Source organism: Miniopterus schreibersii, assembly GCF_964146895.1.
Source record: "Miniopterus schreibersii genome assembly, chromosome: 6".
In the NCBI taxonomy this organism is placed as follows: Eukaryota; Metazoa; Chordata; class Mammalia; order Chiroptera; family Miniopteridae; genus Miniopterus; species Miniopterus schreibersii.
The window spans coordinates 48,912,755-49,034,891 of record NC_138107.1 but is presented as its reverse complement, the minus strand read 5'-3'; the positions used below and the strand labels follow the sequence as shown (position 1 = coordinate 49,034,891).

Below are 122,137 nucleotides of genomic sequence, written 5' to 3'. Positions count from 1 at the left end.
TACCATAGTGATGGCCTGGGATATAACTCCAGCAATGACTATATACCATATAGTAACTGTTGCTAGTTCTTCTAACACAACTCAGGTTTAAGTGCCATTGAGAAAGCTTTTGGTATTTGTAGGGAAAAAATAGTGTGAGCTAGTTTTGCTTATCTGAGTCACACTGGTGGGTATTCAAGAAGCTTTTGTTTCCTGTCAGTATTAAGACAAATTAATTGCCTTTGACAAATTGAAAATGTGGGAAGGCTCTGAAACTCAGTGAGATGGTACATTCAAAGAAAAGTACATTTAAATAAAGCTCTTAGAACTTTATTCAATCATATTTGCACTTTCCTTTTTTTTCTTGGATCTGTTACTCCAACAAATATAACATGCAAAACCATCTTTTAAGCAGAGCTTTCTGCCATCTTGAGAGAGAAGTTCTAAAGAGAAGACTGAAGTCCACATCCACTCTTAAGAGGAGGTCAATATTTTACTAAGAAGCCATAAGTGAAAGAACATTACTGAGCTATGTAAATTTCGCTAATTCAAAGAACCCTTTACCAATCTGACTCTTGAAAATGTACAATGATTTTTTTTTACCTTTAATGTTGGGAATTTATTGTTCTTACCCAAGGGAAGGCTTTTATACATTTAGTGGTTAAATGTGACAACTCACCATTCTTGCTCTAAATGAAGTTTGCCTAGCCTGAGTAATTAACAGTTTTCTGCTATGTAATATATGCCCTGTCCAGAATATATTATCAGATCACTTGCAGAAAATTTAGACTTCTGGCCCTCTGACTTTTGAGTACTTTGAAAGTGGATACAATTCTTCCTTTAGAGAAGTGCTCCCATGCTTTTATGATTCTAAGTGTCTAACGGGTATAAATGCCCTAGGAGACATCTGTTAAATAGAAATAGAGCTACAAAGAAAAGCTAGGTCACATTGCACGAAGCGGTAGCATGATGGCTACGTTGGCCATGAGGTCATAGGGATAGGCATAATAGGATCTTTTAAGTTCATTTATGATAATAGGAGCATTATATAGTTTAATTGCATACACAATTTGACACATGTTGAGGGTGAAGAATAACTATGCCATATATATTTATATAACACCCACTAGTAGTGCAACCGTGATCAGGTTGACTCCTGAACACGCGAGAGTGGATCTCGGAACCTTTCTGTTGGGGATCTTTTAGCGGAGGGACCGGAAAAGAGGTGGAACCTTTCTGTCGCGATGTGGGTGGCCCGCAAGCTGCGCTCCTGCGGGAGCCGTTCTTTGGAAGTGCTTACGCCTAGGAGCCGGGGTACACGAGCTGACTGTGCTCGCTTCGCCACCACCGCGGGTATGTGTGGCGGTCCCCGGGCGCAGCCCACCGTGCGGGCCGGCTGCTGTGCGCAGGCGCGGCAGAGGGCTGCGGCGCCGCCGGGCTCCGCGCGGGACGGGGCGAGACCCTGCCTTCCGGCCGGCGCTCGCCGGCTCCCCCCTCCCGGCCGCTGGAGAAGGCGCTGAGGGCCGGCCCTGGCGATGAGCGCCGCCCGCGGGCCTCCGCCGTCGGTCCGGTGACTTTTGTCTCAATTTGGTGGAGTCCCTTCCTTGGGAGCCGGCGACGGCTCGGCGCCGCGGGAGTCTCAAGGTCGCGCGCGTCCTTCCTGTGCCGCGGCGGGAAGGGGCCGCGGCGCTGCGTCCTCAATAACGCTGTTTGTGCCTTGTTGGCGTTTGTCTTGCCTCTTTTCAGGGAGAATTTAAGGCAGCGGTACCACGTTTTGATTAATAGGTTAACTCAGACTGTATTTGCAGAGGTTATGAAAATAACGCACTGTCCTCTATGTTCGTAGAAGACAGTTTATTTGCAGTTAACCAGAAAGTTAAGTTCATCCTTTAATGAAACCCTTTAATAAATACTGTTGCCAGGCACTGGGGATTTTAAAATGAATGATAGCTCACGGGTCTCTAAAAAATGTTAGGCTACAACTAGGATTAGGATGTAATGAGCAAAAGAAAGGAGCCCTCACGGCCCACCCGCAGGGTCAGGCGGCTCCCGCCGCGTGAAGGGCGGTGTCGCCGCGGAGGGCCGGAGCTGGTCGGTGCAGGCAGAGGCGGTGGGTGCATCCCCGCAGGGCGCGCGCCGAGGTCGGGGTTCCGGGGTGCAGCCCCGAGTGCGGGCGCCTGTGGGAGGAAATGGGTGCATGTTTCTCTCTCACAGCCATGGTTCTCCTCCCTCCCCTTCCTCTCTCTCTAAAATCAATAAAAACATATGCTCGGGTGAGGATTTCAGTCAGTGAGTATCCATCTGGGAAAATGAAAAATGATTAGGGTATAGTGTTAAGAAAGTGTTACAAACCCGTGTGTATTATGAACTTAGAGCTATATAGACGGAGATACGAGGGCGAATCCCCTCATTCCTTTAAAATCTCAAATCTCAAATGCATAAACATTTTAGCAGTGAACTAGCTGTGGTGGAGTTGGTGACCTATCACTCTTTATATACTTTTTGGAATTTTTTTCAGTAAACATGTTTTTTATCATCAGAAATTCAGAAAAAAAATCCAATATAAATATTTCCAAATATTGGGAGTGAACACAGAGGAGCACCTCATACATATTTGGGATCAGGGAGTCCTCTTAAAGGCATTTATGGAGCTGTCCTGAAGGAGCTGGCCAGCTTTAGAAGCCGTTGGAGTGGCCAAAGGCGCCAGCTTGACTATCTGTGAGGAAGTTTCTGGGAAACTGCAAAGTGTTCCTTGAAAAGTAGTGTGGATGGAGGCTGGGAATAAGGGCAGAGAGTGGCAAGGGTGAGACGGGAGACTTTTTAGGCCATGACAAAGTCCGTGCAAGGCCAGATATACCTCCTGTGATTGACTTTGAGTACAGTATGGAATTACAGAAGAAGCAACACAATCAGACTTGTTTTTAAGAAAGAACACTTGGCAGTTGTATAGAGTGGCACAGAGGCAGGCAAGACTAGGCTCAGTGAGGCCTTAGAGTAATCCGGATAATAAATGATGATTGCTGGACTAAGATATTGGCTGGGTGGGGGCTTTGTTCACTGTCAGCGTGGTACCTGATCAGGGCTGTATAAATGACTTTTGAAGTAAATGAAATTTCCCCTCATTTCTTTAAGATCTCAAATACGAGAATGATCACAGATTCAAGGTAGAGAAGGAATTGGTAGCATCCAATTTGTTAATACACACTGAATTAGTTTCTCTCAGTTGTGGTGGGGTGGTTTTTAAAGCCCTTGAGAATTCTGGCAATACTAATTTGCCAGATATAGGGGAAATGAGAGGGAGGTAAGGGGAGGTGAGAGGGAGATAGTGGTCACCACTGAGTAGGGAGCAGGAAGGCTCTAAGGCTCAGTTTCATAATAATACCATGTATATCCTTCTCTGTATATTACAGTTTACATAATCCTCTAATAATATCTCATTTACTTACCTACAGTCATAAAAGAGATGGTATTTGAACTGGGTGTTAAAAGATAGTACAGCCCGGCCAGGCATAGCTCAGCAGTTGAGCATTGACCTAGAATCCAGGAGATGGTGGTTTGATTCCCGGTCAGGGCACATGCCCGGGTTGTGGGCTTGATCCCCAGTTAGGGGCGTGCAGGAGGCAGCCGATCAATGACGACTCTCTTATCATTGATGTTTCTATCTCTCTCTCTATCTCTCCCTTCCTCTCTCTGAAAATCAATAAAAATATACAATATTGAAAAAAAAAGGTAGTACAGATGGGTAGTAGTACAGATAAAAGACAAGACACAAAATATAAATAAAAATAACCATTTTTCTTAGTCCATCGGAACTGCTGTAGCAAAATACCACAGACTGGTTGGCTTATTAATTACAGAAATTTATTTTTTATAGTACTGACAACGAAGCCCGCGATTCTGTCTGGTGAGCGCCCACTTCCTGGTTCACAGATGGAGCCTTCTTGCTCTGCCCTCTGGGATCTCTTTTATAAGGCCACTAAACCAATCATGAGGGTTCCACCCTTGTGATCCAGTCACCTCGAAAAGGCCCCATCTAGTGCCATCACCTTGGGGGTTAGATTATGAATTTGCGGGGGTAGGGACACAAACATTCAGACCATCACACCAATAAAATTAAGAAAAGACAAGTTCATGATAAATTAGCAGTACCGTGAGATACCATTTTCATCTATTAGATTCGCAAAGATAAAAATGTTTGATAATACATTGCATGGGTGACTATTAATTATTATCACTGTGGGGAAACCAGCATTAGAAATTCTCATTTATTAACCATGGGATTAAATACCTGTGAGTGACAATTACTAATGAATAAATGCACTTGCCATTTTTGGAATAGCAAAAAATTAGAAATAACTTAAATGTCCATTAATAGAGGACTGTGTAAATTATGAGGTAAGCATATAATGGGTTATCATGCAGCCTTTAAAAAAAAACGTTCTTTATACTCTATTATGAAAATAATCTCTTAAAATACGTTTATAGGTGAGAAAAAGTAAGGTACAGAAGATTGTGTATACTGTGTTACATTTTGTATAAAATAAGAGAAACTGATACACAAAAAAGACATATATATAAAATATCTCTGGAAGCTTACATCTGGTAGCATTGGTTGCCTCCAGAGAGGGAAACTGGATAACTAGAATCAGGGGTAGGAGAGGTGCTTTGTACTGAGCCCCTTTGTACTTTTTCATTAAAAAATTTTTTATTTTGGCCCTGGCTGGGTAGCTCAGTTGGTTAGAGCACTGTCCCAATATGCCAAGATTACAGATTCCATCCCTGGTCTAATTTGGATTTTACCACCTTTACATGAACTCATTTTGTGTGTGTGGTGTGTGTGTGTGTGACCACACGTAGAGATTTGTGTACAGCTACCCTAATCTGGATACGAAACTGTTCCATAATCAAAAAGAAATTTCCAGGCACTGCTTCTTCATAGTCAGGTCCTAACCCCAGCCTTAAACCCTGGCCATCGCTGATCTGTTCTCCGTTACTAGAACTTGGCCACTTCAACAGTGTTATATAAATGGAACCGTACGGCATGTACCTTTTGAAATTGTTTTTTGTTCTGCACTCAGCATAAATACTCTTGAAATCTCTCCAAATTGTTGTGCATATCAATAGTTCATTCTTTTTGATTTCTGAGTAGTATTTCACAATATGGATATACCACACTTGGTAATATCAGGATGGTTAAAGTTTAGCCAGTTGATAGGGATGTAGTGGCTTTCGTTTGAATTCCTCAAATGACTATTGATATTTAACGTTGATTCATGTGCTTATTTGAATTTGTATATCCTCTGATGAAATGTATGTTCATGTCTTTTTATATCTATTTTATAATGGGATTGCTTGTTTGTTTGTTTTGTGTGTGTATGTTTATGGGAGTTGTGTTTTTTACTGTTGAGTTTAAACAATATCCTTATGTAGTCCAGATATAAGTCCTTTGTGGGGCTATGTGTTTTGGAAATATTTTCTCGCAGTCTGTGACTTGTCTTTTCTTTCTTTTTTTAAAATATCTTTATTGATTTCAGAGCGAGGAAGGGGCACTATTTTTTTTAGTATGTTCTTATTGATTTGAGAGAGAAAAAGGAAAAGAGAGAGAGAGAGACGTCAATGATCAGAGAGTCGTTGATCGGCTGCCTCCTGGATGCCCTCCACTGGGGAGTGAGCCCGCAACCTGGGCATGTGCCCTGACCAGGAATCGAACTGAGATCTGGATGCTAGGTTGATGCTCCACCACTGAGCCACGCTGGCCAGGCTAATTTTTCTTTTCTTAACTGGGTCTTTTTCAGAGCAAAAGTTTTTATTTTTGATTAAGTCCAATTTAATCACTTTTTAAAAAAGGATTGTGGTTTTGGTGTCAGATGTAAGAACTCTAGCCTAACCCTAAGTCATGAAGATCTCCTAATTTTTAAAATTTTTGTTGATTTTTAGAGAGAGAGGAAGGGAGAGGGAGAAAGAGGGAAACATCAATGTGAGAGCGGAACATCCATCTGCTGCCTCCTACATGCCCCCCGCCTGAGATCAAGCCCAAAACCTGGGCATGTGCCCTATCCAGGAATCAAATAGGCATAAAAAACTTTTACATGCACATTACTTATTTTTACTAATTACAATTTCAGAAATGTCTGATTAGAGTTAGATGGTGGAATACAAGACCTTTATTTTATATTTTAGAATAAAATCCAGGATTAAGAAAAGAAGCCTTTTATTTATCAATTATAATATAAGATTGGCATATAAAACAGTTTCTTTAAATACTTGTATATTAGGGATTCATACTGTGCTTTCTCTAGACATTTAATTTTTTCTCCCAGTTTACTTAGAGAATCAGCTCCGTTGGACTCTACAAATTAAACCGTGGGTTTTCAGTAGATATAGAATCATGCGGCTCATATCCTATAGAAGGACTTTTGCCTCCTTGGATACAATGAAAAGTTACAGGTAAGCTTATTCACTACCATGGCAAATGTTTACATAATTATGTGAATAATAGTTTTATATTGGTCGTGTTTAATAAACCCTGTCAGTATTTAATAGCTCACGTGTTTTGATTAAGGTACTTTTATCTAACTGTTGTTATTTTTCCACCAACTTTTAAGTTTGGAATATTTCATACCCACAGAAAAATTATAATACAGTATGCAGTGCATACCCTTTATCTATATTCAAAGATTATTTTTACTTTTAATATGGGACTATATGACTTGGAGAAGTACTTTTTACTTCCTCATAATATCCTCATGGCAGGACACAGATAATGCAGTTCTTAAAATTATAAATGATTTGGGTGTAACACAAATAGTATGATAAAATGAGTAAGTATATATTTTAGGTAGTGAGATTGAATCAAAGTAATGGAAGCAGGCGGGCTACTCAGAAGGCTGGGGTGGTGATTCCAACAAGAGGCAAGGGAGCTTGGATGCGGAGGAGAGCAGGAATGGGGGAAAGAAGGTAGGGGCACCTGGGTTCCAATCCTGACTCCACCACTTAATCTCTCTGCGCTTCCCTTTTCTTATCAGTGTAATAGAGATAGTAGTACGTACCTGCCTTTAAAGTTGCCGGGAAGATTAAATGAGATGACATATGACATATGTCAAGTTCTTAAATAGTCACGGCGTTTAGTAAGTGCTCAATAAACAGTTACTGCTACCACTACTGCTACTGTTAATATTATTAAATGTGACTCAGAAGGCTGTTTCATTTTTATTGTTACTTCATTTTTATTGTTACTTACTTTGAAAGCAAATTCATTGTTTCATCTGTGAATAAAATGTACTTACAAGCAGTGAGATTATTAGGAAAATTGGTTTTGATGCATCAAAAATGAGCAATACATGTACTTAGAATCTAGTAAATTGTAAACTAGAATATCTTTCTACATAATATATTCATGTTACATTTTTAAAACCAGCAGTTTTTGTCTGGCTTTTCATGTCTACCCCTTAGATACCCTTGGACAAGACTGTACAGTACTTCTCAAACCACTGTAGACAGCAATGAGGTAAAAAACTTCCTGGCCCTGGCTCACAAGTGGTGGGATGAGCAAGGAGTATATGCACCTCTTCATTCTATGAATGACCTAAGGGTGCCATTTATTAGGTAATGTTCCAGAAATTCTAAGTCTTTTAAAATGCAAGTTGTTTTAATAATTCATCTTCTTTTCAGTTCATTTTTCTCTTGGATTATATCTAGGTTCAAAATGTTGTATTTTAAGTTCACTTTAGAAATTAGGGAGATTCTCTTCAATGTCTATTGTTTGAAACCATTAATTTTTAAATAACATCCAAGTTCTAGGCTGCTTTTGTAAATTAACTTGAAGCATTTTTGGACATTATCTGGTTAATTAGAATTAAACCCTTAGGAAAAGGAACTAGGGTTCTATGGCATCAAGGTGATTTTACAGCAACTTTGACCTTTAGGCAGTCCTGATAAAGGGAATACTATTGAGATAGTTCCATTCAACAAATATTTATTGAGAACTTACTTTGTACAGAGCTTGGGGCTAGACACCAAAAGCTACTAAGACATTCATCGTTCGAAACACAGTCCATGTACTTCAGGAACGTATAGTTTGCTTCAGAGGTCAAGGCAAGAGTTCATTAGACTCCATTGATCAAATTGTTCATCCGTTCTTGTGTTTGTTCATTTATTTGTTCATTGAACATTTTTGAGACCCTGGCATGGGCATGGCACTGTAATAGACACAGAATATCAAACTCAGACTGCCCTCAAGGCACTTCCTGATTGGTTTTGGCTAGTTCATCCAGAATCAATGCAGCACAAAGGAAAATATTGGCACCTTTTTATTATCACTGAATGTGTGGATCACTGAAACACTAAGGCAGAGAAAAGCGAAATGTCATTCTTTACGTTAGATCAGTGGTTCTCGAGGTGTAGGCCCTGGACTGGCAACATCAGTGTCACCTGGGAATTTGTTAGAAATGCTGGACCTACTGCTTTAGGGGAGAGAGGTCATCGGACTGCGTTTTTAGCAAACCTTCCAGATAATTCTTTTATACTCTCAGCTAGGGAACTACTCTATTCAAACTACCATGACACCTTCATTTAGACTACTCTAAAATAGATCACCCAGGGCAGTGCAGGTTATGGTTAGAAGTTTACATTTTATTCTAAGCATAATTAGAAGCCATTGAAGGGGAACAATATGACCAAAATTATGGTGTAAAGTAGTTATTTTGGCTGATGTGTGAAGAATGGATTGGATTTCATGAGAAAGTCCTTTCTATATGTTATAACATTCTGAAGTTATCTACTTAACCACCATCTAGGCTATTCTTAGAAGTCAATTAATTTTAATAGCAATAAAAGATATCCTAAGATATCCTTGTTATCTATAACACAAAAGTTTGGTGTGTGTGAGAGAGTGTGTGTGTGTGTGTGTGAGTGGGTGTGTGTGCACGTATGTTTGCATATGTGGTAAAGTATTTCTATGATTTTCTTAGAATTAAGTTTACCTGATTCGGATGCCTGTTTACATGGTCATAAAAATACCACTAACTTAGAAAATTAAAAATGACCCAATTTAGAAGGGAATATAAGCAAATTCTGAAAATACAAGTTTCCAATCTGCTGCTTCTAAACCCTGTAAAATAACCTACTTGTTGCAGACATGAAATGGGTATAGCAAGTACTGACAATGTAGCTAATAGGTGACATGATATCTCAAGCAAATAAATTTGGTTAATCTAAACTAGATTATTTTTAAAGTTTTTCTTTAGATTATGACTAACAATTAAGTCTTAATTATTGCTAGGTTATTTTAAGAGCTTTACTTCAAACCTCCTGCTTTTGATTATTAAACATATCTTATAAATTAAACATAGTTATTTAATGCTGAAAATAAAAGTCCTGTTTACCCAAAAATCCAATACTCCATTTTAAAGTGAGAGTTTAATATTTCATTGAAATTGTATACTTTTAAGACTTAATTGATAAAAATCAATAATTTTTAATATGTTTTGAATTTTTTAAAAAGAGACAATCTTTTAAAAACAATTGCTAATCACCAGCCAGGAAAGCCTTTGTCTGGGATGAAGATTCTTGATGTTGGCTGTGGTGGTGGATTGTTAACTGAAGTAAGTGATTTACAACTTTCCTGCCATTTTTTACTGGGGAAAAAAATAAATTTAAGAAGTAGACTTATGCCTCATATGGTTTATTTAAAAAATGCCTGTTTTTAATATTTTTATTATTATGAAAGTAATATATTTTCTTTAAAAATATAAAAAGTTCAGAAAATTATAGTGAGGGATTATTTATTTCTTTATTTTTTTAACACTGAATGAGGCACTGGTTATTGAATAGCTTTGGAAATTTTGTTGTCTCCTGGAAGACAAATCTCTTTCTGAAGATTTGCTTTAGCTTACAGTAAATTTATACTCTGCAGCTTTATTTTGTATTCTTCTGTCAACACAATAACTTTCTCTTTCAATTCTGCCTCATAATCTGGTCTCTGAGAGATATTTTAAGCCACAGGTTAGGATATAAATGTAAGTGAAGGTTCAATGGAATATAATCTGTCAAGGCCCCTTCTAGCAAGTTGAGAGGGAGCCTAACAGAGGCCTTTGATGAATAGCTGGTTCCACATGCACAGAAAACATGTTCTTCATATGGCAGTGGACTGGTCTCTCTAACATCAATTATAAAATTTCAGGAAATGTAAAATATGTGAAAATACATCCCTTAGAATCAAGAATAGGTGGTATATCAAATTATAGATGAGTGAGATTTTACTGTATGTGTTCTACAATCTTCTTGGTGTATTATTGCAGATTTTATGTCTCTAAAGTTAAAATAATTTGCTTTATACTTTTAAGTTACTGACTGAAGAGTTGTAAAATAAATGCTATGCAAGTTGTTGTTGTTTTTTTTTAATATACCCCTATTGATTTCAGAGAGAGGAAGGGAGAATGAGAGAGAGAGAGAGAGATAGAAACATCAATGATGAGAGAGTCATTGATTAGCTGTCTCCTGCACGTCCCCTACTGGGGATCAAGCCTGAAACCCAGGCATGTGCCCTGACCGGGAATCAAACTGGGATTTCCTGGATCACAGGTAGATGCTCAACCACTGAGCCACACCGGTCAGGCTTTATGCAAGGTTTGATAAATAGTAAGGCTGTTTTTAAAAACTTGAGCATGTCATTGGAAGTGATTGAATATAAAAGTTGAAAGAAGACTTAGCTATGAAAAATCATTTCTCGTCATTCGTGGGAAAAGCTATCAAGAAAAAATTGATAATTTGAGTAAGATAATTTTACTGTTTTTACAATATGTTACATTTAGTGCACTTTAAATATGTCAATACTGTACTATGTACATGTTAGATGTACCTAGAAAATACAGACAATTTTTTCACTATTCTCAAGCAGTTCTGATGAGTTTTATTGTGATTATTTTTCTCACTTTTAAGCTTTTTATTACGGAAATTTTCAAATGTGTGCAAACTAGAGAAAATGGTATAATAAACTTCCATGTTCCCATAAATGATCTCCAGTAACTAACCCCTCATGCTTAACCTTGTTGCCTTTTTTATAAGTTTTTTGTTGCTAACGTTGTTCTATTTTGTTCCTGAGAGTAATGTTCTTTCAATCCCGCCAGCCTTTAGGGCGGCTGGGGGCCTCGGTGATTGGAATTGACCCTGTGGATGAGAACATTAAGGCAGCACAGCGCCATAAGTCATTCGACCCAGTCCTGGCTCAGAGGGTGGAGTACAGAGCGTGTTCCCTGGAAGAGATCGTGGGAGAGACTGCAGAGATGTTTGATGCTGTCGTAGCTTCTGAAGTCGTAGAACACGTGGTGGACCTGGAAACGTTCATACAGTGCTGCTGTCAAGTGCTGAAAGTAAGACTTACAGAGTTCACTTGTTTGACTTCTCTTTTCAATGTGTGTATGTCTCCATAGCAATAAATGCTTCATAATACTTGAAACCAGGGAGCCAGGACCGGGGGGCAGCATCTCTGCTGGAGATTACTTCTGCCTCTCAGCTTGCCCTCAGTACTGGGGTTTTCCAGATCCAGTGTCTTGAGGTTCAGGGAGCTTAAAAAATGTTGGTGCCGAACATTATAATACAACCAATAGATTTAGAGTGGTATTTTTCTATTGGTATAGTCTAGATTAAATACCTAATAGACACTGAATGACAATTAGTAAGAAATTGGTTTGAATTAATATTTAAAAATCAATACTCATTATTAGCATAAACTGACTTAAAATTATTTGTTAGTCCTATGTGATATGTATAAAAGTTTTCAGCTTTTAAAAGAATACTTCATGCATATGATCTCACTTGATCTGACCTACAGCCCGGTTTGGAAGGTAAGGAGGGCATTGTTGTGACCTCCTTTGACCAATGAAGATCAGAATTTGGGAGATGTCAAAGGTCACTTGGTCTTTAAGTCAAAGGTCACTAGGTACTAAAGTGGGGTTTGAAGCTACATCCTTTGACTCCAAGTCTGGTGTTTCCCATTACATTATCATCTCTTATCATTGGCCACAGACTTTGTCCTCTGAAAGTGATTCCAAATTTTCTTTTAATAAATCCCCCTAAAGTATAATTATTATTATTACTATTATTATTACTATATTGGCTCTGTTGCTTATGAATTCAAGAGGTAACACCCTAAGGTCAAGAGCTAAAAGAATGCAATGATTAGCACTTACCTAAATGGAGCTTTTTAAAAAAATTTTTTAAAAATAATTTTAGATTTATGGAAGAGTTGCAAAAATAGTAGTGTTTGCATATACACTTCACCCAGTTTCTCCTACTTTTAACAGTTTTTTCCCCTAGCTCTATTAAGATAAAATTGACACATAAGTGATTCTTAAGAAGATATTTTAGAATACTGGAGTTATACAGAGAAAAGTTACAATGTGTGATGAAATAGTGTTTGATATTTCAGTTTTTTCATTTAAGTGTACTGGGCAATATTTCGGGGCCTTCTTTTTTCTGTTTTTGGTTTGGGGTGGTATTTGCTATATATTTTCTCTCTCAGTGGGGCAAAAGTGGGCTTACAATTGTTGGTATGAAAAATAATACAATAATTAATAAAGAATAATACAAGAGTAAGCTCTGTTTTGCATACCAAAGACTGTAAGCCCACTTTTGCCCCACCCTGTAGTAGTGATGTGATTATTTCCTCGAGACTCTTTGGCATTTCGTCCTCACCAGGCTAATGGCAATGTGTAAAAGACGAAGGAGGTGCTAATGTCCTTGCTATTTGTGGGAATAAATATAGGAAACACTATAAATATAGTCACTAAGGAATGGCAGACTGAACAGTTTCATAAATGGCTTGTATTTATCTGAAGTGCTTATCTCAGTCTCTTCATTTTCTTTTTTTTTTTTAAATGTATCTTTATTGATTTCAGAGGGAGGAAAGGAGAGGGAGAGAGAGATAGAAACATCAATGATGAGAGAGTCATTGATCAAGCCCACAACCTGGGCATGTGCCCTGACCGGGAATCGAACCCCGATCGCCTGGATCCTAGGTTGACGCTCAACCGCTGAGCCACGCCCGGCCAGGCTCTTCATTTTCTTTATACCTGTGATTTCAACCTTTTGCGTCTCATGGCACACATAAACTAATTACCAAAATTCTGCACCCCACCAGAAACTATATTTTTTACTGGTCTGACAAAAAAAAAAAATAGATATAATTTTGATTCATTAACATCAGATGGCTACTGTTGTGTTGGCTGTTGTCATTTTTCTATTTTATAGTCTAAGGGGAAAGATGTCAGTGCCCCTGATTAAATAGTCAGGTATTGCGTGTTTTAAAAGTTCTTATGGCACACCAGTTGAAAATTGCTGCTTAATACTAATGAAATAAAATCAAAACAAAAAATTTTCAAACCTCAATCATTAATGCTTTTGTCAAAGACCAGCCACTGGAGTTGCTCACCTGCACAAGATGTGGAGCTGTACACTGTACAAACAAGTTAGACTCCCCACCCGAAGAGAAAGCAGTGTTGACACACGTTAAAAGATAAATGTGGACGTGTAACAGAAAGTGCAGCCTGATCTCATGTATTTATTTTTATTATAAAGTATTTGATATGTACAAAGTGATGTGTATAATATAAACATATGTCACAGTAATGTACAGTTTTAAGCGTTGTAAGCACTGTTGCATAAACTCATTGAGTGCATTGGTAGTGGACTGCCTTTAGTCATGAATTTCCCAAGAGAAAAAAATACTATTTTGGTAAATTATATTTTATTCATACTTATGTATCTTAACTGCATTTAAATTATTTGGAAGGAAGGAGGGTGGGGGAAGCCAAGCCTTTACCTAACTGATGCTCCTTACATTTAAAATTTTACTTTTATTCATATATTTTTTTAGCCCAGTGGTTCTTTATTTATTACTACAATCAACAAAACACAGCTATCCTATGCCTTGGGAATTGTTTTTTCAGAGCAAATCGCAGGTATTGTACCAAAAGGTACTCATACCTGGGAGAAGTTTGTTTCACCTGAAAAGCTAGAGAGCATTCTGGAATCAAGTAAGTATTAAGGAGTTTTTCAATTTTCAAGGCCTAGCTGAACTTTTAATGTACTTATAATTACTAATCACACAGCCTAGTACTTAATTAAGTAGGACACAGTCCTTTGGATGTTGATTTCAACTCCTCAACTAGATCATAAACTGCTTGAAGTTAGGATTAAGTATTAGATGCCACTTCTCTCTAAGGATGAGGTACAAATGTCCTGTGGCGGCCCTCCTTGTATCAGCTTATTGTACACGTTATTTTTCCTGATTCCCCCATATATTTTGAACTTTCTTGTCAAGTTTTATGTATTTTATGCTACTTATAGCATGCCTTATATTATGGTTATTTTGGTGTTTTTAAGCCCCTCTCTGGCCTATAACCTCCTTGAAGTCAAAACTATGTCTCCTTTTTGTACTTACGGCAGTGCCTAGTTCTGCTTTATTACTCATCATGAACATTGAATTTATGTGTTGGACTCCTGTCAAGTAATAACATTTATCAGTTCATTTATTTGATATTTGGTATTCCTGTTAAGTACTTAGGCTCATGTTTGTTCGTGCTTTTTGTTCATAAGACAGTGTATCAATAAACTTGATTTTACTTGGAATATTACCAGTCCAACTCAATGTAGTAAGTTCTAAAGATTTCTGCAGGTAACCTTGTTGAAAATAGAGTAGAGAAAATATTTTATAGATGCTTAATAGGAACAATCACTTGTTGGCAGGTATGTATTTTCTAAAAAAAGCTAATGTTTATTGAGTACTTACCAAATTCCAAGCACTGTACTACTTTATACACATATCTCATCTAATTCTGACAACTCTGATATATGTTCTGTCCATGTGAGAAAACTGACATTCAGAAAAGTGAAGTGACTTGCCTAGGGTCATTTAATAGGTGCCAGAGCTGGGATTTGAACCCAAGCAGATGGCTTTAGAGTTTACGTTCAGTGCTGCAGTAAAGAATGATCAGCACATGGTTATGAAGTATTTTTGCCCGCTGAGTTAGGAATCCTTTTTTAACATGGAGAGTTACATGAGACTCTTGACGCTTGGGAAGGTAAATATTTATTAAATCTACTCTTTGTGATATGTTTTTCAGATGGTCTGTCAGTTCAGACTGTGGCGGGAATGATCTACAACCCCTTCTCAGGTTATTGGCATTGGAGTGGAAATACCAGCCTTAACTACGCAGCCCATGCTGTGAAGCAGGAGCCCCTGGTGCCTGCTGAGTTTGTTTTAAAGGGGGACACAGAAGAGCTCCAAGCTCAAGCCTCTACCGACCCAGCTGTGCACGACCAGCTGAAGAAATGAATGTTTCTAAGGACTGTGGGAATATGGCTTGGAAGCCTGATGTTTTGTAAATACAGAAAATATACAATTTAATTTTTGAGAGAGGATCATGAAGAAAAGAAAGTTTTTAAACAGGGCTAAAAACCTTGAATAAAAGTTGTTGTTTCATCTACTAGCTACTTTCAAGGGATTATTCTATGGATAAAAAGTTTTGTTCAGGTTTTGTGTGATTTAGGTGTTTAGATTGTTCAGCCTTTGTTATATAAATAGGGTATGCATATGTCACTCCATATTACTGATTATATATATATATATATATTTTTTCCTAGCATGTATGCACATACATATGTGCTATAATGTGTTTAATTTAAAGGAATCTGTATTATCTGTGTTCTCTATTTGGTTTTAGTTAAAGACAGTTATGCTTCAGACTGATGAAAACCAAGCTAATTTTATACCACTTATATTTGGGTAGATAAAATATATTTTTTCCTTTAAATTTTAATTTGTTGGGAAGCAAGTGGATTGTTAAGTATGCGCTGGATTTGGATTTAACAGTAAAATCCAGAAGTTCAGATCACGCTGACATACTTCTCTTTCTTGTTCCATAAATGTGTTATGGTGCCCCCCCCTTTTTTTTAAGTAGAAAGGATTTTTTAAACTCAATTTGAAAATCCAGTTATGGAAATATCCTTTTTCAACTAATTTTTATAATGAAAGGGACTGACTAAAATACATTTTTGCCTCTTGACGTATCAGTCTGGCTTTTCTGAAGTCTGTTGCACTGTAAGGACATTCATAGGGGGTGTTGGCCAGATGAGAAAACATGGATTGAATGCACAGGACCCAGGTGGAAGGGTAGCTTTTACTTTAGAGCCTTTTTTCACTTTCAAGTAGATATGTTTTCCGTATTCCTTTGTCAATGTTTGTTGGATTTGGCTTCTCAGGCAAACACTTACCAGCCATCTTAGCTTATCATTTTCTTGTTCTCAGTAGCATTTCAGGAGAGGAAACTGAAATTTAAAGAATTAAGAGAGAAAGTTTAACTTTAGTTGCTAATGTTGAATTAGGACACTAAAAATTAGGAGTTCCTGTTGGCCTGCATTTAAAAGTTTGATTCTGAGTCTGAATTCTGGTAGTTTTATTCCCGAAGAAAAGCCTCCTCATTCTAGCTGTTGGAAAAAAAATGTTGGTATTAAAGATTAATCCAAGAAACAAGCAATGGAACTGATAAAAAAGCAGTTCCCCAAACAAAGTGCATTTATTATAGAAAGAGAGCTCCTACTTGCCGTTATTAAAAGTATTTATTAAGTGCTAAAAATTCAGGGTGATTCAGTAATAGAACAGTTCTTTACAGGTCTTTTTCATTACTTTAAACTTTATAAGATAATTATAAAATAATTTCAGACTTACAAAAACCATTCCAAAAGTAATCCAGAGGGTTCCCATACTTCACTCATCTTCCCCAAATGTTAACATCTTAACTACAATACAGTGATAAAACCAGAAAATTTACTTTGATACAACATACTAATCTAATCTACAAACCTTATTTGAAATTGTTAATTGTCCTCCTGGGGTCTTTTTTTTGGAAACAAGATTCCACATTGCATTAAATTGCCATGTCTTCTTAGTGTCCTTTAATTTGGGACAGTTCCTCAGTCTGTCTTTGTCATTTATAACTTTGACACTTTAACCTATATAAATACAGCTTTTCTTTAAGTTCTGAAAAGTATTTATTCTATCTGTCTTTATCCAACTATTCTCATTTCCCCCTTATTTTTTCCATCAATGCTACCTGGACCTGAACCCCATCAATCTGATTCCTGATCCTGTGCACTTCACCACTTTTATACTTGTACCTGGTGTCTATGGCTTCATATGGGCATAGTGACACCATTGTAAAGATCCGGTTATTATGTAACAGGAAAGGAGTAAAGGGAAGACTAGATAATATAGGCATGCCATTTATACAACTTTGCTAATTTAACACTCTCCAAGTCTGTTCCCTGCTGATCTATGGGAGAAGGGACTGGACAAAAGCAATTTGGACACATACCCAGTAAGATCTGAGTGCCATGGGAAGGTGCCTGTTGTCGGTCACACATGGGATGGGCGTGGCCCTGCAAGGGCAAGAAACCTGAATATTTAAACTCCTAGACAAAGGAGCATGTTCTCTTGGCTCTTGGCCTTTGGCCCTCTGGTCCTCCTGGCTTTCCTGTTGCAGGGGGTGCATTCCCTGGCTTTTGCCCATGTGGCCCACAGCTGTATGGGCTCCACACAATGGACTAATGGACTTTAATTAGCCTGGATGCTGACCTGGACCCAGCTGCAACATGGAATGGAAGCTCTGGACACTGGCCTTGCTTTTGGCTTTGCTGAACCTCCAGCCGTACCTCTTTCAAGACTGGGTTAAGGAGCATGGGACTTGCAACCCAAGAAATATAATTCCACACCAATAAAAACCATTCATCTCCCTTGTCAATCTTAAAAAATTCTTTTTCTGGAGATATCGCAAGAGCCACCCCCTCCCATGAGCAACATAGAAGTTCAGTTCTCTGGTAACAATAGTAGTAGCATAACCACACACCACTAGATTATTATCACATATTTGAATTGTCAGTTTGCAAGGTAGCATCTCCAAAAGCAAACAGAGCTTCAGGAAGTCTGGAGTCTGAGCTCTTTGCTTCAGTTCTCTTAGAGCTTCATTGCCCTTCTATGTTTAAAACAGCTGCGTGCTGCCCGGCCGGGCGTGGCTCAGCGGTTGAGCATCAACCTAGGATCCAGGAGATCGAGGTTCGATTCCCGGTCAGGGCACATGCCCAGGTTGCGGGCTCAATCCTCGGTATGGGGCATGCAGGAGGCAGCCAATCAATGGCTCTCTCATCATTGATGTTTCAACTCTCTCCCTTGCTCTCTGAAATCATGAAAGAAATATTTAAAAACAAACAAAAAAAGGCTGCATGCTACTTATTGCAACTTAGTTTTAAATACCATGAAAAAAATTATACTCTTTCTATGTTATAGTTTATAATATTGTGTTAATGATAAATTAAAAAGTATTGAGTTAAAATACTACACATCAAAAATAGTCAAGCAAAAACGTAAAAAAATGTTGACAGTGTTTGAAATGTCTTTGATGTGTGCTAGGAACACTTACGAGGACTTCTGAGCCACTCCTGACCTGGAACACAAACAGCACTGAGAGAATCAAGTAGATTTAGAGATACTGCTCTAACCAGGGTCAAGCCATGCTTACTGGAAATTTTTTAAACCTGGACTGGTGAGATTTCTGCAATTCCATAAAATATTTGCATCATTATAGGCTTACAAAAGTAGGTCTAAAAATTTAAGAATCCTAAGAAAATGTCAATGTAGAAATAATGATGGAAACAAGACCAAATGTTAGTACAGTCACGCACAATTGCTTATATTAACTTACAATGTGACTTTATTAGAAGAGAGATTCTTATTTGAATATTATTTTTTATTAAACTTATTGGAGTGACATTGGAGTTAATTCTTATTTGACTATTATTAATAGGAATCAAACTACATTCAAACCTCTGTGTCAAAAAACAAAACGAAACAAAAAACATCCTGCCACTGACGGTTTGCATGAAATTCAAGCAAAGGAATTTATTGTGAGATCAATAAACCTCTTGTATTCCAGCAATAAAAGGATGCAACCCTTATAAATGATCCACTGTCTAGAAGCTAAAAGGCACCAGCTGGACCCAAAGAAAAGGGTATGTTCTCAAGATGATGTGGGAAGAGCTGAGAACGGGGGTGGAGAGTTACACGGTCAATATGGACCCCAGGTGTCTCCACTTTGCTGGCTTTGAACCCTTGTTTCCTGTTGGCAGACAGGACCTAACGGACGCAGAGCTAACTGACAACACGCAAGACCTCCACTGGCCTTTCCTGACTCTAAAGCAGGCTCTGTATCTGAGGTGCGCAGAAAGGCTTCCAAGGTTACAGGAACTCCCCAGAAATAGGGAGCAAAATTGTGTGTGTTTTTCTGCTGAGACTGTCCCATAGTTTTCATCAGAGTTTCAAAAGGGTTCATGACCCCCCTCCCCCCACAAAGGTTAAAAATTACTGCACTAAAATACTGCTGTGGGGAAATAAAGTCTTTACTTGACAGAGTATGTCAGGAAAAGAAAAATATGGTCCCTCTATCTTCTGCCTATATTTTGTAAAAGTTACCACGAAGGCTGTCAAAAGCTGTGAAAAGCAAAAACTGGGACATGATTTAACTTGTTTCTTTTTGGTCATTCTTTCGATATTGAATTGGAGAGGCATTCTGGGATTCTGTTTTTAGACTTAGTTTTGTCAAGGTGAGATGCTGGAAGGCCAGTCTGGAGTACTCCTCAGATTCATGCAATGTTTAAAGAATTTGAACTCATAAAAACATATCGCTGACTTTATTTTATGTTTTTCTCTGTCATAAAAGTTTATTATAAGACAATGATTTCAAAATACTGTGTTATATTGCAGTATAATACACTTTAAAGAGTTAGACAAGGGGCTTAATAGTCTAGAAAATATGGATACATTAGTAAAGATCATTGTGCTTTTAATTTCCTATATGTAAAAGTAACTTGTCAGGGTCTGAGTATGGGATTTTACTGTTTTAAATGTTGAGATAATTGATCCTCAGTCTTGAAGTAGCTTCTTTACGTCCTTAGTTACAGGACTTCTGCTCAGCTAGTCTTCAGACGCTTCTCCAGGTGGACTGTTCTATGATTTAGTTGTAATTTTGATGTGGTCATGGGAGGAGGTGAGCGCAGTGTTTACCTCCTCCATCGTCTTGACTGGAACTCCTGCTGATTTTATTTTTAATTTTTAAAAATTTATCTTTAAGTTGAAAGTATTACAGATGTCCCCCTCCCCCCCCCATTGTCCCCCTCCATCCTATCCCTGTGCCCCCCCCAGGCTTTCACCACACTATTGTCTGTGCCTGTGGGTTATGCATCTATGCATATAAGTTCTTTGGTTAAATAGAGATAAATAGATTAATGGGTTGATGGCTGGGTGAAGGGATGAGGGATGCAGGGGTGATGAGAGATACTCAACAACAATGCTGTTAAAGAGCCTGAGGGAGCTAGCTGCCTCAGTGCCCTGAGATTTCCAAGCAGCTCTTCGCCCCGCCCCGCCCCCCCCCCCACACCACCCGGTGGCCCCCAGACCACTGCACAGCCCTTTGCCCCACGCAGGCCTCTGCTGTCCACCTGAGCACCCACAGACCTGGCAGTTTTGCACCCGTACTTTCCCTGAGAACCCATCAATAGAGGCTGAACCTAATTCTCTGGAGGGAAAGCTCTCTATATTCCTGAGAGGACATCTTCCTCTGAGATGAGTCAGTTCGGGCCCAGGTAACAGGCACTGCAGGGACCTGCGGGGCCAAATGCACGTGACATTTGTGTAGCCCGATAAGGGTCCCTGCTACCCCTAGTCACTGCTCATGATTTAGACACCCCAAACCAATTCTCTCCCTGTAATCTCTTCCTGAGGCTGTTTCTTGAATTCACTTTCCGTGACTCTACCTCCCACTGTTCCTTCTCCGACGTTTTTCTGCTGCAACCTCTATAAGTCCCGTTTCACGATTTACTAATTACCCTCCTTCTCGAGTCCTCATTGAGGTTTCCTTTACTTCCTTCCTTAACTGAAACCTGCCTCTCCTCTGAGGATGCAGTGTCCCCTGGAGCCATTTTGAGAGGAAGTTTCACATTTTCTATGAACCTCAGGGTTGGGCAATGGGGTTTGTGTCCCCTGCACTCACTGCCATTTCTCTTGTGTAAAGGCTGTTGCTTCTCAAAACCTCCAGTCCAGCTCCCCAGGCCTCTGCTTGTCCTCTATGGCCAACCCCGACTTCTGGCCACTCCCCTCAGCTGCAGGTCTTTGCTCCCTTCCCCTCCCCAGCTCTCTCATCTTCCCGAGTGACTCCGTGTGGATGCTGCGGGTCCTGCCTCGTCAGCAACAGGAGCTTGTCTCTGGAGACATCTACCTTCACCGTCACACCCACCACGTGAGGTCACCTAAGAACATGTAAAGTCATAGATTGCTGGAACATCCCACTCGGAGGAAAAGGCTCTCTAAAGATATGATAGAAAAACCAAGAAGCCATAGAAGAAAAAACTGAAAAATAACAAGTTGGGGCAAATATTTGCAGATCAATTCACAGACAAAGAGTTGTTTTTCTCAATTAAGAGCTAATATAAATCAATAAAGAATACTAATAACCCAGTAAAAAAATGAACAGTTCACTGAAAAGTCAATGCAAATATGTTTTTCAAAAAAGATGCCCTGACCAATTTTGCTCAGTGGTTAGAGTGTCAGCCCATGGACTGAGGGTCCTGGGTTCGATTCTGCCCAAGGGCACGTACCTTGGTCGCAGGCTGGATCCCCGGCCCCGGTTGGGGCTCATGTGGGAGGCAACCAATAGATGTGTCTCTCTCACATTGATGTTTCTCTTCCCCCCCCCTTCCACTCTCTCTGAAAAACAATGGAAAAAATATTCTTGGGTGAAGATTGAAAAACAAGACCCACAAAAAATGAACTCAATCTCACATATAAGAGAAACACAAATTTAAAACTACAATGAGACACTGCGTTTTTACTTACTAAATTAGAAGAGATTAAAACATTTAAGAATATGTGTGGTCCTGGCCGGGTAGCTCAGTTGGTTAGAGCATTGTCCCAATACACCCAGGTTTCAGGTTCCATCCCCCGGTCAGGGCACATACAAGAATCAACAATGAATGCATAAGTAAGTGGAAAAACAAATCGATGCTTCCTCCTCCCCCTCTCTCTAAAATAAATAAATAAATAAATACTATTTAAAAAAAAAAGAATATGTGTGGTAAGGGTATCGATGAGGAAACAGACACTTTCAAAATTACTGAGAGTGTAAATTGCCTCTGTGGAGCGCAATATGGCAATATCTATTACAATTAAAATTCATGACTCCTTTGACCCAGAAATTCCACTTGTAGAAATGTATATGTATGTCTGTATGCTTATTTATTTCTGCTATATTCTATGCAGCTATAAGAAAAAGAAGGAATCAGGAAGTTTGGAAGTTCTATGTTTAAGATAAAAAAGAAAAAAGTAAGGTGCAGGAGAGGCAGTTAAATGAAACAATTTGTTTAAGAATAATTTAAACTATATATATATACAGAAACGTATATATAAGAAATGATTTTATAATGCAGAAAATATTGAGAATAAACAAAGAATCTGATGTATTTGTCTCTGGGGAGGGGAACCGAGGACCAGATTAAGAGGGAGACTGTCCCAGCAGGAAACTGAAGGCACATTCTAACTGGATATATATATATTTTTTTATTTAAAGATTTTTAAAAATTGATTTTGAGAGAGAGGAAGGGAGAAAAACATGATTCGGCTGCCTCCTACAGGCTCCCTGCCAGGGATTGAGCCCACAACCCTGGCATGTGCCTTGACCTGGAATTGAACTGGTAACCCTTTTGGTGCACAAGATGATGCCCAACCAGCTGATCCACACTGGCCAGGGATCAAACATGCAAATTCTGACTCAATAGTTCTGGGGTGGGGTCTGAGATTCTGCATTTCCAACAAGCTCCCAAGTGAGACCAGACCAATGTTGACTAACAATGGTCTAGACCACTGGATCAAAGATTCTTCTTGGGACCCCACATGTTGGATGGCTCTTAACATAATCAAGTCACAGTTCTTGATGAGTTTTGACACCAGACAGACAGATTAAAAGGCTGGCTGAGCAGTAGAATCAGACATGGAAAGAAAATGGAGACTTAAGAAGAGCATCTAGAACAGATAGTAATGCGTATCTCTTCTGAGAGGTCCTAGCCCAAGTGATAGCAGCTGAGGTCCCCAGTGATGCATATGCACAGTAATGTCTGAGGGGCACTCATCTAATTGTCCATTGTTTGATCATGATTCAGAGCCCTAGTTGATACATATACTTTTTAAAGCACTGATTTAGTTGGTTCTTGTTATATCATCATGGCCAGGCTGCAGAATCACATGGCAAAAGCATAGCAATATTTGTATAAGGAACTGTTTGAATCTAACTTTCTCAAAAGGTGACAGTATTTGAGGCTTGTAGCCATTGGTTTTAGACGCAGTTCAGAATTGAATAGTGTAAAGAATTAATACCATGGACAGCGCTCCAGCACTGGTACTTGGTGTAGATAGTTTTATCTTAGGTAGTGAAAAGCCCAAAGGGCTGGTGACATGAGTTTGAATCCTGGGCCTATCATTATGTAGCTCTGGGAGAAGCAAACTTGTTAATTTACCTCTCTGAGCCTCAGTTTGTAAAATGGAAATGACAACACTACTTATTTAATACATACTGTTTTGAAAAATTACTGAAAAAAGTCACTAGACAGATAGGTGTTCAATAAATATTACTCCCTTCTCTTGTCTTGTAATACCGCAATCAAAGTTAGTAAAACAAAGTCCTTGAAAAATAAAAGCAACAAAATGCCTCTAGATTAGAGCTAATGTTATGGTACCAAGGCCGTCAGAACTGGTGGTGGTGGTGGGAGGGATGGGGTGGGGAGTGAAGATGCCCACTCTGGCACCCGAGGTCTTCATTCCATCTCACTAGCTATGGGCCCTGGGAAGGGGAGCTGGATGGCAGGCATGCTCAGCTCCCTACATGTCACCCTGCAGGGAAGGGTCCTGCACAGCCACTATGCAGGAACCCAGCGGGTTGAGCCTGGGATCTGACCCTACGCTGGATTCTAAGGAGCCATTCTTTGAAGAGTTGGTCTCCTGAGCTCCACTGTTAACCCAGTTCTGTTGAGTTCCTGTCTGTCTGTTAATTACACCACCAGCACTCGTCTGGGGCTGAGTCCCTGCCTGTGAGCTGCAGTCTCCCTTCTCTCTGTGGCTGGACTGTACCCCTTTGTGGAGCAGCTTTTCCATGTAGGGCTCAGTCTGGTCTTGCACCAAGAGTTGGCTACGCTTGCATCACTGCTTTGCCTTCACAGCTATAGCCGCTTTCCTCTTTCCCCCAAATTTTATTCTAACATTCTCATACCAAACTTTCACCCAACTCCTAGGTCTTCTCAGAGAGTACCCTGCCTCCTTTCACCTTTATACAAGGCAGAGTTCTAATAACTTTCTCTATTCTATGCCACGGATCTAAAAGCTACACATTAATCTGTATCAGATTAAGATTATATTTTAGCTTCGTTTACGGGAGTTTATTTTACCTGCACCTGCATCTTATAGGTGTTCACTTTAGGGTGTCTCTAAAAATGTAAACCATATTTGAACCAAAGATGATAATGCTCAAAGATTATCTGATACTCCCAGGATGCAGCAGTGGGCCACGGCCTCCACGAGTGGGTGGGGCAGGCCTGCCTACCAGGGCAGCCGTGAGAGTGAAATGCAGTCAGTGGTTCTCTGGGATCAAAGCATCAACCTTCCTCTGACTTCTAACTTGTTTCCTGGGCATAAGGTTTACCACTACGGATTCTTCCCCTTCCTTCCATGCTCTTCCACTCAAGGTGATTTATGCCCACTCCCATGGCTGGACCTAGACATTCAGGCAAATAATTTGGTACCAGGTATCAAACTGATATTCTTTAAATATTGGCTCAACATTTAAGGAGAGCAAAGACTGAGTGCTATGTGGGAGGGACACGGAAGAAGAATGGAGAAACGCTGGTGCCAGGACTCTTTGTCCCCTCTCAGCACAGAGCATTTCTGCTCTCATGCCAAGCTTGCCCACCCTGTCCCCTAAGGAGAGGGCCTGGCAGCCTCCCAGGCAGGCCCCTGAGTGCCACTCCTTGCTACCTGCTCATGGAAGGTTCGCTTCCAACCACACACTGCTTCTTCCTGAGAGGTCGCATATACATATACAGTAGTGTCAGTGTCCCCTCATGTGCTGGTGCTTGGGTGCCGGCCTGGCCAGCCCCTCCCTTTACCCCGTTGGGGCTGGCAGTAAGCCCACCTTTTAACAATGTGACCCGGCCCACTGCGTGTCCTAAGAGCCGGTGTGGGAGGGGAAGTAGACAGGAAGGGGAGTCCCCTTCACCACAGTCTCTGTGCCCCGGTGCAGAAGCCTGGAGGCTATAGCCATCCCTTCACCTCGAGAGTGATAAACCCCCTACTTGATCCCCACCAGTTCCTCCCATTTTAGATCATCCATGCTTTTCCTAAAATGGGTGTGCACATCATAAGCTTCTATGAAACACGACCCTATTCTTTGCACTTACAAGCCTTAAAAAAATGAAGTTAAAGGGAAAACATTGAACACACACAGTTTGTTCCAAAATTGAACACAGTTTGACAGATTTTCTGCGCCGAAAAGGAAAGGAAAAACACAACACCCCACTTCCGCAGTTCCCCGATGACTTCCAAGAAGGAACATCTCTCGAGTACATTTTTGTTACTTGTTACACCAGACGTCTTTCCATGAGCACACGGGCGAGACCTCAGGAACTGTGCAACGTAAGGAGCGTGTTTTTGCAAGTTATGCAGATGCACAGCGCTCCGCCGCCGGCCAGAACCGTCTAATTCCCCACCCTGGTCCGGGGTTTGGTGCCCGGCCCCGCGGGCGGCGTTTCCTGCGCGCAGCGCCGCGCGCCCCAGGTGAGTGCTGCGCGCTCCCCGCTCCGCCGCTCGCGGGAGGGGCGGGAGCGCAGGCGGAGGGCGGGCCGCGGGCTGGGGCACCGGCGTCCAGGCCCCGACTGCAGCTTCCTCCGGGCGGAGCCGCCTCGGTAGCCGCCCCCGCAGCCCTGCCCCGGCGCGCGGAGCCCTTCCAGGCCGTGCCGCCCGAGGCGCGGAGCCCGCGCCGCGCGCCCCAGCCCTGCGGCTCCGGCCCGGGCGGAGGCCGCCGGACAGCGGAGATGCGGGGCGGGGGCAGGGCGCGGGGTAGGTGACTTTATCCCGCCTCTGTTTCCCTGCCCCGGGGAGCAATGACATCACGCGGCCTTCTCCAGGCGCCGACACAAAGACAGGCTCCGAGAGGCCGCTGCGGGGGGACCCGGCGGCCGCCCCTGGCGCCCTGGGCCCTGGGGTCCCGCCGGTCAGGCCCGCCCTGCGCGGCCCGAGCCCTTTCAACGCCGGCTCCTCCTCTGCCGCCACCCCCCGGGTCGCCGCCGCCCGCGCCCGCAGCGCGCCGCTGAGCCCGCGCCCGGCCGCGCCGGCCCCTTTCCATGCGGGCGGCGCGGGCCCTGGGAGGGGCGCCCGCAGCCAGCCGCGCAGCATGCACTGGGGGGTTGGCTTTGCCTCGTCCAGGCCGTGCGTGGTGGATCTGAGCTGGAACCAGAGCGTCTCCTTCTTCGGCTGGTGGGCCGGGTCCGAGGAGCCCTTCTCCTTTTATGGGGACATCATCGCTTTCCCTTTGCAGGATTACGGTGGGATCATGGCAGGGCTGGGCTCCGATCCCTGGTGGAAGAAAACACTTTACTTGACCGGGGGAGCTTTGCTGGCCGCAGCTGCGTATCTGTTCCACGAACTCCTGGTCATTAGGTGAGCCGGAGAGAGGGGCCCCGCGCAGGGGCGCCCGAGGGGCACTGGCCAAGCCAGCGCTGGCGCCAGGGGGGACCCGTGCCAGCCCCTCGGTCACGCCGCCGAAATGCCCAGAGCCCTGTCCTTACCTTTCCCCATAGGCAGTCCATGGTCACCTGGCCTTGAGGGGCAGTTTAGGGTTGACGGGAGAATTAAACTGGTATTGGGAGGGGAAAACATTTGTCCCTCAGTCTTTCGGTGCTGAAAGCAAAAAGTCTTTGGGAAGATCCTTAAGTGCAATGTTTTTGCAACAATAGAATTAGGCCCTGTGGAAATACCAAGTTACACTTTTATGAAATGCCTTATTTATAGACAGTAATGCTGGAACATTAACTGCTAACCTCATCTTTTACTTAAAGGTTAGTTCTCCATGCTCCCTCCCCAGGTGCCAACATCACCAAAGGGCTGAAATGGCAAAAGGTGCAGAGACCTCTGGGCCCCTGTTAAGGATGCAGGGCCAGGTGTAGTGCTGTGCAGGTTTGATGCAGCCGCAACCCGGTTCCCTGCGAATCTGGTGTTTAAAGCTAAGCACCATCTTCAGGTTAAATGCCATTGTTGTGTGAGCCGTAGGAGATTGGAAGATAGGACTAGCACATGGGCGTGTTTGATGAGAACACGGGAGTCACCCAGTGCCATAAACAGTTGCTTAGCTGCTTGCCGCAGAATGTTGACAGGATTGACTTGGAAATACCAGAAAATGGAGGCCCCTGCTGTTGGTACATCCAGCCGGACAGGAGATCTTTGTTTGAGTAGGGTAATACCATGGACTGCTGACATGGTCATCTGGCTAATTGCTACATTAATTTACCGTTAAAATTTCTGTGCTTTTGAACCCTCTGTCGCTTGGAGAAGACTAGAAGCGAGCAGCAGTTTTCAATAGCTTAGAATGTCCCTGTTGGCCAATATTTTTTAAATAGTGAGAAGTGAGCCCACACTGCCTTTTTCCAGTGGGGGAGTCCTACACAATAGGTTGTAAACAAAGACAGTGGCAGTGACCTTTAAAAGGCCTGCAGGCATTCCAGGAGGACACCGTGGCAGGCTAACTTAGGTACTGTGAATATTTCTAGTCTCTGAGAGGGTGGGAAAACATTTAGGTCTGGGGAAATGTATTTTCATATTATTTAGTCATAATTGAGAAGTTTTATCTTCATCTTATACATTAAATGCTCTCACTTAGCACAGTGCCTTTTGAATCTAGTTGAGCCAAATAAAAAAATTTAAAGTGAAACGATCTCTCTAGATTGTTTTAGGTTTTTGCTACTTTTAGAACTCTTTCAAGTTAGGTTTCAAGCTATATGAAAAACTAAAACATTTGTGCAGTAATTTAAACGGTAACCCCATTGTTTCTCAATTACATTCCAGCCCAAAGCCTTTTCAGGATCCTAAACCATGTGGCTTTTCAGCAGTTGTCCACTTTGTGAAGGGAGTGAAGGCACGGCTTCACAGGATTGAGCCCAACCTTGCTTAAATGACCTTGCAGAAATAGTGAGGAGCTCAGAGCTCACCCTGGGAGCAGGCCACGCCCTGGTAGGTGTGGTCGCTGGACAAAGAAGAGGCCTCTGGACAGAGATGTGTCCTTCCCCTCCTTACCGACTGCTTGGATACTTGTTTAGTTGAGGCATGTTTAGTCCTTGGTTTATTAGCTTTTGACAAATGCTTATTAAATTGATTCAGAAATCCTGTTATGATGGGAGTAATAAAAGTGGCTGCCCCTTAGTAGGGGCTTGTGTGATTGCATTCATCCCTCACAACTGTTTTGGATGCTGGATCCCCGTTTTATAGGTAAGGAAACTGTGGATGGTTAAGCAACTTGCCCAAGATCACACAGTAAGAGGAGTAGGATCCAGATTCAAGTCTGGGAAAGTGTGTCCGCTGAGCCTGAACTTTTTTTTTACCACTGTCTCCTAGAGAGTACCAATTCTGAAATAGGCTTTGATGAGGGGAGAGGAAGAGAAATGCAGAGAATTAGGGCATTGCTCCAGGAAGACAGGCCTGTAGTAAGGACCTGGGTTTTTGACAGCCTCTAGGGGCATGGAGGGACAGTGGAAAAAACTGAGGTTGGGGACTGAGGTTCAGAGGTTACTTAAGGTGAAATTGTCGCTTGTCTGTGTAGTTTAGGGAAAACTCTAAACATCGCGAAATATTCAAAATGGACAATACATCTTGAGAAGGCTACACTGTCTGAGTTCACTGGCAGTCATATAGTCTTTACCACCCTGCTTGGATTTGCTGCTGCATAGACTTAACCTTAATGTATGGCTGTGTCTCCAGAGTGGAAAGTAAGGGTGACGGGTGAGAATTATTTATGAAGTTTCGTTAATGAGTATAACCAAAGTAGGTATTTTGAATTTTATTCATGTTTTCCCCACCACAATATTTTTAAACAAATGTAGTTCCAACCCTGTGTTTTTTTGTTGTTTTTTAAAAAAATATGTCTTTATTGATTTCAGAGAGAGGAAGGAAGAGGGAGAGAGAGAGACAGAACTATCAGTGACGACAGTCATTTATCGGCTGCCTCCTGCACGCCCCCCACAGGGGATGGAGCCTGAAACCCTCGGCATGTGCCCTGACCGGGAATGAACCTTGATCTCCTGGATCCTAGGTTGATGCTCAGCCGCTGAGCGTCGCCGGCTGGGCCCTGTGTTTTTTTGTGTGTGTGTTTTTTTTTGTCTTTGAGTGGAGGTAGCCTAGCAGCTACCTTAAGTCCAGTTCAGCATTTGGAAATGTTTGTAAGTTGAATGACTAAATAATGACTTTGTTACTGGTAGCTCATTTGCACTTAAGGCACATGGGCTCAGCCTGCCCTAGAAAACTTAGGGAATCAGAGCAGCCATGGGTCATCTGATCTCCACAGACAGCTCATCAGCCGTACACAGAGGCATGGTCACCAGAGATACCTTTCACCATGGGAGTAGGGCCAGTCTTGCTGCTCTACAGGTGTTCTCTAATACAACCCTCATTATAAAGACACTTTATAAAATATAGCTGTCCAGGAAACAGGTCACCTGCCTTTCTGATCCTAAGTTAGAGAGAGGTTCCTGATGTGTAGAGGGAGGGTTCTGGGGCCAGATCAGGTTCAAATTCACTCTGCTTTTACTCAATCATGTGATCTTGGATTGGAGAGAAGCTTCTTGGCTACTGGGTTTTCTTATCTGTAAATAGGGTTGATAATAGCAGCCTTCCTCGTAGAGTTGATGAATGAGCTAACACATGTGAAATGCTTAGCACAGGGACATACAGTGAGCATACAATACAAGTTGGACATTAGTTATTACAGGCTTCCACCAGAAAGTTCCAGGCTTGAGTGGTCTGAGTCAAACTAGCTGTTTTAATAAAATTAACTGAGAAATTATCCATTTTGGTGTAGTCGAACTGCTTAAGAGCTTGGGAACTGGAGCTATTAACAACTTGATTTTAAATTGATAGTCCTTGGGCAAGTTATTAACCTCTCTCAGCTTCAGTTTCCCTGTCTACTATAAAATGCAAATATAGTAGGATATACTAAATTTAAACTATAACCATATCCACTCCATAGTGGACTGAAATCATTTAATCATTTAATAATATACAAAGTCATTGGTGTATATGCTTGTTGCATAGTTAGCATTCATTCTTATTATGACGTGGCCCGAGGTAACCATTAGAATTAGATTGTTCTGGCCAGTGGCATAGAGGTTTTTATATTTATCTCCTAACCTTTCAGTTCTTAAATTTTTGCCCAGCTAATTCACCACTCCATGAAAACACCACTCCATGACTTGAATTATTTGACTAGACAAAATCAGTTATCAAATCTACTAGTTTGTACTTTCTAGGAATCTAGTATAAATGGCTTAAGTTTAATATCTGACCTCCCAAACATTTCATCTAATTGAAAACCTTTGTTTCATAGTAAATATTGCCAGAAAGCAGCAAATATTTTTATTCTTTTGACCAATATTTTCTTTTTTTAAAAACTTATTTACTTTATTGCTGAAAGGACCAATATTTTCAAAGGGTGCCATTCTTACTTCTTTAAATGGAGTGGGCACTTCAGTGGTAAACTTCTCCAAAAGAGTTTGTTATATTGAATGGAGATGCTGCAGTAAGTGAGCATCCATGTGATGATGATACGAAGAGCTCGTCCTTGCTCGCTTAGAGAGAAGTACTTGAAGGATTCAGCAAGGAACAATGTGAGGGAACCAGAGCTCAGGGAAGGCCAAGGGGAAGAGTGGGAAGTGGCTGGGTAGAGTGAAAGATGGAAATTGCAGAAGATTCCTGTGGTGTATGAGTGGAGCTGTGGGGAATGATGAGGTTTTGTAGGGTTAGAGGATAAGACCATATCTCTTTGAATAAGACTGAAGCCCACCCCTCTTACATAGTGCTTGGTAGCTCACCAGATGTTTACAGATACTAGTTTATTTAATTCTCAGGATAACAGTCAATACAGAATAGGTACTGTCCTCACGTTCCCCGTAAGGAGAAGAGGTCGAGGGTAACATGGCCAGTAGGAAGCAAGACTTGGACTTGACCCCACGTGTCTAGACTTGGAATCCAGTATCCGTTTTACTTCATGGTGGCTATTGAAAAACCTCCCACCCAAAAAAGTAGCCAAAGGAAAAGATATGTGGCTGAGACAGAAGAAGGGGAAAAGGTAGGGGAACTAAGATACCTGCTGTGCGGTGAAAGTGGGGACCCTGTGAAGGTGGAGAGGATGAGAGAGCCCAGGAACCAGGTTCCTGGGCACCACAGGTGAAAGGCCAGGTGAGGGCACAGGTAGTTTGGAAGAGGGACCAGAGGACTCATCGTCTCAGCTTCTCTCAGATTCCCTGCAGACGAGGATCATGGCAGAGTAAATCTGCATTGTTATTCCAGGGTCCTGTGGAAGGAGAGACTGTTTCATGGTGCCATCTAGTGCTCAAGAGCATAGGCTCTGACTGCCTGGTTAGTCTAGGTTCTGCTTTCTGCCATTTACTAGTAGTGTGACTTTGGGCAAGTTAATCCCCTGTGCCTCAGTTTCCCCTTCTATAAAACCTGGGTCACAATAGCACTTATGTTATAAGATTATTGTGAAGGTTAAATGAGATAATCAATACCTGTGAAGCCCTCAAAACAATGCCACATGATAAGCCCAGAATATCATTTTTATCTCTCCAACTTGTCCCCTGGCAGGTAAACATAGCCTGTAAGGGAAAGGTGGACCTGTACCCAAAAGTACTCTTCCTGTTCACAGGCTACAGGGACCAGAAAGAGGTTGATATGTAGTTAGTTTTCTGAGCCCTTGAGGTCATGGTAATATCAGAGTTTATAAGTTTTTTTTCGTGTTTCACCAAACTTCCACTTTCCAAGTGCCCCTGGGTGAGGTAAGCCCCATGACAAACAGATCTGCTTGTTCATTGAGCAGCTACAGCGAGCAGGGATCTCTGAGGAGCTAGGGGAACTGAATGTATAACACGTGGATTGTTCTTTACTTCTGTTTTGGTTTTAACAGGAAACAGCAAGAAATTGACTCCAAAGATGCTATTATTTTGCATCAGTTTGCAAGACCTAACAATGGTGTCCCCAGTTTATCTCCTTTCTGTTTGAAAATGGAAACTTATTTAAGGATGGCTGACTTACCCTATCAGGTACTTGTGTGCAAACATGATTTATTCTCATGCCAGCAAAGTCGGTTAGAGGGCGGTACCTAATCTCACGTGGTGGGAAGGGCTGGCACTCGGTGCTGGAGGGGGCAGTGCCCAGTCCTTAGTAGGTACTTAGCAGGGGCTGTTGATTTTTACACCCAGTTTAATGTGGGATCAAATGGGTATGAACTTTTGTAGGTTCAGGGCCATGGTATTTTTTTGTGGCATAGAGTATAATTTGGTTCATAGCTTGGGTAGGCTTACCTGGCAGCTGTTATACAGGTGGGGGGGCCGTTGTCTGATGTGGTTTTATACTTTAGGTTTCTCTTTACTGACAGCATCATGTTTTGTCTCATGAATCCTGGGGGCAGAGCACCCAGCAAGCACCAGGGAACTATTTGCAGATTTTGTGAGAGTTTCTCCACAGTGTTCCCTGTTTTGTTTGGGTGGCTTTCCGGGAAACACTGGCTCATTTCAGCGTTGGAGAGTGAACACAGGAATGTATTTAAGGGTATGCTTTGTTCTCTGAGTATTGCTTGAGCTGCGTCTCACAGATTTGACAGGTTGTGTTTTCATTGTCGTTCAATTCTATGTATTTTTTAAGAATTCCCTTATGTTTTTCTTTTTCACCTAAGTTCTAGCATTTAAAAAATGCAACTTTTTTAAAGCTTTGATTTTTGTTGTAGTTTTTTTTATGGTCAGAGCAGGTAGTCTTTGTGATATTAATTCCATGGAATTTACTGACCCTTTAGCCTAGTGTGTGGCTTCATTTTACAAAAGTTAAAAATAATTGCTTTTTCTTTGTTTGGGTGTAGAGCTCTCTACCTACTTGCTCGAGCATATTTAGTGTATTGTTTAGACCTTCTATATCTCTGTTTATTTTTTTGTCAGCCTGTTCTAGTAGTTTCTGAAGGGAATGGATTAAAATATTCAAGTATATTTGTTTATTTATCTCTTTTTTTCTGTCATTCTGTCAGTTCTGTCATTTCTTGCTTTATGTAAGAGTATTGGGTTATTTTGTTAGGTCCATATAGTATGAAAGATCACATCACATCTTTTACTGTTTTGTTTTTTCTTCTAGTTTATAGCATCCATCTCTGTCCCTTATGATTTTTTAACCTTGAATTCTATATTATCAGTTACTGAGGATGATTCTTTAGCTTTTTTATTTCCTTTATTTTTGGCTCCTGTTTGCTTGGGATATCTTTTTCTATCCTCTCTTTCTTTCTTCCTTTTTTGGTGTGTGTTTATGTGCCTACTTGTCTTTTGTAGGCATTGTGTTACTTATAGCCAATCTGAAAGTCCTTAATTGGTGAGTTTAATTCTTTTATATTTGTACTTGTAATTATTGTTTCATTGGGACTTATTCCTAACATCTTATTGAATACTTTACTATTACTTTGTTTTTATCTTTTCTCATTTCCTGTTTACCATTGGATAGCTAAACTTTTTTTCTTGCTGTTTAAAACAAATTCTCATTTTGTTGTTATAGGGGTTGCTCTTAAGATCCTAATTTGTGTTTATCCCTATTTATTTCTTAAATGTATCCCATTCTGTATTTGCCCTCTATTGATACAAGTATGTTAGCAGGTTCACGTAAACCTTGGGTCTCTTTCCTCCCAGCCCTCATCCCATCTGTTGTGTAATATGTTACTTCTGGGATTTTGGAAATTCTCTCTCTCTCTCTCTCTCTCTCTCTCTGTCCTTTTTTAGACAACAAGCCCTACTAAGTTATTTGACTAACTTAATTTCCCATCTGTTATCCTACAGGATTGGTTTATCTTTCTATTTATTTATTTTTAATCCTCACCTGAGGTTATTTTCCCCCCATTGCTTTTCAGAGAGAGTGGAAGAGAGAAAGAGAGAGAGAAACATTGATGTGAGAGAGACACATCTATTGGTTGCCCCCCCCCTCGTGCCCCGACTGGGGCCGGGGATGGAGCCTGCAACTGAAATATGTGCCCTTGGCTGGAATCGAACCGGGGACCCTTCAGTCTGAGGGCTGACACTCTAACCACTGAGCCAAACTGGCCAGGGCTGGTTTCTCTTTTTATCAGAGTACTTCCTTGATGAGTATTTTCAGAGTGAGCCTTTAAGGGGCAAATCTGGCTCTGCACGCTTGAGAACACCTTTGTTATGCCCTCACCTTGGATAATTCTGGGTTCAAAGTTCTTTCCTTTCAGTGGTTTAAAAATTGTATTTTCTTTTTAATATTAAAAACTTAACAATATAACTCCATTGCCTTTTTGCATCCATGTTGCTATTGAAAAATCTGATGTGAATCTCATTTTTTCTCTGGAAGCTTTTAGAATTTGTGGACATTCTTAAATTTCACTATAATGTGCCTTGGTGTGGGTCTTTATGTATCTTGATCCTTTATAAACTCTTTTAATTGGAAGTCTTTAATCTTTTTAATTCTGGGGAATTATCAGTTTTCTTCAAGTATTTCCTTTTCTTTTTTATTTGTTTTCCCTTTCTTCCCTCCTGTTCCCCCTTTTCTGGATGCTGAAGGCTCTGCTTTATTTCCTGGGTCCCTGAAGTGTCCCTTCATCCTTTTCCTCTTCCTTCTGGGAGACGTCATCTCTCTGGGCTTCCACTGCTCTGTTCTCTTCTTGTGTCCATGGTGCCATTTCTCTCATCTTTGGCGCTCAACTTTTATGTTTTCTTCTTAATACTTTCCCTCGGTTTGTATTATTAATCTCTTCTGTTATCTCTTAGAAGGTATTTATTATGCTAATTAAAATGTTTTGGCCTGCCCCAATAATTCTGCCTCGTGCTGTCGATGTCCAGTCTGTTGCCCTCTCTCACAGTGGTTGTACTCCTTTGGGGTCTAGTTATTTTGGTTTGAGATCTCCTTTCACCAGGGATGTCAGCTTCCCTGCCTGGGAGTTTATACTGAGCAAGGGCTGAAGCTCAGGCCACAGGTTGTGCATCTCCAAACCAGCGCGGTTGCTCCGGTCTCCTGCCACTCCTCCAAATGGCTCCCACTGGTCAGGGGTTCATCTTTAAGCTCTTAAAAAGTAGCAGCATTGAGAGGAAGTGGTCTCCTTGGATGGAAACAGGGCAGCAGGGAGGTTGGAGGGGGAAAGCTTTTGGCTGCCCTGATAACGATATTCCCCCCTGCACCTCCTGACTCCCCATGGCCTTGTGCCTCCTGAGCCGTTTCTCTGCAGAGGGGTTGGGGTCGGCAGTGATCCTTCTCGGCAGCCCTGGAAGGAGATGAGTGTTATGGTCTCAGCTTGGTGAGTGCTGTTATTGAGCTCCCCTGGGAATATGGTGGAGTGGCACCGAATCTGGACTGGGGGGCGGGCTGGGAGGGTATGGGGTCTTTATGACTGGGAACTGAAATGCAAGAGTCAGTCTGGAGACAGAAGCAGGGAGATTATTCAGAACTTTCTAAGCCAGTGATGGAGGAGAGAATAGCAGTAAAAGCAGACAAGGCTTGAATTATCTGAATGCAGTGGCTCAGGCTTGAAAAGTCACTGTTCAGCTTGGGGTTGGCAGTCAGCCCTAAAGATGTGTGTCACTGAGGGGCGAGGGCTGGAGGGGGAGGCTGCTGTCCTGCCGCCTGTCTGCTCCATCGTCACTCTAGACAGATTGCCTCCTTTAGCCACCATAGCTTTGGGACCATTAGGGTCCACAACCTGAATCTTGGGCCTTGAGTTTCTGGCTGCTTTCAAGATGGTGTGTGCCCCACCCCCATGAAGCGACCCTGCTGTTTGCAGTGGCTGTGCCAGCAGCCGGCTGTCTGCTCTTTCCTTTCCTGCCTCTGGCCATCAAGCTTGAATTCCTGCTGCCCCGTGCTACCAGCAGCCTAACCGACCACCTTTGTTCATATTCTGCAGCAGCGGCTTTTTAGTTAGTGTAACTGAAGCAGCAGGGCACACGCCTACTGTGAAGCCTGGAGCTCTCACAGAGGCCTTTGGGAAGGGAAATGCTGAGCCCCTTCCAAAACTATTGTTTCTTGTTGAGTACTTTTTTTTTTTTTTTAAGTATAGGAGTGTTTTTTCTTCTGTGAGGTCTCTATGGGAAGCAAATGGAGCAGGTGTTTAGCACGGGGCAGATACCTAGGTGAAAGGAGAGTTGTTCTGTGGTTTAGAAGGGGCAGTGCCTGCCCTGGCGCCTCGAGGCCCAGGTGCCATCAGCAAGGGCTTGTGATGGAGGGAAGTGCTCATTTCTCAGACCACCAGTAGAGAGGTTTGTCAGATTCCCAGGGTGCTCCACCCTCAGCCCCTTCTTTGCCCTGTGCCTTTCAGAATAAGATTAATATGCCATGTTTCTAAGAGCACGACTTTATATTTGAAGTTTTTTTATATTTTAGCCTAAGTGAGATTGGAATAAATATTTGATGACCATTAATAGGCACTCACAAGGCTTTTTTTAAAAAAAGCCTGATGTATTGGCCATAGTTATTACCTTTTTAAAATCAAGATATAAATATCAGTAGGTCAATTTAAAATACTTTTCATTTTGTAATAATTACAGATCCATGGGAAGTTACAAAACATCCATAGTGAGATCCCACAGATATGGTTAATTTAAAAAAAAACAAAAATAGCTTTAGTATGTTTTCTGATTACATGTATTTGACATATGGTCCTTATAAGGACTTCAAACAATACAAAAGTGTAAGTGGAACATGAAAAGCACCTGACATCCTACTACTTCGAGATCACATCGCTGATATTTTTGACCACCCTCCCATTCACTCCTCTAGACGTACATGAAGACACCTGCCTCATTGGACATAACTGGCTGTATAAGAAGCATGTATTTCACACAATAATTCTTTTTAAGTAAGAGAAAGAAAAAGACTGGCTTTTTGGAACTCGCTGGTGTGGCTCTCATTTTTAACTTTTGATGTTCTATTTGCTGATCTTGCCTTTTTTTCTCCCATCTTGTAAAAGCTTTTCTAAGCTACAGACAGACAAGTTAAAAGAAAATAGAGTGAGCCCCCATACGCACTTCATCTGACTAGATTCACCAGCTGTGAGCATGTTGCTGTCTTTATTTCTTTTAATATATACCTTCTATAGACAATTTTTTGAATGAATGACTTAAAAGTAGGTGGCAGAAATCATGACACTTTATCCCTCACTATTTCAGTGTGTATCTCCAAAAAATAAGGACTGCATGTATGGTTGTGTGGGTCACTGCGCAGCAGGGCCTGGCGAAGGAGTGGGGGCCGGAGGACTTGCCAGGCTGTGAACCCGGACGTTGGCTGTATCTACAAGAGGAGGTTTTGTTTTCTTAATTGCACAAAAGCAATATGGCCAACAGCAGCCCCATTTACTCCCTTTTCCCCAGGCTGGGCCCAGAATGAGTTTCTTTAGAATAAGCAATGAGGTAAAGTATTGACACCAAGAGACGGAGACCAGAGTTTCCAATCCACTCCATAAAGACAGCAGTAAGCAACACTAAGCTAGTACCTGCTCTGCTTGTTAGCCTTCCAAATAGGTGGTATTTCATCGAAGGTCTGAGACACCAGGGGCCTTCCAGCGTAGTCTGAGCCCAGTCCTTATGAGCACAAATGCGCAACTGACCTTAAGAGTCGTGATATCCAGCCATGACCCTGCTATCTCACTGGAGCCAATTCAGTGGTCACACACAACCACACAAAACGCTCAAGGGTAATTCTTAGACACAGACTTGACTTAGACATTTTGTAACAGTCTATGTTTTCTATCCCTTGTGGTGAGATGTACTATTTGATTTTTGGGAGAGGCACACACAGATCTTGGTGTGATTTAGAAAAGAACAATTAGAGCAATAGTCATCTTTGTTAATTCCAATAATTTCTCACCAAAAAACCTCCAAACAGTAATGAAAAAAAACCTTCTTTGCAAATTTTGGTTTCCTGTCTAAAAGAAGATTTGACCAGGGGTCTCCTAGAAGAGGGCCCTCATGGAGTTTGCTGTCATCAAGCACCTGTACAGGAGGGGTCTTCTTGTGCAGGGCTGATGCCTACGGTCATTTAGGTTTGACTTTGTTTCTCTAGGATGTAATGAGGGTAAGCAGGTGCCCCTAAAGCAGAGGTGGGCAGGCGGTGGGTCTGTGGGCCAAAAAAAAAAGGATTTTTACATTTTTAAATAGTTGAAAAACATCAGAAGAAGAATAATATATTGTTTTGTAGTACATTCACATTTCAGGGTCTATAAAGCACTTTTTATTGCCACTCTCATTCATTTACGTGTTCTCTATGGCTGCTTTCAAGCTACGACTACAATGCTGAGTTGTTGCATCAGAGACCATATGGCTGCCTAAAATTTATTGTCCTGTCCTTTAGAGAAAAAGTTTGCTGGCCCCTACTCTAGAGAAACAGTTTAAAAATGGAGAGGACTGATATATTTAAAATTTACCTAATGTAACCTTTTTAAAGAAAAAACAGCGTTGTTGAGATATAATTGGCATACTATAAACTGCACATATTTAAAGTGTATAATTTGATAAATGTTGGCATATGTAAATATTTATGAAAACATCACCATAATCAAGGTATCCATTACCCACAAAATTTTTTTGCTCCTTTGTAATTCTGCTCTCCTATCTCTTCCTGTCCCCCATCTGCCTGAGCAAACGCTGATCAGCTTTTTGTCACCATAGATCAGTTTGAATTCTCTAGAGTTTTATATAAATGGAATCCTACAGTGAGTATTTTATTTTTGGTCTGGCTTCTTTCACTTAGCGACACTGTTTTGAGATTCACCTGTGTTACTGTATATATGAGTAGTTCATTCCTCTTTATTGTAAGGTTATCCCAGAATTTTCATATTCATTTACCTCTTGATGAGCTTTTGCTTTTCCCCCTGTTTTTGGCAATTGCAAATAAAGCTTCTCTGAACATTTGTGTTTAGATCTTTGCATGGATATATGCTTTCTTTTCTTTCGGGCCTCTCTCTCTTGCATGCGCTCTTTCTCAACAGTAAGCCAGGGCCCATGATAAAGTCCATTGGAATAAAGTAATAGCTTCATGTGAAGTAAATCTTGCTTTTCCGCCCCCAAGAGTAACCATTTATTCTCTTTAAGAGTTTATGTGCTGAGTGCATTCACTTGAGTAGTACAGTCACTGTCAAGTATATCGTTGGAATGCTTGTTTCTATTAATCATACAGTGAAATTTAAATAAAACATTGCTTTTCTCTTTTTAAACTTTACTCTGCTTAGAACTATTTTGGTGGAAAACTCTCTGCTCAAGGGAAAATGCCTTGGATTGAATATAATCATGAAAAGGTTTCTGGCACAGAATTCATAATTGACTTTCTGGAGGAGAAGCTTGGAGTGAACTTAAATAAAAACCTTGGGCCTCATGAAAGAGCCATCTCCAGGGCGGTGACCAAGATGGTGGAGGAGCACTTCTACTGGTGAGTCCCGGGCGCTGGGCGGTGCCCAGGGTCCGACCCTGTCCTTTGAGTAAGCCAAGTTCTGTGTCACTTTTCAGACACTCCCCAAACCTTCCCTTTTGAAAAGAAAACTTTTGAGAAGTTTTCTGCATTCTGACAGATGTAGGGGTCAAACTTATGACTGCTAAGTTTCTAGGTATCTAGAGCAGGGTCGACGTTCCCTGTAGAGGCACAGCTAGTACATATTTTAGGCTTTGTGCACCAAATGTCTACAGTTGACCCTTGAACAAGGTGGGAATTAGGGGCACCAACACCCCACACAGTTGAAAATCCGTGTGTAACTTTTGACTCCCTCAAAACTTAACCCCGATAACATGAACAGCCAATTAACACAGCTTTTGTATGTTATATGTATTATATATTGCATTCTTATAATAAAGTAAGCTAGAGAAAAAATGTATAAGAAAATCATAAGGGAGAGAAAATACATTTATAATACTGTACATATTTATTGAAAAAAAATCCATATATGCTCAGAGAGAAGGTTGGCGTGGGGGAGTGGGTGGGAAAGATTAATCAAAGAACTTATATGCATAAATGCATAACCCATGGACACAGACAATAGTGTGGGGAAGGCCTGGGGTGGAGGCAGGGTGGAAGGGATCAATCGGGGGAAAAAAGGGGACAGCTGTAATACTTTCAACAATAAAGATAAGTTAAAAAATATAATAAAAAATAAAGTCAATAAAAACATATTTTTTAAAAAAGGAAAAAAATCCATGTATAAGTGAACCCATGCAGTTCAAACCCATGCTGTTCAAGGGTCTACTGTATTCAACTCTGCCGGCTGTTGGAGTGGAAAAGCGGCCATAAATGATACGCAAATGAACAAGCATGACTGGGTTTCAGTGAAAGCACTGAAATTTAAATTTCATTTAATACAAAATATTACTTTTTGCCTTAACCATTTTAAAATGTAAACTTGTTAGCCTGTGGGCTCTAGTTGGTTGACCCCTTGATCTAGAACTCACTAAGGTGAGGGAGATACTGTGATAGACCGGGCTCTTCGCCGGTACAAACTGCTGAATTAAAATACCCGAGGAGGGAACAGAAAACTAAGTCAGGATAGGAGTCTTAGGTGAAATTACTTATGCAAGCTTTGTAGGACTGTTGTCAGTTTTCCTTAGAGGACAAGCGTCCCTATTGCAGAAGTAAAGCAGGCTCCCGCCTCCTGCGCGGTGTCGCCCGACTGCCTCTCTGCTCGCTTGTGTTCCCCGAGTCTGATGTGTCACCACACTGGTGATGAGTTGGCCCATTGCTGGCTGTGACACCGTGGGAGTTAAACAGACATGGTTCTTCTTGCTTTACAAACTCATTGTCATCTGGGTTTTGTTTTTTCCTTTTCTTTCATCCATTTTTTGGGAGTCAGAGCGCCTTTCTGTACCCCAGTAGATAAGAGAAGTTTTCTCTCTGACTTCTGCAAACTTTATCTTGTTCCAAAGATTTAATTAAGAGTTGTTAAACCCACTTTTTTGGCATTAATTGTTACTCCTGGGTCCGTATCTCACCCAGTAGCTTTTGCCTCCCGCACTGGGAGATGCATCAGTGCGGGGCTGACTGTGGAAGGCTGTTCCTCATCCCCTCCCCGGTTCATCCATTCCGCTCTTTCTCAGTGGAAACCTTGTTCTGTCTCTTGGATTTTAAGTGCCCCTCTAGTTTTCTTTTCCTGTCTCTACTTTCAGTTCTTGCCCAGTTTTTTCAGGGCTGACCTGAAGCACCACTTCAGAAGGGGGTGGGAGCAAGGAGGGAAGCAGGTGGGGTGCAGCTCTGTTTGGAGTGATCACACTCTGGGTTCCTTATAGTAGCACCTGTCGGGAACTGCTGGACTTCCCATTTCAAAGGGTGAGGGGTTTGCGCGAGGACCAAAGTGCATGACCGTGTGTGACATGCTTAGCCTCGGAGGAGCCTGTGAGATGGAGCCTGTCTCACCTGCTTGCCAGGCTCCTGTCCTGCTTTGCAGTGATTGAGGGAAGTGACGAACCAGCAGAGGGCCACCCTAACACCCCTCCCCCTGCCTTCCCTTGAGGTGGCCCCCAAAAGCCCATCTCGTTTGACTGATGGGCCTTCGGAGAGCTAGCGCTTGGTCAGCTGCCTGAAAAGAAGCTGAAAGCCTTGCATTGGTTGGTAGTTTTGTTACAACTCTTTGATTTCTGTAGCAGTTAATAAAATTTGTATTTCGGTTAGAAAGGCTTTGATCCAGAAAGAGTCCCAGATACCACCTAACACTGCTTCTTGCTCTGGGTCTGCGGATGTTGTATGTACTTCATGGTAGAGGTTCACCTCCTGCTCTTCCCTTCCCTCCTCTCTGCAAGGGCCCCTGGTAATACTTACTTGGGGAGGGAAGGGTGCTTGTGGGAGGGGTGGGAGGGAGAGACGAAAGGTGCTATCCTGGTAGGAAATTATATTAATTTTGCTGACCACAACCTCCAAGTGCTTGGGTCATACATAGACTCTTCTCTCTTTTTAATTAGAAAAATACTTTTTTTGGATTAGCTACTATTTCTTGTTTGTGTCTCCTCAAGAGTTAATTTGAGGAAGAAATGGTTAAGGTGGAAGGTCAAGTCTTGATTGAGATGCAAATATACAGCAAACTTAAAAAAAAATAAATCCTAATTCCTCCAATTCCCTAAATCCTTAGTAGCAGAAGGAAAAACAGACCTTCTTCTGTTTCATAAAGTTTCCAAACCTTTAGCCAACTTCCACTGAGCAGCCTTTCCCGAAAGGCCTAAATCCCAATGGAGAAAAGGCCCTGTCCCCTCTCATGATGAGAAAATGCATGACACAGAGAATCTGTAGATTCTCCAGCCTCAGGCTCCTCTCCTTCTCCCCCTTCTCTAGTCTCAGAGGTAAAACACCAAATGTGCACATGTGGAAACAGGGCCAGCATAGGGGGCCGACCACAGTATGCAGGAAAGTAGTAAGTATGAGCTTCCCACGACAGCCTGTTCAGTTCTGACAATCCATGAGCTCCCGGGTTGTGTCTGTACTTACAGCGGTGGAAGAGGTGGACTCAGTTGTTTGACTCAGCTGATTCAGTTATCTGGAGTTTTCAGATATGTTTATTTTGGTCTGAAACTTTAAAAATGCTCCACGTACGGTTTTCTGAAGAGCAAAGGCAATGAAAAGCTGTTATTCTTACACAACATCATGGAATTCTGAGGCTCTGTTTTAGGGCTGCTCAGATAAGCACACTAAGCTATAACGAGGTTTTTTTCTTGCACTTGAAAAGCCTTATAATTATGTCCCACTTGGTTTTTAAAGCTGTTACGGAAGATGAAGAAGACAGGTTTTTCCCCTCTTTGTTCCACTGAATGCTTAATTCAGATCCAATGCTGGGAAGTCTGGGAAACACAGGGTCAAATTACAGGAATGAAATTGATTTTGGGTAACAGACACCAGAGCTTCTTCTGTGTGACATACTGCCCCCTTGTGGACACCATGAGTGTCTTTTTAAAAAAAAATATGTTTTTATTGATTTCAGAGAGAGGAAGGGAGAGGGAGAGAGAGAGATAGAAACATCAATGATGAGAGTCATTGATCAGCTGCCTCCTGCACGCCCCTTACTGGGGATCGAGCCCGCAACCCCGGGCATGTGCCCTGACCTGAATTGAACCGTGACCTCCTGGTTCATAGGTCAACACTCAACCACTTAGCCACGCTGGCTGGGCACTAGTGAATGTCTTAAGAGTCTTCCAACCCCATAGGGAAGTGTGTAGGGCACTGTTGTTAAACTACCTAGTCATAATATTATCACCTATAAATATATAGGCCTTAGAACAGGGAATTCAAGTTCACTTCTAAGTTGGCCATAATTTTAAAGTTTTAAGTTTGTCAGTGAATGAGGAGGTAGGAAGCTTTAATAAAATAACTTATCACCAAGATATTCTCTAAAAGCCAGGGGATTCTCTCTCCCTGATTGCAACTCAATTGATATGTTCTCTGATATCCCCTCTCCCAGCTTTGGATGTAGTTTGTAGGAGCTAATCTCATGCCTGTGAAACAGAAGCTTTTCATATGCTCTTGAGCATTTAGAGTACAAGCAAAATACGGCAAGGATAGCACAACATGGAGAACGGCATTCTCATGGTTGGGAAGGCCACATGCAAGGACTCACTCATCAAACAGTGACTTTCAGTTTCCCACATATTGTTATTTGTTTCTGCTATGGGCCAGGTCTCATGTTAGGTTATAATGAGAGATATCTTCATTCAAACATTCAGCATCAATTTTTTCTTTCCTGTCTTCTTGATCTCCTTTAAAAATGTTCGAACAAGGTTTATTCTTCTGTTCTAAAATAATCATTCTTTAAAAAACCGCACAAAACCCTTTGACTCCATTTTGCAGAAGAGAATGGATCCATCAGCTGCAATAAAAAACATGAGTATCAACTTCCTGAAAGATGCTCTCAGAATGATAAATTATTTTAATTGCTTAGCCTAGTCTAGTTTCCAAATTGGCCATCCTTGGCCTCTCCAGTTAAGAATTCATGACTCCTGTGCAGTGGCCTCTTCCCAGGGGAGAGTGACACAGATCCCAGAAGAGAGCAGTGGCAGCCTCGTCTTCATTCTCCATGGGCACTGCAACTCTCCATTTGTCTGTTTAAATATTGCCATCCCTTAGGAACACCGCTTAGCAGTGGCTGGCTCAGAGTGAAACCTTATTTTATTCAATTAATAATTCATTTCTTCAGCTAACTTAGTGAATGAATTACGGCTAGTGGCCAGGCACTATGCCGGATGCAGGGGAAAGCAAGGTGATAAGATGCTATCTCTGTCCTCCAGCGGCTTCCAGGCTGGAGGGAGACATGGAGCCTTTGTAATTGTCAGTGCTGGGGAGCATTTGAAGAACCAAGGAAAGGCAGCCAGCACCTGCTGGAGGGATGAGGGGAAGGCTTCCCAGAGGAGATGGTGTCGCAAGAGAATCTAGGGACAGTAAGAGTGTCAGGTGAAAGAGCTGGGTGGGGAAGATTAGGATATCCAGGCGGAGGGAGCAGCATTTGCAAAAGTTTAGGTGCATGAAAGAAGGCACATGTAATTCTGTATGGTGGTGCATGGGAGGCGATGCAGCGTGAGGGGTCAGACTGTGGGGAGGGGGCTGGTGTGCCAAGCAAAAGACCGATGGGGAGTTAACGAATGGCTCCGAGAAGCATCGTCATTCTAACATATGATTCAATTTGTGTTTTAGGAAGCTCTTTGTGATTGCCTTGGGGCTAAGGGATTTCTGGAAGGCCTTGGGGGATGTCAGGAGACCTGCTAGGAGGCCACTGTCCTCAGGGTTGAGAATGATGAAGGGCTGGTTGTACTCCAGTGTTAACTGAGTTGGAGAAAAGGGTGAATTCCCAGGGTGACTGGCTGTCAGGAGTGAGGGATGGGAGCAGTGAGGAATAGCCCCAGAGCCTCTTTCTGACTTGGTGAGAAGTGGATTGGAAGGGAAGGAAGATGATGAGTCCAGCCGTGTGAGAGTTGGTTTTCAGTTCCTGAGGATCCCTCGTGAGGGTCCCTGATCTCTGGACAGAGGTCTGGGCTTGACACAGAGTTGGGAGTCATTGGTTTGAAATCATGGGTGGGAAACAGATCACTCCATGAGTGAGAAGGTAGAAGGAGCAAAGGTAAAAATCTTGGGAACATGTAAGAGGCAAGAAAGCAAGCAGTGGAGACATAAGTGAAGGAATTCTAAGAAAGACGCCAATATTGTTGGGTGCTAGAGAGAATTCAAGAAAGATAAACATGGAAGAAGGTTGATTTGGATTTTGCAACAGGAGGGATTGTGGACTTGGAGGGGTGGTGTCATGGAGTGAACAGCAGGTGGAAGCCCCACCACGTGGACAGAGTTTTCAGGGTGTGGTTGCAGGAGGAGGTGGGCTCGTGGCTGTAATGATATGGAAGCATGGTCAGTGATGTCTTTGACCTGTAGTACTTGATTTGGGAGTCCATGAAGCATCCATTCTCTTTGGTATTTAAAGTTTATACGCCCTCCATGGAGCTTGACCCTGAAAGAGCCTGCCCAGCCCTCATTATCTCTTCACTAACACGTGTCTATAACATGGGGCTCAGGGAATGAAAGAGAGGAGAGAAATCAAGAGTTGAGGAGGAAAGAGAAGAGAGGAAGACCAGACAGTTTCTGAGGTTACTTTTAACTGCAAAATTCGTAATCAACCCAGTGCTCCTTCTTCTGTGCCCTGCATTCAACCTGCTAATGCAGGTAGAGAACCTTAGACGCTTCGTGGCATTGGTGGGGACTCCTGCCTGCTCAGCTGTGTGGCCCAGACAGGTGCCTCTCCCACCCCCGCCTGCTGCTCTACCCTTTAGTTTTCAGGAGCTCTTTCCCCATTGCTCATCCTCAGTTTCTGCGCCTGCCCTCGTTTCCTTCACAGAGGAAACTGAAGTCATCAGGCAGGGGCTCAGAATCCTTTTGCAGCTCCTCACCTCTTGCAAACGGTGTCCCTACTTCTGTTTATCTCGGGGAAAGAGGTGTCCCCACTTCTCTCCGTCTCAGAGAAAGCGACCTCTCTCCAAGCTGGCCCAGCTCGGCTCTCTCCTCTTCTCATTTGCCCTTGAGCGGTGGTTTTCCCACTCCTTACCCTGGAAACTTCCTTAGGCAGCCTCACCTCCGCTCACAGGTTTAAAACTGCCACTGATGCCCCTGCCCATGAATTCTTTGTCTTGATCTAAACTTACCTCCTGCGTTCTCAACCTGCTGGACCCCTCACTTAGGCGCTTCCATGCAACCTTCAAACGCAACAGGTTCACTCATCTTTCCCCAATGAAGCCTACTCTACCTTGTGTATTGCCAGTACTGGTTAATAGCAATATCATCCACTAACACCATCAGCCTGGGAGAAAATGCTTAGTTTCTCCTTATTTCTAATCCTGTATACCCATCGGTCTTTTTCTCCTAACTCCCTATTTTTCCTATGCATTCCCTGTTCACCATCCCCTCTGCCATCACCTGGTTCAGTGCATCATTTCTTGCCTGGTCTTGCCATGGTCTTCTAGCCAGCCTTCCTCTGCCAGTTTCCCCACTTTCAGCCCTTCCTTCACCACAAATCTGATCATGTTTCTTGTCGGCTTAAAACTTTTCAAGTGGTTAAACTTTGCTTTCAAAATAAAGCTGAGCCTCCTTTGCTACAGATCCACCCTGATCCGAGCCTTTGCCCACCCTTCCAGCCCCAAACTCTTACAAGCTTCCTCAGGCATCCTGTACCCCACCCGCCTGTCCTCAAGTTCTTGCCATTCACCAACCAGCCAATGCTCTTCCTGCACCTTCCCCCTGGGATCTGCCTGGTGAGCGTCTGCTCATCCTTCAGGCTCAGTTACGCTTACGACAAAACCTATGTAATTTGCCTGCAAAGAGTGCGCTTTCCCCCCACATCAGCCTGTCAGCTTAGAGCCACAGTATTCCTCATTTTTACACTTTAGATGTTCCCTAGATGCTGTTATGACCTGGTGGTCATCCTTAGTTTAGGAAAATTTAGTTTTATTCTCCGATCACTAACTTCCAAAATAATCAAGTATTGTATAGATTGTGTATTGTGAATTTAGATGTCGTACAATTAGAATGAAAGTGCCAAATTGTTCTAAGAGAATGTGAAAGTTGACACCTTAATTACTTAATTGCAGGTGTAAAAAGAAGGGCAAGTAGAAAAGCATTTAGTTTGAAGAATTTTAAAGAATTTACTAGAATAAATGTGAGCTCTTCATTTCAAAAGTTGCGTTGACTACCCTGCAGCTTAATTGGTGCACATTAATTAGTCACCATTGAGATATACCTTTTCCTCTTCTCACCAAAATGTATGGCTAGGCTCCTCAATACTCTATTTTGAGAGACTTATAAAAAAGAGGTACACAAACCCTTCTAACAAGATTTGTAGGCATTCCTTTATAAGGGCAATAAAGAAGAGTTATGATTGTAGTACAGACAGTGCATTGAAATTGGTTGTAAGATCTTTCAGCAAAAATCAGGAATGCTTAAAAAATTTTAGAGAAATCTTCTCGTTTCCCCCCCCCCCAATTTTCATTTTATAGAGGAACAAACCCTAAAAAAAGAACAAGATACAATGATCAAAATTTCAGGGCCCTTTTTCAGTTTTTTTTCCTTGAAGTGTAAAGTAGCTATAATTTACTGTCATCCGTTGTGTTCTCTCTGTAAAAACACTTTTCACTCTTCTCATTATTTTGACGTGGCCATTACTGCTGTGTCAGCCCACATAGCAGGACCGATGACTGCTGATGCATCTTTTATTGCTCCTGGTGAGGAAAACCTCATTATCTCACACCTGCGTGCCCACAGCTCCATTTTTCTGAGCCTTCAGTAGGAAACCCTTTAATTTCCACCTACCAACACTATTAACCATAGAGACATTCCTGCGGTTGCGCAGGTACCAAGGACAGAATCAGCGAGGGCCTGGGTATCGGGCAGCATAGCACGAGAACAGCTGCTTAACTGTCCACACCCGTCACACAGGGCCACCCGCGCAGGTGGGAAAGCACCATCCAGATGGGGACGGTGATCCCACCCACTGCCTTTGGTATTTGCATCCACTTTAGAGTCCCGGAGAAAAACTGAAGCAGAGAGTTGACTTTCTGAGCAAGTCGTTAACGTACTATTTTAACTTATAGAGCTTATGATAAACACGAACAGGTATACCTACGCCCTGATCCTTTCACAAAGGCAAAAGGTTTCATTTAAAAAAAAATCTTTTGATATCGTGAAATATAAAGTGCATACACAAAGTGTACAAAACAACAATGTGCGGCTTAATGAACAGAACATGTACCCATGGAACCGCTGCTTTGATCAAGAAAGAGGATGAAGGCGCACACCAGCCGCCCCCTCCTCCCAGCGCCCGCAGGGACGCGCTGTGCCGCCTAACAGCCGGTTAAAGCGGCCTTCTGCGTGTTCCCTCTGGGGCTGCCTAAGAGAACGCAGAGCGTGGCCTTGGGGGGGAGAGGGGGACGGACTGAGGGCGGTGGAGTGGAAGCATGGCATCCTCACCTGGGCTTGTTACCGTGTCTCTCACGGGCCCGAAGTGCAGGCGTTCACTAGGGCCCGGAGTAATTAATATCTGCCATGCAGACGGCTTTTTAAGAAAAGCTGCACGGCCTCAGTTCCTCCAGGGTGTGCTAAGTTCTGAACCACTCGCGGGAAATTGACCCCGTGGAGCTGCTATGTCTCATGCACAGTAGTAACCTGTTTCCACACGCTTCCAGGACGTTAGCTTATTGCCAGTGGGTGGACAATCTCAATGAGACCCGGAAGATGCTCTCTCTTAGTGGTGGTGGTCCCTTCAGCAACCTGCTGAGGTGGGTCGTGTGCCACATAACGAAAGGAATTGTGAAACGCGAGATGCACGGCCACGGCATTGGCCGCTTCTCCGAGGAGGAGATTTACATGCTGATGGAGAAGGACATGCGGTCTTTAGCAGGGCTGCTGGGTAACGTACCACACCTTCTATTCTATATTTTCTCTCCTTACTTTTTTTTGCATGATTAGTAAAGCACTGTTAGCTTACTGATTTAAAGCTTCATTTTGGTTGGTTTCTTTGCTTCCACATATAGGTTGCAGTCCCACCAAGGGTTTAATTGTGCTGGGGAGGCCCCTCCCGGGGAAGCGCAGAGAGATGCATGTCCAAGGGCAGTGAGGATGCTGAGAGTAGAGCGAGCCGCCCTCATTTACCCGGTTGGCTGCAGGTGGCTGGGCTGATGTGATCCTGCACTGGGCAGAGCTCGAGTCTTAGCTATCGTGATTCATAAATATCACTTGAATTCAGGAGCTTCTGTGTGTGAAATGATGGCCTCTCCTGGGGACAACTCATATATAGGGAGCCAAGCTCTCTAAGTGAGTAGTCATATGACCTAGTCCTTCGGGGCTGCTGATTTTGTTTGGGGAAGGTGGGTTTCGTTGGCCCTCTCTCAGCACCCTCATCTCCATTCTGGACCACAGTAGGCACCTCACCTCTAGGATTTGTTTTGTTAAAACCCACCTGGTGTCCCAGGAACTGGGGGCTGTGCTGGGTGTTACCTGCTGCCTGCAGGTGACCCACTCTGGTTCCTTCCCACTCCACATTCCAGACGCTTAATGGACCTGGAGTCCTCCCCTGAACCCCAGCTTGCATGGGGAGATCCTGATGGCACATTCAGCACTCATTTCCTCCCCTTGGTCAGCTTTGTTATATGGAGGTGTGAGGGGTGGTGCTGGCTGGGCTCCTCCTCTAAACAGACCTTCAAGAGCACTGCCTGCTTGAAGATGGACATTGCCTGGACCTTCTGGTGCTTTTCCTCCCTGAGCCCAGGTGGTTCTGCCTGATGGAGATATGAGTGGAATTAGCCTCCAGTTTGTCTGTTCCTTTGGAATGTTAGACTGGATGCCCAGTCTCACAGAGTAGACGTGCAGAGGGCCATTTCCTCCTTAGCAATGGCTCTGTCTGCTCATGGCTTCCTCCCCTTCCTCACTAGCTTATGCTGTTAGGAGCTCCAGCAAGCCAGGCATTGAGCCCTTGAAGTTAAGACCAAGATTATGCCAGTGATGTGCTGCTCATCTCTCACAATTAAACAGTGTGGTTCCTTAACCAGAGAGGGCTGATCATGACCTTTCTGGAGCATTTCTGGGTGGGAGAACCAGGGAGCAGGTCTAGCTATAATAATAATAACTGCCAATGTTTTCTGGCATGTAATGACTTAGAAAAATGCTTTCTCCCCAATTGTGGTGAGATGGGAGGTGAATGAATCACTAATAGCTAAGCTGGGTGCCTGCAAGTATTCAAAACAGCATCACAAGTCTCGATGATTTTCTGCAAAGAGAAACAATGGGCTGCTCAGAAGCTGAGTTAGCTGGACTTAGAGTCGGTATGGGGCCCAGGGAGCAGTCGAACCCTCTCAAAAAAGCACTGTTTTTGCATTTGGAGGGAGAGAGACTCTTTGGCTGAACATCATGGTTCTTACTGAATGAGACAAACATCTACTTCTCCCTTTACCCAGGGATAGAGCTTACTTTTAATGCCCAGTTGCCCAAGAGACTCAAAATGCAAAATGACTTTTTGTTGAGATTGTTTAAGATTTGGGGAAATTGCCCATGGATGTGCTTGATTCATTAGGATAAATTAGACATAGGTGTTTTAGTTTAATTGACGTCAGTGATTTGAACACCTCTGTGTATAGGAGCTGGGGACACAAAGATGGATTAAAGATTGTCCCTGCTCTCACCTTACAATCCAGCGGGAGAGAGGAGACTCTAAAGTACGAGTAGGCAAATTACAGTCCCAAACTGGTGGTGGTTCTTTTTTTTTAAAATCCTCTCCTTGAGGATATTTTTTCCATTGCTTTTCAGAGAGAGTGGAAGGGAGAGAGAGAGAAACATCAACGTGCAAGAAACACATCTGTTGGTTGTCTCCCGCACGCATCGGGGCTAGGGATCGAGCCTGCAAACCAAGGTACGTGCCCTTGACCGGAATTGAACCCAAGACCCTATAGTCTGTGGGCCTACGCTCAAACCACTGAGCCAAAGCGGCTAGGGCAGTTTTTACATTATTAAAATTTGAGGACAAAAATGCAACAGAGATTAAATGTGTCCTGGGAATCCTAAAATGTTTACCATCTGACCCTCTCGAGAAGTCTACTGGCCCCTGCTCTAGAAGAGGAACCATGCACAGGGCGGGCTGTGGCAGGTCCCACGACAGAGCTCTACACCCGGTGCTCTGGGGACACAGCAGAAGCAGGATGAAATGGGGGGAAGAAATGGGGGGCCATACAAGAGGTGGCAGTCGTGCTGGCCCAAGAAAGAAACAGTTGTCCTAATGAAGAAAATAAGGAAGGTCTTCCTAGGCAAATCATAAGAAAAGGGCTCATGAGGGAGAGGCATTTTAGGATCAGAATGGTTGTCACTGATTTAGATCTCCTGGCCTTTGTGAGTTGAGGTCATACCCTTCCTTAGGAGTCTGGCTCCCCCACAAAGAGATGTTAAAACTTGAGGCTGAAGTGCATAAGTACTGAGGAGAAATGACCTCTTTTTGGAGCTGCTATGGGAAGACAAGTAATAAAGTGGAATTTGTTAATGGAAGTGAGAAAAACAAGCTGATTGCCAGCCAACTCTACTTGACTAATGAAAAATGTAAAGCATCCCCCCCTTTCCCTTCCCAGCCCGAAGCCTTTTATTAAGACATAAAGATGGCTTGGGGAGTCTCTGTTTTTCAGTCCTTGTTGACACTGGGTTGGCATATGTCAAAGAGCCAAATCTCTTGGTTATTTTAATAAACATCAGTATGTGATCTCAACTATTTAGTAAAGAGTCAAGGGAGGAAAAGTAGTTCTTCCTTCCAAAGGCAGTAAAAACGAGTAACTTGCCATGCGTGCTTGTCACCCTTGTCAGCATGAATAGTTACGATGTGGTATTATTTTCCAGGACGAATTAAAAAATAAAATAGTTATTTAAGTACATAAATATTTGATTGATCACGTAGTTCTTAGTTAAATAATATATAGAAGATTAAAAGTAGCTTTTGTGATTAGTAATAGAAAATGTCTAGCCCATTCTTAACCAAAAATGCCTTTGGGGTTCCATACCTCCAGACTGCAGAGCCTCACTGTGGTGCAAAAGTGGTGATGTGGCTCAGGAATTAGTTGGACTGTGGTAGAGTCAGGGGGCTCAGGGGGCACGTGCCAAGGAAAAGGTAAAGAGAGGATGGCTGCAATTATGCCTGGAACTCTAGGCCAGAAATCCTTGAAAGGCAAGTGCCACTTTGCACACCTCTTTACCCCTCTGGCATGCCAGGAGAAGAGAGATCTGGTTTCAGTGAGCAGGGACTCCAAAGAAGGAGGCGGGGCTCTAGGAGGAAACGGATTAGGGGAAGGGAGGTGGTCACTACAGCAAGGGAGCTGCCCTTTTTGGGGAGGGTGCCTTTGGTCGTGGCCACACCCTTTTGGGGGGTTTATACTCCTTGTCTTGTGGTTCTCACACTTCTCCCAGTCACAACACAAGATTGCATTTTGATGCTTTTGGTAAGCAGCTTTCATAAAGTTGAATTAAGAGTTATTAAGGAAAATTGAGGTAGAGGATTGCTGCTGGGCCTGAGGTTTCCTCTCTTGTCTCTCCTGACCCCTAGGGCTCAGGCTGGGGTAACAGTCTGCAGGATGGGGGGTTTTGGTGATGGTTTAGATTGTTACAAAGGAGTCTTAAGGAAGCTGATCGCAATGAGGCAGCACAGACTATTAAAATCTAATGTTTCTTTGCTTTTTTTTTTTTTTAAATGTATCTTTACTGATTTCAGAGAGAGGAAAGGAGAGGGAGAGAGACAGAAACATCAATGATGAGAGAGTCATTGATCGAGCCCGCAACCCGGGCATGTGCCCTGACCAGGAATCAAACCCTGATCGCCTGGATCCTAGGTCGACGCTCAACCGCTGAGCCACGCCTGGCCGGGCTGTTCCTTTGCTTTTAATTGAACTGTTATAGACCCTATGTGATGACACAGCAGTTATCTCAAAAAGCAAATGAATGATTGGTAAATAAAGTTGGTTTGGGAGAGATAATAATATAGGGGCAGAAGAATAAGAATACAGTTTCAGTTATGAGGCTCAGCTGTGCACACTGGTGAGCAATAAATATGTGTTGGATAAATGAAGGAAAGAGCTAATGAATGTCAGGACACATTTAGCAGACAGCCAATCCTGACTCCAGGATCTGTGGATCTGGGAGTACTTTCTAAGCAAAAAACTGAAATTTGTGAATGCATTTAAGAGGCAAATCAGAAATAGTGATGGGTTCCACAGGTGGAATCTGCAATATCCTATCGAGGAATGTGCTTTTCAGTCATGGCTAGAGACCTAGGAGGGAGAGTATGCTTGTAATAATTGGAATTTAGACAGAAGGGCAGTGCCTTTGGCTGAGGACTGTATGAGTCTGGCTGTAGGGTCAAATGCACAGAAGTGTGCCAGGCTCTTCATGAGGGCCTGAAGAGAAGGCGGTGAACAAGCTGGGCACAGCCTGAGCGACTAGAGCTGTCAGCCAAGGAAGGTATCGTCGGAAACATTTATAATACAGCAACACTTATGAGAGGTGCAATGAGGGCATTTTTGCTGGGTAACTAACTTGGTTCAGGGTGGTTGCAGAAGGCTTCTTTAAGGGGATGACATGTAAGCTGGACTCTGAAAGATAAGCTGGAGTTAAGCAGGCGTGCGCGTGGGGAGGAGGAACCCGGTTGGGACAGGGAACACAGAAGGAACATCACATGTGAAGGCTCTGAGATGAAAAGCAGCTGAGGTTCTTTAAGAAACTGGAAATGGCCAGTCTGTCTGGAAAGTGGGCAAGAGCTGAAGTGTGGCGTGAGGTGGAGGCAGGCAGGGGCTAGATCGCGCAGGCCTTATATATCCCCTAAATAATTTGGGGCTTTAAGAGCGATGGAAGCCATCACAGGTTGAAAATGGGAAGTGGCATGACCTTATTTGTATTTAATATAAATGAAATATAATTTATTTAAGCCAAGAATGGATTTGGGGGCCCAGTGGAAGTTCTTCATACATTTAGTAACATCAATTCTTTTATCACATGTTGCAAACATTTTTCCAGCTTACCATTTTAATTTTAACCACAGGATACCATCTTTCATGATATTCTTGTGGGCAAGATGGCTGGTTTTCAAAGGGGCCTCATGGATGTGTGTGGTGACACCTAGATTTCTTGGTGGGGAGGAGAGGGACTCTCTCCACCCCTGCTTCACCTGAAGCAGGTCCTCTGTTATCTGTTTGTACAGGGTGGGGCAAAAGTCGGTTTACAGTTGTTTGTATGGAGAATAATACAATCAATAAATAACAGTACAAAAATACTCTGTGTTTCATGTATTCACAATTATAAACCGACTTTTGCACACCTTGTATGTTGGAAATCTGCTGTATTTTGTTTGGCAGACAACTTCCCCTACCAAAGAAAAAGGTTTGAAACCCTTGGATTAATTGTGGTGGATTTGTGGCTCATTGAGTAACTGTACCCTCCCAGTGCTGATTAATGGACTGATATAATCTGAAGAGAGCTCTCCAGAGACTGTGCTCTTGACTTTCCTCAGAGGCCCCTTGACAACTTCAAAGGCATACTTCATGGTTTCTGCATGACTCTAGGTTGAAGAATAGCTAAAAAATTGGGCAGAAAATCAGGACTCAAAGTTTTCAACCTTAACAAAAAGAAACCTACTAGGGATAAGTGTTCAATTCTATACTAGGTCCTCAAATTGAATTGCACAAATCTAGGGTGGGGAGAGACTTGAAAAAAGACTTACGGTTTTAGTTGATTTCAATCTCAGTATGTCCCCAGTGTGATCGGCTGCCAAAGAAGCTAATAAAAATCTAGCCTGTCTAAACAGAGCATAGTGTCAACACTTAAAAGTTGTTTCTTCAAGGAAACCTTTCTGGAACTTCCTCCCGGAGTGTGTCAGGCCAACTTGGTCTATGTTCCCAGGCACCTGGTGCTTGCTTCCTCAGAGCACCTCCTCTCAGTGATTTGGTTTGACTGTCTCCTCAGCTGGACTTTGGTGGATTCATTTCTCTCTCTAGGGCCTGACTGAGTGCCTGGCACACGTTAGGCAGCCAGCAAGTGTTTGTTGAACAAAGAAGTGCAATGTTCAGTTCTGGGATCCATCTTTTAAAAGAACTTGTCCAAACTAGGGTGTACCCAGAGGAGGGTGGTTAAGAAGATGGTTGGTCTCAAAATAATTTTATGTGAGGAATTTGAGGATCCTGGGGATGTATCGTCTGGAGAAGTGAAGATGTATGGGTCATATGCTAATTTTTAAAAAAATACTGAAAGTGGGTAGTGACTTAGGTTGCTGCACCGCATTCACGTTAGGCCCTCAGGCCTAGGCTGGGAGCCACTGGGAACACAACAGCTACACACTGTGCCTTCCAGGGAGTGAGAGGGGGCAGCTTTCAGGCTTAGGCAGCAGAAAAGGATGGGAAACATTAGGCTATATCCATGCCCATTTTAGCACAGTTAGCATATGTTGAGTAATTGTGAACAGAGTACAGAGGAGAATAAAGACATAGAATAGTTATGCCTGTGAGTCTACTAATGGATGAAATCCACAGGTAAAGAAGAAAATGAGAGACAATAAGAGGAATGTTTTGGAACCTCGAAGCAGTGTTTCCTAAGGCAGGTTCGAAGTCCTTTCCAAATTACCTGTCTAGAACAGCGGTCCTCAGCCCTGACTGCTCGTTAGAATCCCCTTGGGGGCTTCTAAAACACAGCTGCACAGGCCCTCTGCCAGGCCAATTAACTCCGTCTCTGGGAGCAGAATCTAGGGAAAGGTAGTTTTAAAACCCGCCGGGTGATTTGAATGTGTTCGTAATCTAATATGGGGGGGGGGTACGGAAGGGCCAGCCTGGGTGCTAGAGGGGGGACGGTGGGTGGGTGAAGAGCCATGGATGGGCTGCAGAGGAGACTGTGCCTTGGTTTGGGCAGGTATGAAAGGGATAAAATTGTAGTCTTTTATAAGGGAGATGATAAAATTGAGAACAAACCAGGCCTACGTCACAGTTTTGTCGAGAGGGTGACCCTGGTTGGGCCTGTCTGCATGGTACTTAGCCCAGCCCTTCCTGATTCCTGTGTCAAAAATCTATTATATGGACTGTAGATGCTTTGTGTGGATAAATTTTAGATACTCTTTTTAACATCATCTTAAGATGTTGTAGTCTTACAGTGCCCCTGAGAGCTAGTTATCTTACAGATGAGAAAGCCAAGTGAGGGTCAGAGAGGCTAGGGGCTGGGTCTCAGGTGGCCCAGCTAATGACAATGCTTTTCCTCCCTTCTTTTTCTCCAGTATAACTTCTGTATGTTCATCCTGGTTGTTTGTTAAAATCATATGCACGGAGGAAATAAGACTTGGAAACCATAAATTCTATTTTTACCTCTGTTGATTGGTTTCCAGTGAGAGCCTTAGTTGTTTTTGTTTGTTTTTAACATTTTTATTGATTTTTAGAGAGAGAGGAAGGGAGAGGGAGAGAGAGAAACATTGATGGGGTGCCTCCTGCATGTCCCCTTCCAGGGATCGAGCCCGCAACCTGGGCATGTGCCCTGACCAGGAATCGAACCAGCAACATTTCTGTGCATGGGGCAGTGCCCAACTAACTGAGCCACACTGGCCAGGGCAAGCCTTAACTTTTTACAAGTTCATACCAGAGTCCTGTACTCACTGACTGAAGTGGAAGTGATTTACTCGGAAAGGTCTTTACATATTATTCAATAACTCTCTGTTGCTTGTGGGGCCAGGCCTTGCTCTTATTAAAGTATTTGCAGCCTTGTGGGGACTAGGCCCTCTTGGGCCAGAGTTGTGGCTTCTTTCTTTCCCATTTTCATTGTTGCTAACTCAGTTGCTGAAACTATGTTGATTATTCATGAAAACATAAAAATTACCTTTAGCAGAATAAAATTAAATGCTAATCAGTACTGAGTTCTTAGAAATCTTTGTGGCTTATTTAGCAACACAAAGAGGTTGGTGTAATTCTGTCAGAAGTGATCTGGTCTCTACTGTATCCTGTGGGCATTCTAGCTGTTTCTTCCTCGGAGAATAGTGACTTTGACTTGGTATTTAAATTTTCAGGGTTTCAATTACTGAATGATTAGAATAAAAGAAAGGAAAAATTGTAGGAGAGCATCATGTAGACAGTAGGTTTTATATCTTTATCAGCACACATCCTGTAGGGTTTTATGCAGCAGATTGATGCAGAATGGGAGGGCTCGGAGCTTTTCCAGTGTGCCCGGCATGGAAGCCCTCCCCGTTTGTGTTCTGCTGGCTGATTTGCCTGGATAAAATTCATTGAGGAGACTGCCTAACTCAGGGATGGATTATAGATAAATGATGACCTGGTGTGTTCTAATACATTAAATCAATTGTTTGGTCTTTGGTGAACCCAACAACATAATTTATTTATTTACATTATTCAATTTGTATTGAAAAGACTATAATCAACACTTAAGAAACTGAAAAGAATTTAGGTGTGTTCCATAATTCTATCACCTAACTCAGTAACTATTTCCTGTTTCCCTGTATCTTCCACATGCATATTTTTAATGAAATTGTATTTCTGGTGTATCTCTCTCTTTGTATTTTATTCGTTTTAAAAGTAAACTCTAAACATTTTTCTGTTTGGCATATTTTAGAAATTTATCTTTTCAAATAAGTGTGTAATATTTTATTGTGTTGGAAGGTATTAATTCGCTTAGACTTGGCCCATTTTTTTTTTTTTATAGATAACTCTAAATTAAATATCCTCATGCTGCCTTAGCCAGTTTGGCTCAGTGGTGAGAGTGTTGTCCCTTGGACGGAAGGGTCCCAGGTTCGATTCTGGCCACGGGCATGTACCTTGGTTGCAGGCTCCATCCCGACCCCAATCGGGACCTGTGTGTGAGGCAACCAATCGATGTGCCTCTCTCACATCAATGTTTCTCTCTCTCTCCCTTCCATTCTCTGAAAAGCAATGGAAAAAAATCCTTGAGTGAAGATTAAAAAAAATATATCTTCATGCTTCACTTCTGAGGAATTTTTTCCTTGAGACACACTCACAGGAATTATTCAAGTTGGTGGCCAAAAATTCACCCTGGATTTCTCGCCCTCCACTGCCTTGCACCTGCGCTCACAGCCCTGTGCTGCCCGAGCCCTGCCTTCTTTCCAGGCTCATTTCTTCACCCTCACCCCTCGCTCACTGCGTGCCTGACACCCTGACCTTTTTCTCTGTTCACAAACCCACTGATGATCTCAGGGCATTTGTCTTAGCTGTTCCTTTCCCCTGCCTAAAATTTTCAGCCTCAAGATCTTTGCACTGCTTGTTCCTTCTTGATAGTCCTGTCTCTGCGTAAATATCACCTCCACAGAGAGGCCTTCCCTTCCCTCAGTCAGCTGAGGCTGTCAATAACCTTCCACAGTGTCACCTTCTTGTAATTCTCTGCATGGCACTTATCACCAGCTAAGGCTTCCTTGTTGATTGATTTGTTTACCATCTCTCCACATGATGGAGACTCCATGAGTTGTCTGTTCCATTAGTCCTGGCATCCCAAGCAGCCAGAGCTGTTTCTTACATATAATCAAAATAATATTGATAAAAGCTGACATATATGGAGCATTTCCAATGTGCCTCTGCAAATAGTAATGCAATATATAATACCCTCATATGGTAATACAATACATACTTTCGTAATAATATACATGGTGTATATTATACATTGATTATGTATCATGCAATATAATAAAATAGAGAATATGTAACACACATATGATATATGTAAAATATATAAGTGAAATACCCTACTGTGTATTTGTATAATATATGTACATATATGTATGTGTGTGTGTGTGTGTGTGTATATATATTTCCTCATGGTAATATAATAACAATACTTATAAGGTTTTAGAAAATTAAATGGTCCAGCCTTGGATATTCTCTCAGGAGAACTTAAGGGCTGACATGGTTAGAAGACCATCTTGTTTTTATGGAAAGTGAGCTATAGTAGTATGTGACAAGGCCAAAATATTTTTTTTTTTTTTTTTATTTTACAGAGAGGAAGGGAGAGGGAGAGAGAGATACAACATCAAATGATGAGAGAGTCATTGATCAGCTGCCTTCTTCATGTTCCCTGCTGGGGATCGAGTCTGCAACCTGGGCATGTGCCCTGGCCGGGAATCAAACCTCACTCTCCTGGATCATAGGTCTATGCTCAACAGCTGAGCCACTCCGTCCCAGCCCAAAATATTTCTTTATGAATTATTAGCTCAAGTACCTATACAAGCCCTTAGATGATCCCCAGAATTCTGCATCCTAGAGTCCTATACCGTCAAGTATTGGGAGGGATAATTTTGTTTTAAAAGATTTAAGGGCAAGGTATAATAAAGTAGTTGCCATTCATGGAAAAATACATTTACTGAGCACATACTGTGGGCTGGGGATACAGTCTTAGCACTCAAGTGGAGCTCATTATCTAGTGTGATTTCTTTTACTGATTTTACAATTTAGACAAGATCACAAGAGAACGATTCTGACGAGACTGTCAGGGCATCTAGGTATGCATAAGACCCCCAACAGTGAGTTTATTCACCTGTTAGAGGAGGGTCATTTAGCATTGTCCCTTTAAACATTGGGGGATGGCTGCCAAATGTTATCATTTAAGAATGAGCATAGTCAATACATTTTTTCCTTGACCCGTTATTATGAACAAGATCAGTTGGTTTTAATTTTTTTAATGAAAATTTTTTTCAAACATACAGAAAAGTGGACAAGGAGTCCAATGAACAGCTTTTATAATCATCACCTAGATTTAATAGCTGTTAATATTTTGTCACTATTTTTTCAATTATTGTGTGTGTGTGTGTATGTTAAAGAAAATCCAGATATCATGCCATTTAACCTCCAAATACTTTTGAATGTAGCTCTGATGTTTTCCTCCTGCAGTAGGGCAGCCCTCAAGGTGGCTGCCAGTGATCCCTGCCTCCCAGTGTCCATCCACTTGTGTAATCCCCTCCCCTGCGCTTACTGATTTGCTTCTAACATATAGAATATGACAAAAGCAATGGGATGTCCCTTCAAACATTAGGTTATAGAAAGACAATCGCTTCCATCTTAGGCCGCTCTTAGGTCTCTCTCTTGCCGCTCTTTCTCTCTCACTCACGTGCTCTAATGGAAGTGAGTTCTGTTGTGAGCTGTTCAATGGGAGGTCCACCTGGCAAAGAACCAATATTTCTGGCCAAGAGCCAGTGAGGACTGAAGCCTGTTAACAGCTGTGTGCATGAGTTTGGAAACAGGTCCTCCCTGAGTCAGGTCTTGAGATAACTGCAGCCCTGGGTTATGGCTTGATCACAGCCTGTGAAAGACCCTGACCCAGAGGCACCCTGCATAGGCCATATAAATTCTTGACCCACAGAAACTGTGAGGCAATAAAGTTTGTTGTTTTAAGTTGCTGAGTTTTGGGGTAATTTGTAATTCAGCTACAGTATCTAATACACCTACATAGCTCCAATCCCATCCATCCCAGTAGGTACCTCCTTGAGTTCCTATTGAGTTTGAAGAGTAAAGCCAGGTTGTCAGCACAGAGAGTTCTTCTGCTAAGGTGGGTGGTGGGCACTGGATCTCAGTTGCCTCCAGTTATTTAGGTAAAAGGTTTTACATCATTTAGAAGTGGAATCTTAACTTTCAGTCTCTTAGGAGGCAAATATTACTATCCTGATTCTAGCAAGAGTACTCTCATCTTAGCTGTGAAGAAACCTGGATCTATTCAAGATTATAGAGCTTGGCACATAACAGTTTTCTGTTTCTGGATTCACTAATCTCTGAGGAAGAGTTATAGGGGACATTCTTAACCACATAATAGTCAAGATACATGGATAAGAACTTTCAGTAGAGAAGTAACAAGGCTTGCTGCAGAGTAGGAGATAAAGTCCTGCACTTGAAAAGCAGCATCACACAGAGTTTTGATCTGATGCCAACATACTCATGGGTATGTCATTTGAGAAGGTGCAGGATTTCCATTTTAAAAAGTGAGGTCAATAGCAATTTGATTTCTGCCCAAGGGACCTGTGTTTATTGAGTAAATAAATAAGGTCCACCCCCATGGGCAAGCCCTAAACAGTTCTGATGGTTAAAAATCTTTACCAGTTTTTGATGATTTAAAGTGGACAGGGATCCTGGGATCCATAAAATAAAGAAAAATCCTTCGGGAATGTGGAGTCCAATTGCATGGCCCTATTGGCCAAACACCAGAGCTCCCATTAGAATCTATTACTACTCAGCTTTCTTAAAAGAAGGATATGTTTCTTTTTTAAAAAAAATATGTTTTTGCCTGGCCAGGCGTGCCTCAGTTGTTGAGCATTGACCTAGGATCCAGGAGATTGTGGTTCGATTCCTGGTCAGGGCACATGCCCGGGTTGTGGGCTCCATCCCCAGTCGGGGGCTTGTGGGAGGCAGCCACAAGTTTTCTCATCAGTTTTTTATTGATTTCAGAGAGAGGAAGGGAGAGGGAGAGAGAAAGATAGAAACATCAGTGATGAGAAAGTCATTGATTGGCTGCCTCCTGCGTGCCCCCGACTGGAGATCAAGCCCGCAACCTGGGCATGTGCCCTGACTGGGAATCGAACTGTGACCTCTTGGTTCATAGGTAGACACTCAACCACTGAACCACATTGGCTGAGCAAGGATACATTTCTTATAAAAGGAATTGAACTTAAATTTCAACATGACATTGAGTTCTGTCTAACGTGTTAGTTCATGAACTAAACCAGGCTTTGGGGGCTACCAGGGAGTCTTTATTGAATAAAGAGATGGAACAGCTGGTGCCTCTGGTTGCCCAAATACAGGACAGCCAAAGCAGAAATGAAGTTACGGGGGAACTTCTGATGGGATGTAGTTTGAGGTGAGTGCTCTATATCCTTGACCCTCAGAACATATATTTGGGAGAGTGACACGAGGGAACCCCATATAACTTTTATACCCCTTAAATTTCACCAGTTCAGTCAAATATGTAGTCAGACTCAGAAGTAACAATATTGCAGCAACTTCGAGAACAGAGACAAATAGCCCCGAGTGTGGCTCAGTTGGTTGGGTGTCATCCCGTGCACAGAAAGATTGCTGGTTCGATTCCCGGTCAGGGCACATGCCTGCGTTGCAGGTTTGGTCCCTGGTAGGAGGCGTGCAGGAGGCAGCCAGTCGATGTTTTACTCACATTGATGTTTCCCTTTCCCTTCCTTTCTGTCTAAAGATCAATTTAAAAGTGTCTTTAAAGAAAAGAAGAGAAGACAAATAAGAAGGCTGATTGTCAGCAACACTGTGTCAGTTAGACATGGTCTTTAAGACTGCCAGGAGCTGCTATTTAATGATACTAAATTATAATAATCAGTGAGCCTGAGCAGGCATTTGCCTCCTCCTGAGGAATACTTTACTAATCTAGATTTCCTGTGTGTGTTTTTCCACAACTGCTGCAAAGTTTTCTAAAATTACAATATATGCCCATGGGGGCTTTGAGAGGCGTTCAGAAGGGGCTCAGGACTGAAGTACAGAGGAGCAAGCGTGACCTGTTCCTTGTAGTGGGGAATGTTTGTACTCCCCCCTCTCATCATAGGGAATTTTGAGAGCCAGGATGTTAAAGAGAAGACTGGGAGGAAGGGGTGAGATGATTGGCTTTGTCGGTCAGTGGGGAAGGGGTCGGGGCAGTTCATACAAGCTGAAAAAAAATTCTCTCTTGTGTGTTCTTACAGAGAATCTTATAGAAAGTTACAGGAATGTCTAAATGCTTTCCATAATGAAATCTGAAAAGAGATTAAACTTAGGGGCTTCATTTGTTGTCTTCCTCCCACCTTTATCTTTTCCCAGAGTAGGAGCCAATTGGTGCAACTAGTAGATGTCAGAAAGCTGTCAAAGTGGATGATTTTAATTCTGAGATTTACCCGTAGGGACTGTTAATAACCTCACATACAAGATAGGCCCACCCCCTCTTTCCCAGCCCCAGAGCTGAAAGAATCACATACTCAGTGACTTAGAGTATGCTGGGAATATGACAGGAGCTCTTGAAAGGAAGTGACCTGTCATATTATTTCTGACAAAGAGAGTCTGATCAGGAGTATAAGAGGGAACAGAAAGTAGATTTTGTTTTCTCCTGTAGCTTTGGGAGATTCACATATAGAAAAGAGCTTAATGAGTGAATGTGTTCTTTGAAGGTTGGCTGCTAGCAAGATTGCTGTGACCTGTGTATCCTTGGGGAAAGTACTTAACATCTTTGTTTCTCAATTTTTCTTGAATTCCCAGTTAATTAAATGTGAGAAGAACAATTAGAAATATGAATGGTGTCCACATTGACTTCACGGAAATTATCTGCTTATAAGTCATATCCGTGCTCTGGTATAGGGGACTCTATGTAGGTGAAAGACACAATTACTCTTTGTTTCTGAGACTAATAGAAAATTGAGTGGTTGAAAATATGACTATTCTCTTTAATTTCTCTCTTGAACTTGCATTTTCTAGCAAAGCGAGTCTTTTGCTTTTTACACATATAGCACTGGAAAATTTAGCTAAATGGCATAAGTGGAGCTGATAGTGACCATGAGCTGATGGTGACTAATTCTGGGAACAGAAATCGTACTGGAGGAAGCAGATGTGATTCAGAGGTTCATTTCTGTAACAGTTCCCAGTGCTCTGAAATAAACTCTACCCACTGCTCCATACTGTTATATGTGAAAAAATAATCAACTTTTACTTGGAAGTGTGTTAGTGGAGACTTACTTTCCTAGGAATAGGAAATATGGCCATAAATTCTTTGTGTGATTCTAGAGGAAAGAACAGGAATTGATGGTAGAAGTTCTAAGGAGACATGTTTTGTCTCAGCATCAGGAGCCATCTAACCACAGAAGAGTTTCCCCTGCCCGGGAAGTGATGGAGAAGTCCCTAGTGGGGGTGAAGAATATGTGGTATCGGAGTGGAAAAAGGAATTTCTACAGTGGGAGATATGTTGAACTGCTTCTGTCCGCCAGCAGTACTTGTGATTATTGGAATGAGTACAGAACAATTCCTTGTTAGAATAGCACCTCTAGTGTGCAAAATGCTTTCACATTGTTACACTTTTTAATCCTTACAGTAGCTCTCCATTCGAAGGAAGGGCAGAGATCAGCCGTAATTGAGGCTCTCATCACCTTCATTGATAGTTTCTACACCCATAGGTACCAGATGGACAGAAAAGTAAAGCAGAAGGTTACTGCCCTCCTGGAGCTTAAAAACTACTTGAGACAGGACATACGCATAACTAAGACTGTGAGGTGGCATGTGTGAGTTACCTAATGGGTGATCTAGATCAGTGGTTCTCAAAGTGTGGTCCTTGGACAGCAGTGTCAGCCTCACTGCTGAGATACCATTAGCAATGCAAATTCTTGGGTTCCACAGCATAGCTGTTGATTTAGAAACTCCTGGCATTGGGTGTGGGCATCAAGTAGTGTTTTTAAAAAGCCCTCCAGGCGATTATGATGCATGCTCAGGTTTAAGACTGCTGATTTATTCTAGCCTAGACTGATGCCTCTTAAACTTTAGCAATCGTAAGAATCACCTAGAAGAGTGCTCCTCAGGGTGTTGTCCAAGAACGGCAGGCTCTCCAGGTGACCCTTATGCCTCTAAAGTTTGAGAAACACCGACCTGAAATCTTGTTAAAACACAGATTGCCTAGTCCCACTCTCAGGCATTCTGATTCAGTAGGTGGGACCCGAGGATTTGTGCTGCTGCTGCGGACCCGACGATTCTTGGAGCGGTGCGCTCTGATCAGCTGTGCGCAGCGGGGGAGCGGGCGCCGTGAGGTTCTCGGTCTGCGGCAGCCTCCACGGAGCGGAGGAAGGAGCCTTGACCTGTGTTAAGGGAAGGGGTGGGTTAGGTAGGCGGAAGTTTTTTGGGACAGGGGGCATGGACGAGGGATGTGGTGTGACGGGCGCCAGCGTGTCTGGCTGAAGTAGAGCTTTCACGCTGGGTGCTCCACGGCTTGTGCTGCCTGGGCCTGGAGCGTTTTCTGCTGTCAGCTCTCACTCTCCTTCCCAGGGAGGAGGCCGAGAGCTGGGCAGCCAGGACCAGGAGCGCTCCCTCAGCTGCACCGCTGCGTGGTCCCGGCCTCTAGTGGGACCTTTCAGACCCACGTTGCTCTCAGGGTTCCCCCTCTTCTTCCCGTGGCCCCCTGCTTGCCAAACCCAGCGCGCATCGACCCTGCCGCTGGCTTGTTCTCTCAGTCGGGCTTGAATCTTCAGGCTTGGAGCCCGTGTTGGTGTAGTTCTGCCTGGACAACTGTGTGACTTTGCCTTCTGTATTCTCCCTTCCCGCTCATCTCCCAGCCAGCACCCCAGTCAGTCCTAAGGGAGTAAGGGGCCGGTAATAGGGCTCGGGGTGGAGCCGACATGCTCAGTTGCCTTCCACGTACTCTCGCCTTTGTTGCATCCTGGTGTCTCCTGGTCAGCCTTGTGTTGCTGCTTGTGATCGAAGTGGGAGACTATGTGGGGAGGGCCAGAGGTCAGGCTTGGAGGTGAGGACAGGCAGCCTTGGGTTAATGGGTCACTTTTGGTTTTGACCAGTGATCTGTGATAAAGTCCAATCACGGTAAGCTCAAATCTGGGGTATAAAGAGTAAATAGCCTTCAGGGCCGTATAACATTCTTGTTATTTATGACTTATACTCCCCCACTCAATTTTTGGTTATCTCTCGCTACCCCATTGTTTCTTGCATCTACAACATAGCCTTTCTCATGGAGAGGAGCTGCCCAAACCACCAAAAAGAAGTAGGATCAGATCCCAGAAACACCCAGGACAAGCTGTTATTTCCCAGCCCTCAGTAGAGCCAGCTCCTTTCTTGGGTTCTCCTCTAGATCCCCCGGCTCCCTTCCCTCTGGCTGCTTGGTCACTGTCCTTGCATTTCTTCACTGGTTTCATGGCTACTTGAAGATCCAGCCATGGAGGTCTGTGAAATCACTCCGGGCACCTGAAGTCACCCTGCCTTCATTTGCTAGATGTGCTCCATTCTCTCACGAGGTGGGCTCATGCTCACAGTCAGGAGGGCTCTGTACCCTCAGGGACATATTTGGGGTGCTTGGAAGTTGGTTTCTGGTGGAGCATCTCTCAGGGAGTCTGATGTATCCTGGGTCCCTCACCTCCCAGGGTTTCTGTTGTATTCATCCTTCACTTGCCCTCCCCAGAGGTTCAGTTCACACTTCCAGCCTGGAGACAGGGAGTTATAGGTACTCAGGTATTCCTCAGATGCTTCTATCCCTCCCTACAGGAGCCAGTGGGGTGATTCCACTACTGAAAATGAAGCTTGTGTTTCCTCCACCTAAGCCTGCTCCTTCAGTGCCCTTCAGAAGTGCCCTTAGTGTTTTGGTTTTACTAAAGCCCTCTGGTTGTGAGATCTGTGACCACTTGGGGAAACCTGGGGGTGTTCAGACTTGAGACTTCAGCTTGGCTTGTATGTCTCTAAGCAGTCAAATCTGAGTTCAAGTTCCCTCTTAAAAATACTTCCTGCCAAGGTCCCGAAGACCAAAGCTAGAACAATTTGAGCAACAAAATAAATAATGAGAGTACTGGATTATAAGCCATAGAATAAGATAATTATCCATAAGTGCATACTTACATAAATAAATAATTGAATACTTTTGTAAGTGAGGAATGAAGTGAACAGTTAACTTCTAATCAATACATGTAGAAGGACTGAGATAAATAGATCTTGATTAGGCAAATGCTATAATAGTAAATGTTTTGGATAACATCCACCAATGGATGCTAAAATCCAAGGGCCAGAGTTTATGGAGAAATGAGATATTTATACAATCTCAACATATCTCTCCTAAGATTATTAATTGCAAAAGGAAAAATAGTACCATGACTGAAGAAACTTCACAGACTACTTTTAACACATGGTCAAGGTTAACATCTCCAGTGATAAGACATGGACATTATGGACCCTCTGATTTGATGCCCTGAGAAGGTGTATTAGGATTCCCCAGAGAAACAGACCAATAGAATATATGGGGAAAAAATTTAGTATAAAGATTTAGTATAAGGAATTGGCTCATGCAATTATGGAGGCTGACAAGTCCAAAGATCTGCAGGATGAGTTGGCAAGCTGGGACCCAGGATAGCTGATGGTGTAGTTTGAGTGTGAAGGCCAACAGGCTCAAGACTCAGGAAGAGCCAGTGTTTTCAGTCTGAATCTGAAGGCAGGAAAATGCCCATGTCCTGGTTTGAAAGCAGCCAGGCAGGAGGGAGTCTTTCTTACTTGGAAGAGAGTCAGCCTTTCTGTTCTATTCAGGCCTTCAGCTAGTCAGACAAAGCCCACCCACATTAGAGAGGGAAAGCTGCTTTAGGCAGTCCACCACTTAAATGTTAATCTCATCCAAGAACACCCTCATAAGGGCACCCCGAATAATGTTTGACCAAATAACGCAGCGCTCCATAGCCTCTTCAAGTTGACACAAAATTAACCACCACAGCAGGGTCCAGTATTACTTCTGTGGTATTCTCACCAAAAATGCATGACCTAATCTAATCATAAAAAACCTTAGACAAACCCAGGTTGATGAACATTTTACAAAATAACTGACCAATATTCCTTAAAAGTGTCAAGGTTATGAAAGACAAGGAAAGATAGCAGTTTCACGGGCCGAGGGGAAAGGAGGCGTGATGACTAAATGCAATGTGAGATCCTGGATTGGATCCTGGAACAGAAAACAATATTAGTTGAAAAACTAATAAAATTTGAATGAAGTCTGTAGTGCAGTTAATAGTATTGCGTTAATGTTAATTTCTTAGTTTTGATAAATGTACTGTGGTGGAAGAAGAGAGATGGGAGCAGCAGGGTGAAACATCCTGGCGCAGGAGTCTGATTCCGGGCTGGGCCTGTACTTTCATAGCTTTTCTTTATGTAGTGTTTCCCTTGGAGGCAGGTGCTCAGTGGTGAGAACCTTGCCAAGACCAAGGGGGCATCATGGAAAACCTTGCCTCCAAACTTCTTAAGTAGTTTAGGCCTTCTGTTTTTCCCAAGGAAATGTATTAATTTAATAAATTAAGTGCTCAGTTTGGCTGTGCTTTCCTTGGGTTACTTTTGAGATGGTTTAAACAAACTTCCAGGTGTTCTCAAGCTTCAGTCACCAGAGTTGGAGACAAGGAGGTAGCTCCAGAGAGGTCTGTTAGTCATCGGTTGCCACTTTTTTCCATGAATCTCCTCCCTTATCTGTTTATTTTGATATCTTCCAGTTACTTTCCTGCTTTGCTATTGTATGGGTTCATCTATCACAGAATTGTTTAATTTGTTTTACTTTTTTTAAAAATTTTTTTAAGAAAAAGGGGGTGCATGCATTTTGACTCTGCAGAACTTTTGATTTACAGTTAAATATGCATATAATGCAAGTGTGCTAAATGCCCGGTGACCGTGCGGGGCGGGGCAGGCCAGCAGTGACCTCTCTGTTCTGTCTGCTGCAGGTGATAAGAAATACATCATGGGGCCCAAGTTCTCCACTCTCGACGCCACCGTCTTTGGACACTTGGCGCAGGCAATGTGGACCTTACCTGGGACGAGACCGGAGCGGTTGATCAAAGGCAAGCACTGCGAACCTCTTCAGGGCTCGGGAGTTGCTGGGAGGTGAAGGGTAGGGGTTACACAGTGGAGAACTCCAGGTGATGCCTGTGAGCTTGGCGGTGCTTGATGGAGACACCAGGCTGCGGTAGCCAGGGCCGGGGTCAGTTTTCTGTGCTCAGGGTATGTACGGGTGCGGGGAACACTAGGTGCGGGGAACACTAGGCCTCTCAGCTGCCGTCTTGTTCACATTGTATCCTGGCAAAGCTGACACAAGCCTTGCCATGTCTGCACCAGGGCTTTTCCTCCAGTTCCTTGCATAGTGACTTAACACTTGTTGCTGAAACAGGGCTTGAGTGTACCTAGTGCCCTGGTTTGGTTGGTCTGCGTTAATTTTCTGGGACGGGGGTAGCTTACCACTTCCCGGTGTGCCCACTGCTGCAGTGAGCACAGTGGGGTGGGGCTGATGGACTCGCTGCCCATCTCAGATGCTCCTTTCGTCTGATCTGATCTTAGATATTTCACATGTATTTCTGTGTCATTTTAGTTCAAAGTACTCCTTTCTCCTATTTCAGTGAAGTGTCTGTAGATCATACAGATAATGAGGAAAGTATCAATAAATGCTTTGTAAGCCTGGTGCTATGCAAACTTTTATTATTAATATTATTATATGTACATTTTGACCAAAGAAACATAGTCCTGTACCTTTGTTATGTGACCTGTCAGAATTACAGTTCCAGACTGGAGGGGTGGAAGTGGGGATGAATGGGGTTGAGCTAGAGGATGAACATACGTGTGGGGGGGTGGGTGGGGGGGGGCGGGGGTGGGAGCCAGGAGTAAATTTCATGTTGGCAAAGGAGCAACTTGGGTTAATGTCAGGGACCCAGATCTCGGCTTGTGTGTGCATGTGTGTGTGTGTGCACTTGTGCATGTCTGTGTGTGTGGGGGTGGACGTGGGGGTTGGGATAAACAAGGCAGCTGGGCCCTCTGGGAGAAGCTTCCCTTGCACTCGTGGGTAGGAGATGTTTAGAGTCATCTCCAGTTTGAAGCAGTGCCTAAACAAGGGCCTGGGGGCTAGGGGTGTGAGGATTGAGGTTCAACATTTAGGTTTGGGGAAGGGATTAACAAGAGTTAATCAAGGTGTTTATGCCCCAGCTGAGCAGCATGGGGGTGTAGATGAGACCACCAGTGAATAGCAAAGTAGAATTGTATATGAACTGGGGCCAGTGCACAGTCATGTGTGGTGATCATGGGTGGGTGGGGAGACTGGCTGGTGAAGGCTGTAGCTGTGTGTGTGTGTGTGTGTGTGTACTTACGTGCACTCATGTGCATGCTCAGAAGTTTGAACCAGGCTATGAGTAACAGGAGTCACTCTCCAGATCCTCCTGTTGGTGAGGCTGGGGCTCCAGAAACAGTCCCAGGTGTCGTTGGAATGGTTCAGGCATTGATTGAAGGTCTTCTGGACTTCAGCTGAGTGGGGCTCAGGATAGTATGGATATATATCTAATTCCCTAATGATCAGCATGGAGATGTTCCTTGTTTTGGATGTGTTGGAACTTATCTAAATTGAATATGTTATCATATTGGTGATATTTATAGCTTTAAATCAGTTTCCTTTTTTAATCAGATTTTCCACAGTAGTCTAAAATATATCGATTCCTTTTAGTTCATTTAGGATTGTTTTATATTTGTTCTCTCTTCTTGTTACTTCCTACTCCCTCCCCCTGTTTCTCTACCACACCACCCTTGTGCACCCATGAGCACCCTCCACATCTTCTTACATACTTCTACACATACCCCATACACGCTTGTACACATACACTCACACTTCTAGCCAAACATATCCATGTGCGCGCGCACACACACACACACACACACACACACACACACACACACACACACAAACTTATTGAGATCATCTGTTATTTAGTCAGAAGCATTCAGGAATCCATCATTAGTGGAACTCAGACTCTATAGTATCCCTTCTTGCAGAAATAAAGCACTTTTTTGTTAATTTATTTATGACTTGGCCCTTTCCTCTGTTACTTCCTGGAAGGGCTTGAGGCATTTAGTGTTCTTTTCAGAGAAATGGTCAGCCTTTTTGGAGGATTGATTTTGAGTCCCACACTGAGACACATACATTTGGGGGAATCTGACACCATCATCTGCAGGGGACTTCTGGCACATAGCTCCATGTACTTTGTTTCTTAAAACAAGTTAGTGGCTTCCAGCTCTTCCTGCAGATGGGTGTAGCATGAATTATTAAAGTGCAGAGAGTCTCTGAATCTCATTTTAGTCATTAGATTCAGGTCCCTTCCAAACCTTTGGACTGAGTGGCTAATATGCCGGCACACTACTAATTTGGTCTCAACTTCTTTCTCTGCCTTTGTTTTTTCTGTGATGGACACTTTCCCAAGAAGCAACAAGAGAAAGAAGATGTAGAAACAACCAAGAGCCTGGAAAATTTAGAACTGCCTCAATCCCAGGAGCGTGAATGGCTTGGGTTAGGCAGGTTTCTGCCTTAGCTTTGAAACACCCACGTGTGTGAGTGTGTATAAATATTAGTTTTTTGGTTTTAGGTATTATTTACAATTTTTAGCCACACAAGCTACTTCTGGAACCATCTAGATTAGTGAGAAATATTCCTTTAATTTAGGTGAGTAAAGGACAGACTATGAATATTCAGCAATTCTTAAAGTATTGATACAATTATAACCTGCAGTTTTTAAATTAACTATATATTATTGCCATTTCCCTTGTCATTAAATATTCTTCAAAACAATATATTTAGTAGTCGTAGGATACCCTATCCTACGCTACACTAGAATTTATGTGATTAATCTTTTTTTCTGGGCTTGTGGGTTATTTCAAATAATCTTTACTAATATCCTATAGTGAATATTGTATAAATATATATTCCTGCTTATCACTGCTATTTCCTTAAATTTCAGGTTGGGGATTATTGTCTCAAAGGGTATAAGCTCTTGGTCTGTATGGCTAAGTTGCTTTCTAGAAAGACTGTAGCAGTTCATATTCTCACAAGCGTTTGAAAGCATTTCAAATTTTGTTCTTCAATTAAGGTTGAATATAATTTATTTTGAAAATCTTGCAATTCTTGTAAAAAAAGAGTCTCAGTTTTATTATCAGCCACACTCTGAATGAGGACCCATATTTGATACTTCGATCAGAGTATCCTTATTAGAGAATTGCATGTGAGCTTGGGCACTCTCTAAGGCAGACACGGAGCACTGGAGAGCCGAGCAAAGTGAAACTGAAGCCACAGAAGCGAAAGGGCTCTGCCAGGCATCTGCTCGCCCTGCAGAGCCAAATGCAAACCACAGAACCCAACCTGATTTCTCTGAATTTGTGAAAAATACAACCTCTGTGTTCTAAGAAAAACCTTGATCCGCAACTCTTTACCAATAGTTACTTATTGCACTTGGACTTTATATTTTGCCTATTATTTAATAGGTTAAAAGGGAGAAAAAAATGCTGGATATCCTTGAAAAACATAGCAGTCCTCACTGTTCTCCATTGGAAGTGTTCAGGAAGAGGTGGTTTGGGGCATTCAGGTCCCAGCAAAGAGCTGGCTCAGATGACATGCGTGGGTCTTTGTATTTTGAAATCTATGGATTGGTGCCCTTTAGCTTCAAGGAGACAAAGCAAGGGGTTGTCCTCATTAGAGCATTCAAGTTTGCTGAGGACTTTTCTGAGAGGATATCTCAGTGCCCTTCCTGCCTGTGTGACAGAATGCCAGTGAGAGCAACCAAGGGCACAGCCAGCACCTGGCACAGGCATGGAACAGGGAGGTGCCGAGCAAATAAATACCTGCAGGCCGGATGAGTGTGTGTGGGCACCGGCTCCATGTCTTCCAAATATTTGCTGGTCAGCGACCAAGGGCTGGGCAGGGGGTGCTGGGAGCCGCTGGCAGGCTCCTCCCTAACTCGCCTTCCAGCCACGCAGGATCGGCAGCCCAGAGGAACCGAGGCCTGGGGTTTGGGTCTGGTTGACAGTCTTTTCAGTGTCAAATTGTACAGAATGTTTCTGAATATTAGAGAAATTGGAGTGACATGGGAAAATAAAATGAGTCACCTTTTTTTTTTAATCTTCACTCAAGGATATTTTTTCCATTGCTTTTCAGAGCGAGTAGAAGGGGAGGAGAGAGAGAAACATTGATGTGAGAGACACATCAACTGGTTGCCTCCCGCACGTGCCCCGACTGGGGCCGGGGATGGAGCCTGCAACCGAGGCACGTGCTCTTGGCTGGAATTGAACCCAGGACCCATCAGTCTGCGGGTCGACTCTCTAACCACTGAGCCAAACCAGCTAGGGCTTGAGCCAGTTTTTTCAAAAAGTGTTGGGGATAGATAATTCCATTTGAGAAACTCCCAGAAAAAAGCTCTTTATTCTTTCTGGCAGTGTGCTCTAGTTAGAGGGCCATTTGGCTTTCTGATAAATACCCTCTCTGGGTGTTGAAGAATATCACTAATCAGTTGTTAGTATTTTACTAAATTACTTTATTGGATTTTTAAGTTCAAAAAGTAATATGTGATTGTCACAATAAGTTGAATAATACAGGTATATTTTTAAAGATTTATGACCTCTCCCTCGTTCATGTCCAATACCAACCCCCGTGGAATAACCAATATTACATATTTGAGGAAATCCTCTGTGCCTTTCTTTTTTATCTATAAATTTATTTACACGTATACAGCTGTTTTGCTTTGTTTTTACTATTTTAAAACTAAACAATGAAATGAAATTACATTATACACATTACTTTATAACTTGATTTTTTAACTTAATAGACTATCATGTCTTTTTGACATGTGCACACTATAGAATTGATACACCATAATTTGTCAGTCAATCGCTATTGATGGACATTCAAATTCTTTCCATCTTTCTTTTCTATCTTTTTTTTTGTTGACCCACAATTCTGTATTTAACATTCATATATATGTGTCTTTACATACTGATGCTCTTATTTTAGTAGAATAAGTGGCCTGATATGTACATTTAAAATTTTAATAGACAATATCAGATTACTTTCCAAAACAGTTTATAGCAATTTAGACTTCCATCAGTCACATGGTACAGTGCCTGGCCCTCCATATTGGATGTTCAGACTTTAATTTTTACCAGATGGATGAAATTGTTATCCGATTGTTGAGTACATTTTGAAAAATGCAGTTTTTCCTGTTGTTTCAATGTTTACGTCATCTCTCTCTCTCTCTCTCTTCTAACTCACACACACACACACACACACACACACACACACACACACATACACACACATTACACACAACCTGTTTCTACTGCCAACTTTTTCTATTCTTTTGGCTGATAGGCATGTCGAGTGGGTCCACTGATGGAAAATCTAGGCACAGGAAGGATTGGCAAAGCCAGATAAAGGTAGAACTCAATTACAATTTTCACTCTTTTTAGGATGGGTTTGTGAGCTTCCAGTCCATGACAACTCACTATCTTTGAGGGCAGCATCTTATTATTCTTTGAGACCCCAGAAAGAATTACAGAAAAATATTCTGTGACAGATGGTAAAAGCCGTTAATTTCCCAGCCAGGCTGTCAGCTCCCCAGCAGAGAGGCGTAGCAAAGGGCATAGAGCTGGAGACTGCTTGTGTTTGAATCCTGGCTCTGCCACTATCTAGAACTTGACCTTAGTCAAGTTAATTAACCTCTCTGTTGCAGTTTTCCCATTGCAGATGGGGATAATAATGTTTCCTGCCTCATATAGGATTTTTGCAAGGACTAAGGGAGTTAATATGAATTCAACAAATGAAAAAAGCACTTCAAACAGTGCCTGGTACCCCGTAAGGACTATATATATGTTTGCTACTCTTATTAATTTTTATCATTGCACAGTGAAGTGGTATTAATGTCACACAGTCACGAAGGGGGCGGGTCTATGGGAGGAAAGGTAAAGAAGCAGCTGTAGCCCAGCTGGCGTGGCTCAGTGGTTGACCGTCGACCTATGAACCAGGAGGTCACAGTTCGATTCCCAGTTGGGGCCATGCAGGAGGCAGCTGATCAATGACTCTCTCATCATTGATGTTTCTATCTCTCTCTCCCTCTCCCTTCCTCTCTCTGAAATCACTTAAAAATATATTTAAAAAAAAGAAGCAGGCTGTAGAAAGAGCAGCCACAAAAGAAGTGGGTAGACTCAGAAAGAGCAGCCACAAAAGAAGTGGGTAGACTCATAGATGGTGTAGATCCTGTGGCTCTTGTGAATAGATTCGACTTTCTAGCAGCTCCTAGGGAATGCACTTGGTTGGGGCAAACAGGGCTGTCCCCAGGGCCTGCTGTGAAGTGACCAAAATGCATTTGTGATGTCCGCCCCCCCCCCCTTGCTTCTGCCTTCACGTCTTTACCCAATCCTTGGTTACCTGTGACCTGCAGCAGTACCTGCTGAGGTGTGTCTCATGGCTGCTTCCTTGAGGGAGAAAATCAGTAAAGGTTTTGCCTGCGTCCCCCCCAAAGGGACAGTGATGTTGGCTTTTCTGCTCTGGCTCCTTAGCGTGTACATAAACATCTTTGAGTAGGAGCAATGGGAATAGACTCTTACGTGGTATGAACTGAACTATTATGATCGGATAGGACTGAAAATGGTGACCAGGAACCAGCACAAGAACATTGGTTTACAGGATCCATGAAGCAGAGAGATTTGCTTTACTGTGCTTTGTAGGGGGGGTGTTTAAGCAGAACAGCAATCAAGATTTGAAAACTTTTAATGACATGAGAAAACATTTACATTAATATTACAGGAAGTAATAATTAGGTAATAATAATAATGACAATAAATAAATAGGAAAAAATACTGAAAGAAACACCACCAAAATGTTAATTGTGGTTATCTTGGATTTATGCGATTATAGATCCTTTGTGTTTTCTTCTTTATGATTTATATTTCCTCTATACAGACTTCTAATTTTCCAAAATGGGAATATATTATTTTTTTCATAAAAATAAAATAGAGTAGTTAAAGACTATAATTAATAAAGCTATTTACACAGAAACAGCCTAAATGGCCTGTGATAGGGGATTGGTAATAATAAAATGAAACTGGTACATCTGTATAATGAAATACTATGCAGTTATCAAGGTGGTGATAGTGGGAAACTGAAAGATTGTCATTATACTGTATGTTGTTAAGTGGAAAAATGTAGGATAGGAAGCAGAATACATATTAATGTTCTACAGCAAATGTAAACATATGTAAATGCTATATAAAATTCTGGAAGAATGTGAATGAAAATGTTATGGAGAATGGAATTATTGGTAATTCATTTATTTTTTGCTTATCTATATTTTCTAATTTTTTGCAATAAAACATGGAATACCTACCTCCACAATAAGTGAAGGTTTATATAACTGAAAAAGTAAACATCCAAAGAATATTTTTAGGGCAACCAAGTCCTGTAAGACACAGTGATAAATAACATATTTATAAGCAATGTTGCCACCTGGTGGATTACAGGCAAAGCTCACCCCCTTCCTTCCTTCCTTCCTCATGGGAAGACAGGAAATGAAAGCCACATCCTGCGTCCTGTTTCAGACAACGCCTGGATGATTTTAGCGACTTAACCACAGTGCTCTTTTAATCACATGGAAAAGTAGTCCCGTCACCCAGTGGGGACCCGATCGGGTGCAGCTGTGGCATTTAAACAAATTTAAAACAATTCTGCTTTACCGTGGGTACACTAATCCATAAAGACAATTCTGAGTTATCCATTTTATGGATGATTTAGACCTAAGTTTCCATCCTAACGTAACATTTATTAACCACTTGGCATAGTACTCAGCCTATAATAACACTACAAATATTTGTGGAATGAATGATTACTTCTGGCTGGTTTAATCCAATGGACAGTTGGTGTGTTTTCACGGACTATAAATTAATTTAAACACGAAGCGGTCGAAGCAAACATAAAATCATAAAATGCTTCACAAAGCCAAATGATGGTCATTCAGCCGCCATGTCGGATAAACTGCCCACCCCCAATTCCTCGTCACCGTTAGACTCACTCCTCAGTTTCATCTGGCCCCTCGCTGCATTCAGCTTTTCCCACTCACCTGTCTTATTGTGTGTTAAAAATCTAAATGTTTTGACAGTTCCCCCGTAGCAAACATGTGTAATGTCTGTCCCGAGTCGCCCGGGAAGCCGCTGCCTTTGAGAACTAACCCCGCTGTCCCTGTCGCGCTGCAGGCGAGCTCATCAACCTGGCCATGTACTGTGAGAGGATTCGGAGGAGGTTCTGGCCCGAGTGGCACCACGCCGACGACAGCACCATCTACGAGTCGGAGGAGAGCAGCGAAGGCAGCAAGACCCACACGCCGCTGCTCGATTTCAGCCTCTACTCAAGGACAGAGACCTTCGAAGACGAGGGAGCGGAGAACAGCCTCTCCAGAACCCCCGACACAGATTTCACCGGCCACTCGCTCTTTGACTCCGACGTGGACATGGATGACTCCACCGAGCACGAACAGTGCAAGTGAGCGCGGCCCGGCCGCCCCTGGGCGGGCCGGGCGCTGGCCCCGGCTCGGTCCCGCATCCCGGGGAGAAGGCCACCGAGCTGGCGGGGAGCCCGGCCCGCACGGCTCCCGGCTCCGCAGGCGCGCTGGACTCGAGCAGCCTTACGTCTCTTTTGTACAAACAAAACACAGGACCGTTCTGATGGCTCCATTTCAAACAAACAGGCAAAAAAAAAAAAAAAAAAGTCAGCATGGTTCCTGAAATCCATTTTTGTTTTCATTAGAAAACTAAATCTCGTGAGGTAGACCCGGTGCAGAACAGGCTGCGCTCGGATCGTTTAGGTTGGTCCCCTTCAAGCCGAGGCCTCGCTGTGAGATGAATTTTTGGACTCCCTCCATCCACCGGGGTTGGAAGCAATGAGAGATGTTGTCAGAAGAAACGTAGGGGATGAATGTTCTGTGGCTGCTTGTATTTTATGCGTGTATATTGTATGTTGAGATACAAGTCAAATAAAATCCATAGATATTCAGTGAACACCTACTATGTGCAAAGCACTGTGCTAGGTGCTAATCAGTATACGTTTTATCCTAAGCCCTGCCAGTGACTAGCTGTGTGATTTCGGGCAAGTCTCTTAATTCTTGTGTGCCTCATTCCCCCCACCTGTAAAGTGGGGATAACAATACTCTCCACCTACCTACCTCGCAGGGGTGTTGTGAGGATTCATGGGCTCCCATTTGGCGCTTTGAACCTCTTGGAAGAGGTGTGACATAAACACAACCTTTTATTCTTTATTGTGCTTCATGCATTTGAAGATTTGAGAGCAAAGGAATCCCACCTCCAGGCAGCAGCCACCACAGTCCCTTGAAAAAGCCGAGCAGATGAAACACACAAAGGCACAGTCAGGACTCTGTCGTCATTCCCTTTGTGATCTTGTTTGAATTGAAATCTTTGGTTGAAAGAGCCTTGGAAATATTTTTTACAAGTCATCAACAGCTACAAATGGTCTTTACTTATGTGTATTTGCAGAACCGGCTCTCTTCCATTGCTCAGCGCACCTGGGATGTGTCCTTTGCTGATTCCTGAGTGTTAAATTGCCTGTGTTTGGTTGATTTGGCGGGAATAAGTCTCAGGAATATGACGGGCTTAATAGAGCTGAAGGGGAAAGTATTTCATTGATTTTTGTAAGCAGGAGCTTGCCGCTTTGTAATGTCTTTTTGAAAACAAACCTTGCAAGAGTTACCGAAAAGGGGAAGGAGGAAGAGGGTCGTGTTACCAGTATCAAAGCACTTTGTGCAGTGTAGACTCTATGCAGTTTTACTAATGTAACTTTCCTGGTGTTCTCAGCCATCGGCCAGTGAGAGGAAGGCAATGCTGAGGACAAATTTTAATGTTTCTTTAGGATCTCCCATTCCCTCCCTTTACCCCCACCCTCCCCCTAGTGCTTGTGAACTCTTTATTTACTGTATTTAATAAGGCACTCTATCTCGGACAACACAGTTTTTGTTGACTAAAAAATTATCCAGTGAAATTTGGGGTGAAGAGCCTGGGGTGGTGGTCATGGATTTGGGCTAATAGAGTCAGTGTTAAGATTTACAGTTGCAAACAAACCTGCTTTGCTTCTGATCACGGCTAGATAAGGATTGTTCATTATGGGGTGAAAGGCACTTCTAGGAAGACAGCAATTTCTTCTGAGAAGTTCATGTACTTTACCTCAAAAAAGACTCTTTGAATATAGCTTTTGCAAAACAATCCTAAAATGCTGAGGATGCACAGAGAGATAAAGGGGGAGAGTTTTTGAGGCTGTTTACCATTTAAGCAACTGTGTAGGAGAAATGGAACAGGAAGAAATACTGAGATACCCTGAATTAGAAATGCTTCTTCTACAGATAACTTTGTTGTTAGTATCTTATTAAAACGGTTCACTTTCGAGAGGACTGCTTGATGCCTAATGAGAATGTGGTGGTGAAGATATGAATGGACAAGCCAATTTTTTGTCTCCAGTATCATTTGGGAGGAATATTTGCCTCTTTTTTTCTCTAGTGAGTGTGTCCCAAGGCCAGCTGGAGGTGGTTCTGTGCGACACGGGAAGCTCCTGGCCTGGCAATGTGAATGTAATCAACAGGGGGACTATGGACCGTTTCCACAAAGACTGAGTTTTCCCTTCTCCACTCTCAGCTGGAAAGACTCGTGTCTACAATTTTGTCTACAATTTATTCTTCCTGTAGAGCACTGTTTAATGTATCTTCACTCCAAGAATGATTCAGTTGTGAGTCTGTAGATTCACATATATTTTTTATTGTGTTGTACTTGGAGGGCAAGTACATGGAGAACCAACATACGGACTGAAGTCTGACACAGTTTAGGATGTCCAGGTGGCTCCCACAGGAGCCTGAATGGACATTGCACCTGACAGCTCATGACTGGCTCATCAGCATTTTGTAGGTGTAACTTGATTTGGAATCCTAGAGTAGATTCAGATTTTACTTTTGTTATGGAAACAAAATGACCAAGACAAAATCACTGTGTTGGGGAATGACTTACGCAGTCTTTATTGGGGGGGGGGGGGGCTTTAGGTTTGCGTGGTTCATTCTTAAGCTATCCGGATCTGAAGTGTTCTCCAATTTGACGAACAGGTGCTACATATTAGAAACATTAACATCAAGAAATTAGGGGCCATTTTGGTCATCGGGCTCACTTGTTCAACTTCTGTGTTTCTTTTTCCTGGAAAGTAGTTTAAGGAAGTGTGCTCTTTGATGCTAACATGGTGTTGGGTAGACAGAAGACCCATAGGCCGCCTGTTCTGTTTCACCTTGCCTTGTGAAAACAGATTCTGCCTCTCTACCTGCTTCCCTTTGCCCTTCCCATCCCCACTCATCAGGATTAATGGGCAGCAGGAATATATTTTGCATATACAAGGACAATATAAATTTATGCAGGAGTAAATTATATTGTTAGAGTTTAATATTTGTCGTTGTAACATAATGAATCATGAATGCGGTGACACTACCAAGGCCACAGGCTACCCAGAAGACTGATCACAGACTTAGAGCAACTGGGATATGAATCACAACGGCTATCTAGGCCTCAGGTGAGCCCTACCTGTGTGTGCTGGGCTATTAGGATATGCTTTTGTGAAGCAGCTAGGGTTCAAAAAGGAAGTGTTAAGGATCAGCCTCATGGGTCTTGCTTGGACTACCTGAGAGTGTCAAGTCAGAGAAATGTATGGCTAGGCCATAGATTCACTCTAGAAAGCCCCTTGCAAGAGAGCCCTGAGGACGTTATTGGCTCAGTGTTACATAAATATTTACTTGCAGGGTAGGACCAAGAACTGAGATCTTTTACCTGGCCATGCGTAGATGGTTCTTGCTATTATATCACTCTGACTTGATTTCCTTTTAAAATACATGTTCCCTGGGAGATCACTCATAGATGTTCCTAGAACTAGCACCCCCCCAGCCTTCCATGGAGTGCTGGGACTCCTCCACCCTTGTGCCCCATGTCTGTTCAGCCTGGTCCAGGCCAATTCAAGAGACCTTTCTTCAGTGCCTACTCTGTGCCAGGCACTGCTAGGCTGTGTGCCTGACACTGAGATGGATATCCAAGTCTCCAGGACTCTTCATTCTTTATCTCCTAAAGCATCCATACCCATGTGCTCACTATTCACTGAACACCTGCCCTGTGCCTGGCCCTGGGATCCACACTGGATTTGGGGTAATGAACAGAACAGACATGGCACCCTGATTTCAAGGCATGCTCTTCTGGCTGTTTCTGCAGCAGCCTCTTTTACATGCTTGGCCACTTCCCTGATTCTGCCCCCCTGCAACCACTAGGTCAATCTTTGTAAAAAGCTCTGGCCCTCGTGGGGTGTCATACTGCCTCAGGATGAAGATCACCCCTTAGGGCCTGGTATCCTCACCTATTTATTAACCTTGTCTCCTGGAGCTCCTCCCTGTGAGCCGTCCAGGGGCATCCAGGTTGGTTGGTTTGCTGTGGCCTAAACACGCCTCATGTGCCCCCACCTTGTACCTCTGTCCATTCCAGTCCCTCTCATGAAATGCCTGCCCTTCCTCTCCACTGGCCCAACTCATACCCCCTTCTCAAGGCCCAACTTCATGGGTTCTGCAAGAAGGTATCTCAGCTCGTTATAATCTAGAAACACAATGCTCATCCGTTCCTCCCTTGAAGGCTGCAGAGGAAAGGCATGCTCAGAAAGCGGGTCGCAGGCTAGAAAGTTAGTGCTTTTAAATTTTTGTGTCAGGGACTCCATTGATAATCTAATGACGGCACTATACCCTGTTTCCAGAAAAACACACATATGCAAATATATACAACTTACATATAAGTTCGGGAGATTCAGAAACCTTTCAAAATTATCTGTGGATTACTTAAGGGGTTCATGGACCCAGCTGAAGAAGCTTTCGTCTAAAGATCCTTCCAGAGTTGTTAGTGTTCATTCTTTCTGCCTTAAACATCCAGAGAGCAGAAAAATGGAAACGGGATAGGCAAGAAAAGTAACCTCTGTTGTGCCCGTCGATCGTGTTCCGAGAGACTGGGACGCAAGGAGGAAGAGCTGGCTTGCAGTAATTCTGAGAATATCTCTGTTTTGACGGATTTGGCATTTTGAAAGTGACAGGGTTTTGTCGTCACCATTGTCGTTTATCTTTTAACCACCCAAAAGGTCCTTTTTTCAAAATCAGTTCAGAGCTAGGTGAGCTTCATCTGAACCCTAAACCCCACCACTTCTGCATGGGCAGGATGAGTGGCCTGGGGCCGAGGTGGGAGGGAAAAAGGTCTGCACAAGCAGGTTTTCCTGCATTCATTCATTCATTCATTCATTCATTCATTCATTCATTCATTCATAATGGTTTTTGAGTGTACTTTCAATAAAAGGATGGCAACTTTTGTTGATAGAGAACAACTCAGGTGGTCATTGTTGTTCTTCATTCTTCCCCTCCCCTCCCCTCCCCTCCCCTCCCCTCCCCTCCCCTCCCCTCCCCTCCCCTCCCCTCCCCTCCCCTCCCCTCCCCTCCCCTCCCCTCCCCTCCCCTCCCCTCCCCTCCCCTCCCCTCCCCTCCCCTCCCCTCCCCTTTCTCTTCTTTCTTCTTTCTCTTTCCTTCTTCTCTCTTCTTTTTACAGGGTGAAGTTATTTTTGTTGCTCCTGACCGTGACCCAGGTTGTTTTCTTTACATGCAGTGCTGTTTAAGTTAAATAAGAACTAAGGGAAGCCCAATCAATGACAAATACATCTGAGTCTAAGTGCTAGACTCTGGCCACCCATCTTAACAGGTCTAGGGGATCAATTGCGTGTGACTGTGGAGTGCTTGACTTTTATTCCATTGCTTCCGGTGGTCTGGGTGAAACTCTCAGAGTTCAAAAGGACCCCCTTGGTGAGTGGGGCAGGAGGTGCCTCTCACCGGCAAAACTCTTGCCAGTGCTGGGATTTTTGTCATTTGAATTCCTTGCCAGAAATTTAGGTTTTTAGTCCTTGACTTTAATCCTTGACTTTAAATCTTAAAGGTATTTAAGATTTCTTAACTGGAGCCTTAGAGATGGGTACAGAAAATACTGAAAAACAGCTTGAGGGAAAGCAACTCACTGATTGGGGCTGACCATGTGTGACCACCTTAATCATTCTGGCTCTTTCCAAATCAGATAACTTGTCCCCAAACCAAAACTCTTTGAAACTGCTGCTGGCTAGACCATGGCAAGTTAGGATGCTCAGATTTCAAAAGGACTATTGTCCCAAATTGTAAATTTGCATACAAATAAAAGAGATCTTGCAACAATAAAACAAATAACTTATGGATGTGGTCTAACCAACACCATCACTCCCTGTCATGCCAGTGGGGAAACAAGTTATCTAGAGTAAAATATTGATACAGTACTTTGGTGTTCTGTACATAATTAAATATTTCAGCAATGAACTTGATGGCCTTTTTGAATGTTTTAAAATTGCTATTGTCCTTAATTACAGTTTTAAATATTTTTGGAACAATCTACTAACTGTAGAGCAATATATTTATGATAATAGTTAACTTTATGAAAAGTAATGTTACTGTGATTAATTCACCTCTCATGCCCCCCCCCATTGACAAGCATCTTTTTTTTTCTCTTTGTGGCTCTGTAATTGAGTAACTTTTCTTTATTAGCAACATTTAAACCTTCTCTTTTAGTATTTTAAAAAATTACCCCATGGCTTTAAAAACAGTAGGATCCAGCTGCTGAATTGCCATGCAAATTAGCGTTGGCTAAACAGATAGCAGAGGGAACATAACCTAATTGTCCACTGGAGGCTAGAGAAGAGAAATACTTTGGATATTTACTACCTCCCTCCTCTTAAAAAACAATGTATGGACTTTTCCTTCTAATAGTTATTCAGAATTGGAAATATTCTCTCATATTTGCCACTATTCCCCAACAAGACCTCACATCTGGCTTATTAAAACATACACCATATTCAAATGGTTGTATTTTTGTCTTTAACAAGTTATATCTGATTTTTTTTTTTTTTTTTCAGCAATAAGACTAAAAACAATGCTCAAATTTTTGAGGGATTTCTGCTTCACTAGGGGCGACATGTTGGTGTGACTCTTGTCAAAGTGATTTTGTTTCATGTGATCAATCTCATGGGATTATGCTTATTGTAAACATATGTTTTTCCCAGTGATCTGCATCATGCAGTGTCTGACAACTCAACTGTTAATGATGAGGGTGATGGTTTCTTGATGGTGATGGCTGGGAAGATGAGGATCCGAGTTTTTCATTTGATTGTATTCAAATATCACTGGGTAGAAGGAGACGAGGAAAATGACAGACACCGGGAGCTTTAAGCAAACACGTGGTAAGACTGGGTGAGGGGTGTGCCAGGCACATTGAGAGTTTTCTAGGCCGTGGCATCTTACTAAAGTGCAGGTTTTAAATAAAAAACAAATGCAGTCTTTAGGAAGGATGGCCTATGGATACACAAGTGGCAGGAAGCATTGAAGTAACCTGATCTTTGTCTTAGTTTATATTCTCATGCTCTCAGATTGTCCCACCTGAAGCAACTGCTGGGAGCCAGGGGAGCAGCTGCGAGTGGCCAGCCCCCGTATGTTCACTTTTATGGAACTTCCTTCTAGTCTCTCAGACGGGTTTGTGGCATATAGTTTCCTTTTTATAATATAAAATGTACAAAGTAATGTATATTTGTTGTATAGAAATCCTTTAAAATGTTTGGAGCTACCCCAAACCATCCCTCGGTAGGCAGCGGTCTCCACACCTCTGGCTCACTCACCTCATCAGTAAAACTCCCTGCGCATGCCCCTCAGCACATTTATTTATAACACACATGTGCCCGAGCTGCTGCACGGATACATTATGTACACTGGGAACCGTGGCAAACACAGGAATTTAGAAAGAATATTCTCTTGTGCTCTACCGTGGAGTTTAGAGAAAAAGGTAGGGGTAAGCACTTAGGGTAGCACCTGGAAGGCTGCCGCCGATTAAAGAGTGTGGATGTAACGTTTGTGGCAAAGTGGATGTAAAAATAAACCTGGATGCATGATTTCAGGCCAAGGTATTTCTTTATTATTTTTACTTAAAACGGGAAGAGAAGAGTGAATAATTAGATGCCACCTTTACAAGATCTCACATTAATTCTGTTTTTGAGACCCCTTGTTCTAGAATGTCTTGAAAATTCCTGAAAGATTTCACAGTGCACTGATTTAAGCAAAACAAGAAAAGAAAGAAGGGGGAAACACACAAACAACGCAAATGCAGGATGTGTTGCCTGAGGATGTGAGCACCCACCCGAAAGCCATGTTCCGGTAATCCCTGGTCATCATCGTCTCATTGATGCGTCTGTCTCCCATTTGTTTATAACCTCGTGTCTCCGAATGTGTGGGAGATGCCCAGATTTATTTTGAGATGTCTCAGATGGGAAGGACCGCTGTTGGTATCGTTGGAACCCACAGTTCAGCTGCTCGGGGGCGGGGGGTGGACGCTGCCTGGAAACATTGACCTGCACCGTCTGTTTTGCAATGACTGACTAGCACCGTGCTGAACGAGGGCCTCCACGCGGAGGCGGCCTGCCAGCCTTCGTGTCTGGACCTGTGAGTTACTTCAGCACAGTTATTGTTAGTAGTTTCTAAAGCCATACTTAAACTTGTACACTTGATTGTAAGATAGATTTGAATTGTGCACTCTGTCGATTACTGTATATAGATGTGGACATTTCTGTATATTTGGTCTTAATGCTGTATGTATTTGATGTGTAAATGATAACTAATGGATATGAAATAGATTTCTGTGCATGTCTTTATTCCAATTCACTTCTCTTTTGCAAATTCAAGTCTTTAAACTTTACACCCATGGGGAAAATATGAAATTTTTGCATCTAATATACTGTCGTGTGATGGTCTCTTAGATGATTGGGAGAATATTTTAGTTGTAAGGCTCTTGTATAATTAGAACAGAGGGAATGAATTTTTTAGGCATATAACTTTCTGATAGAATTTCAAATGAGTTTTTTTTAAGTGGAAAAGCAGGTGTTTGAATATTCCGTCCTACCCTCTCCTGCCCTTACGTCCTGCCCAGTGTGCTGCCCTCAGAGCTCCCTGGGGAGCGATATCTGCTGGCAGGGGAAGGAAGGAAGGAGGGAGCGGGACACGCGATTCAGACCTTCCCGTGGCAGTGAGGCCCCACAGTAGACCAAGTTCCCTTTCTAAAAATATTATCTCAATTCATTTTTTCACCTCTTCAATCAAGTAATTACGATTCCCATTTTACAGAGGAGGAGAGAGGCTTGGGGAGGTAAATTAGGGTAATGTGGCTAAAATATGCTCAAGCAGCATCTTGGGGTCAGAGTTTCACAGAGAGGCCTTGGAAATACACCTTATTACTAAGTGTTTCACACGCAGACGCATGAACTGCGAAGGATAGCTGGGCATCGGGCATGTCCATGTTTGTGGATGTTTGAAATCCTATCTACAAATTTGACCAGTTATTATTCAAATATTAGCTTCTTACCATTTAGAGCAAATTACAATAAGGTCACATCCAAAATCACCAACTGCCCAAAACCGTGGGAATCTCTATTAAGTAGAAAATGAGAGAATCCCCTAAACCATCCATTCTAGGGATACAAGTTTGTTTTTTATCACTTTACAACCCCCCTTCTCTCTTGACCTAATAAATTCCGACGAGTCAGTCCTGCTTACTAACATAGACCCTAACTGGAAACGCTTTGGGACCAAATCTGTATCTGCTTCAACCCAAGTTGGCTCCAGCCCCTTCTAGAACTTGTGTGGGGTCCCGGGCCCCAGCTTGGCGTCTGTCGGCTCAGGAAACTTTGTCTCCCTCGCTTTCCGAAGGCACCCAAGGGAAGGGGTTACCTGCGTTTCCTGCGCGCTGTGCCCTCAGAAGGGCCAGGAGAGACGTTTTGCCGCCGGTGGGACTGAATATCCCATGACCTGATTTTTCATATTCCCGCTCCCCTTTCCTTCAGAGGAGAGCAGAGCAGGTGGCCCCCTGGCTCCCCCCGGGGCTGCCCGTCGTGTCTGCAGAGGATGCCACTGCTGGCGCCCATCAAACACCAGCTGGGCTGCTTCCCACTGGCAGCAGGCTTTTCTTTTAAACCCTGCCAAGGTTAAAGCAGCTTGTCCTGGGGATGAAAGGGAACTTTGGAAAGCAAAGAGGTAATTACTGTGTTCTTGCCCTGCATGCCGAAGAGGTACCTGGTCTATTTTCGGGATGCATTCTTGTGTGAAGACTTAGGGGGTTCTCTCCAGCTGAGGGGCGTTGGGATTGGAGGTATGCCCACCTGGGGGGCGTTTGGCCTGAGCAAGCCACTGGGTAACCCGTGCTCACCCTGATTGAAACAGGATCTCAGGCGGCCTTGGAAGGGAGGAGAGTGGAGGGAAGGGCTGTGTGCGGAGGGAGCAGCCCCAGCCCCCCCAACCCTCCTGTGCCCACATGCTGGTCGTGTGGAAGTCCTGCTGCTCCCTTCCCCACCCTCGCAGGCCTCCCTCCACTTTACCTGGTGCATTCACAGGAAAAGAGCAGGAATTGTAAGACAGCTGGGGGGTGTCAAACAGTCCAGATTTGCTGGTGGCACCAGCATGGGAAGGGGGGTAAGTGGGGTGAGGACCCTGGGCGGACTGTTGGGAAGTCATCCCTTTGGGGCTGAGGAGGGTTTCTGAGCAGAAGAATGACACGAGGGAAGAGTGAATAAATGAGACTTATCTGGTGGCAGTCTGGGTGCAGGACTAGTCAGGGCGGAGGCTGCAGCTGAGCAGCGGGACCAGAGCTCAGAGTCTCAGAGGGGAGCCGGAGGTGCGGGGTGGGGTGGGGTGGGGTGGGGTGGGCGCTGGGAATGGGGGGGAGCAGCCACGACAGCACCGAGCCTCGGGGGTGAGAGACAGGCGGTGGGGAGGGAGATGACGAGGGTCACCGCGGGGCAGGGTGGTAGTAATGAGCAGGAGGCGGTGGTTTGGGGGAAAAGTGTTGTCTGGTTTCAGACACACTGAATTTGGGGAACCAGCAGGAGATGCAGGACTGGAACCTGTGAAAGGGGTAAGAGTAAAGCCCTGAGGGGATCGCTGAAGGGGGTAAGCTGGGGACCACAACATTCAGTAGACCTTGCGTTTGTATAACGTTTGCCTTTAAGACCCTGTTAGAGTCAGTGACACCTGGACCGTGCACCCTGTATCCTCATATACCAGCTGGCAGTTCTTGCAGGGCGATCTTTAAGACACCTTCCAGCTCAAATGTCCTTTCTCCTTCCCTCCTCTGTCAACACGGGTTCCACCTCCTGCTTTGTTAATTCTCATTGTGCTGAAGAGAGTTTACTGACCAAATAGCTCGTAAGAGCTGACAAACATCTGCACGTTCATTACTGTTCTTAGCAACCTGCACATATTTTTTCATTTAATCCCCATAGCAACCTTGTGAGATGGGTGCTGTCTTTGTCACCATCACTTCACCTGCATCACCGTCCTCAGTTTACAGGCGGGAAAACAGGCACAGAGAGGTTAAGTCACTTCCCCAGATCTCCGCCAAGTGAGCAGGGGAGCTGTGGTTCACATGCAGAGCCCGAGTTGAAGAGCCTAGCCTCTACACGGCTGTGTACCACCAGCTGCACACCTTCCAAGGGCTACAGGATACAGAGAGGTGCCGTAGGGTTCCAGGGGACATGCAGTGCGTCTGCGGCAGGAGGACAAGGTTTTGCCGGGAGGCGTTACACTAGCTGCTTGGAGGCCGGTGGTGTGGGTTGTCGGGGCGTGTGTACCTCATGTCTTGGCTTCAGCTAAGGCCACGCCTTTCTCCTCAAAAGCGGCTTCCCCGAGTGACCGAGCAGGAGCTTTTCCCCGTGAGCGGAGCCCTGGGAAACTGCACGGACAGACCTCCAGGGACGGGCCCTCTGGGAACCGTGCCCACAAAGCCCATGGCGGTGTCCTCATTGGACGTTTGCTTCAGTTTGTGTTGTTTTTGGTGGGTACTGACTCTGGCTGGCGCATATAGGATGTCTGATTTCTGGTGCCGGGTAACATCCAGGGGGTAACGCCTGCAGCAGCTGGCGGCCGAGGGGGGCTGCGCCGTCCACTCCTCCTCACATCATGGTACGTACGTGTAGTAAATGCTCAGTAAAGACCTGTTACGGGAACGGGCAGATTCTCGGGAAGAGACAAATCAAATGGCAAAAAAATACCCAAAGTCTGAAATTTGACAAGACAGACTATGCAAAGGCAGGAAATTACTCACAGGACAAACCACAGGTGACTGAAACATGGGAGAGTAACTTCTGCGGGCTCCAGTGGTTTATGCGGTCCCCGGGATCCCTTGGTGGAATGATGGCCCCATAATTCAAGCAGCTCCTGTTTCCTCGACACACATATACTATGGATCTGAATCCCAGATCCTGCTAACGGTTGGCACTGCATTTTTTCCACCCTGTGCTCTTAAGCTGCCCAATAAACTGTTTTGTTAGAGGTCTCCACGGTTAGGTACATTGTCCTGTTCTTTGTTTTACATTGTTTCTACGTGTTACAGGATTTTAACTTGTTAATGAGACTACATACATTATAACTTTGAGAATAGCTTTATTTTGGGGTCTTGGAAGTTTATTCCTTGTAGCTCTAGTTTTGCATCCGACGGGAAGCAGAGTGAGGTGAGTGATGCACTTTCTTAAGCACCAACATGTCTGGAGTTAGCCCCACCTGCACACAACAGTAGGAGACATTCCTGACAGCTAGGAACTAAGTCGTCTTCTTCTTTACCTTTTTTACTGCCTGCTTCAACTCTTCTCTGACATGAGGAATTTGCATTCACAGTGATATGCTATTGTTTGTAGCCCTCTTTCCCATATGGTCACATATAAACATGTGTAACTAGTGTCTTAAAGCAGACGTGAGACATGTCAAGTACAATGATACATTTATTATTTTATTTATATCTGCCCCTGAAAAGTTACTCTGTAGGGCAGTTTTTCCCTAGTGCTGGATGCAATTTTAGGCAAGCCTCATTGTTTGTCTGCTCGCTCTTAGCCAGTGAGAGGTTGGGTGTCTCCTTAGTCCCGCAAGGCGGCTGCAGTTCTGCTACTAACACCCAGACAATCATAGCAGTAGGAATTCTGAATTGTGTTCCACACCGACGTGCTCTGCTGGGTTGCTTCCTTCCTATCACATTGTTGACTTCAGTTGGGGTCCTTATTGCTTCTTGTCAGAACTTCTCGCTCAGGCGCCTTCGATGTGAACTCTTTAACCACTTGTCAAGGACTTTCGGTGTTTGGTGCCTAAACGCCTCATTTTCCCGCCGTCCTATGTGAAGTTCCCGCACATGAACTGTGTTCTCCACCTCGGCAGCTGATTTACTCAAAATCATGTCGTACCCCTGGCCGCCTCCGTGTCTTGGTTCACGGGGCTTCCATCGGCTGGCTTACCTGCGCCCATCCCATGCCTGATGCCACAGCACGTTCATTCTTCTCCAGGCAGCCGTCCGGCTCTGAGAGAGGGCCCCTCTTTCTTCATTTCTGAAGCCGTCATTGCTCAGCGGTTCTTTGAGCACCAAGCACATACTTACATGCTTTCCTATTCATCTCCTGTCCCACTTCCTGGCTTATAAACTTTCAGAAACCAACCCACGAGTTTCTGTTTTCAAGCCCAGAGGTGTGGCTCAGTATGGCTGAGCGTCGTCACTGGCACCAGGAGGCCACCAGTCCTATCCCGTCACCTGGGTTGCTTTTTCTTGCTCATCGATGTTTCTATCTCTCTTTCTCCCCCTCTGTCCTCTCTCTGAGGAAAACAAAAACATATTTTAAAAATAATTTCCTCTGAGGCTTCGATCATGTATTTTTGTCCGAGGTGAGGACGGTGGAAATAGAGGGGAAGAGGCGTGTGCACGAGGAAGGATTCGCAGACTTCGCCGTTACTGGCTCGTGTAAATCCTTCCTGGGGACTTGCTTTTATTTGCATGCTGTCCAAACTCTTGAAATAATGAGTTCCATATACATCCATACTCTCATGCAAGCAAACTCTTCCTTTTATTTGTCCTAAATTGCCCTTTATACTAATGATCCTATTTAAAGCATAAGGTCTATATGCCTTTTAAAGGTTAGGGCACTGTTTAGCCAGACGCCCAAATATTTATATACTGAGACCTACATGAGTGTTGTCTGATTAATACCCGTCTTCTTGGGAAAGCTGTGAATAATGTCAACATGAACTACACCATTCCTGCTAAAAATTCATCCATTTAGTTTAACTTGCATGCAACGACACCTGAAAGTCTGGGGCTGTTTGCTGAGCCCTGCTGCAATGCTGCCGCAGCTCATTCACACAGAATGGCGATGAAGCACCTTCAGCACGCGGGATGGGGGGGTCAGCATAAACGGGACGTTTAGGGGTCCTGGAGGCCTTTACTATGTGATGAATAGAAAGGGGAAATGCAACGGGCCTCAGAAATCCTTGTTTGGGTAAAAAAAAAAAAAAGACACCTTTAGTAATAATATTGATTTGAGAATTAAAACTATGCTATTAACCAGATGCTTTACATTAATGTCCTTTGAAATCTCTCAAGATAGCCAAACAATAACGAAGGCGGAGATGGAGCTATTAAATAGACCCAGGAAGGGGGGGCCGCACCGTCTCCATTCTTTTCCACCTTTCTCTTTCCTCTTTTTCGACGCCCCCTTTTCTCTCCTGTCACATGACTCTGTTTCTGATTTTTCTTCCCTCGTGAAAACGTATTTCCCCCGGTCTGTCAGCAGCTTCTCCCCCTTCTCTAACTGCAGGTCCTTTCTCCCCTCCCTTCTCTATCCTGCCCCTGAGCCTGGCCCCTGCCCTTGTAAGCTACCGAGTCCCGCAGTGCGGGGACCCCGAGGCCATCTGGTTCAGGCTCCTGTCCCTATAGGTGAGGCTGAAATGAACCTACCTGCTCATTGCCCAGACGGTGAGCGATAGGACCCACCCAGGACACGTCACATCTTAGTGTTCAGAGGAGCTGAGATGTCATCTCTGCTTCATCTACCCGATGCAGAAGCACCTTCTAAAGTACCCAGAAGCATTTAGCCTGTTTGAGGATGTTTCCAAGGAGGGTGGCCCACGTCTTGGTTAGGTGCATTGTTATGTTCTTGGAGGATTCTGCTAGAAAGCTAGTCTTTAGATGAAGCCCTGCCTCCCTGTAATTGTCTTCCATTGTTCCTACTTCTGTCTGCTAGAGTTATGAGGGAGGCTTTCTTCCACGTGCTTGCTTTTAAATACGTGATACAGCAATTGGACTCTCTTAAGCCTTTTCTTCCCGACACCAAACATCCCCAGTTTTGTCAATGGTTCCTCATGTCCCATCGTTTACACTTCTCTGTTCACTTTAGACCCCTCCCGATCGTCTCTAGTCAGTGTCATTATTATAGGATGACACTGGATTTATTTATTTATTATTTTTTTATATCTTTATTGATTTCAGAGAGAAGAAGGGAGAGGGAGAGAGAGATAGAAACATCAATAATGAGAGAGTCATTGATGGGCGGCCTCCTGCACGCCTCCCACCGGGCATCGAAGGGCGACCTCGTGGATCCTAGGCGGATGCTCCACCGCTGAGCCACACCACCCGGGCCAGGATGACAATGGATTTAGACCCAATATTTCAAACAATATTTACTGCACACAGACTGCAGTGTCATTTTTACCTATTATTAGGATCTGGAAGCTTGGTCAGTTTCTTAGCGCTCATCCTTTGTGCTCGTATGTTGGCTTCTCCTGAGATTCGATGCAGCTGACACCCTCATTTCTCTTCCCAGAATCCAGATATCCCCAGCTCCTCTTATCTGGTTATGTAGATGATGATAACATTAATTTTGGCCTTAATCACTATTCCTATAGTAGCTGATGATTTTGCTTTTGGACCATTTTCTCCCCAACAGTCTGAGCTCTTTCTAGGTTGGTAGCATTCACCCGCGTTTCTGGGCTTCCCAGTGTACTGACCGTTGCTACTGGAAACAGCCAACTTTGATCAATGTGTAAATTTACTTTGGGTGTGACTTAGTGTTCATATTGTGATAGTGATATCTGCCAGATAGACTGTTAGGGGCAGAGTCACGGGCTGTGGAGTGGGCTGGAGTATGCCTTGGCTTACATCAGGTAAGGGTCATTTGACTGCAAGCAACAGGAATCACTTGGAAGAACTTTTGTATCTAACAAAGCTAAAGTAAGAATGGGGCAACCAAACCGCAGAACGGGCAATTCCACGGTAAGCGTTCCTGAGGTTTGGTAGAGATTAGTGACTCCCAGTATTTGGGTCAGACGCACAGCCTGAAGGATCTTTCAGAATAAGGGAACTTGAAACAAATACATGCAGGGCTGTGATGTTCCTCTTCTCAGGAATAAACCCTGGCCTTGGAAGCTGAGTAGAGAGAAGGCCACTCAGCTTTTAACATTTTTGGTGACAAAATCTGATTAGTCCACCTGGGGTGCCACTGAGGTCCTGGTGCTATCTCCCCAGCTCATGGCTATCTGGCTTTGCTCTGGGTCACGTAGTCGGTGCAAAGATTTGTTACATAAACACGGAGTCACCAGGATCCAACTCCTGTGCCCTGGACTTCCTAGCAAAGAAGAAATTCGAGCAAATCAGCTTCAACGACTAAGTGTAAGGAGGATGCCAAGGGAAGAGACTGTGCGTAAGGAACAGGTGAGAGTGCAGCCTCATTGGTACAGAAAGAGAGCGGGGGCGGCGTAAAGGATCGTCTCAGCCGCTGCGCGGTGCTGAAGGGCAGCCACAGCGCCAGGCAGAGGTTTAAGGACGCGGCAAAAGGTAGCTATACTGTAGGAGCGATTCAGCCCTAATTTTGCTGGTCTCATTTGCTCACTAAATAGTCATCAAATACTTATGTGTTTGCTACGTGCAAGTCATTATCGCAGGAGCTAGAGACACCATGGTAAACAAGACGTGGCTCCTGAGCACTTGAAACGTGGCTAGTCCAGTGGAGGGACTTTAATTTTAATGAATTAAAATGTAAATTTAAATAGACACACATGGCGAGTGGCTACCATAATGGACAAGTGCAGCTTTAGAATACATGGGGCCATAAGAGATTCTAGGTAGGTAAGGGATGCAATTATATATGTTTAAGGAGTCCTCAAGTGGAGGAATCATTAATATGAAGCTGTATCTATGCAATGCTTGGACAATCAATTAAATAAGAAAATAAATAAATTTGTTGATTGACTTCTGCATGGACCAGCCTTGGAAATAAAACAACGGTGATCTTGGGGGGTGGGGTGGATGTTCATCATACAGGCTTTTCTAGCATGAATACTCAGGGGATCAGAATGAATGCTGCTTAAAAACCTTTACTTTAGTAATAGTATTAGTAGCTTTTCTATTGTGATATAACAACAAAAAGATAACAAAGAATGTATTTTATTAAGGCTCCCCTCTCTCCTTAGGTTACTATGTTGCATTTCTATAAGATTTCTGAAATTTTGTATATATATTAAGAATGTAGACATTAAAAAAATTCCATCCTGGTTCATTTATATGTCACTAGCTAAGTTGCAAATGATGTGGCAGCTAACAGGGAAATCTTAAATCTTTCATTAGCACAGGGTAGTCTCCAGAGAAACTGTGACTTCAACACACATTTTGGACATATTCCAAGCTAGGGAGGATATCTTTCAACATTTCTAAAAACAAAAACAATCCTTTTAGCTCTTGAAGGGCTAAGGTCTCGTTTGGCCCAGTGGGGATGAGACTTGGGCTGCCGGCCGGTCAGGGGCATAGCCTCTGCTTCCTGCCTCGGTTACGCAGTGTGGATCCACCTCCCCTGCTGCCCCCCGGAGCCTGGCCTGTTTATCTATTCATGACGGGCCTAAGCCCCTGACCTCAGCTACTCTACAGAAGATGTAACCCTAAGGACTGGTCCCGAATCTCATCTTACTAGCTCTTCCCACCCCCCACCACCTTTGGCTGGCCCAGGGGTAGGCCAGCTGTTCAAATCCAGACTTGTGCCACTGGAAAGTTATAAGCACTAGGACAAGTCAGGCCTTTTGTTGTTTCCCCTCCTTCACCTTTTCTTCCAAGGCTGAGGAGATATCCAGACTTCGCTTGAGTACACCACGCTCCCGCCAGAACTAGGCGGATTTCTGGACACACATGGGATGCTTGGAGCAAGCAGAGGTGGAATTCTTCCAGGTCCTTTGCTGAGATGAGCTGGGCTTTTGGACACTGTGTGTGCTCCCCCTGCTCCCTCTTGTACAGGTGCCGTGTCTTGGAAACTGCCGGGGAAGGATACCAAGTCGCCACAAGAGGGCAGCAAATGCTTTCCGTTCCAGCTTTGTTTCTCTTCCACAGAGCTGCTATTTAGTCAAAAATAAAAATTCGATGCTGAGCAGAGGAATGGGACCTGGGTTTCATTTCCCTGCGCAGCTTTGTGCTGCACATTTCCCAGGTATCCTTGTTAGTACAGCTTATCCCTGGAGTGTGGCAAGTCCTGGCTGGTAGCTCCTTGGCCCAGGCGTGTGGGATGGGGCGCCCTGTGGGAATCGGCCTTCTTTTCTTTCAAGGTCAGGGTTTCTTTCTGAGGAGAGGAACATCACAGCCTTGCATTTAGTAGAAACTATATACATATATAGTTTCAACTTCTCTTGTTCAGAAAAAATTTTCAGATTGTGCCTCTGACCAAATTATCAGATGCTATTCAGTTGCCAGTTTACCAGTGCAGGAGACTGAACACGGTTGGGATGTCTCCAGGGCAGGGGTCTTTCTCTAACTGGTGAGGGACGCTGCCCTGTTGGCGAATGTGTGTAAGTATTCCTGTGCTTCCACTGTGCGAGGCACAGACAGGCCTTGGCTCAGTTGAGAGGTTGGTCCTAACATGGCACCCTTTGATCACCATTCCATGCCCCTCTCTCCCATGGGAAAGGCTTTCTGTAGTCTCCAATTCAAATCAGCAAATGTTTATTAAGCACCTCCACTGGCGAGCCACTGGGTAATGGCACTAACAATGACAGCTCATTTATTAAATGTGTGTGCTCAGCTCATTTCCTGACATTTCATGAATCTTGTAAATGACCCTATGAATTAGGTACTATTCCCAATTTGCAGATGAAGAAATTGAGGCTGGGAGAAGTTAAACAATTTATCACTTAGTCAAGGGGGAGGAACAGGAATTGAAACCCAGTCTTAGCTGACTCCAGGACCTTAACAATGCTGCTATATTGGTTTTCTTCCCAAAGGGCCTTTAGTCTCAAAGATCTTGTAATTTAATGCAGTAGTTTTCCAACTTGGGTGCACATCAGGCTCACCTAGGGAGCTTTTAAAAGTTCCAATGCCAGAGGCTTATCCCTGGCTGGCTAAAGCAATGTGAGTGTGTATGTGTGTGTGTGTGTGTTTAAGGGCATGGTGCTGTCCCAGACATTAACATTTTATAAGGCCCCCCAGGTGATTCTTCTGTGCAGCCCAAGTTGAGAAGCCCTGTCTTGAGGAGGAGAAGGGATGGGCGATGTGAAGTCCAGACACTGAAGTGAAGAGGAGAGGGCATTGCTGTTGGTTGGGATCCACCTGTCAGTGTTGCTCACACCTCTCCAGCAGGCGGTTGAACATTCCTGTCAAGTTGAGCACCTGTGTGCCAAAGGTGATCCCATTCGATAACAGTTATAATAACTAATATTTTTTGAGTGCTTGCCCCTTGTGAAGCAGTTTTAAATTTTAACCTATATGGACTCTTTTAATCCTCACTGCAATCTAGTGCAGTGGGTCCTATTTTTCATCAGGTCTAAGAGGCCATGGGTTATAAAATGCAGCACCATTTTATGCACAATAAGAAATAAAGAAAAAACCCTACCAACTAATTATAAGTCTCTGCAAGTTATGATCCCCCCCAGAGATGTTAAAATGTGAGAATCCATACATCTTAAAATGAGTAAAATACGACGCTGTTATTTCCACTTACAGAAGAGGAAACAGAGGCAGAGAAATCAATGTGTCCAAGATCTCTCAGCTGGGAGACATTATGAGCAGTTTCCGTGACATCAATATTCTTCCTAAACATCATTTTTAATGACAATATTAAGTTTCATATAAATATACTCTAATTACTTTAATTACTCCCCCAATTTTAGTTGATTATATCTTTTTTAAAATCTTTATTGTTGAAAGTATTACAGGTATCCCATTCCCCCCGCCCAATTGACCTCCACCTCGCTCCCTCCCCCTCCCCAGGCCTTCACCCCGTCATTGTTTGTGTCCATGGGTTATGCATATATGCATATAACTTCTTTGGTTAATCTCTTCCCACCCTCCCCCCCTTTCCCTCTTCCCTCTGAAATATGATCGTCTGAAATATGTGTCAATGTCTCTGGATCTATTTAGTTCATCAGATTCTTTTGTTCATTAGCTTCTTGTTAAAGAAGACCCTTCAACATTTCCTGTAGTGCTGGTCTGGTGGTGATGAACTCCTTTAGCTTTTCCTTGTCTGAGAAGCTCTTTATATCTGACCTTCAATTCTAAATGATAGCTTTCCTGGATAGAGTAATCTTGGTTGTAGTTCCATGTTTTTCATCACTTTGAATATTTCTTGCCACTCCCTTCCGGCCTGCAAAGTTTCTGTTGAGAAATCAGCTGACAGTTGTATGGGTGCTCCCTTGTAGGTAACTAACTGCTTTTCTCTTGCTGCTTTTAAGATTCTCTTTGTCTTTAACCTTTGGCATTTTAATAATGATGTGTCTTGCTGTGGGCCTCTTTGGGTTCCTCTTGTTTGGGTTCCTCTTGTTTGGGAACCTCTGTGCTTCCTGGACTTGTAAGTCTATTTCTTTCCCCAGGTAGGGGAAGTTTTCTGTAATTACTTTTTCAAATAGGTTTTCAATTTTTTGCTCTCTTTCCTCTCTTTCTGGCACCCCAGTAATATGAATGCTGGGCCTCTTGAAGTTGTCCCAGAGGCTCCTTATGCTATCTTCATATTTCTGGATTCTTCTTTCTTTTTGCTGTCCTGGTTGGGTGTTTTTTGTTTCTTCATGTTCCAAATTGCTGATCTGATTCTCAGTGTCCTCTACTCTACTGTTGATTCCCTGTAAATTATTCTTCATTTCAGTTCGTGTAGCCTTCATTTCAAATTGGTTCTTTATTATGTCATTGATTTTCTCAATTATTTTTGTCATACTCTTACTAATATCCTTGAGCATCCTTATAACCATAATTCTGAACTCTGTATCTGTTAGCTTGCTTGGATCTATTTCATTTAGTTCCTCTTCTAGAGATTTCTTCTGTTCTTTCCTTTGTGACATGTTTCTTTGCCTCCACATTTTGGCTGCTTCCAGGTGTTTGTTTCTATGTATTAGGTAGAGCTGCTATGTCTCCTGGAATTTGTAGAGTGGCTTTGTGTAGTAGGTGTCCTGTAGGGTTCAGTGGCTCAGCCTCCCCAGTCACTTGAGCTGGGACTTCTAGGTGCTCCCCTGTGTGGGCTGTGTGCATTGTCCTGTTGCAGTTGAGCCTTGGTTGCTGTTGGTGTCACTGGGAGGAATTGACCCCCAGGCCAATCAGCTGTGAGGACCAGCTGCAACTACAGCCACAGAGCTGCTGTGCTGGAGACACCCCTATGGAGCAGGATTTACTTCTGTGGAGCTTTGGTGTTCACCAAGTGCGCCCCTTGAGTGTGTCACTTGTGGACATGGCAGGGTTGTAATCCAGCGTGGTCGAGTCTGACCACCAGGGGCACTGTCTCTGGGGCCTCCCGGGAGGTGCAAAGTCATCCTCTGCCAGTGCCTTGCCCAGGGCCCCCCAGCATGAGCTACACAGCAAACTGTAGTTGGCTGCTACTTGTGCTGGGCTTGGAGGTGCCCAGGAGAGGCCAAGCTATGAGCCAATGCAGCTGCCGCCAGTGCCAGGCCTGGGGCCACTTGTCAAGCCATGTAGGGCCCGCTGCTGCTTGTTGGAGAGATTTTAGGAAAGTCTTAAGAATGAGGCTCGAGAGGCCACTTGCAGAGAAAAGCCCCTGGAAATGGCCTGGATGAGCTGCAGGTGGGGAGGGGCGGGGCCTCCGGGAATCACGGGGCGGGGCCAAAGGTGTGAGTCAGGTGCTGGCGACTCAAACATGGTGCCTGCCTGCCGGCTGTGTGCGGGGAGGACTCGCCAAAGGAGCCATGGCCTCTGCCAGCCCTTCTGCCTGGGAGGAAGCCGCCCTCCGCCTCTCGCCCGGATCTCAGGCAGGTTAGTTCCTCCCCGAGTGTCCCGGGTCCTTTCAGGCTGCTGCCCGGCGCTGGGCTCAGAGGGAGCGTCCGGGTGAGTCCGTGCCGGGCCCTTTAGAGGAGCTGCTGGGGCTCCCGCAGCCTCCGCGACCCTCAGCCACAGTCCCCGCTGGTTTCACAGCCCGGAGTTGTGGGGTCTTTTCTTCCCAGCCCTGGAGCCCTGGGCTGGACGCCTGCTGTGGGGCTGGGACCCCTCACTCCTTCGGGAAACCCCCACCGCCGAGATTCCCTCCCGGGTTTCAACCTTGGCACCGGGTGTGGGCCCGCGGCATTGTCTCTGAGATTCAGCCCCGACCCGCCCGCGTCTCCGCCCCTCCTCCCGGTCTCGGTGCTTCTTCAGCTCTCTGGTTGTGGGGCTTCTGTGCAGCCAGATCTCAGGAGGCTCTGAGTGATGGTGGTTCTGTATTTTAGTTGTGATTTTGATGTGGCTGCGGGAGGCGGCGGGTGCAGCTGTTACCTACCCCGCCATCTTGTTTCTAGTTGATTATATCTTGATGTAGGTTTTTATATGTGACTTTTCCCAGGGCATTGCCAACCATACATTATGTGCTGACTATTTTACAGTCAATAATTCAGTTAAACCATCCCCGCTGATTCTCCATGTGTCTTATGTGGACTAGATGCTAGGGCATGGCGGGCCTCTTGTGGAGCTTTCTTTCTTTCTTTTTTTGCCATTTTATGTTGAACTCTGTGGATGGTGGGACGCTGACTGGCTGCACGTGGCTGCATGTGGCTGGTTTTACCATCCAGCATCTCTTCCACTGGCTCAGATCAGGCCTTTCCTCTGCAATCCCTCAGCTGCCCTCTGAGACCTGACGATCAACAGTTGTAGAGTAAATAAGGTCTGCAGTGTGTTGCTTTTCCTTCAGCACTGGGAAGTGAGTGGAATTTTATGGCCTGAGGGTCGAGCACATTTGATGATCAGAAAAAAATTGCTGGGGTTTTTGATTCTGGGAGATCCAACCCTCTTCATTGTAAACCCCCGTAGACACCTGTGTGGAATAGCGATAGGGGAAAGATTGAGGCTACAGTCAGGACAGGATCGCTAAGAAAAACTTCAGGGATGTTGACAAAAAGAGGGAGGACTCATCAGGGCCAAGCAGGCTTAGGAATAGGCTTCTTAGGCTTTCATGTGCAAGGGAATTACAGAGATCCTGATAAAATGCAGATTCTGATTTGAGAGTTTAGGGTGAGGTCTGAGCGTCTGCGGTTCTAGCAAGCTCTCAAGAATTGCTGACACCGCCTGTCCACGGAGGACCTAGTGAAAAGGAGAAAAAAATTTTTAGGATGGAGAAAAGTATGTGAAGCTTTTAGGTGGTATAAATGTTAAAGGAGTCACTTCTCCCTGAGTGACCCTACCAACGTTTCTCTAGCAGGACCATGGAAGGCTATGAGGCAATATCCTTCCACAGGCAGGTGTGTGGGAGGGAAATGTCCCAGGTTTTGTCTACTTATTTGGTATAATATGGCAAGTCGAATTCAGGTATTTTCTAAAACATTCCCCACTCAACACTCCCCTTCTCCCAGTGCACTGGGATTCCATTTTTCCAGCATGGCCTGTAAAATGGCCTCAGAGATCCATTCTTTGGGGAAATAGGGAATTTGTTTATTTTGAAACTGCTTTGAGATTATAGACAGATGCTATGACAGCCCCAAATTCATTTGAATATCAAAGTGATGTATGAAGACTTCAGATGGTCAATGAAGATGAGAAATACTGGAAAAAAACCTGTCTAAGGACTATTCCCATTTAAGGCTATGATTTATTTTCATTTTTTTTATGTGTCAAGACTTTCATTTTCTCAGTTCAATATAAACCATTCTAAATAGTGTAAGGTTATTTCTACTTCTAAGAATATGCTTCTAGTCTCCCAATAAATTCCGGTTAATCCTAGGTTCACTCGATCCTGGCTGACTAAGGGGGAGATTATACCCAAGAAACCAGTGGCCTCCACTGTAGCTGTATGGAGGTCCATGTCTCCATCCATCGGAGATAGATGGACCCAGGGCCACCATCACTACCAGGGTGAGAACTGTATATAGACTGTAATGGGAGGTTAACTGCTCTGTAGATTTATGACCCCCAACCAACCCCAGCCACCATTCAGATGGACAGTATCTCCTTTTATCACATCCCTCTGTCCTAACCTGGGAGATTGCAGTCAGGGTCCAAATAAATGATACCACTCAAGCTAAACTGATGATTTTTGTATCATAATGGTTATTTCAGGTGTACATTCCCACGCTCTATGAAATGTGGTGTCATTATTATTATTTTTTTTTGGTGTGTGTAGGAACTATTGATTTGTAACACTCATTTTCCAGGTAATTGTTTTCCTTGGTCTTGTATTGCTGCAAACCACTCCCTGGAAAGCGAATATTGTATCTTCTTTTAAAGTGGCACAGTGTAAATAAGAAAACATGATTTCAGATTCTTATCCAGAGCCTATGCAAACCACTTTGGTTTATAAAATTGGTCTATAAATCTTGCAGGGTCAGGGATTTTCTTGGGAACTTCCATGGTTTCAGGTGGGTCAGAAGTATTGATGTGGTCCGTCCTTAGGATTACAGCATTGCCTGGAAGCCCGCCTCTAAATTGCAAACACTGGGCAGTGTTACGAGATGTAAACGAGAGGTACTTGGTTGTTTTGAACTCTAAAAAGAACTTCTGTTTCATTTCCATGTTAGCTGAAAGGCCAGTCTTCTCCTATGGTAAAGCTCAGTAGGTCCTCTGGGGCTCACCTAGCCTTGATAAAGAACAGTTTGCTCTCTGGGGCCACAGGTAAAGGCAGCCAGATTGTGGTAATGCTGCGTCTGCCTGGTGCGGTGCAGTTGAGCTGTGTGCGATGCTGTGTGTGGCAGCCAGTTCCAGAGAAGGTAGCAGTGGTGTACAGGACTTGTCAGGGGAGTGAACAGTGATAAGTGCTACCACTTATTGTGTGCCTGCTGCATGCTGGGCTCTAAGCAGACGTCACATCGTTGAATTCCTTCAGCTGCCCCGCAAGATAGGCAGCACCAGTTCCATCTCCCAGTAGAGAAAACCACAGCTCGAGAAGAGAGATCTGCAGCATTCTGCTGGGATGACAGCCGGAGAACCCGTCAGGACAGCTAGCTTCAACAGCGGCCGAAGGGAATCGGATTGGTCCCCCCTCCAACCTCACCCAGCCCTTTAGACTCTCTGTCCTGCTCCCTGCCCCCCGATTCTGCTTTTCCCCTTTGCGAATCCAGAAAGGGTAAGGGGGGGGGGAGGAGCAGCAGAAAAAGAGGATGATGATGGTGGTTCGAGTTAAGGAAAGGACTGCGCAGACTCGGGAAGTGGAGGTGAGTGAGTGGCGTTGCTCTGCCTCGATCCCCTAGGCCCTGACACAGATGAGCAGTCTTTCGCGGAAGGAGGCACGAGTGGTCCAGAGACCTCCTTCTTTGAAACAGTGTAGAGGGCAGGGGTGGGGGCGAGGCTCCTGGGACCAGCTCTCTTCGGCATCACTGCCTGCACCAGGGGTGCTGTGGTGTGGGAGGTGCAGGAACCTTCCATTAGTGTGGGGGGAGCTCTCTGTTCTTTAAAGACAGGCCAGGGGCTGCTGTGTTATTAACGATCAGAATTTCGGATGTTTTTTTCCTTTCAGTACAGGGAGTCAGCCTTTGGGGACGTGCTCCCTTTCCTTTGTCAGATCTACGCTCGGCCCGGGGGTTGGGATGCTGCTGCAGCGGGCTTCATGCGCTGTGGGACGAGGCACCACAGACCCTGGTCCTGGCAAGTCAAATCTTCCTTCTGGAGCCCTCCTTGGGGCTCTGGGTGTGCACGGCAGCCGCCTGCATTCTTCGGAACTGAGGTTATTTGCCAGGCAAAGGCCGCACCATCACATCTTCCTGATGCTTCTAGCAAACATCAGTCGCAAATGATCCTCTTAAGCAAGTGCAAGTGGCTGGAGGCAATGCTGGGGGCTAAAAACACCGAATGGACTGAAACCAAGACAGCTGCTCAGCCTCGGTGCCAGGCATCCAGGACCCCTTCAGAATACTGATGTGGGGCAGGCGCCTCGGAACCAGCAGGCCAGCGGAGCCGGAGACGGGAGGTGGGGCTTCCTTCCTCAGGAGCAAACTGCTCACGAGCTGGGGCCCCTAGTCAAGGCTTCTGCTCTTCTGCTTTGTCGTTCTGGTTAGAGGGAGGCTCAGCCGCTGAGGCCAACGTGGATGAAGGTGGAAAGACCGGGCCTGAGCTGGACAGGGAAGCAGTAGTCCTATGAATCTGATGGACCATTGCCCATCCCTTTCAGGGGATGGCAGAAGTCCTGCTACTCAAGGGAATGGTCTATGCTTTGATTTTGGAAAAGAAAATCCTTTTCACATAATCCTTGCTCAGTCTTACCATGCTTGTCAGCAGTTTATTCTAAATCACGGGAATTCCCCTTCCTGATGGAAGCCTGGGACAGGGCTTTTTTGCGTGGAAAGGACATCAGGGAATGTTGACGGCTAGGGGGACTCGTGTTACTAGGTAACTAGTGTAATTGGGACACACTGAAGTGGGACCGCATGAGGATTCAAGCTTCCTATTCATGGAGCTATTTTTCTGTGGGGTGGAGGTGTTTTCAGAATACTGTTGGAATGGTCAATGGGGTTTGATGTTTGTGTCTTTCTGGAACCCGTCTCCTCTCTCTTTACTGGAGTCATCAGGGTCCTGTGTGCTTCCCAGGTTGTCTGATTTCCAGACCGTTGTCTCCTCTCCCCAGGGCTGGGTCTTCCTGAACACAACCCTAGTCTCAGCTCTGCCCTGGCTCAACAACTAGTCCCATATCCAGGTAGGAGAGATTTAAGGAGTTTCAGACTTCAGCATCAGGTGGCCTTTGGGACTAGTATGGAGCTCGTGCCCCAGTTTCGATAGCTGAGGTTCTCTGCCAGTCCTGAGCCATCCACTCTGTGCCTTAGGTCTGAAAACTGAGCTTCTGTTTAGTACTTAAACCCAACTGTTGTTGCTTTCTCATTGGAGAGTTTAGTTTTTATGTTATTTTCTTGTTATAAATTCTTGTTTCAATGCTCTTCCTTTTATTTTGGTTTCTCCAGGATGGGGCTTCTGTTTTAATTAGATTCTTCCTGTTCTCTGTTCCCGGATACCTGCCACCTGCTGATAGGTATCTCTGATGCTGCCTTCCTGTCAGGGCTGCTGAGTTTCTCATCTGTCCCTCATGTTCCCTGACTTGCTGCCTTTGTAGGTAACATGTGATCTCATTTTGGACTCTGACCCTGAACAGCCATTCATCCACCAATCTACCTATTATCCATCCATCCATCCATCCATCCATCCATCCATCCATCCATCCAGGAGTTACTAAGTCCCTGCTGTGTGCCAGGCATCATCTTCTGTGACTACACTCTTTAGAGACCATGTTGCACCTGGCAGGTTGTGTTTCCTTCCAGCACTTATAACAAGGTCTCTCATTCACTTCCACTGAGTGGACCCAGGCCTGCGGCATTCTTCCCTGACATTAGGCCTTTCTAGCTTCTTAGTTTAGTTGTACTTTATTGAGATTTATTTTTCATTCGCCAACATATGACAGAACCTTCAATTTAGTTTTTCTTTTTTTTTTTTTAATATATCTTTATTGATTTTAGAGAGAGAAAGGGAGAGGAGAAGCAGGAGATAGAAATATCAATGATGAGAGAGTCATCATTGATTAGCTGCCTCCTGCACACCCCTGACCAGGAATCAAACCGTGATCTCCTGGATCCGAGGTTGATGCTCAACCACTGAGCCACGCCCAGCTGGGCCAGTTGTTTCATTCTTTCTTTCATAATTGTGGTCACTATTATGAAACCACCATTAGTTTAGCATTTTAAATTTAACTATTAGCTTCATGGTATTCCTTGGACTTTGTTTATGAAGACTCAGGGTCTTGTCAGTGTAAACATGATTCTATTGTACATTGTAATTCCACTCCTTTTGTCTTGGTAAATTTTAATGTTGTGTTCTTCTGACAAATTTTATACCATTTTGTCAAAATATCTCATATTTTTAAGATACTTATGAATATAAAAAACAAGGTGGCAAAGAATAAATGTCTTGCCATCTTAGGCAACCTCAGAGAGTGGCAGGACTAGAGAGAAAGCCTTTCGGCACTCCCTCTTCAGGCTACTCAATAGGTGATTATGGTCCTGCTTTGCAAATAATTGTTTAAAATTATTTCCTTTGAAGTGGTAGATTTGTTCTGAAAAACAGTAGAATGATAGAAAAGAGTTAACTAATTAAGAAGACATAAAAATTATTTGATTTAAAGGAGTGTGAAAAGACATTTAATAATCTGAAAATATGGTAAAGGAATTTTTTTTTAACTTAGAAAATTAATGGCATATGTAATAAATTAATCCAAAAGCAAGTGCTAAATGAAAATTAAATGCCTAACTCAGTGAACTGGTAGGATATGATGAACATCTCAGGGAGAGGGGATTGGTCCTTTTTGAGGAAGATTGTTGGAATATGGGTGCTGCTCTCTAGAAGGTCAGAGGTCTCAGGATTTGGGTGTTGACATTGAAAGTTAAGCAGATGCCACTGGAATCCCGGGCACTTTCATTTAAGCTTCCAGACAGTGTGTTCTGAAGGAGCACTTGAATAGTTCCTCTGGGCAAAGTCCTTAGATGTGGTGGCTGAATGCCAGTCCTATTATCTCCACAGTCCTCCTCCTCTCAACTTTATAACAACTCACTTGGTTCCCAAATGAAATGTTTCTCTCCCGCCTGAGTCTTTGATCTGGCATGCCCGCGTCACATCGGATTGCGTCACCTGCTCTCTCCTCTCCTTGCTATATCATCTTGCTCTGTTTCTTCTGAACTGCATGTCCCTTCACATTTGGATGACTGTTTGAAAACGCTGCCTGGACATTTTCCCTATTGTATCGTGTGTCTTTTGCTCCCACTCTCTGCTGGAAATGAGCATGCACAGTTAAAAGAACCCAAACATTTTAGTTAACAAGAGGACAGAGACCTTGCTCTGTGTGCCTCGCACTGGAGTCCAGACACCCTTCAACTAAAAAAAGACTTCTTTAAAAGCATTGCATCTAATTCATTTAAAGTATTAGATTTTAAGTTTAGAAAACTCTACATCTGCATAGACTCTGATTGATTTATTTTCTTCTGCTCTTTTTGCAAATTGTTAAGACCTACAGGCTAAATTATATGGTTCTCTCTGCTCTTTATTACAGCATGGTATATATTATTTATTATGGAATAGTATTACAGTCTGCTATATGTTACTTAAGTATGATCACAATCATCTGGACCCTCATCAAATTTATAATTATAATAGGCTCCACTTATTTAGCATATGCTATATAAAACAGTGATTTTCAAATGGGTGCCCCTTAGAATTACCTAGGGAGTTTTAAAAATCCCACTGCTCAGGCCACACCCCCAGACCAATTAAATGAGAATCTCAGGAGTGAGACCCAGTCACTAGTATTTTTTGAAGTTCCTTGGCAAGGTGTGCTCAGGTTTTTTTCCACTGCCTTTCAGAGAAAGTGGAAAGGAGAGAGAGAAAACATCGATGTGAGAGAGACACATCAATTGGTTGCCTCCTGCATGCAACCTGACCAGGGTCTGGGATCAAGCCTGCAACCGAGGTACATACCCTTGGCCGGAATCGAACCCAGGACCCTTCAGTCCGAGAGCTGATGCTCTAACCATTGAGAAACCTGTCTAGGGTGATGTGTGCTCAGGTTTGACGACCAGGGATGTAAAGCCTTGCTGCTCCAAGGTTGGTCTGTATGCCAGTAGTATCGATATCACCTGCTAGCTTGTTGGGACTCTGGAGCCCCATCCCAGACTTCTGAATCAGAATCTGCATTTTCTCAAGATCCCAAGTTGCTTCCAGATGCACTTTAAAATTTCCGAAGCACTGATGGACATGGAAGGGCGCTCTGCTAAGCCTCTCGAGGCCATTCATTCACGAACAATTTATTACCCTTCTTCAATGTGCTGGGCACTGCGCAAGGCTTAAATTCATCACTGCCTGGCAAAGTGGTATTTGAGCATTATTTTATGAGGAAATTGAAGCTTGGGCAGGTTAAATATCTCAAAAGAGGCTCAGCCAGGATTTGTATCCTGGCCTCTGTTACTCTAAAACACAGCCTTTTCCACAATACCAAGTTGTTTCTAAGTATAGTTCTTAGATATTTTATACAGTAAGCCAAATAACAATGCTTCCTAGATCTTTACCCTATTAATAACATCTATAATCTGTTTATCAAGAACAGATTAAAGGTAAGCTTGCCTGGCGAAACATGTCATTCCTGGCAAAGAAACATAGTAAGGTGATGAGTTGTCTCTTAGTTGCCTGTGCAGAAGGCAGGAGGCAGGACAAAAATATTCCTCTTTTCCTCAGGGCGAGTCCCAGGGGACACACTGAATATTCATTTTAAAGAGGAAATGTCCTCAGTTAGTTGTGTGGGGCTGTACTGCGCCTGACTTCAGGTAACTGGTCTGGATGAACCAAAATTGCCTGTGGGGTAGCTTCCCAGTTATTCAACATACATTCTTGTCATCTCGCTCAGCTGTTTGCCTCAAGGGCATCATTCTGGGGCTACTTGTTGGAAGATTTTGTGTAAGCAAATTCACGGGACTCTAACAGCTAGGATGTGAGGGATATTTGATATGACTGGAAATGTGCTCAGGGATGTATATTGTATGTACTGATATTATTTCAACTAAATAATAATAATGACCTGCCACTGTAGTTCTTTCTCACAAATCTAACTCTTGGCTATCTTGTGTCAGTTTCCTTCCCAAATTAGAGACCATTTTAGTGGAACATTTCTAAGATATATTAGATGTAATAAAATGGACTAGGTAAAATAACCCTACCTTTTCACTTAATTATTTTTCCTGTCATTAAAACCCATAAACTTGCAACAGCTTTCCAAAATTATTGTTTAACATTTTGATCTATGGCTTCTTCCTAATTTATTTCACCATCATCATACTTTGGCCTCCTCATTTTTTCCTATTTTATAGGAACATTTTTCTCCATAAACCTTTGTTCGTAATTTAGATAATTTCCTTAGGGTGTGTTTCCTAAGTGAAGGTAGTGAGTTAGAGAGTACGAACATTAAAATCAGAAAGGGAATGGATTAATTTACAATGAAAAAGATAATTATCGGAAAGGTCACTCATCAACACGTTCCCCCCTTGCCATAGAAAAGTACAGATACTTTGAAGGCTCACGATACATATCGTAATGTTGTTTTCCAGAAGGTATATACACGTGCACATCTGCCCCAGAGCGGTGGCGTCTGAGCACCAGCTGCCCCTGCAGGGCTCGTGACGGAGGCCTGCATGGTGGAGCAGCCGTCTGACCGCAGCAGAGCTGACCAACGGGAATTAACCGCAGCTCTGCCGCTTCCAAGCTCTGTGATGTCGGTGATCATCTGTGATTGCTGTCTTCTGCAAAAAATTCACATTATTTAGCTAAAACAAGAATTCCAAGAGGATGAACCAGGCCACAGGAAGGAGGTTAGGAGCTCTTTGGAGACTTTTTAAGTAATAAGAACTTTGAAGGGCACGTGAATCACAATAGAACAGTCCATGAGTGCAGCAGAAAGTTCTGCATTCATTAATTTATTCGACAACAATTTATTGAGTACCTACTATGTATAAGGCACTATGATTGGTAGTGATTATCTAAAAGTAAATAAGATAGATATGATTCCTGTCCTCTTCCTCAAAGAAGAACAATGTATATTGCATAACTGATTACTAAAAGGAAAATAGGTTATATTGGAGATTTAAAATAAGGGGACCAGATTTTATCTGGAGAATTAATTAAGCTTCTCTGAAAGTGCCATTTCTATTGAAACCTAAAGGATGAGTCAGCTATAAGAGTGAGGGCAGAGAAACTTCCAGGCAGAAGGCTTGTGGGAAACATGGGAAGAGCTGGAGTTGAGAGGAGCATGGTCCATTTAAAGGAGTCTAAATTGCCCGGCAGAGAAAACAAGAGTGGTACAGGCTGTGTTGGAGAGGTGGGTGGGGCCAGATAACATGGGTCTAGTAAGCCATGGTAGAGATTTGGGGTCTTTTTCTAAGGACAATGGGGAACTACCTTAAGGTTTTAAGCAGTGGAGTGACAGGATTGTATTTGCATTTCAAAAGATCACTCTAGCTGGAGAGTGGATAGTAGATTGGAGATGAGTAAGAGGAGAGTGTGTGGAGTTTATCAGTAGGCGGCTACAGTGGTCCAGGCAAGACTGAGACCAGGTGAGGGCAGTGCAGGTAGAGAAATGAGGACAGATACAGGAGATGGGTAGAAGAGAGAATCAATTGGACTTAGATGCAGGGGCAGGAGAGGAGAGAAAGGTTCATTTGATGGAAGGCTTGCCTAGAAGACATTCAGATTCCTTTGCATTTCTGAGGTGATAACATTCCATGGGCCTTGGGCATAATAGGGTCACACAATTTGAAATTTTTTTTCTGTTAGGAAATGCACTTGGCTCTGGGAGAAGAAGACAATTTTTAACCACAGGCAGAATTCTCAAAGCTGGGATAAAAATAAGCGCAACAATGGTAATAATAAAGTTTGTGTATAGATAGATATGATTTTTCAATATTTGAAGCTTATTTAATTCAAAACAGCTTTATTAAGATATAAATGACAGTTATTAAACCACATATATTTAAAGACTACAACCTGATCTATATATGTATATGTATATATATATCCTCACCCGGAGATATTTTTTCCATTGCTTTTCAGAGAGAGTGGAAGGGAGAAAGAGAGAGAGAGAGAAACATTGATGTGAGAGAGACACATCTATTGGCTGCCTCCTGCACGCACCCCAAACGGGGCTGGGGATCAAGCCTGAAACTGAGGTATGTGCCCTTAGCTGGAATCAAAGCCAGGACCCTTCAGTATGGAGCTTGATGCTCTAACCATTGAGCAAAACCTGCCAGGGCCAGCCAGATCTAGGTTGACATATGTGTACAACCATGACACCATCACCACAATCAAGCCAGGGAATGCATCCATCACTCCCAGATGTCTCCTTGTGCCCCGGAGTAGTCTCTCTGTCACTCCATCCCTAGGCAACCACTGATTTACTTTTTGTTACTATTGATTAGTTTGCATTTTTATAGAGTTAAATGGAACCATACAACATTGTATTTTTGGCAGGGTAGGGGGAGAGATATGGCTTCTTTCACTTATGAAGCTCTTTTACATACATTTGTCCTAATTATTATAACAATAACCCTATTATCAAGAAACTGATATTCAAAGAGGCTAAGTCCCAAGGTCACCCAGCTAAATAGTGACAGTGACAGTCTTGGAGCCCATGCTTTCCCCATCACCACACACAGCCTGGCAGAGACACCCCACACAGTATGAACAGTCTCTGAGGTGCTTCATCTCTATGGCATGAGTCTAACAGGAGGAGTCTAGCCAAGTTTTATGGGTTTGGAGGTTGGAATCATGACCTGGAGTATCTGAAGATGAGCCCCTTACCTCACCTCCCAGGACAGTACACCTGAGAAGAATTTTAGTGGCAGAACAAACAGACATGAGTGGCCTGAAGTTTTGAGGATCTTCAACTGTGAAGGCCATGGGAGGCCTGGGCTGGTGGAGACAGGATTCAGAAGAGACTGCAGAGATTATGCTCCTCTGGCTTTGAAACAGAACTCAGGGCAGACCTGGGTTTAGCAGGAGATGGCAGGAGAGCTCTGGCTACCCACCTCTGCCTCAACCAGGGCAGCTCTGTTCTTATCCATTTCATATAGTGTGCTGCTGTAGAAGATTTATTTTGACATAAGACCTTTGTCCTTAAAACAGTTTGAAAATCACTGAGCTAGTTTAATATTCCACTTACAGATGAGGAAACCAAAGCTTTGAGAAGGTTGCCAGATTACTGCAGGATACACAATCAAATTTGAATTTCAAATGACCAAAAAAAATTTTTTTTTGTATAATTATGTCTCAAATATGGTATGGGAGAGACTTATATTAAAAATTATTTATTTTTCCTGAATCTGACAACACTAAGCCTACAGTGCATAACTGCTTTGCCCAAGAGCAGGCCAGGGCTGATAAGGCATAGGAAGGGGGGCATGGGGCTGATTCAGATGAACGTTCTCCTGTTCAGAAGTGGACCTTGGCAGGATGTACAGTACAGAAATACAGATCTTCCCTTGCTGGAGGCCTAAACATTGTTTTAGCAGAGCCACATTTGTCTAAGAGTTGGAGTGAGAGAGGATAGTGGAGGCAGGCCTGGATGTGGCCAGTGGCCTGGCAAGTGTCCACCACGCCTGCCTCCTCCCTGTGTATCTCACTCTCCTCCCTTCCCAGCTGTGCCCTGGCATCTTGGGGCTGAGCAGCCCATGACACTTGGGGTTATGGTTCCAGCATTGGTGCCCGGTGAAGGGGGCACACAGAATCCTTGTCCTGTAAGCTTCCAGCTCTCTCTCTGGAGAGGGGGGAGAGAGAAGAGGAGGGGGAGAGAGAAGGCCTGAAAGTTAACAAGCAAAATCACTCAAATGATCTCCTGTCTTCCTCTTCCCTGCCTCGGCCTCATTAACACAGGAGGCTAATATTTGGCTCTGGTGCGAGGCAGGACCGAAGCTCTCTCCAGGGGCTCTGTTAAATGTCATAAATTGCGAGAGCTCAGCTTGAGGAGCTTGTGAATGGCATCTGAGCCTGAGGCCATCTAGTAATATTTATACTGTGGAAGTTCAGCCTTTTTCTCCCTTTAAAAAAGTTTCCGATTTGTTTCAGAGGATGTCCATCTTAATCACTGTTTCTGGCGCTCTAATGGGCAAGATTCTCAGGTTCCTCCTGATGCCAGGGGAAGGCCTTGAAAGAAACAAGAGTCCGCACTTGAGTAGGTGCTCACAGGAGCTCAGTTTCTGGACCTTTCACTCTTCCCGTTGCCTTTTCTCTGTTTGGGGTACAGTTAGGAAACAGGTCTCTAGCTGTCATGGGCAAAGAGAATTATACTTATTTTTAGTCTATAAAATCCAGAGAATGAATTAAATATGCCTGTTTAACTATGCCCAAAGGACATGAAATTCCTAATCAGGAATGATAAAATATTACCAAGAATGATAAAATATTACCCAAAATAATAAAATAATAGTTATATATATATATATATATATATATATATATATATATATATATATATACACACACACACACATTTTATCTTTCAAACAATAATATGAAGTGTGTACAGTTATCCCCATTTTGAAGGCTGAGAAACTGAGGCTGGGGTCTTAACCACTAATCTCGGTTATAGACCCAAGGAGGAAACCATGCTAGCTGCTCACATCTAGGTTGGCTTCTGTACTGCATGGTGTGGCATTCCAGGCCCCTCACAGTTTACCTCCAACCTGTCTTTTCAATTGTATCTTGCCTGACTTATCTTTGGGCACGACTCAGATGTGGCGGGTCTCACTGTCCCTGAGCTCATCAGGTATATTCTCCCTCTGACACTCTGAGTCCATTGGGTATGTTGGGAATGTTGTCTGCCCATCTTTCCAAAATATTCCATCCACCCTTGGATCAGGTTCCCCCTTCTACCCAGGCATCCTCATGGCCATCCCAGACCATCAATATTTCTCTCTTGGTCTGAATTATTGAAGAATGGTTCCTCAGTCGGTCAAGCCTGTACAGCCCTGAAGTTACTTTGTTCTGTCCCTCAAGCCTGTGCTGTTCCTTAATGACTCATCTCTCTGTCTTCTTCCCTAACTAAATTATAAGCTACAGGAGGGGAGAGGTTTATATGAACATAATGGTCCCTCAGTCAGGATAAGTGGCTAGGATCTTTATTTTATACTTGCTGATTCTTAAAAGAGTCACTAAGAGGTAAATGGTGGTCTTCACGGGCAACTGGGATGCTCCTGGTGTCTCTTGAATTAGGCAAGGTCTAAAATTTAATATTGACTATAAGCAGACAGCTCTTTCACTTATGCAATACTGGTCTTACGCAAATTCATTTTCCTCAAATTATTCCATAAAACACATAATAAGATTTTAGAGTTGGAGAAAGTTTGTGTTCTTACAGGAACAAAGAGTCAACTGTTGCGGGCAGTAGCCGCTATGAGGAGGCCTTTCCCTTTCTTTCTGGCATTATTTTGGTTACCATAGGACTCATGATGCATCAGCTTATCGTATGTCAGTGTTATTTGTGTCATTTTCCCATTAATTACCTTGAATTCCCATTAAGTGCCTTTCCCATTAATTGCAGAGCAATGATTTAGGAGAGACTTGAAGTCTACTGAAGATGTAAGGGTAAAGTCCAGCGGTGCCAACATGGACCTTGTGTCTGGCTGTGGATGGTGCCATAGATTGAGCTTATGCTTATTTTTATAATGCAAAAGTGAGTTTTGAGGGGAGACGGAAAGGAACAGAATTTATGCTGAAGTGTTCTTGACTTTCACTAAATACGAGTTTTGCAAGACCTTTTCTATCTGAACGGTTGAGTGTCTCAGGGAACATTTGTCATTTGTGAATCTGGGTAATGTAAACCGAAGGTGAAATGTTTCTGGAAATGTGTAAGCATTTTCTGTCTTTACCCTTTGTGAGATCTCTCAGCTCATACCTATGGTACTTCTGGCCTCCAGGCCTGCCCTCAGCTTTCTTCATTGTCCAAGGAGAGCTGTTTGTCCTTATGACAAGGGGGACGAGGCCTTCCGGGGACAGAGAACAATGACTGCTTTTCTTTTATATTCATCACCAAGATCGATAATCCACATATAATTTCCACACTGGGCCGTAAGTATAAGTAATTATGGAATAATTAAATGTGCTAAGGGTGGCCAGGACTGTTAAAAGAGCAATTATGTAGCTAACCCCTCTGGGCTGCCTTCACTCTGAGTTGAAATGAAATGATTTGAAATATAAAACCAGATTTCAGAATGAACATTTAGAGTCCTCTTTTATCACACACTGTTTACCTGTAATAGAACTTCCTTTTTCTTTCTCAAAATTTAATAAACAGATACCAGACTTAGGACCTCGAACAAGGGCAGGGATAAAGGGAATTCAACAAGGTGCCAAAGTAAGGTTGTCCCCTACCTCCCTCTGTGCTTGTCTCTACTAGAATCCCTCCAGTCTTCCTATATCTAGTTCAAATGCCACTTTTCTCTTGGAGACTTCTGTGATCTTGTTTGTCTGAGTCTCCCCTAACCATACCACTTTCTACTTCTATAGTAGAAGGCAGTAAAATCTGTCTTATTTTACAACTCTTTGATAATAAAAACCTTTCTATATTGCTTTATAACTTACGAAGCATTTTTCATATATCTTATCTCATTTTAATCCTCAAAACTTTGTAGGGCTACACAGTAATGCAGATTCATAGATTAAGACTAAAGCACAAGTGACTTAAAATAAGATGTTTAGATTCAAATGCTTAGGGGAGGCAAGCAAATGCAAATATGGAATAAACTGTTCACGGGGGTGTCAGCATAAGCTAAGGCATCTGCAGTACCAAAGGGATCCCCAAATCTTGGTGGCTTGTATTGATCCAGGGTTATTTCTCAATCAGGTTTCATGTTCATTGTAGTTGGACTGTGGACATTGCTAGGAGTGAGGCAAAAGGTAATAGGACACAACCCTGTAATGGCTTCGAAAGATTCACCTTGGAAGTGGTGCGTATCAGTTTGGCTCACAAATCAAAACGTGCACTTTTCCTTGGGTTTCTCTAGCAGATCTGTATGAACCAGACATTCATCCTTCATTAGGGGTTGGCAAGCTCAAAGTTTGACAAAAATCAAAAGAAGAATAATATTTTATGACACATGAAAATTACATGAAAATCAGATGGCAGTGTTTTTATCAGTTAAGTTTTATTTGGACAAAGCCATTCTATTTGTGTATCGTCTGTGGCTCTTTCATGCTACAACGGCAGATACGAGTTACAACAGCCTGCGAAGCTTCAAATATTTACTTTCTGGCCTTTACAGAGAGTTGGCTGTATTTTGTCCTATATCACCAGTCACAAACCCACTCAGTCAGGTAGGAGCTCAATGTAGGTTAGTTTTAGCTGTTTGTTGTTGTGGGTTTTTTTCCAGTTTCTATGGACAATGTGTTTGGAATCCAGGGCCACTGCATACTGCTGTGCATGCCAGGGGGTGTTGTTCAAATAGCTCCTGACGTGACTGGAGCTCCTGAACTCTTGGGGTGGGGTAGGAAGACTATCAGTGTCTATACGCAGAGGTTTCTTACCTCTTAGTTGGAGCCCTTTCAAAATGGCATTGAAGTGTAACTAATGCAAAAATACCCTAAATTATGTTAAAAAGCAAATGATAGCCTGCGGGGAATACTGGCAACAAATACGGTAGACCAAAGATGATATTTTAATGCATAAAAAAGGTCTTGCAAATTAATAAGAAAAAGATAAATACCACAATTTAAAAATGGTTAAGTAAATGTCCAAAAAGCATACGATACAATTTTAATCTCACCAAATAAACAAAGAAATGCCAATTAAAACAGGGAACTCCAAATTTCAATTATTAAATTGGCAAAATAACAGACAAGCCTACCATTGGCAAAGGTGCAAGGAATAAGGCACGTTCTATAAATGTGTCCAGTTTTGATGGGTAACTTGTTAAGATAAACTGAAAGCTTAAAAATGTTTATACTCAGACTTTTCCTCAAGGAATTTATCTTAAGGGACTAATAAGTAGAGATGCACAAAGAGATTTATGTACAAGAACTTATACTACTAATGTTATTTCTAATAGAAACAGCACTACTCAACAGTAATACTAGACAATCATTGAAATTATGTTGTAGAAGGAAAATTAATGTGATGGGAAATCGTTTATGATGTATCATTAAGTGAAATAAACAGGGTACAAATAATATATCCAATATACTTCCATTTTTGTAAAAAACTAAAACAGGAGAGAAATGTACACGCACACAACAAAAGGCTGGCATATGTCAATAGTGGTGATCTCTGAGTCACTGGATAATGATTTACATTTTTACCTTTGTGCTTTTCTGTACTTTCCTAATTTTCTAACTTATACATACATATTACTTTGGTAATCAGGAAGAAATCAAATGTGTTTGGATGAGGAAACTTTGCACTTAGAGGATGCTTGCAAGTGTATTGGGGATCATGTAATCCTTGAGTTGTTTCCTTAACTTTGAGAAAAATCATCTTTGAACCACTTTTTGGGTGAACCATAGGCTTTGTTTTCTTTGACACACTAGAAAATGTGTCATTCCTGATGTTGGACTCTCTTACCGGGCATTAAAGAGAAAATATTTTGCTTGGATGCTCTGAAGTATTTCGAGAATTGCCTCAGCTCAGCAACCCCTTGATTACTGCAGCAGTGACTCAATCGGAGGCCAGAGTGCTTTCTGAGATGGAATGATCCAGCTTTGAATAGAAGTGCTCTTCTCAATCGGGGTAGGCCCCTGCAGCAGGTGGTCTTCATTGAGAGTCTGCAGCTTCCCCACCCCCTGAGATGCTGGGAACCTCCTCACCCCAGCCCAGGCATGTCTGAACATCGGGGGGGCAGCAGCCTGGTGCTGGCCTCACTTTGCAAAGGTTTCCGACTGCTACTCAGGAAAATTGCTTTTGTTTTCCAGTTCGTGTTACTGCTGGTCTGGCCCTGGTTGTCTGTGGTAAATGAAATTTTAAGCAAAGTTTAGAGAAAGCTGAGTACTTTTCTTGGGTCTGAGCCTAGATATCTAGGAAGTTCCAGGCTAAAGCCCGTTCATTTCTTTTGGAAGTCAGCTTTTGCCGGGCCTCTCAGCCATGGCTCCAGTACAGTGTGTTACCTGACATCCCTGGTGCCCGATGCTTCCTGTCCTTTCTTAGGATCCACACTGCCATGGATCAGGTGCTCACAGGCAGATGGGCAGCCTGAGGGAACTGGGAAGAGGCCCGGAATGGCTCTGGTCAGCCTTTGGTGGCTGAGGGAGGATTGGTCTGGCCAGCACAGCAGAGATTCCTAGGAGCAGGGAAATCGCCTGGTAGAGCCCAGCCCCATGCTGCCATTAAGAGGATCCAAGACAAAGTAACTGGGGGTCCCAGCAGAGAAGCAGATCCCAGCAGGTGGAGTTATGGGGTGAAAGTGTTCTGAATTCCCAGTGAGCAGCCAGTCAGTGGGGGGCAGGGCACTAACCACCAGGCTCGGAGATGCTGGATGCCTAACACAAGAAGATGGTAAGGGCCTAGCACTGCCCAGGTGGCACAGCGGAAGGGTATGGGCTTTGGAGCCAGATAGACCTGCGTGTGATCCTGGCTTCACCACCGCTTCGCCGTGCACTGCTGGTGAAAGCCTCACTGTCTTACCTGCGAGTAGGGCCAACACCACATAGCTCTGGGGGGCGTTGGGAGAATTAAATGAGGAAAGTTGTATAATGCATTAGAACAGGGCAGACACACAAAGGGACCTTCTTAAGGCTCTTTTGACTCAGCTCAGAATTAGAACTGGGAGATGGGCTGGGCTTGCAGAGGGAAGATCAGTGGTCCTGGGCAGGGTGTGCTGAGGCTGAAAGCCAGCTGGGGTCTCACACTGTTGATGGGGATTTTAGGAAAATGCTCCCACTGGGATTTCCTACTTTCTTTTCTAATGGCTTCTCTTTGGAAAGTCAAGGACTTTGATCTAATTTAATCAAAATCTGAGATGATCAGAAAAGAATGGTGTGGTTGAAAACAACTCAACTTGGTCTTGTGGAGAGAATTTCAGGATGCCATAGAAATTCTTGCTAAGATTTAAAATGAACATTTGTTGAGACAATAAATATGTAAAGATTATTGTTCATCTAACATATTGCTTTCCAGTTTTAAAGAAAATGAGTATAAACCTGTTCTTTAAGTTTTCGACCCTTTGCAAATAATCTAAAAAGATTTATTAAGGGGAATATTTCTTTTTATTAGTTTGTAAAATTCCTACCACTGTAACCCTTTCAGCACTGCTTTAAAACATTCCAGATTTTCTGTAGTCAGGACATAATGCCCACTGTGACATTCAGAGAAAACAAAATAATGATGCCAACTCCTCGAAGCCCAGAGGAGCTGTGCCACATTCACCTCTGCCTCTCGGACCCTTAGCCCAAGATGTCCCTCCTCCTAGTGGGCCCTCAATAAAGGATTGTAGAGCTGAACTGAATGATGAGAACATTTTATTTTATTACAGCTCAATTGAGGTATAATTGATATGCAAAAACAGTACATATTTAATGTATACAATTTGATGAGTTTGAAAATATGCATACACCTGTGATGACAGCATTACAATCAAGGTAATAAACATTTTCCTCACCCTTAAAAGTTTCCTGATAAACAGCATTTTCAGTTGAATGTGTTCCACTCTAAGAAAATCTAAAGACCATAGAGATTTACCAAACTGATCCTAAGGTGACTGTGGTAGTGATTTGGAGGAGGGAAGTTAAAATTCACACTGCAAATGGTTTGTTATTTTACATAGTAAAAATGCCTTTAAAGAGAAAGCCCTGTGTTGAATTAAAAATAAGATTCAACTTGGGGAAGTTCATCTTTGCCTTACTTTTTGGGGACATGATACTTTTATGAACTAAGGAACATAGACCCTTCTTTTTCTAATTAAAGTAATTTAATAATAATAATAATAATAATAATAATAATAATAAAGCTTGGTTTTCTTTGTGTTGTCAGAGAATGTGTGGTTCTCTGACCCTGATGAGAAGAGGAACTTCCCTAATTCTGCTATGGACCTAAAACCTAAATTCCTAAGACTGAAATTCTAAGTCCTTCTTCTGCTTACCCACTGGAGAGCCTCCACTCAGTTTCTGTGCCCTTGGACACATGGTAGAGCAACAGTCACGGGAACAGAAAGTTTCTGGACAGAAGGCATTGGTGTTTCTGAGTCCTGTGGCCTCCCAGGACCAGTCACGCTTGGTGTGGGAGTTCTTTTCTGCAGAGAAACGAATGTCTCTGTGGGCGCTTAAGCTGTAGAGAAAGAGTCTAGTCTCAGAGCACCTGAGGGGTAGAGGCAAGAGATCCAGAGAAGACAATTCTAAAATATTAGATGCTAAGTAAGTGATTTACCTTGTTTGCATTGCCTTGGGAACACTGATTTACCAACGCCGAGAGCTATGCCACTAACGTAATTGAAGCATCCTTTGTGGGTCATGAAGCTCCACCGTCATTCACCAACAGGAACATTTCACAGTCAATATTGGTGGCCACTCACAGACACAATTTTAGCCACAAAGGCAAAGTAGATTAGGTTTGAGCATGTATCTCAGTCAAGCAGTTTGCCATTGAGGTAGAATAAAGTTTTTTACACAGAGATTGAATTTTTAAAATGTCATCTGTATTTCTAAAATTACTTTGAAATACCCATACTATGTATTGATCCTATAGCATGTGACATATAATTTGGCTCTCTCATACTTGTCCAGCTGCAGTCCTTCCAGCCCCATAATGTGGATCCTGAGGTCTAGCTCTGCTGAATTGCTCACCAGCCCCTTTTTACTGCCTTTGTTTATTTGCCTTGGTGCCTTTGTTTGAGCTGTTTCATCACCTGAAATCCCCCTGCCCTCCACAAGCCAAATCTTATTTTTTCCTTAAAATCCTGCTATAGACAGTGTATGTATATTTCTGTCCTCCCCAAATTCATATGTTGAAACCTAATGTCCAGCATGATGTTATAAGAGGCAGTGCTTCTGGGAGGTGATTAGGTTGTAAGGGTGGGGCCCTCATGAATGGGATTAGTGCCCTTATAAAAGGGACTGGCCAGAGCTCCCTAGTCTTTCCCAGGTGAGGTGCAGTAAGGAGATGGCCCTCTGTGAGCTAGGAAGTGAGCTCTCACCAGACACTGAATCTGCCTGCACCTTGAATTTGGACTTTGCAGCCTCTAGAATTGTGAGAAATAAATGTTTGTCTGTATGCCAGTTTATGGTATTTTAGATATCGCAGCCCAAATGGATTAAGGGAGACCCAGCTGAAGTCTGATTTTCCATGAAGACTTTTGTAGCATTTGCTGGGTGCTCACCCACATTCCCTTGGCCCACCCAGGGGACTCACAAGCAAGTCCTGTTAACGCTGGAACTTCTTGCTCCCTGTTCTGGAGAGTATTCTCTGGCCTCAGGCTGGTGTTTGGACTGCTGGGCATTGGAAGTTAATGTACCAGGAGTGACCCTCAATCCTGAGAGGTGGGAGTTGTGGGACAAACTCTAGCTTCCCCATTCCTCATTTTGATGATTCTGAGGGATGTTCAGCCTCTCCTAGAGACTCTCTGTGGGGGTGAGCCCCAGGTGTTTGTAGTTGTAACACCATTACAGTATCCTCTGTGCTCACTGAGATCTCTTCCCTCCAAATAAACTGCTTGAGCTCAAATTCTTGTCTCAGGATCTGCTTTTGGGGAAATGCAAACTGCAGACAACTTTCCCTATATTCCAAATGCCAATAGTGTCTTTCCATTCCTGAGACACATGTCATGTTATCCGTATTCTTCTTATTGTACAGATCACATTTTACCTCATCTTAGAGAAAGCTATATCCATGACTTATCTCCCTATTAAAGTATAACCTTTTTGAGGGCAAGATACATCATTGTCTAACAGTATTTATTTATTTATTATTTATTTATTTATTTATATTTATTTATTTATTTATTTATTCCATTGATTTTCAGAGAGAGTGGATGGGAGGGAGGAGGGAGAAAGAGAGATAAACATTGATGTGAGAGAGACACATGGATTGGTTGCCTCCCCCAGGTGCTCTGACTGGGTCAGGTGCGCTGACTGCAACTGAGGTATGTGCCCTTGTCTAGGAATCGAACCCATGACCCTTTAGTCCATGGGGCTGACGCTTTAACCACTGAGCCAAACTGGCCAGGGCTAGCAGTACTTTCCACAGAGCAGATATGCAATATCTATCCATTGAATAAATGATGAGTGAATGAACAAATGAACAACAAAGCTCCTTTTCACCGTGTTTATCAGGGCAAGTTTAAGCAGAACACATCCCAGAGGTTCTGCATCCCCAGTCTTTGCACACAGGAGGTACTTCAAGATGTTAGTGGGTGAAAGAAAAGCATATTTGACTGAAAGAAATGCAGTCTGCAGGAGGGGCCAGAGTCTCTCATCAGGCCTATGTCTAGTTCATGGTAACTTGATCCAACAATATTCGAGAAGTCTGCATGTTCTGCTGATTTTAGAGGCCATTGGCAGCCAAACCCAGTTTGCTGGGGCTTCATGGAAACAGCCAAAACAGTCTGTCAGTCTGGGCTCTGTCCCTGTCTCAGTGAATGAGCCTCAGGACTGGCTGGCGGCAAGAGGGAGGCCTGCCTCCCTGACAGCTGTCAGCTGCCCATGGACAGTGGGAAACCAACTCAAGTAATAGCCTATAAAATTCACACTACTCTGAACCACTGAGGGGAAGCCTTAAACACCCCCAGCTAGTGCCCTAGGGCCTGATCGCAGCCTGGAGAAACCCCTGGGGGGCTGGAGCTTGGCTGGACTCCACTGGGGATGGATGGGAGGAGGGAGCCCAGAAAGTTTTTAGGTTGTGGAAGTGTTGGGGAGATAGTGATTCAGACTCTCAGCTGCTTGAAGTATTTTCATGCTGGTGGACCGTGTAAATACCCCAGGGTCCAGGGTGGTAGAAGAGGTAACTCCTACTTCCTTGTATCAAGGGAATTGCTTAGTGTGTTAGGAAAAGACCTCACACAAAAAATGAAGTGTGTGGGCAAGGGCACTAACATGCATTAAGTGACTGTCCAATGCAATCTCTTGCAAGGATGGACTTGGGAGTTGAAATCCCTGAGGGACAGTAGAAAAAGACACGCCCAGCTCTGATGATTCAGGTCTTGGACAACCCAGGACAATTAGGAAGGTTGTGAGAGATAAGTATATAAAACACTTGGTCGACGCATATCCTTTCTTCCCGTGCTCTCCTTTCTCTCCTTTTCCATTTCTTATTTATTTCCATTACACCTTGAGAGAAAGAGTAATGAACTGGCAAGTATTCTTGAAGCATTAAGTATTTTATCCGTATCACTAATAAACTATTGACTGGTCTGTTTTTTGAACACTGCAGAGGTACATGCAGGAGCATGTAGGTTCCCGTCAGTTGTCAAGGGCAACT

The 122,137-nt window shown here is 43.5% G+C and overlaps 2 protein-coding genes across 6 annotated transcripts; both read left to right on the top strand.

The window, feature by feature from the left end:
* Window positions 1–1,197: 1,197 nt before the first annotated feature.
* Window positions 1,198–18,800, top strand: COQ3 (coenzyme Q3, methyltransferase; the record flags this gene model as incomplete). 5 transcript variants are annotated; one of them, XM_081139509.1, is made up of 8 exons in its annotated part: window positions 1,224–1,332; window positions 3,854–3,883; window positions 6,300–6,426; window positions 7,432–7,584; window positions 9,482–9,581; window positions 11,106–11,348; window positions 13,853–14,012; window positions 15,102–18,800. In XM_081139509.1, the coding sequence occupies 8 exons, from the start codon at window positions 1,224–1,226 to the stop codon at window positions 15,311–15,313; spliced, it is 1,134 nt and encodes a 377-aa protein (XP_080995635.1). In that variant the 3' UTR covers window positions 15,314–18,800. The 5 variants fall into 5 exon arrangements, with proteins under 5 accessions (XP_080995631.1, XP_080995632.1, XP_080995635.1 ...); XM_081139508.1 differs by lacking the exon at window positions 1,224–1,332 and adding an exon at window positions 1,840–1,854; XM_081139505.1 differs by lacking the exon at window positions 3,854–3,883 and having other exon boundaries at window positions 1,198–1,332.
* A 7,393-nt stretch (window positions 18,801–26,193) lies between these two features.
* FAXC (failed axon connections homolog, metaxin like GST domain containing) lies at window positions 26,194–77,882 on the top strand. The gene is made up of 6 exons (XM_081140054.1): window positions 26,194–26,782; window positions 32,292–32,427; window positions 39,588–39,784; window positions 49,033–49,256; window positions 68,772–68,888; window positions 77,092–77,882. The coding sequence occupies exons 1-6, from the start codon at window positions 26,517–26,519 to the stop codon at window positions 77,379–77,381; spliced, it is 1,230 nt and encodes a 409-aa protein (XP_080996180.1). The 5' UTR covers window positions 26,194–26,516; the 3' UTR covers window positions 77,382–77,882.
* Window positions 77,883–122,137: the final 44,255 nt, after the last annotated feature.

Excerpts from the sequence above, each read along its gene's own strand:
- FAXC (XM_081140054.1), top strand. The coding sequence starts at position 26,517 with ATGCACTGGGGGGTTGGCTTTGCCTCGTCCAGGCCGTGCGTGGTGGAT. Across the intron at positions 26,783-32,291 it reads CACGAACTCCTGGTCATTAG|GAAACAGCAAGAAATTGACT; the intron begins GTGAGCCGGAGA and ends TGGTTTTAACAG. Across the intron at positions 49,257-68,771 it reads GTCTTTAGCAGGGCTGCTGG|GTGATAAGAAATACATCATG; the intron begins GTAACGTACCAC and ends TGTCTGCTGCAG.